Source organism: Molothrus ater, chromosome 2 (assembly GCF_012460135.2).
Source record: "Molothrus ater isolate BHLD 08-10-18 breed brown headed cowbird chromosome 2, BPBGC_Mater_1.1, whole genome shotgun sequence".
Taxonomy (NCBI): domain Eukaryota; kingdom Metazoa; phylum Chordata; class Aves; order Passeriformes; family Icteridae; genus Molothrus; species Molothrus ater.
In genome coordinates this window covers 56,399,960-56,544,138 of record NC_050479.2, presented here as the reverse complement: position 1 = coordinate 56,544,138, position 144,179 = coordinate 56,399,960, and the positions used below count along the sequence as shown (strand labels likewise).

The 144,179-nt window shown below is 37.6% G+C and overlaps 1 protein-coding gene across 3 annotated transcripts; it reads left to right on the top strand.

Moving 5' to 3' along the window:
• The first annotated feature begins 44,110 nt into the window (after window positions 1-44,110).
• On the top strand, window positions 44,111-140,511 carry TDRD3 (tudor domain containing 3). 3 transcript variants are annotated; one of them, XM_036385825.2, is made up of 14 exons: window positions 44,111-44,309; window positions 85,565-85,649; window positions 89,391-89,456; window positions 92,731-92,891; window positions 94,970-95,111; window positions 100,280-100,351; window positions 100,828-100,977; window positions 101,665-101,805; window positions 102,717-102,873; window positions 103,508-103,633; window positions 111,772-112,604; window positions 114,540-114,665; window positions 133,940-134,076; window positions 137,469-140,511. In XM_036385825.2, exons 1-13 carry the CDS (start codon window positions 44,269-44,271, stop codon window positions 134,057-134,059), a joined length of 2,220 nt encoding a protein of 739 aa, XP_036241718.1. In that variant the 5' UTR covers window positions 44,111-44,268; the 3' UTR covers window positions 134,060-134,076; window positions 137,469-140,511. The 3 variants fall into 3 exon arrangements, with proteins under 3 accessions (XP_036241718.1, XP_036241797.1, XP_036241879.1); XM_036385904.2 differs by having other exon boundaries at window positions 133,940-134,087; XM_036385986.1 differs by lacking the exon at window positions 44,111-44,309 and having other exon boundaries at window positions 89,395-89,456.
• Window positions 140,512-144,179: the final 3,668 nt, after the last annotated feature.

Here is a 144,179-nt window from a genome sequence, read left to right as displayed (position 1 = left end):
AAAGATCTGCTCAGATGGAAACCTCATAACTTCTCTTGGCAACCTGTGCCAGTGTTTGATCACCCTTACTGTAAAAAATTGTTGTTTTGTGTTCCAATGTAATTTCATGTGTTTCATCTTCTGCCATTGCTTCTTCTTAGTCACTAACTAGTGACAGCCTCTCATCTTCATTCCTGTCCATTGAGTATTGAAACACATTGGTAACACCCCTCTGATCCTTCTCTTCTCTGGGCTGAGCAGTCCTGTCTCTCATAACATACCCTCATCTGAAAGATGCTCCAGTCCCTTAAACTTATTTGTTTTCTTTCACTGAACTCATTCCAGCAAATCCCTGTCTTGCACTGGGGATCTCAATGGTCCAGATGTGGCCTCACCAGGGCTGAGTTGCAGGTACAATAGATTCCCTGGTAGATTCCTCTGATGAATTCCAACATGTTGCAGATAGCTGGGGACAGCATTTCTGATTTTGGAGGAAACCTATATGTTGTTTTGAGAGGAGAAAGTTAATGCTTTGAATGGGTGGAAGCAGGACACATCCAGACATCAGTGCAACAAAATAGGATGAACATGTCCACACAATGAAGGAAATGAGGGGCAAACAAAGCTTTTAGAGAGGCCTCCATGCTCCCAGGAAGCCCTGTCTTCCCCACAAGGAAAGCAATTTTATATGTCTAGATGGCCAATACAAACAAGACGTGGTGTGTCACAGCAAGTATGAACAGGTAAATGTTGGCACAGTGTAGAAGACAGTCTGCCCTTTAAATAGCACCATTTCTGCTCTGTTCCCTACACAGGGTTCTGTGAACATTGCACTCAACTATTTTTTTCTATGAACTATGATTTTTTTCTATGAACTATGATGACATTAAAATACAACCAGATTTTCTTTACATTTTTGAGCTCAATACTTCCCATCGGGGTAGTATGTTTATTCATGATAGTGTCTCTGAATCCCAGCAAAGCAGAAAATGGGTTGAAGAAGCTTCAACCTGGCAAGAGACAATTGGTTGTACATGTAGACTGCTGTAATAGATGGAAAGTAGTTGTAAGAAACCTAACAAAGTATGAAGTACAGGCTAGAAATAAAAATTAGTAACTACTAAATTTGTCATTCTTAGGGGAAAAAATTCAAGTACACAACCTTTGCAAGCAGCAGTTTTATTCAGAATCCCCAAGGTACAGTAGTACTATTGAAAATGTCTCACTTAGGCAAGCTTCACTGCTTTTAAAAGGCAGAAAAAGTCAGTGAACATCTGGCTGAGATCTATTATCAACATAATCCTTACACTGCTTTTGTCCCCTCATTCAGTTATCTGGAGGCTCCATCTTCTTAGCAGTATCTCTTTTTCTTTGGTCTCCATAGACTTTTCCATATTCTGGTGACAAAGAGGACCTGGCTTCAAATGCCAGTATTTAACAATAAAAACTAAGTGTGGGTATATGTCTTTGAATTTCAATGTGGCTGATAGTTAGAAATTGGAATATCAGAAATAACGACGGGAACTGGGATATTAGCAGTAATATAATTGAATTGATTTTATGATCTTAACTTACCCAGGATTTACAGAGGCAGCTATGTGCCAATGATTAAATAGATCTCTTTGCTGTTTTATGAAAGTATGTACTTTGTATTTACAGATAGTGTCTACTTAGTATGGGGTTTTGTATCTGATAAGTCGTCATATTTTTCTTTCAAACAATCCTTCCTTTACTAAAGAATGTAATCATGATCTAGTGGTGTCTGCATGATCAAATTTTAATCTAGTTAGTTTTGTTTATTCAGCTATTATAGCCTATCAAAATGAGAACTGGAGTAGAGCAATTATTCTGAAGGAAGAGTGTCTAGCTTTTAAAAACTGATATTGCATATATTCTACTTGTTATTTGGAATTTTTATTAGCTTGGGCATCTGCCTGGACTTGCCAAGCATGATCATGAATCAAATGACACAATAAATAATATTGCCATTTGATGGAGATGAGAAAAACAAAATAGCAATAATTAATTCCTAAAGAACAATAACAATTTGTAGTCTTTTTTCCCTGTGGTGTGTATGTGTGTGTAAATAGCTCCTTCTTCAGCAGTCATTTGCACTCACAGTTTGAAATTATTTGGGATTACTGGGAAGCACTGATTCAGAATGAGCCAGTATGGTGGTGATTGTATTAGCTGTGCCTCATGCTGCCAGTCCCTTGCTAGCCTTGCTGGCCTGGTGCTGCCAAGGCTACCTGATAGCACCCTGTACTTGCTGCTCTTCCATGAGAAGAACCATGCAGGTTATTGTGTTTAGAACAGAAAATTTAAAAAGAAGCCCTTCACCTAATTGTTCTAATTTTTCTTATGTGTAGGAGCATAAAACAGTCAAATTATTTCTGCAAGTAGGGAAATTTTTTAAAAAGTATTTTATCTGTTTAGGATGTTAAATACAGTGATGGCAGATACCACAGAATTACACAGGTGCATAAGGTGAAATAAAATGCATGTAAAAATGAGCAATGGACCGCAGTATGGATTTTGGATCTTTCACTTCCAGACTTTGCCTTTCACAGTTTTTCTTCAGTAAAGTCATTGGATAAATTTACCCTGAATTTGCATTCCTAATGATGATGAAGTTTTTTGTTGACTGCTCATGCCTACCTGTGGTAAGTTGTTTTTTTTTTTTTTTTCTTTTTTTCCCTGCTTTAAGGAAAGCAAATCCTGGTTTATAGTATCTGCCAAGTCTTAACATTTTTTATGTTATTGGAAAAATCGTGTAGGGATTAAGATATGAAAACTTTTATTTGAACTCTTTTTCTCTGCTGTATTTTGTCACTCATCTCTCCCTACTGCATCACTATTTTGTGTGATGTATAACAGCATTGCTTTCCCTGACAAAGCAAAAGAAATCAAAACTAAGGAAACAGCAAATATGTCACATCCTTGAGGCAGAGCTGAAGGAAAACCTTTCAGAAACAAGTTGGCAGCATTTAATTATTCTAGGTCCTTCAAGATAAAATCCATCATATTTTTATGTTCTGAGGTTATGAATGTCTATTTGTTGAGTGCACATGAAAAGAAAGCTTTTGGATTTAGCATGAAAGGACAGAGATTTAAGAATGTCCTGATCAATGTGCTGAGATTGTTTGATGCAAGTCCAGAAAAAACATCAGCTGTACGATTGATGCAGCCTATACAGTGACTGGTGAGACAAATTGTTCTGCTGGCCAAAGAGAAGTTTGGGTCAGAAAGGTCTACCTCTGACATATTTTCTTATGATATTTGATTTTCAGCTTTGCCAACCACTTGACAAGTTAAACTCCCTTTGTACTGTTATAAAATAGTGAGTTCAAAATGAAGATCTGGAACCATAGGCAGATTTGGGCCATTATTTAAAGTATTACAAACTTGCAGTTTTATAGACTGTTGTAACATATTGAGGTGAAATAATTTTCATGAGGACAAACGATCATCCCTATTGCACATAGCTTGCACACTGGCCATGGGTAGGTGCCACACTTTTCAATTCTAGATAACACCTATAAAAATATTTTGTACTGTAATGTATTGCTTAGGTGAATTCCAGTTGGGGAAGATTGATGTCAGCTAAAAGCAGTTACAGTATAATAGTAAATAGAATTTGTACTTTGTGGTAAGTACTTTTAGTGTGCTTCCTGGCGTCTTGTCTCCTGGTTTTGTTTATCAGATACAAATTTTGAGAGAACAGAGACCTCTTCTCCCACATCACAGGATGGCTACATGAGCCTTCCTGTCTCTTTTTATTTGTGGGTGAAAACTGTTTTACCTTCTGAGCTGTGTTTTGTTACCTTTCCTTTGCCACATGGAAAATAGTGAGTAAGCAGAGAAAAGGTTGCAGCTGATTGGTCCTAATTCAAAGATCTCCTACACTGACTGTACTCAAGCAAGGCAAGTTGGTTCCTGTAGACTTTCAGTCTCTTAGGGTTTGCTTGATTATGTTGACATGTGACAATTTGTCATCAAGTTTAGATTTCCTTTCTACACATTCAGAGACTTTCATACCCTCCTTTGCATATACTCATTGGCTTTTATGCTACTTTTTAAGCCTCTGCCTTTGCCATAACAATTTTCTTACTTTCCTCTCAGCCTAACTGCATGCCAAATCCCATGTCCTTCACAGTATACAGAATAACTCTTTTAAAACTGGGTCAGAAAGCTCTGATTACCTTCTCTTCCTACAGTTCAGTTCCTTCATGAGTCATACCAAAAATCAGTAGATACCTAATGACTAGACACAACAGCATTTAGAAGAATATCTAATTCATTAAGTTATGTTAAGAAAATCAACAGAAAAATGTTTTTTCATAATTTACATTTGTCTGTTACATTTTGGTTCTTGGTTGTTGCTGCAGATGTCCTGTCCTCTGTTTGGTGCCTACTGCACATTGAAGTCTCTTGTGAGCCCCCAAATGGCAGAGCAGTCCATGCTTCCCTGTGTGCCTATCTCCATGCTGGCACAGCAGTGAGAGATGTGGCAGCTCATCTCTCAGAGAGAATGTCTCTGACTCTTAGCACCTTGCAATTTAAAACCATTTTAGAATTACCTCGCACTGAAAAGTGGAGCACTCTCCTCTGGCCTATGAATCTCTGTGTGAAAATTGCCTTGTCAGACAGTACACGTGTTGAACTCAGGTGCTTCCTGCTCTTTATGATGGGGTTGGCCTGACAAGGTCCAGCAATGAGGAATTGTGGATGGAAGAGTGATTTTATTTTCCTCTGTTTATGCTATTTCTGTAATAGAGCTTAGCTAATAGACTTTGCAGTGACAAGGTTTATGAAGGTAAGGCAGGGAAATGTGACATTGCTATGGCGCTGCAGTGTCATTTGAGGCCTGTAGGATACTGCTCTAATGCCAGTTGCTGTTACGAATCCCAACTGCAATTGAGGATCTCCTGTGAGTTCTGTATCACATCTGCTAACCTTTGGCTGATGTCTTCGAGACCTTAGGGCATCCATCTGAAATGAAGCTTAGCAGCTTTGCATGGGTACCAAGTCAACCTTTGTTATCTGAAGTGAGAACTTGTGTATCCAGTGCATAGATGGTCACCCCTATTTTGGTATCTATCATCGTCTGGACCTGAATCCTGCCCCACATGTCTTGTAGTTAATTTACTCGTCAACTTAATGGCTGCTTGGAGAAATGATACTGTCTGAATCTGTGTCCCACATCCAGAAGACTCAATATAAGACAGTGAAGCCAAGGGAGAGAAGCAGGAGCAAGAACAGTTGAGAGATCTTACCACATGGACCGGCCCACTCCAGCTGGCTTCTCTCCGTGCAGCTGGGTGAAAGCTGAGTCCCAGGGCAATGCTGGTCCACATGAAGGTGGGCAGTCGTGTAAACAAGTGACAGTATATGTGTCTTGGAGCTACAAAAACCCTAAACCATTGGAAAGTGTGGGAATGGTTGTGCATTCCTCCAGGACAACTATCTTGGCCTCTTGATAGGACTTCAACAGGATATTTGGCTAATTCTTCCCACTCTCCCCTGGGGCAAACAAATGTGCCATCACATCTGCTTGAATAAACACACTTTCAGTAAGACAACCAAATATTAGAAATGGAGAGGTCATGTAGGTTATTTGGTTGATTTTTTTTTCTTATTTAAGGACATAGAAAAAAATGCAAGCTCATAAAGCACATTTAATTGCCAATTTGAACTGTACAGCCTAGTCCTAATCCATAGCTAGTCCTACCATGAGTTTCTTTAGGCTGACATTTCCAGGTGATTGCTTGCTACCCACCCTTCTGCCACCAAACCACTGTCCGTATTTCAGTATTTAGTGTTTTCTTTATATATAACACTGTGACTTAATGACTGAAACACCACCATTTTTTCCTTTTTTCCATGCTTATAGGCTGCTGAAAACACAGATTATTCTTCAGCATGAGCTCTGATCATTCTTCCAGATAGTACATTTTCAGATGCCATCTTTAATTTGTGATATTAATACTGAACCTGATCACTGTACAGTGGTTTTAGTGAAGTATTTACATATGGATTGGTGAAGTATTTTCTTCTAGAGTATTGAAAGCTTTCCAGGCCAAATTGGAATCATAAACTTAACCACAGTATCTGTATGACATGCATATGATTTTTGCTTATGAAATTGCCTTGGAGGTTTACTTTCAAAGCAAATTGAGTGCATTTCCTCAGCTTCATACATTTAGCTCTGAACTACGTGGGGAATGACTCGGCAAGTGAGTGTTTTGAATGAGCAGCAGTGAGTGTATTCTGAGAATTGTTTTTTTCCACATCAGCACCTTTTTAAGAAAGATGAACTATTTCAGTGAGTATTACCAAAAAATTACATTTTAAAATGATGAAATAATTAGTTAAGACCTGCATTACTTTAATATGGAAAAAGAAACCTTTCCCAGAGTAATAGTTTAGTTACATAAGGCACCCTTTCATTTTATATTAAAGTGGAAAGATTCACCTGTTATACAAAACTTGGACCACTACTATTAATTATCTGATTTCAAGATCACCTCTGGCTGTTAAAAAGATTTATATTAATCTGTACTTGATAAATTTAGAAGGATTAAAGGAGCGAAGGAGAGTGAATAAAAAGAGAATGTCTCCCCGTCTTCATTGTTAGATGACCTTGTGCCATGGTACGTTTAAATTGCTTACTTCCTATAACTCTATAAAGTTCTGTGTTTTCATTTCTGGATTAGATTGAAGTGTCAACTGTTTTTGATGAATTACACTAGTAATATATGTTCATGTTCTTCTTTGCTCTTTTTTATTTATATATGTCCAGTATAATTTAGTTCACCTAAAAAAGCTTTTAGGAAAGATTTTTTTTTTAATTACAGTTTTAGCAAAGTATTTTTTTTCAAATGCCTTTATTGTTGTTCTGATGAAATAAAGTGCATATTCGGCTGTTTAAAAAATCTCAAATGAAAAGTTTATGTCAAATATCCCGGTTTTCCACGTTCTGAAATTCAGAATATTTTGTAGAAATAAAGAGAGTTGTACAAAAAAATAAAAAGGACAAGTCATTGCAGTTAGTAATTTAAACCTTTACCCTTTAACTTGATCTGTGTGAAACTACTGAAATAAGGTCTCCCTGCTAGAGCAAAGGGTTAGCCTTACCTTCAGTACTGGGGTCTTATTTATTTATTGCTGAAAGGTGGAGAGGGGAGCAGAGAGCTTTAAGTGCTTTACTTTCATTATTGAAGATTCTCACTGATGCAGAACTTGAAAGCAAATAAAATCAAGACACATTTATATAGAGTATGTGTGCTACTGACTGGAATTATAAAGGGCAAGCCATACATACACTGGTTTATAGACTCACATCAGAAGGGACAGAGGTATCTCTAGTCAAGTGCATTTTGTGCTGATTAAGTTAGATTAATAGAGTTAAGTCATACAATTAAATCTGTATATTTTCATGCAAAAGTTGTATAAAGAGTAACAGCTTCTCTATACATTAGATAGCCCTGATATCTTCAACTGCAATGAACATTTTATATATAACCAAAAGAACAAAGTAATTTAGTACAATCAACAATAAAGGACAAGTTTGTATTTCTTTTTAACTCTGGGATTTTTAAGGAAGATAGTTGTGTTGTTTTCAGGATTTGTTTTGTCTTAAAGAAAATTCTAATCTGAGATAAATGCTTATTTTTCTGAAAAAACAGAGTGAACTCAGAGATGTCTGGGCACAGGAAATCTGTGTTTGCAACTTTGATATAATGAAAAATACTAAACAAATCTAATAAAAGCCTTCAAATATTTTATATATATTTTACATATTTCCTCGTTTTAGGAGCTGTCATGAGGGAATTAACTGCGCTATACCATTCAGGGGAACTGGTACCATATGATGTCTGGTGTATATGGTTCTCAGCTTTTTCCCCAGTAGCTCACAGGAGTGTGAGCACATGCTACAGTGAGAATAAAAACAACCATAAGTTATAAAGCATTAAGTATCAGAAGAAGTTTTATATCAGTGCTTAGTGAATCTCATGAATATCAAGAGCTTTTTGTATCTTTGTCAAACCAGTCCACGCTTTCTCTTGTGGCTTTAAGCAGCTTCTCTGACTATTGTATTTCTGTATCCCACTGTGTGCTGTGTGCACATCTCAAACTGGAACTGCAGCTGTAGTTCCACTACAAATGTTGATAAGGAAGTACCTGCCCTCCTATCTGTTGTTTCCAAATACAGCATTTGATTGACTGGACCAGTTCCTCAAACTGTACAGCATTTCTCCAAAGGCCAACTGTCATTTAACATTGTTGTTACTGGCTTTGGCTGTGTTGTATTTTTCCTTCCAAAAGAATAGAGAATCTTGAATGAAAAAAATGCGATAAAATTTGCTCACAAAATGAGACATCTACACAGAAGTAATTAAAGTAACAACACTGTCCTATGAAGTTTATTACTGTCGTTCAAATACAGGAGTAAATAAAGATACATTCTTCTGCTTTAAGCAAAAGATTTTCTGGTGTGGTCTTCACTAATTAATATTAGAGGTAGTGTGCTTTTGCTGGCTATTTGTCTATTGTTTTGTTTCTTCCAATTGTTTTTAAATTACAACCTTATCTTTCTGACAGAAACATGTTGCCATGGAGAAAAAACATAGGAAAGGTAGGCTCTAAGAACACCACTTTAGGCAGCTCAAAAACCAATTGCTGCATTCCTAAGAAAGGAGTTGATAAAGTCCTGTAAAACTCTATCAAGTAGATGTGAAAGATGGGAGTTGCTAATGCTATAAGCTATAATGCTGCCAAGATAGCATTGAGTCCTCTGACATGAACCACCTTGTCTTATTCTGGTAGTATGAATTTAAATTGTTAGCTGGGGGATGGAGAAGGGAAGAGGCCAAGGACTGGCTTGGGAAGGAAGATCTGCAAAGATTTCCTCTGTTCTTAGTGAAAGGACAGAAAAGGTGTCCTTAAAAGGATGTTCTTTACAAGGACCCATGTCAACTGTCTGAAGAAATAGAGAGGAGCGCTCTCTGGTGTGGTAGCTTATCTGTAGGTAGTTATCATTTTTCAGGATGCTTCTTGGGATATTTTTGGCTCAGGCAAACTGTCTATCCAAAAATTACACCCCAAATTACACTCAAGCTATGTTTGCCATCCTACTGCTGAAACTGGCCTGAAGGTACAAATGACTCCTTCTAGAACTGTAAATAGATCTTCAAACCCAATGCCTCTTATAATTTCTAATTTCCAGCTAGTGAAAAGGAGAGGTGGAACAACAGTGAAAGAAGCAACTGCCCAAGCATCTTGCAGTGTCTGCTAAGGATGATATGTGGCTACCTTTCACATTACCTGCAATGAACTGGGGAAGGTGGCTGTGAGATGGTGATAGAACGATTGTCCTTCTTCCAGAGTCTAGTAAATGGAGAAAACGTCATCTACAAACAAGTGTTTCCAATTGTTTTATTGCTTTCAACCTTTCAGGAATGGCAAATTCTGCCATGACGAATAGAGCTTGAACCAATGCATGCTATCCTGCTGCTTTGATTTCACCCCGAAAATCTTCTGCTTTCTGTGCAGAGTTTATGTTACATCTTCTAGGGATGTACTCTGATATTAGTGTATTTCTGATTTAATTTAATTATCTGATTGCACTTTTTGTATCCTTGTGTTCATTTATCTTAAATTAATTGTATCAGTTTTCTGTTCTCCCTCTGCACCTGAAATTTTATGCTGCTTATGTATGCTTTTTATTTATCTCTCACTATCTTTTTCAATCCTGTTTTTATTTGCTATGGTCTTTTTCTCACTGTAGTGCACATATTGCTGGATAATACGAACCACCCTTGGATATGCTGTAATTGCTTTCTGAACAGTTTCCATTTCCTCCGTGTCCTTCCCTCCTCCCACACCTCCCATTAGGTGCTTAACCCACTGGATTGCCTCCAGCACATCCCCATTCTTCTGTGTTCAAAGTCCTTGGGGGTTTTTTATTCCTCTTGTAGGTTCAGTCTGCAGTAATGAATCCAACTGGATTATGGTCATTAGTGAGTCCTCCACCTCTGTCTCCTAACAGCTGCACAGTTGAAAGTCAGAACTTTGGTCTTTTTTGCCACCTTTTAATACATCGAGGATATAGTACATGACTGTTGCTTGATTTATTTCTCTCATTGTGTCCCTGTTTCTGTGTGTCTGGGTAGCTGAAATCTCCTCTTATTAGTTGTGACATTTTTCTGTATCTCATATGCTTCTTGTTCTTTCTGATCCTATTTTTTTCTGGTTTATATCCAATCTGTACTGCCACCCTATTGCCTCGAATTTTGAGCTATGATGATCCTTTCAAACAGCAGCAAAAACTTTTGGCTTCTTCAAAGTTTTTGCCTGTTGGAAAGAAAGAGTTTTGAACCAAGCCATTACTACCTGAGTGGTGCCTGCCTTAGCAGGGCACACTCCCCTGCCTGCAGCTCCCTCTCACGGTGTTCTCAGTGCTCTGGCCACAAATTAAACAATTAAGCACATGCTGAAGTTCAATCACATGGAGGAGCAGCATTAACCCACCAGGACTACTTACATGCTCAAGGCTGGCACAGGACTAAACTCTTTGCTAAATCAAAATGTTGGAGCTGTGATTTTCATGCAGCTCGGATAATGAAGGCTGTACATCCTGGCATGTTTGAAAGGTGCACAGTGACTCATTCTGGTAGACATGTCGGTGTGGAGGCAGAGAATTCTATCCCACATCTATGTCTTAATAGCGAGCCTGTCTGTGTTCATTTGGGCACACACACAACTGCAGGGAGCACAGCACTGTGTTTGAGAACATCAAGCACATTGTAAAAGCAAATGTAAAGAATCCAGGCCTTATTCATTGCCTGTAGATGCAGCAAAAAATTCCCATTGACTTTAGTAGGCACAGTTTAGGGACTAAGACCAACACTGCAACAGCATTTATCAAACAGCTCCATACCATGGACATATCTCTTATTGCAGTCTGACTCTACTATGCCTCACACTGTATGTACAAACTTTACAGAGAGTGGTAGGTTGACTTAGTTTCCTTCTTCTGGGTTATGCTAATGCCTGAAAAAATACTTAATTGAGCATTTATAAATCATCTAATTTTTCTAACCTTTATCCTATCTCCTGCTCAGAGTCTTTAAACATTACAGTGATAATCCTACTGAGCATTTAGATAATGATGTACCAACGCTTTCTGTCATAGATGACTTAGCAAATAGTGGGTTTTCCTATTGTATCTTAGTTGCAGGGTGAGCATTGTCAAAATTAATACCCATATGAGACAAGGATATTTATTCTAATCCATGTCTTGTAGTTTTCAATAATGTTTTAAAGAAAATTAAATCACCTGTGAAAACTGAATTCTCAGGGTGAAATTGCATATTGTCATAGCCATGATGTGTCACATTCATTTTGTTACAAATGAATATATCAGCTTAGATTTATTTTAGCATGGCTTATGCTTTCCAAATTCAAGTTTTAAAGGTTCACTCTGAATAGTCTTTCGGCAAAATGCATCTGGAGAGACAGTTGGATCTCATTTATAAGCCTCTCTCCCTTTCTGCCTTATGCCATAATAAACATTCTCAACTATAAGATTTTAGATGAGATCAATTGTACTTCCCGCTTATCCCCTTTTCTACTGGCAATTTAAAAAAAAAGGTTATTTCTTTTTCATGGCTTTTAAAAAGGGAGGACTTACTTGATTCATTTTTAAAAGTAGATAATTTAATAATCTTGAATTACTGCTTGAATTCCATCTGTAGGTTGGCATTTCTTACAACGAGCAAAACTTAGAGGACTTCTCACATCACAGCTTCTTTCTTTCACTGCCAAGAACTATTTGCCATATCAAACAAATTTGCTTCCAAACTTTTCTTTTTTAATATGTTGTAGTTTTTAATAGTTACCTTTGACAGGTGACTGCACAAATTGAAGTCCCAAAATGAGTGAAGAGCTCTAGATTCAAAGTATTCATTTTTTAATACTTCTGGACTGGGGAAAACTTTTAAATCTTTATCTTTGGATTAAATTTCTTAAAATATATACTATTCTTTTTAAAGTGAAGTAATTTACATCTCATGGCATAGTGAATAAGAAAATCCAGACACAGACATTTAATGTTTGCCAGCCCTTGTAAGGTTGTAACAAAGAGGAGGAAACATCAGATCTTTTGGGACACACCGTAGGAGATTTCATGTCCAGAGAGGTCACTAAGAAGCTCCCTGTAGTGTGTCTGACTGGGATGGAGTTAATGTTCTTGCAGCAGCCTGTAGGGCCCTGTGCTTTGCATCTGTGGCTAAACCAGCACGGATCACACACCAGTGGGCTGGCTATGGCTGAGAAGTGCTCCTGCAGCAGCAAGGCCCTCTCGTTTCTTGTCTCTCAGCTCCTCTCCATTTCCCCAAAGGTGAGTAGGCTGAGGCTGGGCAGGAGGTTGGGAAGGGACACTGACAGGAATAGACAGCCCCAACCGACCAAACTGACCAAACCAAAATGGAAAACAATGAAAGCCCACATTTTTCTGTGATGCCTGTGTAATCCCACAAAAAGCTTGTGGAAGTGTTGTAACAGAACAAAATAGTCTAGAATGGAAGGTGGCATAAAAAACAGACAGATAGCCACAATATTTGCTTTGCTGTTCAAATGCCAATGCCCTGTATATATATTCCTCAACTTCCAATACTGTCACTATGTGATAAAATGTATCAAAAAAGTGTGAAATGCTAACAAAGTAATGAAAGATTTTATAAAGGAGATCCAAAAATATATCCCCCAATGACAGCAATGTGTCTGTGCTTAGTAGCGATGCCATCACTGACCGATCATGCTTTTTAAATTAATAGTTAACCATAACTCAACATATAACCCCAGAACTCAACTTATTCTCTAAAAGAAAACTGGAGGGGGAAAATCTCTATTATATGACCAGAGGGTTCATTTTCTCAGGCCTTCATCAGTCTGAATGCTGTTTAGCCCTTCTAGCAAATATCCACAATTCTGTTATGCACATTCATTCCAGGAGGCCTCTGCCCAAGCAAGTGAGGCTCCTGAAAGAAAGTGATTTTGTCAAGTTCTGACAAAATGTTAGCTAAGAGTTAGTGTGCAGTGCCACTTTATGATGAATTAGGAGGTGACAGCAGCTTTCTAAAGGAAAGTCTGAGGTTTAGCTACACAATGAGCTTTCTGAGCCATACACACATACAGCATAGCAATGGCAGGAGGGGACAATCAACTTCCTTCATTCCTAGGTCAAGCCCTTTCCCTCTGCTCGTATAAATAAAGAATCTCTCTCTTGCAGTTGAGTACCATAATGGAAAAACATCTCAGTGTTTTTCCCTAATCCCATAAATCAGTATAATATACATCCCCCTTGGCTGAAATGTCAACTCTCTGCAAAATCAAATCCATTTCATGTTTCTGATCATAATACAAAATTAATTGAATTTCATGTCAATGAGACTGCAGGTGTGGAATTACTCCCATCTAAATAGAACCACAGTCACAGTTTTTGAGGCAGATTCATCAGAAATCAATGTCATAGAGGTAATGGTGGTGTAATAACATCCAGCAGGTGGCCTAGAGAAGGAGCTGCAAGGTATGGGGGAAACTACTAAATTGCCATCCTCTTCAATAAGAAGAAAAGGTGAAGAGGAAACAGGGAAGTGGAATCTTGCATTAAGTGTCTTTCTGTTAAAAAACTATTTCCAGCAGTTCTATTAAATTTGCTACCAGTAGTTGCAGTAAATGCAAGTGCTAGAGAGACCAGGAGGAGTGGGGCGGGGGGGGGGAGAAACTGTCTGTTAAAGAAATACCTTGCATTTAAGTGATGTTAAATAGAATTTCGTGTAAGATGGTGTAGAATCAGTTTCTGCTGAGCAGATCAGGAAAATACTCCTTGATAAAATCTTAGAACACATTTCCCTAATTTCCCTCCGTGCAAGGAGGGAAATGACTTGGCATCTCTTGATAAAAGGATGAATGAGTGTGAGCATTGAGTGTTCACAAGGTCATCAGTCGTTTTTAAAGAAAGATTCAAATATGGTTTATTTGTTAAGAGAAGGTAGAAACACTTATGCCACTTCTGCCTGCTGTTTGCATGCAACTCATATGCTTAATGCTCAGGGGGTTAAGTGGGTGAGTGTCCAGCTGGGGGGTTATTCCCACAGGGAGAGAGAGCAGGGCACAGGAGCTGGCTCCGTGCACAGGCTGTCTCTTCAGACAGAGCATTGCATGATCACAACTGCACTGCTTCCAGGGTCTGCACTAGTAAGTCAAAAGCAGTTTTAGCTACTTCTCCATGGCTGATTGATCAATTCATGACTCCTACAAGCCTGAGCCTGCTCTTTAGAGTGAACCGAGAGTCCTGGGGTGCCTGTTTCAGAGGCAATTAACTGTCCCTCAGCAGAATCAGCCGGGCTCATTTGCTCTGGCTCAGTCCCAGCACCCCGCTGAGCACCACAGAGCCAACCTCATGGCTTTGCATCATTCCTCCCAGGGCACTGAATTCCAGGAGGCTTATTAACTCCCTCAGCAGCACTTTGGGAGCAGACAGAGCCAGCTCAGTTCTGCGGCCGTGTGTCAGAAACCATTGATCAGAGGGTGCTACAGGGCACAGCAAGGAGTCTGAGTCTCTTCTGTTCTCAGCTCCATCTCATGCTGAATGCTGGCTGACTTCAGTGGTGCTTCTTCAGTATCCCAGCACTGTATTTCCTACTAATCATATTTTGGGGGATCGGCATTAGTGTGTCTTGATTTACCCCAGATAACAGAGAATTCAGCTGTAATATTTTCGGAGCTTACCTCATTGGCAGATGGAAGAGAGAATTTTTCCAAGGGTGGTTGTTGGGTGGCTTTGTGACCCTATAGTGATCTCAGCCCTAAAGCCTATCAAGTGGGAAATATGACTGGATTATGTTAACTGTACATAGGCCATACAGCCCAGTATTAAGGCTGTGCTATTTAATCCGATATTTAAGAAGCCTGCTGCTATTATCAGAGACTGCATATGAGAATCACCTCCAGGAGTGATCAAAGGCACATCTGAGATGGACACAGAGCAGATAAAAGGATTGTCCCACCTTCCTTTTAGATTCTGCACTGTCTGAGCTGGGTGTGACAGATGATGACAAATCTGCTTTCCATTAGGTGGATGCAGGTGTTAAAAAAATTAAGCAAGGTACTGTATCATCTATTCTATGCAGCCCCTGCATACATCAAAGATCTGTAGGCCAAGAAGTAAAAGTGTATCCTTCTATTGCTTTTTTTTCCTGCCTTGTGTTAAGGGAATAATCCTTTTGTGTCCTGCCAGCTCATGAAAGCACAAAGAATGAATTTATGTGCTTGTGAAAAAAACCCTTCTGATAATACTTTCTGAAACCTTAAAATGAGCTCCCAAATTGGTCTTTTATGTGAGTAAGTGCTGTCAAAGTTACAGAAGTGCTTTCTGGAGCAACTGTTGTGTAGAAACCTGTCGTAGTAAACACTCTCTTATTTCTGTTGCTTAGTTTTTATGTTGTTATGTGCAATAGGGAAGGTAATAAGAAAAGCAAAAGAATAAGTACTAGAACAATTATGACATTTAAGAAAAAGGGAAAACAGCAGTGAAAATGTAGCTAAGGAAGCCTATTTGGTCGCTGTACTTTCTAGAAAATATCCAGTCTCTGCATTACTCTGTGAAAGCAGTCACGACAGTTGAATCATTGTCAGAAAATCCCTATTACTATGGAAAAAAATGGGAACAAAATAGTTGTATTAAACTGAGACACAAACCCAATTTCTTTCCCAATACAGGACTAGAAAAAAAAGATCCCTTTTTTTTTTGTCTCAACCACACAGCAGGGTTTGACTCATAGTTGGAAATAATTTGATAATCTAAATCAAATAACCATCATCTTGCTGATTTATTTGCAACAGTATTTTTAATTTGTTTGTTGCATTATCTCATGTTTTAGTTTAATAAGTAATGGTCTTTACATCTTAATGTGTTTATTAAATCTTTATATTGCAATCTAAATTTCTTCTAATTTACAATAAGGAAAACTGTAGAGAGTCATTTGTTCTTTCAAGCTGTATCTGTTTCAACATGTCAGGACTGAAATATATCAGCTATAGTATTTGTGTACCCATTATTTCTCATCCTTATAATGAAAATGTTCAAAAAGAAAGGAGCTGAGAGAAAGGAATTCTCAGTCTGGAGAGAAGAGAAAAAGTTTTCATTGAAAAATAAGATATCAGCAGACAAAGAGTTAACTCAGATGGCTTTGGGGAAAATCCTGTCTCACAGAAAATAGACAGTGTATTGGAGTTGCTGAGATGACAGTGTTTGATTTGATTGGGTACATAGAACCAGAATCGCAGAATGATAGAACAGTTCGGGTTGGAAAGGGAACCTTAAGGATGCCATGGGCAGGGGCACCTTCCCCCAAATCAGGTTTCTCAGGGATCAATCTGATCTGGCCTTGAACACTTCCAGGGATGGGGCATCCATGACTTCCCTGGCCAACCTGTTGCACTGCCTCATCACCCTCAGAGTAGAGAGTTTATTCTTCACATCTAACTGCAATCCTTCTTCTTTTAGTTTAAAACCATTAAACCCATTTCCCCTTGTCCCATCAATACCTGCCCACATAAAAACTCACTGTCCCTCTTTTTCAGAATACCCTTCAGGTACCGGAAGGTGCCGTAAGGTCTCCTCAGAGCATTCTCTTCTCCAGGCTGAACAGCCTCAGCTCTCTCAGCCTGTACTCATAGTAGAGATACTCCAGCCTTCTGATGACCTTTGTCCTGTGAACCCTCTCTAATAGCACCATGTCTTTCTTGTACTGAGGACTCCAGATTTGGACATGGTATTCCAGGAGGGGTTCTTGCAAGGGCAGAGCAGATATTTCAGCAAAGCTTCACAGAAAGCATAGATGTAGAAATGGACTTTTCCCAACAGCTGGTAGGAGTTTCTTACCGTTAACTTAGGCAGGTAAGTATTAATGACATCTAGGGTATGTGTTACTGACCAGCAGTGGATATCTCTGAGAAATGTGCCTTTATGTACGGTGTGCAAGGCGTGGCACAGGGGTGGTTCCTTGCAGTTAGTGCCAGCTGGCTGACGGCTCTGTGCCTCCTGGGGCCATCAGGAGTGACCTCTCATGATCTGGATAATGAACTGGGTTTTAGGGAGTTGCCCCCAGGCTTCTCAGTGTCAGTCGTTATTACTGACAAGTGAATGTGCAACAAAGGAATCAGCTGTTAGCCAGGCTTTGCCAGTTTGGACCATAACAGGTCTGGCAGTCCTGCTGGTGCTCACTGGCACCTCCCGCAGCGCTGCCGTCGGTCACGGAAAAGCCCACACAGAAGCCGTGGAAATGGTGGAAACCTGTTACAGAGCACAGCTGCCACAAAGTCCTCATGATGAGGGGGGTTCCCTCCTGTCCTCCTGTTTCCTTCAGCAATGGCCCTTTGCTTTTGTTTTGGGTTTTGTTGTTGGTTTTGGGGTGTTGTTGTTTTTTTTTGGGTTTTTTTTGTTTTTTTTTTGTGAGGGTTGGGGGGGAGATGGTTTTTACACTTTATGCATTGCTGGAGCTAAAAAAAAAAATAAAATCCACAGGTGTCCAGTATTGGAGAGTATCAAACATATTTCAGCTCTGGCTATTTTAGTAGACTGAAGAATGGTTTAAAGAGGAAAATAACTAAGTGAAGAGAAAGTCAGAAGGTTGTTCAAGGAATGACCACAAGGAAACCTCCTATCTTTTTCAAAGATGTGTTTCTAGAACTTTTTTCTCTGGTATAGTGTTTTTGTTTGTTTTCTCTCAGGGCTAAAGGTTGATCAGTTAATGATCTCTGCAGAAACTTTACCTGTCTTCACCTTCCTCTAAACCAAGACTATTGAACTAATGTTTCTGATAGTAGTTTCTTAGCATACAGGAGTGGTTAGTCAGTTGTTATTACGGACCAAATAAATGTAATTAAAGTCAAATTGAAACAAAGGAAAAGCTGAAAGCTGAGTGCTGCATTAACCTGCCATGGTAGCCCAGATCTGGAATGCAATCTTAAAATTAAAAAGTATCATTTGTCTGGCTGAAATTATATTTGACTAATAGCAGAAAATTATTCTTGGTCTCATTCATTTTGGATTATCCCTATTTGTAAAATGAGAAATTGAAAGGACCTTGATCAAGGAGTATTTTTAAATTGTTTGCTTTTTAATGAGAGAAGAGAGATCAAACAGTAAGCTAGCTGTACCTCAGAGAAATGAATCTGTTAAGGGAGTGCAATTATTAGGGAGATTTTATCTGTGGAGAGGAGAAAGATCTGTAACTGCTCATTCAGATTCCAGTCTACTTCACCTGTGCCACTTAGTGAGGCAAAAGCTTGACTTTAAATTTGTACACAGTAGAAAATCTGCATTAATATAAGCTGACTAAAAGTGGGGGAATTTTCCATTTTCTTTATTGTTTATTATAAATTTTGTTTGGGTTAGATTTAATAAATTGTTCCTGTGCAAACAGCTAACACATATGTTCAGATAAAAAGAGCAGAATATTCTCAGTGTTTCACTGACACATGCAGTTAGGTGGCCCATTAGCACTTTTATCATGTGAGTGATAATAGTGCTGTGTTAGGTCAAAATGCAGATTTCACCATTTGATGCTCCCATGGCAGAGCATCAAATGGTGAAATCTGCATTTTGACCCAACAGGGCTCTGAGTCACTCACCCCGAGAGAGAGCTCTGTATTCCCCTCAACCACTCTTGCACATGTCCTTAATATCAGTCCTCCCCATAGCACACTGGTACTGTATGTTATATTTTTATGAGTAAATCTTCCAGCCATGGGAATTTACAATGAAAATAATCTTCACATTGAGGACATTTCTGGTACTAGCTCTGTCCCTCATTATCCTACTTCTCTTTAAGCCTCTTAGATGTGAAACTGAAATGGTTAGTTATACGTGGTAAAACAAGGAAAATCTATTTTTATTTTCAATTGATGAAACTTTCTGGTGCATTGGCTGGGACTAAACTTGAGGGTGGTAAATTTTCAGCATGGTATGTGGGGAGTTAGCTACACGACTCATTAACATTAATTCCCATCTGTAAATAATTTTGAAATACTTTAACCAGCAGGGGAGCTATTTCATCTTTTATACTTAGCTGATTGTAAAAATGTATGCTGAAACCATCTGGCCTTAGTGCTTTGTTGGACTTCAAGCTTTTAATAGCCAGTCTGATTTCTTTCGCTGAATTGGGGTTTTCTAATCCCTGGCTCAATTCTCCTTCCAAACTAGGCAATACTGCATTGCTATTTGTTTGTCAATCAATCCCTATCTCACCAATTGAGATGAATAACAGAGTTGCTATAAAAACTTAGGAAGGCTTTGGGCCTAATTCTCATTCATGCTAAAGTTACTTTACACGACTCTGGTTGCTCATTTACTGGGTGTAAATGCAATTTACTGCCTGAGCAATATAAAGCGACTGTAACATAAATGAAAATCAGGTCCCCTATGTTCAGAGCAGCTAACAAATTCAAATTGCTGAGTACTATTTTCCCACAGGAGCTAATGTACTAGAATTTCAATGCATATAAAGAATGCTACAAGCCAATTAAAAATGAAGATATTAAACGAGAAACTGAATGGTTATTTCTAAGGTCTGTTTAGAGACGGTTGATCCAAACAATGAGACTGACTTAGGCTGGCTGTTTCAAATACGCCAACTTCATCTAAAGTTCAGCCCTGCGTGGTGCTTGGAGATTTGCCACAGTACATGGAACAGACTATTTTTATTACTTAGAGAAGGAGGACTACATTTCAGAGGTGCATGCAGGGCTCCCTGACTTACCTGATAGCATTTCCCTCCCAGGGACTGTCACTGAGATTCAACTGTTGTTAACTACTGATGCACAACAGTGTGTTTCAGTAAGGGCTGAATGAGGGGATAATGGCAGAAGTATCTTGAAACTGTACCTACAACAAATGCCAAAGCTGACACTGCTCCCTCACTGCTTTCCCTGTTTCTGAAGTCACGGTTTTTATTGCCTAAAATCTTTCAAAAATGGGCTTCCTTATAGTGCTTTGTAATGATGGTGATGATCTGAGCCAATGCTGGTGGTCCACAGGAAGGAAGATATTTGATGGCATGTAGACTGTGGAGTGGGCTATTCCAGTTTAGGCAAAGGCCAGTCATCCCCATGTTCTCCTTTTACCTCTTACCCCTCTCTTACACCTGCAAATTCATATCAGCATGAACATCCACTTTGATGTGAAGTTCACATTCCTGTCCCTCTCCTCCTTTTCTTTAGGTCTGCTGAAGACTCTTCAATAACACACATACTAGTAAGGAGTTGTTCTATTGAGAAAATCACAGGCGCAAGAAGACTGATTTGTGATTTGCTAATAAATGAATCTGTACATGCCATAATTGTCCTCTTTGTTCTGTTCAGTACTTCAGACCTGTGCCTATTCTATAAATAATAGAAATCCTATAAATCTCTGCCTATTCTTCTCCCACCAGCTGCTAACCAGCTGATTTCAATCCTACCTTCACCTCGCTGAAGAGCGCAGGGGATGTAGTGTATATATGTCATGGTTTGACACAGGCACAATGCCAGTGCCCCCATGAGAATACCCTCTCCCTGGTTTCTGCTGTGAGATGTGACCAGGAATAAGCAAAGCAGGCTCCCACTTAGGAAAAAAAAATTATTAACTAAACTACAAGGGAAAGGAAAAAAAGAAAGAGAAACACACAAGGAAAATGAAAACTTCACAAATACATCTCCTCCTCCTCCCCACCAAATTCCCAATACAATACATCCCCCAAATCATCGACTCTCGGTCTGCCACCACCCTTCAGAATACTCAATCCTCAGTTCATCAAGAGGAGAAGGAGTCCTTCTTGTGCCAATGGTGACCTCTTCCTTTCATGTCCAGCGCTCTCACCACTGAATACGGACCAGAGCTGCTTCTAGGGTCGACTTTTAAGGATGCTTCGTCCCACTCCAAAAAGGCACAGTCTCAACTTCGGGACATCTGTACCCCCCAAAATTTCACCCCCTGGGGCTGAGGGGTACCAACACGGAACCCTCTTGGTCCTGGGGCATTGCCTCCCCCTAGAATGCAGTCTCTGTGTCACAAGGAAACATGGCTCTGTCCATGGCTACACAAAAAGAGTCCAGCATAAGCTACTCCATCATCTCTTCCCACTAAGATTCTTTATTCTTCCAACATCTCTCACTTGCCCAGACCTCTCTCACACTTGCCCACTTCCTTCTTCATCTTCCACTCTCTCTTCTAGGAAAGGTTAATGTTCTGTAAAGTTTTCATTGTCCAAAAAGGGGTTAAAAGTTCCTGTCAAACCACCACAATATATCATCTTATACAAAGGTTAATAGCCTTCTGTTGTTGCTAAATAACAGCCTGGTTGTCTAACCTGGGGCTGTGCTAAGGTCTGCACACCACAGTCCAGTTCCTTCCTCAGCTTCAGCAGCGTTCCCAAATACCATGCTGTCTTTGCAGCCCTCCTCATGGTGAGCAGCTCCTGAGGCTCAATTCTGTGAAGGAAAGCCCATGTGGTTCCTGTCCTGAAGTAGCAGGTGTGTTCCTGTTGCACAAATAAACATCAACAAGTTTCGTCCACTTAAGAGTGACTTTTGTACTTTTCTAAGGAAGACCTGTGCCTAAAATTACTTCACTGATTTTTAAATGAAATTCAGCCTATTGCTCCTATAAGTAGACAACAGGCTTTGTGCTTATGGCTGCTAATAAACAGAAACCTCTTATTCTTTGACACTGAGCATTGTGATTTACACCATTGTAATTGATAGTGGAATATTTTCCTAGTTCTCAGTTCAGATAAATCAGTGTAAGAAGTAAAATATTTTTGAGATGTTGCTCCTTCTATTGTAATTTTCCATTTTACTGTGAAAAAAATCCAAACTATGTAAGTGTTTTAGAGCTAAGTTGACCATCATATGTTACTTAGGCAGTTATGATTAGTTTTGCAAATATTAAAATGCTATAACATTATTTAATTTTGTCGTGAATGTAGGAATTTGTAGTGCCATCTATTGTTGGAAGATGTAGACTTGTAAAAGTTGATTTGCATATTCTATGGTAAAGGAGCATTAAAAATTTAATGTTTTACTGAGTTTTATTGCAAAATGAAATAGTTTATGTAACTGTGTATTTGGAATGTTTGTACTTTGCATTCTTTGAAATTTGTCGGTCTTCACAAAGAATATCTCTGAGTTTTATTTTCATTACTATCTTGCATTTGAAACCAGACTCTATTTCAGTTTTAGACACTGAGTAAAAGCTTGTAGTGATTTACTATGCAATAGGAAAGAAACCAAATTTTTGCTTGTTGAATACAGTTAATTTTGATTGGAAGATTCTTCAAAAGTGCACAGTAATTCGAGCCTGAGTGTTGTCATTCCTAAGCAGTGCTGGGATCTGTTTCACCAATTGAGAAACACAGGTTCACTCTCAGGCTCTTCCCTTCACATCTTTGCAGTGTTTGAAAAGTAATCCTGGCCTTTACTTAGAGCAGAGTGATGTGAGGCGTGCGAGATGTCTGTGCTGGAGAGGCTGAGGGGCTCCAAATAGACCTCAGAACATCTAAATGCCATTCCTACCTTTCACCATTGATGCAAAAGGAAACCTCTGATGAGCAAAGCTGAAAGAGCAGATGTAGAGACAGGGATTTTCTCACTCTCAGCATGCTTGTGAGCTGCTGCCTTGGGAGTTGCAGCAGTAATTTTTTTCCTGAGGGAAAGGTGAGACCTGTTTCCTACCACTGTCAGAAGCCCTGAAGAATTGCTGCAGCATATCTAGAGCTCTGTGGTCTCTGGCTGCCACAAGAGGGGATATTTGTCTTGGTGACATTTGAATGATGATTTCTCAGTGTTATTTTCCTGTATTGCAACTCTTCGCTGCATCACCACACTCCATAGGTAAAATCTTTGTCAAAACGGGCCAGTTTTACTCCAGAGTGTTAATCTGCCTTGGAACTGCCTCTAAGCCACACACTTCATCACCTGGCTTTTGGGGACAATCCTGCTTTTTGGCTGCTGTTACTGTACAACAAATAGCAAAAAGATTTTATCTCTGGGAAGAAGGCAGTGACTATCTACATCAAGGTAGATAGTCACTACAGCATTTGCAGGATGCTGACATGATCAGAAAGAATGCAGTCTAGCTAAACCCCTTTTTAAATGAGGCTAAAACTCAGCTATATTGCCCACAGCCATCCATTCCAACTTGGTCTAATCCCTTATTCACTCTAATTTTGGTGGTGGTGCATTCCTGCCTGTCACTTCATCCTCCACTGCAATCCCCACATAGGCAGGCATTCCTTTGGCTCAACCCAAACCCCCTCAATATACCCTGATTTTCAGACACGAGCACATCATGATCTATGCACCATTGTGCAGCTCAGCATACAAGGACCATGTGGAAAAGCAGAGAAGCAAGGCCTAAATAAAGGTTTGTGGATAAAGGAATCACCCAAGAGGGAAGAGAGCACTGATTTCCAGACAAGGCTTCTCAAACAGGAACGCTTACATTAAACTGTGTTTGTTTAAAAATACCAGCAACCTTCAGAGCAAGGACCAAAGCTTCCTCCCCCTGTTCCAGAATGCCCAGAACACTTCCTGTTTTAGCATAAGAAGATTGGGCAGTCTGTGTTTTTTCTTTTTGAATATGTTGTCTTCATAAGAGCAGAAATGTAAACTTTGAAAAGTTGTTTTATTTCTTTACCACTGACAGGATTATTTTTACAAGTTAAAAATAATAATGCAAGAAGAAATAGCTATATCACAAAATAATCAAAATAACTCTAGCTGAAAAATATTCTCTTTCTGTATGGCAAAATGGCTTTCTTATGACAAATCAGCATTGCTGTTTTGCTTGGGGAAGTCACTTCATAAGAAAAATATAACATTTAAATATAGAATGATTTACTTTTAAATTACAAACTGTATGTTTTAGCTTTAAATGAATGTGTAATAATCCTTCATTGCCTCACAAATATATTTTTGTTTTTCCTTCAGTTTGTAGCTCACAAAATAAAACAATTTGGAAATAACACCCTTCTTTTCTCTTACAGCTATAAGAAGAATAGCAAGACACAATTCCACAGAGATATAGCTTGAGAAGTTAAGCAGTTTGAGACCTTTCAGATTGCTTTATTTTCCCCTGAAATTGATTTTGCAATCAGAAATGTCTTTGTTGTAATCTTGTTTATTTTTGAAAAATATATATGGAATCCTATTTTCCTGAATATGGTGGAAAATAAGGAACAGGAGACACATCTTTCATCTGATAGCATTTTACTCTGAATTCTCTTGTTTGGATTGCTCTCTGACGGAATTCTCTTGCTGTTTCCTGTGTTTTCCTTCTGGTGTAGACACATGCACACATAGTAATTTCGACTCTGGTCATCCATTAACACTTAGTCTGAACTTAGAACACAAGTGCTATGAGGAGCAGCTGAGGATTTTGGGTTTGCCTAGTTTGGAGTGAAGGAGGCTGAGGGGTGACCTCACTGCTCTCTGGAGCAGCTTCCTGCAGAGGGGAAGTGGAGAGGGATGTTCTGATCGCTTCTCCCTCTGACCCAGTGACAGGGCAGAAAGGAATAGTTTCAACCTGCACCAGAGGAGGTTCAGACTGGATTAGGAAGCATTTCTTCATGAGAGGGAGTTCAAACACTGGAACAGGCTTCCTAGACAAGTGGTCCATGCCCCAAGCCTGTCAGTGTTTAAGAGGCATTTGGACAATGCCCTTAATAGCATGCTTAAACTTTTGGTCAGTCCTGAACTGGTCAGTCAGCTGGACTGAATGATTATCCTATTCTAAGGTTGCATTACTCTCTGCCATCAGTAAAACAGTCAGAAATTGTACTGCTTCCTTGTTTGCCTTAAATGAAATAGCTGGCCTTGATAACCACATAAGCTTCCTAAAATCTCTGGTCTTGTAGCAGCTCAAGACCTAAGAATTATAAGCCATTCAGCTTCCTGCATAACAGCTGAATTGTGACACAACATTAAATTTAAGCTTTTCAGTTGAGATACAAGCCTTCCTTATGTTTTTATGGCACTTGGGGCAGCCAACAAGATCAACGCTTGAGTGTGTACAATGCAGATTAATAACAAGTTATGTTGTGCCAAGTTTCAGAAAGAAAAGACTCTCACAGGCAAAAATGATTTATTAAACATGAAATAAAAAGACACGATAGTACTCTAACTACAAATTCAGAACCTTTTTGAAGAAGCTCATCTGCAAACTTTAACTTCATTTTTAGCATTATGTTGAAATTTTTGCTTTGGTTTATAGCAATAGATGAGCCACTGTCATAAACATAGAGGAACTGTTTTTTTTTTTTTTTTTAATCTTATAAATGGCCACAGGCAATTTAAGAAGTATAATTCCCAACTGTTTTGATGAAAAACATCTTAGCAGATTTTCAGTTGCCAAGTAGTTTTAACGCCATTCTGAAATTGGATAGAAGTTAGATTGAGATGATTCTTCACTCAGAATAAAATTACAAGTCTATAAGCACATTCTAGATCTGCTAGCTCAAATAATTAGGTGTCAAAAGGAAAACACAAATCAGTGAGGAATCTGAATTTTATGGATCAGATGTGTTCATAACCTCTACAGGGGCAATCCTCTTGACTGAACACTGCATGTGCATAAGATCCATTAGAAACACTTCCAGATACTGTAAATATATTTTGGAATGTTTAAAGGTACTTAATATAGATGTTGAAATGTCTAATACCATTTGCAGTATTCCTTGTATTATACAGAATACAGCTTATATTGGTTCCAAGTTCAACCATACCAGCTCTTATATACTGATTTCCAAATTTAAGAGCCCTGTTTATATTTGTCAGTATCTGATGTCTTGAATTGTCAGAATGCCAGCTGAAGCCATGTATGCATTCATGCTTGATTGGAGGAGATAATGGCAGAGAGCCTGAGCTGTAGAAAGAAAGAGGAAGGTACAGAAGACTGCCTTGGCTCTGCTTGGCAAGTATGATGCCCCAGCAGGGACTCCTGGATAAGACATTAATGTCATTATGGTTATGCATTCATATCTTGACAAATGCTACTTTGTGCATGCATCTCACAGATTGAAAACATGTAGGAGGAACTGGAATTAGTTTTCAAACATTATTGGGGGTAATTTGAATGCATTTCCAACCCTTCTCTGTAATTAAAAATGAGAAATGAGGAAAACTACTAAGAATAACTTTTGAGAAATTAAAAAATTATAAGGCGTGCATACATGTCCTTTGCTGGATGTCCAGTTTTACCCACAAAGTGGCAAGCAAAATCTTTCATGTGCTTAATTTAAGAACATGAAGTTATATGCCCATATTTTTCTAGAATTGTGACTTTTTGAATACTCTCATTTGATACAGATTAAATTAGAGATGATACACTAGTATGGTAGATTAGCCATGGCTAAGAATCTCCTACCCTGCTGCTCTCTCCCTGCTCCTCCTCAGTGAGACAGGATTAAAAAATAAGAAGAAAACAACCCATAGGTTAAGATGAGGGCAAGGAGATTGCTCACCAATGACTGTTGTGCGCAAAACAGACTTGATTGAGAGAAAATTAGTTAAAATTAACAATTAAAATAGAGTAGAATGATAAGAAAAATAAACAAAAACTAAAGCACTTTCCCATCACCCTCATCCACCCTCTTCTCAGGCTCCACATCCTTCTTTCATTCCCAACTGGCTCCTGCCCCCAGCCTGGTGAAGAAAGAATGGGGATTGCACCCAGGCCATAAGAGCTCCTCTTACTCACACCTTCCTCCACTTAGATTTCCTCTGCTCCAGCATCTGCCCTTCCATGGACTGCCATCCTTGAGGGTAAACCTGCTTCTCCATTGGCTCTTCAGGGGCTGCAGACTCTAAAGGGAATAGGATCTGAGGCTAATACTTTTGCAAGGGCTTGAAGATAAAAACTCTGATATAACTTTTTATGTGAGCAAAGCTACTGATGGTGGTGCCATTTTGTGGCCATCTCCATGGGTCTAGTTTTCAAGAGGGATATAAATTAATGGAGGTGGGAGAATTTTAACACATTGACTCAATGGTATAGCTGGCATTCCTTATGGTTTTATTTGCATGCATGAAGTTTGTTTGTTTGTTTTAAATAAATGAAGACAGAAATTATGGGCAATGAACAACTGTCTAACTCTAGTCTTGGGTAGACCCGTAACAAGGAAGTGTATTATGGAAACCCAGGAGGAAAGACACTTTGGCCTCTGAGAAAAGAAAATATGTTGAAAACCGGAAAAGGGATGCTTACCAGCCAAAGGACTTACATAAATGACCATGAGTAAACAATTATTTACAGTCTCTAAAGATGGCCAGAGTCAGAGCACACATTGTTCAGTGGAAGAGGACGTTTCTGCAAGACCAGCAATGGCCATTTGTTCAGTGTGGGATGGTTGTGATTATGCTGCTATTTTGTCTATTTACTTAGAAAAAGTTAGTTTGGAGAAGTATTTTAACCAGTAATATGGTGGGACATAAGTGCCTAAGGATCAGAATCAGACTGAGATTTCTTTAGCTGCAAGGAGAGATTGTCTTTGTTGCTTGTCCATTCATTTCTTTTAATACGCCTTGTGCAATCCATGCACTGGCCCTTGTGGAATATCAGTGTTATCCTCCCTTTCCTCGTTCAGAGTATGCAGCCATAATGTGGTCCCCACTGGGCATGTGACAAGGGATATCTGCTGTAGTTATATTCTACAAAAGAGAGGATAAGATGATACTGTAAGCTATCTGCCAGGTTGTAGAATTTAATTTGCAAGACCAAACTTCCACAATATTGTGTTTATGTTGCAGTGCCATTTTCTGTTTAATAGAAACATTCAGAATGCTCTAGTTCCATCTGTTATAAATAGTGAAAGCTGATAAACACTCTGCAAACACAAGATGCAGCTTTGTGGCAAATTATGTTTAGTACAACCCCCAAACATAAAGCAAGATTTATAATTTTTGCATCGCTCTTTTTTTTATATTTTAATTTACTCTACAGTAATTACTCCAGAGCTTTAAGTAGATGCATAAATAACACTCAAAGTTTTACATTAAGTTATGGTGTGAGAAGACAGGGACAAGTATATGTACACACACATACACATTTCACACCTTCAGTTGTAATGCAGTTAAAAGTCTTGTTATGGCTGCAAAATCTTTGATAAAACTACTTGCAAATACATTTTTTATCATATCAATAGATTTGAAAGGCAAGTCCACACACCATTATGCATTGTATGGGAAAAAAAATCTCAGTTTTCAATTAAGAAAATGGAGATGAACCAGATGAGTAGGAATAGAATTGCAAAGGGGTCTGAGAGAATAACCAAAGATAAAACTACTGCTGTTCTCTGCTCTCAGAAGAAATTGTGTAGCAGCAGAGTGAGTGAGTCACTGAGCAACACTGTTAGAAGATGTGGGTGAGCTGTTGTAGCAAAAGAAGGATCGTGGTAATGCTATTTGGGTCTGATCACTTTATCACCTGCCAAGAATGAAAATCAAACCATTATACATGGTTAAAGAAAAACTAACTTATAATGTGAAACACCTCACACAGTCTACAAAGACACTTGAAAAGACAGAGTTTTAGCAAGTTTATGTCTTCCTTTGCTCAGGCTGGATTCCAGCAGGTGACTGATGCATCCGCTCAAAAAGTGGAAGAAAGATTTTTTGCTTATTTTTGAAGCCAAGATATTTCAAAGAAATTAACTGGAGAAACCTTACTGCAGTCATTAAGACTAGTGAATATTTCATCTGCTGCAGAAAATGTTTGTTTTTCCAGTCAAGTTGTCCAACTTTGACTTAGCTGCCCTTTCCAGGACACTTCATACTGCTTAAAACTTCTGGCTGTGTGACCAGATGATCTTATAGAGTGAACCTTTTGACAGCTCATGTAAAACAGCTGCTTTTGGAAAGAGCAGTAAAAAGTTCTGAGATTAGTTTTACACATTCATCTCCTCAATTATAATTGATCTTGGAGTAATTAACTGGAGACATATTCTTTAAGGCAAGAAGTATATTTCAGAAAACAATTTTTCCCAGGGTGTCATCCCTGTGCAAGACATTTATTCCATATCCACAGCCTTGGCTGAGCAACCCATACTGCACATATATTCACAGTTTGATATTCTCTTTTCCCCATTGTTTGAAGTATTGACTTCTCCAGTCAATACAGGATGTGGCTTTGATGTGACCCTCAAACTGGAGATGAAAACAGCAAAGAAAATGTGTATATTCACAAGCTACTGGCCAATGTAGCTGTTGTTTAAACCATGAATGCGCTTATTCCTCACTTTTTCCTGCAATAGAGTATGTTTGGTTCCTGCAATAAAAGTGCAGCATTTTAGGATTCACATGAAAAGGGGAGATTTCTTTAACCCTTAGTGTTTGATTTGTCTGTCAGTGCCCTAAGAAAGCCAAGACCCTTGTGCCCAACCATTGTCTCAGCATCCTGTTATAGAGACCCTTCACTGAGCAATCCTGCTGGATCTGAGGGTGGTTTGGCTGACTTATTCAGGGACACACACGGCCACCATAACGGAGGCTCCTCAGTGAGTCTTCCCTCTATTCTAGTAATTCCCTCTGCTGGTGATTGCCAGCACCCATGAAGGATTCACACCAACAACTTACAGAATAATACACTTTATTAATATAAAACTGTGACAGGTTAAAGTTCAAGGATTGCTTGTGATGGTACCTGACTGCAGAAACATATTCAAAGCAATGCACAGACAAACTCTAATCCCCAATGAAAGTGTTCAGTACACACAGAATGTGGTTCTTACCTGTCCCTATGTGTGAGAGGACAGGTTCAGCCCATCAACTGATCCCAGCAGTTACTGTGGAGTCTTCCCTAACTTTTCCCCACTCTCAATGTATTTTTATAGTATTTCTTTATGTTTAGGTGGAGCGTGAACAACTCTAGTCATACAGATGTTTGTTACTGATTGGTGCAAAATTCACTTTGCTTCACTCTTCAAGGTATAGCCAATAAAATTTAGACACTTGCTCTATAAGAGGTGGTCATATCTTGGGGGCAGGTAACTTTGGGATGGAGCAGTGTGTTGTATTTAATTAGGCTGTAATGAACCAAGTTCATCCGAGGAGAGCGAATTCTCCAGAGCTGCTGGCTTGGGAGCAAAGACACCTTCTCCTCTCTCCCCTGACTGACAGCTGCTATGGGATTTATCAGCATCAAATTCACTTCCCTACAAGGGTTTCCACAGAGCCTTGGCCACAGGGTTTCCACTCTGCTCCACCCTCCATTCCATCCCCCCTCAGCAGGTGCTTATGGTTGTTGATTGTGTGTGTGGGGAATCTTGGTGGAATAGGTTTCGAGCATACTGATCACATTCCATCCAAGGAGCAGCATCGTTTTGCCATATAATTTCTGTACCATTACAACTTCTGTGAATGTAACTTCTCTATTGCCTCTAATTTTACTCCCAGTCATCTTTCCACATAAGGCATCTCAAATCAGAACATATAATCAGAAAGTACCCTTGATCGGGAATACAGCAAAGTGTCAAGGAAAAAGATTTCTTTCAAACAGACAGAAACCTACAAAAAAGGCAGGCCACTTATCCCTCTGGGCACTATTTCTTTAAGTTCTGGTTTTAAGTGTGCATTCTTCTTATTCTTTCTTTGTGACCTTTCTCATAAGGACAGGCATTTTCTTATCTTCTTCTTCTTCTTCTTCCTGGAGTCAAGTTAATTTAATTTACTGATCATATCAAAGGCCTTATTCCTATGTATGTGTATTTCACTGGATTAGTTTAACTGGATGTAAAAGAATGTTAAGTAAAGATAATAGGATGATTCTTTTGAACACAACAGGTACAAATTAAGTTGTTAACTATATTATATACCTTGTATTGCTTATCATGTCTGATAAGCAAGCTCAATAACATTTAGCTTTGGCACAGCATGTAGCTTCATCATGAACATAGGTCTTTGGACCAATTTTTAGTTGCAATGAAAACAAAAGAGGGCTGCTGATTCAGAAATTGTTTTTACCCATGGTTCTGTTTCTTCTCAATCATCTCTTCTACACCTGCCATGGGGGAAAGTCAGTGTTTTATGCAGGGGCTACCTACTATATTGCTGGAAATTATGGCATGGTATAGCATGAGGAACTAAAACTTGTCTATTTTGTAGAACTGGAATTTATGCTAGTTTATCATATCAGGCTGTGGTGTTAAACGAAGTAGCTTAGTTCATGCAGGAGAGAAAGGAATGGCCAAGACAAGCACAATGGATGGTTGGATGAGGTGGACATTCAGCTGTTGTCTGCTGAATAGCATTTTGTTTGTATGAACCAGCACCCTGATAAAAATCTCTGTTCCTGTCAAATAGCATATAAGGTCTTGTTTAAAGAAAGGTCTGCATTTCAAGCCTAAATTACAGCATAGCTTCAGTTACTCCACTGATTTAGGGCAGCAGACCTAATTAATTAGTCATAGAGTCATGTAAACTGGAAAGAATCTTTCTCTGGAACAGATCTGCTCTGATCCACCCTTCAGAGTAGGTCTGTCAGGTTGATCAGAACACTCAGTTGAGCTTTGAGTATTTCTAAGGATGGTGGTTCCTAATGGTGGAGATAGCTGTGGCTGCTTACCCTCAGTAGGAATAATTGTTTTTTCCTCTTAATATTTTACCAGAAATTCCTTTGTAGCAGTTATCTCTCACTCTTCTTCATGCTTTCACTCTGCACCTTCAAGGAGAGTTCAGCTTCATCTTCCCTACATCCTCCAGTGGGCTTTGTAGACAATGACTTCCCAAGCCTGTTCCATGCTAAACAAACTCAGTTCTTTTAAGCTTGTCCTCATAAGTCATGTACTTCAGGTTTTAATCACTGAGAGTAGATAAATGGTTTATCTATATTTGTGCATTGAGCATCGTATAGAGTTCAGCCCTTGGAATTCAAGTCCTAGACATATAGCAAATTTATCTGTGTGTTCAGGAGACAGAGGACCCAAAACAAATTACAAGATTTATCTTAGATGCATGTAAATTGGCAGGAAAACCTAATATCTAAAGTGTCTGAATTAATTGCTGTGATCCTTAGATAAATAACCAGCGGCGCTTTTCTATGCTTATATATGGCTTTACTTCAGAGAGGACGAAGGAATAACATTACTTTCTTCCGTCTGGTCTTTAAAAATATACACCAAATACTTTTAGTTTCTTGAGAATCTTTTTCAATTTGGTAAGGTTTGAAATCCATACCTTAAAGCCAGAAGAAGTTAATGAGTTTTATTTAATAAGTTTAGGCAACAGGAAAGTCAGGGGTTATTTGATTTGTTTGTACAGTGGGATGAGAGAACTGTGGAATCAGTAAGACAACATAAAAAAGTTCTGTAGCTGGAAGAAAAATTCAAGCTAATATAATGTACATCATATAGCATTATAGCAATTTCCAATCAAAACAGCTTATCTTGGGAATTAAGGAATTTATCACAATGCAAAGCCTTTAAATTATGACTGTGTCTCTTTCTAAGAGACATTCTCCAATCCAGTCAGAAATTATAGGTCAAGAATTACCAGGTGAAGTATTGTAACTTCTATTATGCAATAGCTCAGAGTAAACTGTCTGCATAGTTATTTCAAGTTTTAAGTCTGTGGACCTATAAAATAGAATCAAAGTGATGCGCTCCAAGGTCAATCCCCAATGGCTTCCTAGACTGGAAGAAACCATTTCCTTCTGTGTTAAGTAGTGCCATCCTCTCCATTTGACAAACTTCTTGTCACCTGCATTTATTATTGCAACATCTGTTCCAAAAGATGGATGTCTTCTTTTGGTATTTCAGCTTGGGTTGTATCTCCTATTGCAATTAACTGATTTATTTTAGGGTAGTTTCTGACAACTAAGCACAATGAAAATGAAACCCATTAAATAATGTTGGTGGATTAGAGTCCTTAATAACATTTCACTTTCAGATCCTTTGAACTTACATACTAAGTTCATCTCCTGCATATGAAAATCTACAAAACAAACAAAACTGATGCATATAAATTCAGAAGAGAACAGTGCTCCAAATCTAGGAAATAATTTGCCTCTGTATTATTGGAGACTTGTGGAAGCAGAGAAACATTTAAATCACCCATGGAAAGCTCAAAGGGCAATTATGAGCTAAAACTTCTGCACTTGATCTTTCAGTTCCTAGTCAGAAAAGCATTAGGTTTCAATTTTACATGGTTTTCTCTAGAAAGCCCTCTCTTCTCCAATGGAACTCCTCCTGCTTTGCAGGACTGGGCTCTTTGTTCCTAGAGCTGTTCCTTCACTGCTGCAGTACCGTACCATGTGCATTCTTCTACCTCCTTACACAACAGATACCTGTAAATCTCCAATCTATTATCCTAAACCCTTTTTTTTTAATAAAGCATAGAAATAAGCTTTCCTTCAGTAAGTGATCCTTCCTCAGCTTTCCAAAAGCAACAACTAAGTTGAGAAACCTGAAATAAATTGCATGCATGTTCTGTAGAAATCCTCTAAACAAATAAAACTGAGAGACGCTTTATAGCAGTAATAATTTCTTACTTGCAAGTGTTTCAGAAGACTCCCACAGCAGCAGGTGTTAAGGAAGTATCCATCTGTTCTCGTTTCTCTGCACAGAAGTACATTGAATAGATAAGAGTTTCTAAATGTTCAGGGTTGTCATTAAAATGGGTTAGCTGTGATCGTCACTTAAGGCATTCCTGATATTGAAATTAAAATGAAGACAATCTCTGGCTCTGTTGCTATTTGAAAAAGTGATCAATGGTTCCCTGAAGAAACATCCTGTCAACTGAGTGCTTTTTAAATTATCTTCTGAAAACCACTTCAGTATTACTGTGACTGAACTGGAAATGCTGTATCAGCAACATTACTGTTCTCTGAAAATATGGATCAAACCCCAGCTGTTGCAGATATGTTAATTGATGAATAAAGTTAAGAGATCTGAAGCCTTTATACTACACTTGAAACTTATGTTTCTATTTAAATATTGAAGGCTTTTCAGCTTTCTCCTCCGAATGCAAAAAATTACTTGAGTCACTTCTAAGGAAGGCTTCAGAATCTCTAAACTTGAATGCTACAGTATAAAGACTAGAGGACTGGAGCTTCATCAACACAGCAGTGAAATCAGCATGAGAAAGGGGAGATGGCAAACAAGCTGTGAAAAACAACACGTCAGTTTTTCTGGAGTTCTTTTGGACAGAAAATATACTGGCAACAGAATGAATGAATCTATGAAACAGCTATAAAACTTCTACACACTCCAAGGTGTTTTTATACTTTAAGTATTATATAAGCTACTACACTGTCCTATATTCAGATCAGAAGATGGATCTTGGCAAATAGTGTGCAAGTGTTAAGAATGAAAACTCCCTCTCTGCTCTTTCAGCATTGTACCCCACTCAACAGAAGGAAAAAAAAGAAAGTTTTTGCATGTTATACATGTAACAATTATAATATCTTTAAACCTAAAATAATACCAGCTGAGGTATTAAGGCTTTGGATTAGTTTGAGATTTGCAAAGTCTAGTAGCTTCCACCTAAGAAAACATTAGCTGTACCTTGCTTGCCAAAGTTTGATCTCTTCATTAAGTTTTCACTTTCTATATTTCTCTGATACTTTCTCCTCTCAGGAAGGCACATAGCTTTAAGTCATTTTGCTATTCGTATGTGAATTACTTGGTCTGGATACTTGGTAGGCAAATATTCTCATAACTTGATGGAGCAGTTCTGCTAGTATCAACCACAACTGTTTACAGCTGATTCTATCTCCAAAGCTTCTCGATCTCAGCTTTGCAATCATCAGTTTAAAAAAAAAAAAATACAGACCATTGCATCTCCCAAAGAATCCCCTCAAACAAGTAATAGCTGGCCAGCCTTCAGCTGGCATGGGATATTTCCAGATTTTTAGTCCAACCCTAAATGTAGTTATAAATATAGACTTCACATTGAATATTTGTGCTTTATGCAATCTTTTTCTATTCCTTGGTTGTTATCTTTACGGCGATTGTTGGATCTACAAAACTGTGAGTAGAGGAAACAGGGTGTTTCTTTTAGAAAATAGTTTGTTTGCAATGTTATAGGTGAGAAGTGGTAAAACTTTGAGAACAGCATTGTTATTCAGGGAAAAAAAAAAACAAATGGCAAAACAAGAAACAACCCAACCTACCACGATATGGACAACAGAGCATGTGATATACTAATTTGTTTGATGGAAAAGTTCAGATTGTATGCTAGGATTGTTTTGGCACTTGGCATTTTGCTAAGCCACCTGCCAGGTTAAGCCACTCTAATCATGTAACCATGGCGATACTGCTGGCGTCAGCGTGAAGAACTGATTTGTGCAGCCAGTAAGGACTGGGCACCTTAATGCATTAACTGGAGCTGTTAGGAACTGTTTGCAAATAAATATGTAAAATAGGAATAAAAGGTTCTTTTAGATTGTTCAGTGTTTTGCTTCAGGCAATATTTGTTAGCAGCAGGCTGCCGTGCTTATCGGGCTAAGAGAACATGGTTGTGAGCACTGAAATAGATAACAAACTGCTGGTAAATAACTGCTAGTTGATTCTCCTCTGCTGCTTTGCTTTTGTGCTTTGATGGGAAACAACTGTTTCAGTTTTAGCAGGAAGGGCTAGCCTATCCTTGTTCTCTGCTGAGGTAAACTGGCAACTTACAGCAGTATTGCAGAAAATCTGAAAATAAGAGAAGCCCAACAAAATTTGAAAGTTTTAATTAGGTTCTATAAAGATGCTCAGAGAGTTGGTCAAAGTGTTGCTATGATATATTATACCTCTTCTTCCTATCCCTCGGTTGTTTTCCAAATGCTTTTCCCACACACATTTCCTGTCCCTCTCACATTTGCCTTTCATATGCCCCTCAGCTATGTGTTTTCCTAACACCTTTAATTTGCAGCTACACTGCTCCACAAGTAATGGGTTTACTTTTTTTTTTCCAGAGAGGCAATGATCTGATGATATACTGTCTCCAGCATCAATGCTGGCTTAATTGATTTCTACCCCCATGTCAACAAGGTGCAGGACTGTAATGTGAATCAGACCAGAAAAGGGATCCACTTCAAAGTAAAAACTTCAGCATCCCTTCTCTCCAATTTCCCTTTTTTCAGCCAGGTGCCTGGTCCACACAGCAGCCCCACAAGCATAAGCATATGTAAACATAATTAAAGGAATGCCTCAGTGAATTTTATAGAGGGTGGAACAGAGTACTGATTATTTCTGATTGATGGCCAGATGAGGAAAAAAGATAAACTCATAAAATCTGTACTCACTCTCCAAGCCGAAAGCCTCATTTGCAGAAGAAAAAGGGAGCCTTTAGTGACCTCTCTGCACAGTTTTATGCTGTGTGTACTTTGGTTTGCTTACTAGTAGCATTACTTGATGTATTATTTTCATGATAATTTATTTTCATTAATGGCATCTTATTTTACTGGTCTGAATCCCAGTTGACATAGGTAGCCCAAATTGTTGCTCTGTGCTGTGATCCACTTGTTGCCAATTTTTCTTCATTCTCTCAATTTTTTTATGGTCCTCCTCCACAACTTTTTCTTCTAATCTCTCATTCCTCAATTTTTTCCCCTTTTGGTAATTTTTCATGGTGATTGCCAGTTTTCAGTGGTTCACTAATCTGCCAAACACCACTGTGCTTTCTGGAGTACATTTGTGTCCCCCAGACTGGCAACTGTTGGACTCTGTTAAAGAAAGCTGCTGCATTAACACATATATTCACTTTTGTACTAAATCATGATTTTTTTGTAGGCTGTGAAAAAAAGTGAAGTTATGATTTTGTACTGAAATAAAGGAATGAAAACTTTTAAAACAACTGTGGCAAGCAGAAGCCCACTTGAGGATATGGGGCTATGAATATTTTTAAGTCCCTGAAACTCTTCACTTTGCTCTTATGGTCCCATTTCTGTATGGACTCCATTTGAAATGTCTTAACTAGTTAGAATAAATATGCTAGTCAGGGAAGTTCCAAGTGCATCCTTGCAAATAGTGAGAAATTGCTCAGGGCTCTAGCATTTCTGTTTCTTTTCATCCTTCATCTTTGAGAACAGCATAATTTAATCAAAAAGCTGAAACATAGTTGGAAAAAGAAAATGTTGTTTTTAATAACTTAAAATATGTAAGGCTGCTTTAAGGATGATTCTGTAATTTTGTAATTCCCTTCATAATAATGCAGTTACTTAGAAAATAGGGTCCAGTTCTCTCTTGAAAGAAGATTAAAAACCTACCATGAAGATCAGATGATTCACGTTCTTTTGGTTTGTTGTGTTTTGCTAATAGGCAGGAAAGAAGGAGCACAAAGGACAGAGCACCAAAATCAACAGATACAGAAGAGATACATAAATAAGAATTAGAAAAGAAAGGAACTGAATCACTCATAAGTGAAGGTCAGCAAACAGCATGCCCAGTTATTGCACTAGATTGCTAGAAGCACTGATTTTGCTGCTCCTTGAGAGTTCTTAAGAAATGTAGTTATTTTTCCAAACTGTACGGCTTTGGGCCCGCAGACTACAGGGTAAGAGCAGTGGTAGGCAGAAGCTGCCACATCTGAATAAGAAAGATGCCTAACACAGTATATTTTCACTGCCAGGAAATAACAAAGAAGCATTCTTGCTTGTTTAGTGGGTATTAAATCATGGATAGAAAGTCAACTGCTTATCTGGAGCTGGCATAGATTTCCAATAACTTGCTTTTCCTCAAGCACAAACATAACAACAACACTTGAGGAAAACCACAGAGTGAATCTTTTATAATCCAAAAATAATCTTTTTAGATTTCCATGAGAAAACAGCACTTATTTATTCAGTCTTTTTCTCTCACCTTGCAATTAAGTCAAGTGCTGACACAGATTACTGGGTAATTTATGCCCCAAACTGTTCAAGAGAGATGATGCCTTCTAGTATTGTGGACATACAAAATAAAACCTTTATGACTTTTAATAGCAAACCCAATATACAGAATTCCTGCACAGCTAAATACACATGGTGTATAGGTAATAGGTGGTGCATGTAATAGGTGGTCACTGTAATCACTGTTTTGCTGCACAGCTGTGCTCTCCAATCTAAGTTGTGTTTATAGTTAAGGACATATCCTGTTCGTGTACTCTGTGGGATGATGGTGTCTGTGCCTGTTTCTGTGCCTGTATGGCTCTGACAGGCTGATCTACAGCTTCCATTACCGTGATGTTTGGGGTGTTGCTGTCCTGCCCTAGAGAATTTGGCTTAGTTTTAACAGAGATGTCCACGTGACTTGACAGGCAACCCTACAATGTTCCATCCACCCCCACCCTGCAGGTTCTTACATCCTGCTGAAAGCTCCCTGACACTGTGTGAGGTGTCCTCTTGCATGGCACTTACTCCACAAGGCCTTTACCCTCCACAGTAAAAGTGCTGTCCCTAACTTGTCTATTCACATACAGGCCACAATTCCTCAGCATGCAGCCAGCCCTTCACGAGCAGCTCTGCCCAGTACTGCTCGCAGGCACTGACCTTAATTTTACTGAGACAAACTTTCAACTTGAAAGCTGGGGAAGCATGAGGGAAGCAGAAGCCTGCAGAGAGGACCACACATTCCCTACTTGCTCTCTTCCTATTTGAGGGCATTGTCCTGTCCTGTACATTGAGGGACTGTATGGCCAGCAGCTGGCCTCCAGCAGGGTCTCCATTGTCACTGAGCTTTGTTCAGTTGCATCATGTGTACTGATTTCAGACATCGGGTGACAGCCAATGGGCCACTAACTTCTCCATGTAACACCACGTTCATGGCTCTGGGATAGCAGCTCTCAGGAAGCAGCAAGCATGGGCTGTCCCACAAGAGAAGGAAGCCAGAAGCTGAGGGCAATAGCAAGGCAGGTAGGGCAATGATCCCACCCAGAAGGGCACAGTCCTACAGTACCTGAGCAGATGCCACACTGGGGATCAGCGTGAGGCAGTACTCAACGTTACAGTGGTCTGCAGTAGGGAAGCAGGTGTGAGGTCAAGTCAGCAAATCAACCCAGTGGTTCAGGATCAGCAAGGCACATGGACAGGCACAGGCAGACCTAAGACAAGTCTCAAGGATAGAAGCCTGAGCTTCAATGTAGCTTCCAAGCAAAGAACAGGAGGCCCCCATTAGGCTCCCCATAGCTCCTCCTCACATAGCTCTGTTCCCAGCACCCTGATCCAAGGCTACAGTTGCACCATATCAGAGCTGCAATGGAGGATGGGCAACCAAGCCACAGGGAGCGGGGAAGAGGCTGCAGAGCCTCTTGGTGCACTCAAAACCCTGACAACAACATGCTTATTTCCAGATTTTCATCCAGTCCAGAAGGTATCAGTCTCTTAAAAGTAATCTTGTTAGAGACAAGGCACAGCTGTTCAGGGCTGGGATGTTTACTGCAGCCCAGTAAAGTCTGCAAAGCCATATGCTGTTTGATCCTCTGCTCCCTGGCTATTTACCAAGTCAGTGTCCAGAGGGGCAATAGGTTGAGCTCTGCCAGAACGGCTGACAAACACCAGCCCTTCTGCTGGCCCACAAGGGGCCCTGAAAGCATCATAATTATACGGAATTACATTCTGCAGTACTTACTGATTCATCATACCCTAGTGATCATTGCAGTGGTTCATCTGCACTTTGAGGTCTGAACTGCTGAGATTTTGATAGGCAGCCATGCACAGAGCCAACAACAGCATCACTGTGCCATATATAAATGCCCCTATCCTGACAGCCACAGTGCCCCACCAAGTGTGATGCTGTCTTTTTGACTGACATGATGCCAGTGTGAACTATACTTTTAAGATGCCTGACATACACTTAGTGATTTGCAGGAGAAAGTGGGGAGTGTGGTCAAACTGAAGGGTTCCAGAAGAGTTGCAAAATCAATTAGAGCAGCCTGACAAAAATGTTAGCCTTAACCTTTAGTGGAAATTATCTCTCCTTGCAACACCACCTTAACTACAGTCTGTGGCTATAGGTGACAGCATTATGTCCAAGACTTCATAATCCTTTACCACTTCCATGAAGGATATGTATTTGCTGTTTGTCTTTCCTCATCCCACTCCTTTCCAAGCCTTTCTCCTTCCTCTCCCCTATGAAGAAAATCTTTACTTCTGTAACTTTCCCTTCTTCTCTTTAGTCTGTGAAAAGTCCATCTCTTCTCCAGCTGCCATATAAGAAAGACTGAGTGCTGAGTACTGTCCTTCAGATAAAACATACACAATATTTTAGCTGACATGCAACAATACATGTAGGAAAGCTAATCCTTCTGACTGCAGTCATATCAGTTCAGGACCCAGTCCATCACAGGACATGGAGAAGTAACCACTTCTGTTGAAACTCCAGCACACTCCTAGAAATACAGTGACCAGAAGGAAAGGCTCTTTACATTCAGTGCCCAGTAACTTTCAGCTACAGATCCAGGATAAGCAGATATCCATCTGCTTTTATGTTCAGTAAGCAGACCTGTTCCCTTCAGATAATGAAATGAAGAAAGCTTATTCTGTGGGAGACAAAATAAAAATTGAGACCAAAACAGCCTTTTCTGCTGCTGTGGGGACCTCCTATTATACCTGGTGTTCAAAGTCTTCATCCCAACGTTGCTGCTTTCAGCACATCAGGTTGGGTTGAATGATGCCGTAACTCAGGAGCGTTACAGGTTTCTGCTCTTGCCTGTTTCTGGAAAGTGTGGTCAAAAGTTTCAGCTCCCCAGTTTTGTGAGCTTACCGCTAACCAAGAGGATTGAGCCTGGAACTGGCAGGAGATGAAGGGAGTAAGGATGAATTAATCCAATTAACCAAGAAACCTGCAGGGCTGCTTCAAAAACTGTCTCTTGTTATCTTTGCTGCGTGCTAGTTCTGTCTGTTAGAGTTGTCTCACCAGAGGTGCTCAAGTAGACCAATCTTTTCAGGCATTTAAAATTACAGAACATTGTGAAATAACCTCTTTGGCATAGATTAAGTTGTCCCAGGGCACATGGGCAGCAGTCAAACAGAGCTGCATTTTAGGCAGTTTGGACAGAAGAGGTCCATGTGAATTTTGTGGACAGTGATGCACTGATTCATCTGGAGCAAGCTTTTTCCAGAGAAAGCTCTGAAGGCACAGAGCCCCTGACAGGAGTGCAGGGGTTTAGGTCAGTCCCTTTACAGCCTCTGGTGGTACTCTGGTGCTCATTACCTTCAGCAACGTCATTTATTCTAAAGGTGATCAATATAGAGAATATGCTCTAAGAATGTTTTATCACAAACAGTTGGTACAGAGGGTCTTATCTGTGGGTTTCTGACTGCCTGGCAGGCACTGCATCACCTTCTGTTTTACAGTGGAACTAATTGCTCACCTCGGTGCAGCACAGCCAACAGCAGCTACAAACTACAAAGCTCAGGCAGTGCCCTCTGTGAGCAGAGGAACACCCACTAATGGGGACTTCTCCTGCACAAAAGGAGGCACATGTGAATACATACACACACACACATCTCAGCTTGCATATAATGAATTTATTAGAGCAGATGCCTGCAGACCTTTAAGAAGGACAACACCTACATTTCCTTTATAATAGATGGCATTTAGTGTCGTGAGGTGCAACAGCTAGCCCTATGCCAGCATAAACTGCTGGTATAATTGCCTGGTGATTTTAATGAAGATTTAAGTAAGCAAAACCTTCCATGTATTAAACTAACATGAGGCAATGCATAAAGTCTGTAATTCTCATTATCTTTTCCTAGGTCATACTCCATCCCTTATTAATTGGTTCTATGGGCATCCCATTTTGAGTTACAATGTTTACAACCTTTTCTTGAGAATCTAATGTGCAGACAGGTCAGACTCCAAATGCAAGGTGTTTTTATTCCCATTTCTTTTGCATAGTAAGTTCTGAACTGAAACCACACTTATCTGCTAGTGCTTTTCCATGTCAGTGGCTGCTACTGTTGCAATATAGGTGTGACTTGGCTACCGACATTTCAGTGTGACTCTTCTGCTTTATAGTATCCTTGTCACTAACTCAAGAGTTTCTTTGGTACAGACATACATTAGGTCTGATTCAAGGCTCTTGGGTTAGTTAGTTCTCCTTGACGTTATTCCTTTTGCAGCTCATGTTCACCTGGAGCCTTGACATGACATAGGACCGCACAACCTCTGATAATCCACTTTCCCCATTAATAACGCTCCCTCTGCTAATTTTTTTGTTGATGTTTAATGACCACCACAAGGATTAACACTTTCCTATGGCTATATTCATTATTTTGAGATTTTGCTGGCAGAAATCACATGTTAGTTTTCTATTTTAAGCTGCCTTTTTTTTAAAGATTTTATTTTACATTTATGTTAAGGCTCATGACCAGGAAAGCTTCAATTATATGTATAGCATATTCAGTTGAACTTGAATAATACAGGTTTTGTTTTCTTCATCTGTGTCAAGCTTTTAATAATTATCAGCTTAAAGATATACCTGCCTTCTTAAAATCAGCAGCCACACAGGACACCATATCTACTTGTGACAAAATCTCTGCCCTAGAGTATATAACCTATAGACACAAAAGAAAATATAATGAATGAGCAGCACAGAGTATTGTGTGCAAAAGTCCTGAGTGATTTGTACTCAGTATAGCAAAGAGAGGTTTTCAGGTGGATCAAATAACAAAATAAAAAAAAAAAACCAACAAAAAATACCCTCAACGAAAGTGAAAGGGTAAGCTTTGACTTGAAGATGCTTCATATAAACTGAAATATCTTAAGGATGAAAATAACTCATGAAGAAAAGTCCACCTTTAATAGACAAACACAGCAAGCAGACAAGTTTCAAAACCTCAGTGCTGAAAAAAACCATTTGGCGTTGACGGGTTACAGAAGTAGCTGGACGTGATGCACTAATGCAAATGGTCAGTGTTTTCTGCAGAGCAGCTGACCTCACCTGCAGGTAGAAACCCCGAGCACCAAGGCCTTGATAAGCATTTACTTAACTCCTGATCTGCTCGTGTTCACCTTCTGGCCGTTTCTCTGGATGCTGGGAACACAGAGTAAACAGGGGGACAGTGCTCCCACCTCGCCTGTCACTGGCGCCTGAGGGCACTGGGCACTGGTGACAACAATAATGAAATAGTGCTATTCTGTTAAAGTATAATTCCCTTTGAAAAGGCAGATAAAAAGCCCCCAAAACGTTCATATCAGTGCCCAGCATTTTAGGGCAAATCATTAAAGGAAAAACCCCAAACAACAAACTGCCAAATATAAAAGAAACACAGAAACAGTCTTTCACAAAGAATCATTAATGTTGGGAAAGACTATTAACAATGAGCCCAGCCATTCATTAATGAGCACTGCCGAGTCTACCACCAAACCATGCCCCTAAGGACTACATCACAGCTTTTCTGAACGCTTGCCGGGACGGTGATTCCACCACTTCCCTGGGCAGCCTGTTCCAATGCTTCACTCTTTCTGTGAAGATGTTTTTCCTGATATCCCATCTAAACCTCCTGTGGCACAAACTTGAGTGCTTGACGGACAGCACTTAGCAAAGGAGCAAGACGGAGGAGAAGGGAGAGGCTGGCGCACCTGAGGGACGGGGAAAGATGAAACAGGATATTGCTCCACACCGCAACACTTAAGGCCATCGTTTTCTGGCCATTTGCGCTCATCCTACCATTTCTTACTTGGTAGAAGAGGCCGACCCCTACTTGGCCACGAGCTCCTTTCAGGAAGGTGTCAAGAGCTGGAAGGTCCCCCCGAGCCTTCTCTTCTCCAGGCTAAACATCCCCAGCCCCCACAGCTGCTCCTTATGCGACGCGCGCTCCAGACCACTCTAAAAATTCCTCCTCACCCGCAACACGCGTTTTGAGGAGAGCCTTTCCCAGAACAATGCTGCTATCAATGATACTTATTCATAGACGAAACGCGTTTAAACAAACCCTTCCCCGACATTACACGGCGTCAGGCCTGAGGCCGGCACTGCCCTCACTCCTTCCCTTCCCCGCCACCTTCACTCCTTCCCTTCCCCGCCATGGCGGCAACAGCTTCCGGGCAGCCGCCAGTCGCGGGCTTTGTTCGTCTCTGCCTGCGCCGCCTCCGCCCCTTCCTTCCCTCCGCTCCCTCCCTTCCCCCCTTCCCTCCCTCCCCCTGGCCGGCCCGAGCGCCCGGAGAGGCCCGCGGGGCGGGGGAACGAGCGGGCCCCGCGTCCCTTCTCCCCGTCCGAGTGAGTGCCGGGAGTCTCCGCAGCGCCTGCCGGCCCTGAGTGCTGCGAACGAGCGGCGGGGGAGGTGCCATGGCCGACCGGGCGCGGGCGGCGCTCTCCGAGTCGGGCTGGTAAGTGGGGCCGAGCTCGGCCGCGCCGCCGCCTGCGGGGGTGACTCCGAGCGGCGGGACGGGGTGGGCAGTGCCCCGTGTTCGAGGCGTGCGGTGCGGCGGAGCGTCCCCGCCCCAGCTCCGCTCGGAGCCCGTCGGTGGCGGGCAGGGGGCTGTGCCGCCCCCGCTACGCTCAGGGCCTGGTGCCGGCCCGTCCTGGAGGAGAGCTCCCGGCCCCTCCGCAGAGGAGTTCCCGGCCCGTCCTGCCGGCCCTGCGGGGAAGGGCTGGCGCCCCTATCCCGGGGCCACCCCCGAGGTCCCTCAGGATCGGCGGCGGCCTCCCCGCCTGTCCCGGGACCGGCCTCGCCCGGAGGCCTGGCGCCTGCCCGTAGTGCTGGGGCTGGTAATTGCACGGTGCGCCCCTTTAGTGAGGAAGGCAAGATGGAAAAGTGGAGTTAAGGCAGGGTAAATGAACCACACATGAGGCTTGAACTCGGGTACTTGTATTTTCTACGGAGTCCCAGTCGTTGGGTACACAATGTCCATTTTGGAAGAGCGTGTTTCATCGAGTTGTGCTTTTCAAATACCTGCTGCAAACACTTATTTGCTAGCCTAGAGAGGAGGTTGCATTGTAGGAAGTTTTTGTTTTGGTTTGGGGCTTTTTCGTTTGTTTGTTTGATTGTTTTGTTGAAGTGATTCACTTATTACTCAATGCTGACTTTTCTCTGTAACTACTTGGAAAGTCTTTCACCAAACCTAAAGTTTAATGCTACCTGCTAAAGCACAAAGCAACTTACACAAAGTTATTTCCAGTGGTGTGTTGGGGATATTTCTGTTTTATTGTTTACATTAGTGGTTGGCCTGGATTGTGGTTTCATGCACGTCTAAGATGGAGAAGGTTAAAGTGAGTATCCTGTAATTTAGAATAGAACAGGATAATTTACTTAGGAGGGACCTGTGACAATCATCTAGTCAAATTGCTTGATGACTTCAGGGCTGACCAAATCTTGGTATGTTATTAAGGGCACTGGCTAAATACCTCTTAAACATTTGACTGGCTTGGGACATTGACCACTGCCATAAGAAACCTCTTCCAGTGTTTGACCATGCCCTCAGTAAACAAATATCCAGTTTGAACCCTTCCTGACACAGCTTTGAGCCATCCCTGTTCATCCTATCACTGGATCTAGGCACAAAAGATCAGCACCTCCCTCTCCACTTCCCCCACTCAGGAGGCTGTAGAAGGAGAGCAGTGAGGTTTGCCCCTCAGCCTCCTATTCTCCAGTGGAGACAAGCCAAGGTCTTCAGCTGCTCCTCACAGCTTTGTTGCCCTCCTTCATATTTAAGGACCTTCACATAGTTTTCCAATTGTGTGCAGAGTAGTCGAGGTAAGGCCATGCCAGTGCTGAATATAGTGGGATAATCGCCTCCTTTAACCCCCTGGTGATGCTGTGTTTGTTGGGCCAGCTTTTGCTACTTTGTGGTAATAGTAACCAAACAGAGTAATTAGGTGTCCTTTGGTATGCTTCTTGGATAAGTGTATCAAGATCCAGAAATATTGTTCAAAGTGGTTCTGGGGTGCGCAATCTTGTGGCTCCTGGCTGTTGCTGAATTGAAATAATCATAACTTTTTCTGCTACTTTTTATAACATTAGTTAAATTAACAGGAATTTTGGACTGTGACTTGAAACTTGCCCCTATCCTTTCCTGTACTTAGACCTCTCCAAAAATGCAAAAGTTTTCCATAAAATTAGTTTTCTTAGTTTGCTTTTCTTGCTTTCTGTTGCCTATTCAAAAATTTTTCAGTTTTCAGCTCTTGAGTTATTTTACTGCCTTTTCAGCTGAACGAGTGCCATTGGTAAATGGCTTTCAGGTTTTTGGCAGCACAAATATGAGGTGCCTCTGAAACAGTCTGTCCCTCTGCAGTGTTTGCTGCCCTCCTCGGGGGTACAGACTCTTGAATGGCTGTCAACAGTTGTTATTCTTGCAGTTCTGTAGGGTGGGAGCCAGAGGCTGAAAGTTGAAGGGGCAAGTAATGGGCTCATTATCAGGTCCATTGGAATTATGCCCTGACCTAGTTGCATTGGGAAGGGTAGTATAAAGGAGAGAGGATTTCACACATATACTTTTGAGGAATGTGAGGTGGAGTGGAAAAAGAAATAATGATTTGGGAATCTTGCTTAGCTGTGTTCATGCACTTTAGAAAAGAGTAGTAACTTGTACATCCATGCTTCTAACTGCTTTGCTGTTGCTCTTTCTTATGATTTTTCTCATATTATTAGATCTTAGAGTTATTTAACACACCTGTGAGTGAGCCTTCAGTGGTGTTTAATGTAGTATTATGTGTCGAACTACACTGGTGATTAAATAATGTTTTGTACCAAAGTGGTGGTTACTGTTGCTGTGACCTGATGTCAGAATGATAAGTTTTCTAGTACAAAACCAAAACTAGTTTATGTGTTCAAATCTGGTCCCACTTAAACTGCAGAAGCACTGCATGGCACGTCAAGTAAAAAAAAGTTGTCCTTGCTTAGCTTAAAATCTGCTAGCTTGTAAAATACTGCCTGTACTGACTGGATTTTACAGTAAGTTTCTTAAACCCTACAAAGTTAGAGAGTTAAGGCAGGCATTGTTTATGTCAGTTTCTGCAACTAGTGTTTACCTTTTATGAATTAAAAATAAAGTTATTTTTCAAGTAGAACAGTAATAAAGTGTAGTTAATACTGAACAGTAATTATATATTTATTCCCCTCCCTCAACCAGGTATTGCCAGAATAATCTGTTATAAAATTGTCTCTGAATTTGTAATGTTTACCTTCAGTCTATCAATTACATTTTTGTCAGCTTCTGAAAGGTAAAGTAGCCCTACCTAATAAACAGTAGTAGGTAAAGTTGGGAGACTTTTTTTTCTTTTTTTTGGTGATGGTGGTGTTTTATGAAAATGAGTAAAAGGCCCCTGTAGTTTGTGTGCAGAATTGTCGTTTTTCTGAAGACAGATCCCTGCAGCTCTCATTGGAAGTCTGAATTTTTTGGTGCTAGTTCTTTTTGTTATGCACTGAACTGTTCCTTGGAATGAGATATTGGCTCCAGCTAGGGGAAGAGATAAGGTGTTTGTATTATGTGTCAGTGAAAAAGATATTCTGTCATGGAACAGAAGTTCTGTATTAATTTTATTTAATTATCAAACATGAGGAAAGCCAAGTGGCAGAATTACCCTTTTGTATTGTTATAGTTACATTAATGAATTTCAGAACCAGTTTTCCAGTTCTTATTAAAATATGGGCCTTAATGGAGCATGAATTAGTGAATCCAGTTTTATTACTAGAAGTGAAGTCCAGAAGAACTGCTGAATACATCCCCTTACGTAAACAATGAGTCGCAAATCACTTCTTACTGGCTTGCAACATAATTTTTTGTGGTGTATTTTTTGGTTTGTTTGTTTGTTTTTTAAATTTCCTGGGTGGCATTTCACAAGAGAATATGAAAAGTCAAGACCTCTACAGTGTTCCTAGATCTTTGCAGAACCTGGGAATTTATTATATAGAAATGCCAACATATTGTCAAAAATGAAAAATATGCCATGGCCTACAGCAGGTTTAGCCTGTGGTTCACAGATCTTGGGTCTGGTGATTGATCTCTGTAGGAAAGCAAGAGGTGCAAACTGGATAAGTAAAGATTTTTTTAATACAGCTAAATGTACTTGTGAGTTCTTTGGCAACTAGTGTAGATTTTTTTATTGCACAGTGTGATGCTGTAGAAATTAGTGACTCTATGGCAAAAAATATTGTCTTGTAAAGCATGATGTATTTTGAAGATTATGTAAACAAAGCTGTGACTATGAAAAGTTACTCCCAGAGATGAAGGGAAAATGGAATTGTACTAGTTGTTTGGAAACAAAAGAATACTGCTTAACAGTCCCTGAGAAAACCTTTATATTAATGTCATTGTGGTTGTATATTCTTTGCAAGTGAAAAATACCAAGTTGATGTGCAACAGACTTTTAAACTGAGTTTTTGGTATTTCAGCAAGTGGGTGATGTGCTGCATACTGGGTTTAAGATTGGTGTGTTCACATGTGTCCTCTTGTAGGACTAATCATCTGATATGATCCAAACCCTAAAGCAAAAGTAGGTGTTTGCCTGGAAATAGAAGGAAGTTCTCAAAGGGAGAATCTAACACCACTTTCTAAGAGCACAGCAGGCATTTGGCAAAGTAGTCAGTTCCAGAATTCTGCAAGATGATCTGCTTTTCCCTCATGTTTTTTTGCTATTCCAATAAAACGTTTTTGGAAATTACAGCTGAAATTGGTTCCTGCATATTGAGCAAGCTCAGGCAGGAGACAAGACTTTCCTTAGACACAAGCATAACACACATCTTGTGTTTCACAGGAGAGATGCATCTGTTTTGAGATTCTTGAGACTTCTTTTGTGATATGCAAAATCTTGTGAAGTTTGGTTGGTACCATGAAATCTCAAAATGCCAGTACAAAACAAAATGCTACGTCATTGCATTTTTTATTTGTTCAGGTGTATCCCTTACTGGGTGATCTGATCAGTTGGCATTCCTGCTGGGTCACGAGTAATGGGTAGTTAGAACCTGAATTGTTCGTGTCATTTTCACTCTGGAGGAGTGCAAAAGGTCCAGCATTTTGCATTCTTTTAAGGGAAGCAATCCCAAGAAACTAATTCAGATGCTATTTTTCCCCTTCTTTTTAAAGATGTCAGGTGTTTGAAAAATAACTGTTACTAGCTGGAATTGTTACAACTACAATAAACAAATTTAGGGGTATAATTAAAGGTTGAAAAAAAGGATGGTAAAATTAGGCGATGGAAGGAGGTAGGGGACTAACATTTGGAACACTGCTGTTTGCAGAAGAGAGAACTGAAGGGGGTGAACTTGGTGAGGTTTATATAATCTGCAGGCAGGACATAAAATTAAAGTAGATCTCTTACTCACCAAATCCTACACAGTTATTGCTCACTGAATGCTGCAATGCTAGAATTGGAAAGCACTTACTGAAGTCAGTAGCAGATTGGTTTAAAAGTGGATGAAATTTTTGACTAAGGACCTCAACCAAAGCTTATTTGCTGAAGACAAGTGATTATCCTGTGGGTTAGTATGGTTGGTTAAAAGATGAGAAACAACGTAGATAAATGATTGCTTCATGTTGGAACAACGTTAGCAGTAGTTTTCTGCTAGGATTAAGGGGTTCATTATATTAAAAAATATTCTTAAGGAGTGTCAGTACTATGGCACTGTAGCAGTTTGTTGGTCTTCGGGGATTGGTAAAATACGAATTTATGAAGTACTTGCAGCAAACTCTTCTGAAGCCATTGTCCAGTTCTTTCACATGCAAGTGTAGTTCAGTTCTGGTGAATGCCAAATGATGCTCATACAGGGGAATATAATGCAAACCTGTCTGCAGAGTGACAAGCTCTAAATTTGCTCCTGTTACATATATACATGCATGAGAAGGGCAGTGGTCAGACAGCTGTTGGGAATTGTTCACAAAGAATTAAATCATTGTTAGGCCATTATGTTCATCAGTGGTGTGTTGAAATCATTAACAGTGTGCATTAATATAATCATCGCAGCACAGCAAGGGTTTAATAGATACTGGAAAAGTGGGTAAGAGATGTGGAAGATACTCTCTGCTGGAAGATACTCTGTGCTGAGAAACAGAACAACAGAACAAGGGAAGAGATGATAGAGATCTATAAAATCCATAGATCATAAAGAAATGATGAGTAGAAAGCAAGAGTAGCTGCTTTTCTTAGGACAAGAATTAGGCCACGTGGTGAATTAAATGTGCTACCTGATGAAAATTAGAGTAGCTTGTCAAGCAATGTGTAATTAAATTGTGGAACTTATTTGCCACATGATATTGTGGAGTAGAAAAAGTGTAAGTGAGTTTAAAATTGTAATTAGACGAAGCCAGGTAGGGATAGTTGCACTGAATACTGAACTCTACAGTGAAGCTGGACTACCAGCTGTAAAATGGTTGATAGCCAGGAATTACTGTGGACACTTTATGTCTAGGTATTTGCTGTGGTTTGCATTCTTGACCTGAATCATCTGTCTCTGGCCACCCTTGACAAAAATGGAACTGTGTTACACAGCCCTAGACTGCGTAAGTTAAAACACCATTTATGTTCTTATTTTTATATTGTTAGGTAAGCATCCCCACACCATAGTTCTGAAGAAAAGGATTTTCTCCTCTTGATTGAAGATGAGGGAAGAGGGAGTGAGGATTTGGAGAGAAATGAACTGAACTGTTGAAAACAGAGCAAAAAGGCAAAGCAAGTGTGACAGTTCCCTATGTACTCCATCTCAGTTGTGATTTCCACTGCCTTGCTGCAGCTTGCTTCACCCTTCTGGTTTTCATCAGCTGCTGGGAGAGACTCTCCCTGCATCTTTTTATGTGAGATCTTGAATCGATTTATGCACTGTCTTGGGGAACACAGACTTCACCTGCTGGTTTCTCTGCTAGGAAGCTAAAGCACTAATATAAGATGTCCTTGATTTATAGAATTGTTGCAACTTAAAATGAAGTTGTTGCTACTGTGGAGAAAAAAAAAAAAGGAGGAAAGGTAAAAGCTTACTCCACTTGAAACACATCTAAAGTTAAAGGTCTTTAAATTGCTGCAGTTCTCTTTGTAACGCCTGCCTTTTCAGTGTCCTGACTTTTCTTGGTATAGTGTGTCTCACATTGATTCTTTCCAATCAATGCGTTCCCTGGAAATGTGTAGGCTTCCCATAGCTAGTCTCCTTTTCAGAGTTCTTGGAATTCTGAATGTATTGAGTCTTGTTTCAGACGTTATTTACTTAGCATTGTAATTCTTAGGCTTAGCCTTCTTGATGGGATGCAAATACTTTGTTAGGGGCAAGTGTTACTTAATGGGTTTGACTCAGTGACATTCTAGTTTCCTTCTTTCTACCTCTTTTTGTGCTGGTGCTCTTTGAAGAGCTCATATTAACACTGCACATTACCTCCTGTCCCCTGAGTTTCATAATACTTTCTATAAATTTTTCTGTTGTTAAACTAGTTTATATCATCACACAAGCAAGGTGATGGGGTGGAGCTTGTTACACAGTTGAGATTTATTGTTCTGACTTGATTTACCTTTTCCCTCAGAGAAATTTTGTTTCTCAGTGTAGTGTTAATGGGATTTTGGTAGGGATTTGAGGGAAGGATAGAATTAGCAGCATGCTTGATTATTATTTGCCTTTTCCAGCAAACCCAAATGAACTTCCCAATGGTAGGGTGAATTAATAAAAGCAGCAGTGTTTAAGAAGTCTAAAGTTTTCTGAAGGTCAGTATCTTACCACTTGAGCAAAGGTAGGAACTTTTAAACTTATATTTCCTGATAATTTAAATTATTAGTCAGAAAGCCACTGTCCTCTAGAATGTGGAAATTTGAGGCATTTGGAGTAGATGTTGCATATAGATGAACTGGGTCTCAGGAGAAAGACCTTTGCAAAGTCTTTGTGTTCTGAAATCATGTTATAAGACCCTTGAGACAGATTTTTTTTTTTTAAATCTCTTCCATTTCTGTGCTCACACTGCCCAGACAGTGACTACTTGAGCAGCAAGCTGGTGGGAAAGTAGCTGGTGATCTTGGAGTAAGGTACTGTTATTGTTCATACTGATAACAGTGATATTCATTAGGATTTTCTGTGTATATTTTGTGTGTTACTGCTGGTTAAAATACAGCTTTATGTAAATAATACACGTAGGAGTACATAGGAGTAAGAAGCTGTCCTGAAGTTTTAGTTAGAGAGAATTACACTTGGAAACATTAGATATTAAATATCCTGTACATCAGTTATTTTTTTCTGTGATTGTCATAGCAATAGGATTAAAATAAATTTAAGGCTTGATTCTCCAATCTATGCATATTGTTCATGCTTTCAGGAATAGTACATTTTCTACTTCTTTGGAGCAAAAGGAGCATATTTAATTCCAGTAAGAATCTTTCTAATAGAGCTGACAGGAAGAAGGAAAGGCTCTCCAGGGGATGAATCGTATATGCGTGTTTCTAATCACTTTTTATGTTCTTAATGTAATGCATAGTCATGAGGTGTCAGATTTTAGGAGGACTGGACAGCTCTAGGACTGATGTACAACCTTTGAGCTTCTTTGCACATTTAAGGAAAAAGAAAGTGGTTTAAATAATCTTTGTACTACTGGTAAGTAATTGAAGCATGACGGGTGTTCTTTTATTGGCATCATTTTGAACCCTTGACTTTGGAAAATGTAGCCTAGGTTTTGGAAATGACAGTGATGCCATTAACTGACAGCAAGTGAAGACTTACTGGGAAACAGACTGCTGAACTCGCTTCTTTGTGAGGGAGTGCTGTCTGGAGGCAGTGGTCAAGACTGGCTTCTTCTTTCTTTTTGTTTGTCTCCTAGTGCTCCAGGAGCAGCTAGAGCTTCTAGTGCTGTGTCATATCCAAAAAAAAGCTGTTGAAGAAAGCCAGAGGAGAAAAAGCCATGTGTGTTAAGACAGCTTCAAGATACTCTCTGTGGCGTGGCAGCTGTGTCTTTGGCACGGCCCCAGCCTTAGTATATTTGTGTTCAACTTAGCACTTCAGGGTGGCTGCCAGCATTTTCTTGGGAAAATGTGAGTGAGAAAGTGTTCACAGCTTTTATCTGAGAAGAAAAGAAAAAAAGAATTTTAAGAATTTTGTTACGTGAGCAAAGTAAACCCTCCACAGTGTTGTGACTTTTGTATGTCAAATTACTGTGTCCTGTTGGCCTGTTATGAATCATGGAGTAGCAAATCTCAAGGAGCAGAAAGCTTGCAAGAGCTCTTGTCCAGCAGTTTCTGACTGCAGGGGTTGTTTCTAGCGTCTGCTGTTTACAGCAGTGCTGCTTGCTGGAAGCTTATCTTATCAAAGTTTGGAGTTAGTGAGGTTATCTTGGGCATATCTCTATGTGTCACCTGGAAAAGTTTGACATTTTTGCATCACAGCTATTACTGTTAGATAACAGTATGCCTGTGTTATCACTAAATCTCTTCTATTAAGTAGCTGTTAGAGACTCATGTTCACTTGTTTTTTTCAGTCTGCTGAAGTTTCACTGTGTTATATTCTTCTACTGTTGTAAAATCCAATGTGTGATCTTAGTGTTTAAATACTTACAGATGTAAATTGGGATACAGCATTAAATCACAGGCTAGAAGTGTGCATTATCCAGTACCCTTATGAAAGGCATTAATAATGTTATTCTCCTATTTAATGAGGATATGAAATCACTTAGCTCTGATATTGATGGCAGTGTACTGAGTAGGTAAAATACATCTTTCAACAGGTGGATAATCTTGTTTCATGGTATTGCTTGTTAGGACGATAGCAATGGAAATTACCATTTATTATGGAAGCACATTTTCACTTCTTTTGCTTGATGTAGCTGTAATTTCTATTAGGTTCATTGTACAGTGGGAGTGCGAGAGACTTTAAAAGGCATCAGGGCAGTTAAGTTTACTCAGTTTCCAAGTAATACTTTTTTTTTTTTTACTTTTGTAACTGTGATACTGTGTCCAAGACAGTTTTAAATACAAAGCAGAGGTGAACTTTAAACTACTTTTTAGAATTGAAATTCTAATGACCATTACATTTTTCCTCTTAGCACACTTTCTGTTATACAGCTGAAAGTACTAGCAAGTGTGAAGTTTTTGATTTAACTGTTATTTGGAGAAGAGCGTAAGGGGGGAAAGTATCAGTGAAGGAGCTGAAGAGAAGGTGGGTGATTTTCAAGGGTCTGGTTCTGACTGTGCAGAGTAGTGATTTCTGAATGAGGCACACTTTGTGTTGAAATAATGAGCTGCTAAGGAATGAGGAGAGGATCCTTATGTAAAAATATGATGCATCAAGCTGCTTTTCATTGAAAAGAGAATGTATAATGAGGACAGTCATGATTCTTGGTTTTAAAACTTATTTAAAGTTGTGTTCTTAAATTCAGATGTTAGGTACGATACACAGTCACGTGTGTAATACACAGGTAGGTTTTGATAGATTAGAGAATTGCAATTCAGTTAGTGTAAGAAACAGCCTGGAATTCTGCCTTTTGGCAAATACTTGCCAAATACCTCTGCAACTTTTCACTTGAGTGCTATCTACAATTTTTTGGTAAGAAATAACATCAGATTTGTTTGTAACTGAAAATCATAGTAAGTGAAGAAAGTGGAATTGCTTATACTTAATATCTTAAGATAAGCAGGTTTGGGTTGTTAATAGTAATTCTTGAATATGTAGCATAAAATGATTTCAATCAATTTTTGTGTCATTAAATAGTAGTAACTGTTTGTAGTAATCTCTTTGTTAATGGCCAAAGAAATCTCTCATTCTGAGTTTGGTCTGAAAAATTTCTGACATATGTTTCAGAATTTAATTTTGAAGAATTGTCTAAAATAGAGATAATTGGTATGGAACAAGCAAATGAAGAAACAAGAACTTGAAGGTGTTTTTATGCTTGAGTTTGAGTTTTGTAAATCCACTGAGTTCAGCCTTCATCAAATAACTATTGCAGAAATTTGCATTTGATGCTCATTTATGATTTTGGACACTTCGGGAAAAAGATTCTTTATTTGTGATTTTTAGATGGAAAAGATTTCCTTGGAGAATGCTGCTGACATTTTACCAGTGTGTGATTTTCTCTGGGTTTGGGAATGGGGAAGAGAAGGAAAGAGAATGTCTTTCTGAACACCACATTAGTCTCTGTTCTGTTTTCTTAATTTATGTTTTAGTTCCTAACTAAACCATGCCACCATATGATCATAACATGACGAAATGGAAAAAGCTTAAATTTAGTCTAGAAGAGTAATTGCTGTTATGCTTTAGCTGTGGTCATATTTTCCTCATGCTGTTGTACTAGAGATGAATTTAGTGCTTTGTAACTGCATAATTCTACTCTTAAGTGTCTTGCAGTATTTTTTCTCTGTTCAGAATAATTACTGTGTGTCAATGTTGTTTGATTCTTACGATATCATAATTTTTATCTTTTAATAACAGTAATAACTGTCTGTCCCTCCCCTCCCCCCCCAAACTTATTGACAGAACAGAAAGTAATTTTCTATCAGATGAAGTGTTTCTGTGATTGACTTGGGAAGGAAGAGAAGTGAGATCTTGAATTAGAAGATCATTCAAAAAAAGCAGGAGAATAAAGAATATGTGTTGTTCTCAGGTTACACATCATCTGACTGGGAAGTTAGATGAATCTTGAATGCTAGAGCCCTTAATTTAAATCCTTTCTCTTCCTGAGCCTCCAATGCCAAAATACTAAATTGAAAGTATTAATTAAACCAAAGAATATGAAAATAAATTGTAGGGGTGAGCTACTTCAGTACCTGATTTTTGCCTGTTACTTCAAAGAACATTTAGGTAAACAGTATGAAAAGGAATATAATTTGGTGTCTTACCATGGCAGATTTTTTTACACTTTATTTATAGCAGTAGTAGTGAAGAGCAATGCATATTTTCTCTTCTGCAAAGTGGTCTTTAAATTTTTACTAACTTCGAAAAAATGTTTTCTCTATTACAACTCTGTGGGCATAACTATAATCATTGTAATGAAAGAATACAGTTAGAAAAAGTATGCTCCTGATAGCACGTTCAGACTGCATTTACGGATACTTAACTTGGTTTTGTAGTCGTTTGGATGATCATCTTCACATTTTTTACAGGCCTGTACTTGGATTTAGGATAAGAATACCATTGATAACATGCTGATGATTTAGTTGTTGCCAAGCAATGTTTATATTGTCAGGGACTTTTCAGCTTCTTACTCCACTCTACCTGCTGGTGGTCACAAGGAGTTGGGATGGGACATAGGCAGGACAGCTGACCCCAGTTGTGCCAAGGGATATTCCATACGATATGGCATGATAGTCAATGTATGTACTAGGGGGAAAGCTGATCAGGGTCTGCTGCTTGGGAACTGGCTGGGCCTTGGCCTATAAGTGGTGAGCAACTGTGCTTCACTTATGTATTAATTAATTATAATTATAATTTTTATTATTTTTCTTCCTTTTGTGTCCTATTAATCTATCTTTATATCAACCCACAAATTTTACTTTTTCTTCCCCCAGCTCTTGTCCCCATTCCACTGTGGATGAAGGAATGAGTGGCTGTGTTGTGTTTAGCTACCTGCTGTTTAAATCATGACATTTCCTTTTTTGGCACACAGTATGGGACATAAGGGTTTGAAACAGTGGAAGATCTGACTGGAGCATGTTGAAACAAATTTGTTGTAATTGTAGAGTTATAGAATGGCTTGGATTGGAAGGGACCTTAATGATTACCTGCTTCCATCCAGCCCCTACCATGGGCAAGGACACATTCCAGTAGACTCTAGATTGTATCACTCAAAACCACATCCAGCTGGGCCTTGAACACTTGCAAGGATGAAGCATCCACAGCCTCTCTGCGCAGTCTCTCCCAGTGCCTCATCATAGTAAAATATTCTTTCTAATATTTCATCTTCACCTACCCTTGGCTTACAGTATTGATTTGTGTGTAGAGCTATGTTGTATATCGACAATACCCGCTTTAAACGTCTAAGTGTATATATGTATAAGTGTCTATATGTTGTATAAGTAACAATTCTGTGCTGTTGATCACCGCTGGGGGCTGGGCTGAGCTTTTCATTGTATTGAGTTTTGTAGCGCTGGCTCCCGGTAACATTGTGGTTGTGAGACTGCTGCGGTGCTTGTGCTCGCACTGCCGCCGTCTCCGAGCTTCGGGAGCCATCTACGGGAACCAGGAATAATTGCACTGTGCCCCTTTCCCCCTCCGACAGTTGCGGCTGCAGGGGAGACACTCCTCCATCTTCCCCCTCTCCTCCAGGCTAGTTGCAGTAGCTCTGGAGGAACTTTTAGTATCTTTGACATGTTCAAACCAGCATGTTCCTGTTGCTGTGTCTCCTGAATGTGTTTCAGGTCGTTCAGAGTGTAACAACTGTTTAAGAATATGACACGGACATTTGCCCCTGGGTTTGGGTAGCTATGGGTGATAGTAGGGTCTGTGGGCTGGTACAGCCTGGTAAAGTGGTCACCTCTAAATTATGCAATTTCACCTCAAACATGAGCAGGGAGTGAGTGTTTGATTTTTTTGGTGAGTGTGGTGTTTATCCACCTGCTGGATTAAAACACAACACTGATGAACTGCAACTTGGATATAACCTTTGGAATACCACATAGGCGCAGTAGTATTTTTTTAGGAATACATTAATCTTATTAATACATTAATTTCTAGGAATACATTTTATTAGGAATACATTAATCTCTGTTGCTGTAGGGCTTTTCAGATTAATTGTAAACAAGTCTTTGTGTGTCTTCTCTTACATTGCATGAGTGCATGCCTTCATGCTGCTTACTTTTGAGTCATATTTTGTAAATATGCTATAAATCTAGTTTTAAAGGTCTGTAGAAATGGTTATTTTAGCACAAAGTAGAAAAAAAGTAAACAGGGCACCTTTGCAGGGTTGAAGATACTGCTCTGTATCCAGAATTTTCTGTGCTGAGTTAAAATTATGCAGTAATAGTGATAGGGATGTGTATGTTTTAAGCATTGATGACTGCAGCTGTAAAAGAAATTACTTTCTGCCTGGCATTTCAGTTTTGATATACTTCATTGTTTCAGTAGTGATCCTCATCTTTCGTCCTTTTCTTCTAAGCAGATTGTAGCTTCTTTTTTGGTTTGTGCCATTTTTGATATGTAGGAGGGAGGGATATGCCTTGGGTGTCTTGAAAAGCTAAGTTTTTTTTAGTTAGAGCTCTTGAATTCATTCTCTAAGAGCAGTACCCATTATAGCAGCTATTCTTGTTGGTCATAAAATTCTGTTTTAAATGTTTTGAATAAAACTGAAGGTATTTTCTTACATCTTGCTTTTTGAGTCAGCAAACACTGGGCATGTTAAGCTTTTTTATTTCTGAAATTAATATGAAGTGTCTTGAAGTAGTCCAGGTCTTTGATACTGGTATGGAAGACATGCTTTAATAACAAAATAGCAATTAATAATGTTTCCAAGTTTCATTTTGTAGTTTTATGGTTCAGTGCTGCTTTTGTGTGGTAATAAAGTCAGATTTTACAGCTTGAATTGAGAAATATTAATAGCCTCCTTCATGAGTACAGTTGATAAGCTAAATAAGGTGATTAAAAATGATCAAATTTATACTTGGTCTACTAAAGATTGAGCCTTTTGTTATTTATATGTAAGAATATAATGTTACATATTCCAGTCTCAATAAGCCAGCTTTTAAGTATTCTTGCTGGGAAAAAATGTAGAAAAGGTTCCTCTGAGAAAGTATATTTGGGAATTAATTATTATAAAGATGCCAGGTTTTGCTTTTTTGCTCAATATATAATTTAAAAAAAAAGTTTACTTGGCCAGATTCTGAAGAGGCAATCCTAGGCCCAGCCCTTGCTCAGAGCAGGACTAACTTAAGCTGGGTCACCTTGCTCAAGGTCTTGTCTCATTGAGCTTTGAATATCTCAAAGATGGCCTGCTCTAGTGCTTAGCCACTCTTTGGGAAAGTTTTGCTCTCTGTGTCCATTTGAGATTTCCCAGGTTTCAGCCCGTGTTTCTTGCACTTTCACATTTCACTTCACAGCACTCAGAATTGGCTTTGTCTCCTTTAGCCGTGTTCAGACTGTGGGCAGGGCAACAACTTCCTCCTCTGGTCTGCTCTTCTTTGGGATGAACAATGGTGCTCTCCTCCTGTGAACATGGGCTGCAGCCTCCAAAACACCTCAGTGGCCTGTCTTCAGTTTGGGGATGTTCTCTCACAATGGGGACCTCTGAAACTGGACGCAATGCAGAGACATTACATAAACATTCTCCCCCATAATTTATGGGGAGAGAAATAATGACATTTTTTGATTTGCTGACTAGAGTCTTGCTGCTGCAGCCCAGCATGTCCTTAGGCTTTACCACTGTATGGGGACACTGGTTTGTGTTCAAATTGTTCTACACTGTGAAGCCACAGAGCTGCTTTCTGTTCAGCCACTTAGTGCCAGTGGCTGGAAGGAGGAGTATGGCTTGACTCTTATTGTTGAGCTCTGTGAGGTTCCTTTTGGACAAGGAATTGCTATGGTGGTGCATCTTGCCTTGTTCAATTTTTACTAGCATGTCATCCTCTACACTCTCCCCCCACCCCCCAAAAAAATTCTGTTACTTTTTTTGATGAAAAGTTGTGCATCTATTTTAAACTTCAATGTGGTAATATTAATAAAATTTTGCCTTGCTTATGCCAGCACAAGTTATGCTGATGTGTAGGAAAAGAAATGTGATGTACTACTTCATTATAGAACATGCATTACATGGAAAGTCAGTACTCTATAATAACCATTACTAGAATGACTTTTTTTGATCTGGTTGCTCTAATTTGTGGAGTGTGTTCAAAGTTTCTGTCCAGAACTGTCTCTAATCAAGTGCAATAACTTATGTTTGTAGTGAAGCCCGAGAGTGTGACAGATGTGCATAGATGATGTCTCAGAATGTTTCCCCAGCTTTTAACTACTGGGGTTTTTTGCAGTGATTTCCTCAGCTAGATGTTTTTTTTTCTTGTAAACTTTTGATGTACTTTTTTTGCATGGATCTGTGCAGTGCTTTCTTGAACCCATGTTAAATTTCAGCAGCCACACAATAGTGAATAACACCTTCATATGCTATAGGAAGCACTCTTTTCCCAAGTTTGCTCAATTTCCTACCTGCTAACTTAGGGATGGTGAGTAGCCAATCCTTTTTATCTCCTTAATGTGACTTTCAACTGTATGGATATGTTAAATACCCTCTCTGGTCTTTTTCATTGTGAAGAAACCTGGTCTTTCTAGTTAGTCTACAAAAGAAAGGTGTTCTGTATTTTCGGTCTGCTTTGTTACTGTCAAGTAGAGAAGGGCAGACAGGAGGGAGAGCTTAAGAAAAGCAGATGAGGAAAAGGAGAAAGAAGAAGATGAAGGGAGATGCATATTCCATCTCTGTCATTATAGAGGAGAGTACCACATGACTGAGAAAATGTGATGTGATGCAGTTACGGTATTATTCAACTTCCTAGCCCTCAAAGAAAGTTAATTTCCAGCTTATTAAGCTAAATATAGTGCACGGTAAATTGCATGAAAGTTTCAAAATTGCAAGTGTGTGGCCTTTGCATGGTGCCTTTTAGCCTGTCATGTACTTGTGATTTTGGGTAAAAGAGTTGGGTGTCAGAGTGACAATTTTCAGTTAAAAGAGGTAGGACTTGACTTGCACAGTTCTGTGAGAATTGGTGACTAGATATTGGTATATTCCTATGCAGAATAAAAAAGTTTAGCATTACCATGCCACCTCTCTATGAAGATGATATACCTATTTTACTGTTTGACAGATGGAGGGTGTAACCAGTTCTAGCTCTCAGCTGAGAGGTGACTATTGCTTGAGATATCTTATCTCTGCTAGTTCTTGCTTGCCTGCCTGCTCCCATTTTTCCACAGGATGGAGATGTATATTTCACTATGTACTTTTTAGCTTAATATTGCTTCCTAAATGTTGTGGTACAGACTTGATTTCATTATTTCTTAATCAGAATATTAGAGCATAAACTTTGAAACTCTTGTATTAAAGGCAGTAAAGTCCAGTTTTGAGTCATAGCATCGTACGATTACTTAGCTCCATTGATGAAATGAAAGCCAAGTTGAAAATAGGCTTTTCAGAGCTGTGGAAATCTGAAAGTGTGGTTGTCTTCAAGCTCCTAATACTAAACTAATTATTGCAGACTTTCCCCTTTGACTCCCATGATGGGGCTGCTGCACTGCCCTTGGTACTCCCCAGCACCTGTGTACGATCATGCCTTCATTTCCTTCACGTGGCCTGTCCTACCCCAGAACACATTTGGCTTCCTCTCACGTCCCTCTGCATTTGGCAAGCACCAGCCTGTGTTATGGCTGGTTTGGAACTAGGCGAGTGCTTCAATTGACCAGTTGATTGCTTCTGCTGGAGATGGATGACAGCCAAGTTCTGTTTCCTTTTTCCACAATGCAACTGCTAATTTGTATGTCTTGCTCCTACCAGGCAGCTGATTTCTGGGAAACTTAGGGGAAACTTAGGTGTCTTTGAGATCTCTGTTTCTTTGTCAAATTTGGCTAAAATTGGCTTGCATAATTAGAATTCATTTGTGTGACATGGCTGCTGGACAAACTGCATAATATATAATCATTGTTTTTCTGAGACAAATTCAACTGCATTTAAAAAACTTTTGGATTTGGTCACTAAAACAAAAATGAATAAACTGAACTTCATGTGAAACGGTTTATCTATTTAATCTTCGAAGTGTTTGCTCCTTCCAAATACCGAATACAAAAGGAGGGGAGAGAAATTTGGCAAAAGTGCCTGTCTCTGCCTTATGCTCGTTAGTTTAGCAGCTGGAGTGTTTCAGTCTAGGTAAAATGGATACCAGCTCAGGCCCTGGGGATTTGAGACATGTATTCTGCCTCCTCTGCTTTGTGAATCTGTAATACACACTGTGAATTTGTTGTGAATAGTCATTCCTCTTTGATGCCATTCCCTCATTTATATATAATCAAACTTTCTTCAGAGGTGCCTCAGGATCTCAGGCAAATTACCCCTTAGGCTTATTGAGTCAGTCTGTGGGTTTGATTTTTTTTTTCCCTTTGTGTGTATTTTAGCATTTAGAGCAAGTTCAACAGAAGGAAGTGACAAAGGGTCAGATACCTAGCCCTGAAATTGTGGGGAGATGCTATGTTTATGCAGTGCTCTAAAATGAATTCTAATTTTTGTGCACGATGATATTTGGTGTTACAATTATCCACTGCAGTTATTCTTTGCTAGGACAACGTGCAGCTGTGATAAAATGCTTTTTAATCCCTTCATGCTTTCAGAAGCAGATGCTAAACTCTTCATTCAAGACAGGTTGAAAGTGACTGTTTCTTGAAATATTGAGATAGATAAAATTTCAGCAGGTGCAGGAAGGATTTTATCAGAATTTGTCCAAAATGAAAATGGCTGAGAGGGATGATGCTCTCTTATGATTTATTTTATAGACCATATATGGTTATTGGCAGATAATTATCTTGCAGAACAGGAGAGACTAATTTTTGAAGGGCACTGTTTTCATAGATTCAGCTGAACTTATCTTGATTTATTCAAAATAAGGAAGATGATGGTCCTGAGCATTATTTTGAAAATTTTACTTCTTCCTAACTCTCATGATGAGGCACCATAACTGTCCTAAGTCCAAGCAGCTGTATTCTATTCTCCCTGGAAATCAGAATGCAGCAGTTGTGAATTGAACTTCACTGTTTATTCTGATGCATTACTTTTGCCCTCTAACACCTCCCTCAGCTGTCAGAGATCAAGAGCATGTGTGTACTAAGGTTTTTAGCTCCTAATACTTCAGATGGAAGTAGACTGGAATTTTAACTATCTGTAAAACTTGTAAGGAAAACAGAACCTGAAGCAGTTGAGCAGGGGTGGGTGTGTATTAACGAAGGATGGCAGAATTGCCGGTAATTAGAGCTTTCAGTTAATCAGCAGTATGCTGAACAGATAACAAGAGCATAAGTCTCCTCTTAGAATGTTTTCACATTTGCTAACATATGAGATCCAGTCAAATGACCCTAAAGCAAAAAGAGAAAAAGGAAAAGCCTTTTAAAAAAGCAGCTAGGTATCCGAACCAAATGGCTGTCATACTAGTTACCTGTTCTTGACAATAAACACATGCCTCATGTTGCTCCATTTTTTCTGCGTATCTTTTCTGAACTCTGCTGAAAAGACATCAGAGTGCAGAAAAATGAATTGTCATAGTTGAAGTAATGTTAAAAAAAAAGCAGAGACAAGTTTACTTATTTTGTTTTCTTCTACCTTTGTTCTTCACCCTTATTTCTCTGTCACTAGTTGTTACTATTTTTCTCCTCTGTCACTAATTTTTATCAGTGTCCTTTGCATTTCTGTGTACCAAGTTTGCAGTTTTCAGTTGTATAAGGAATTTAAAGATGTTTTTGGTCAAGGAAATGTTGTGTAAATGCTGCTCATGGCTGGAGGTGAGCATCTCAAGCCTTTAGAGCCTGTAGAACACCACTCTATATCCCAAGGCTTGCTCACAAATTACGCCCTTTCACCTCACTGATAAAATAGGTGGAGCTATGAATACACCTGTAGTTAGTTATGTAAGTTTTGATTATATATTGCAATTTGCCTATAGAAGATGGAGCTGGAGTTGAGTTAATTCAGCCCCAATAAAATTTTCGGAATTAGGAGCAGAATGTATGAATTTAATTCATGTCAAGAATACTTGGATGTGTGTTATTGTGCGGTTTTGTGTGGTGGGACTCTTCACAGTAAATTCTGTGATTGCAGTTGTTAGCACAGAGATCAGGAATTACCCATTAATGAAACGTCAGAGGAGATACAGGTGTATGTGCAGATAGGCAGAATGTATAGCAAAGACTGGTGAATAACCAGGTGGTGCCTGGTTGAGGAAGAAGTCTGTGAGTAAAGAGGGAGTTCTCTGATGAAATTTGTATGGGCAAAGCAACTTTGAGATCACAGCACTATGACTCATGGCTATTTGACCAGTCTGCATGAAAGCCAAATTTTTTGTTGTCAAACCATTAACTTCTCGCTAGTAAGCAGAGTAATAGTCTTGCCAAAGTGTAGGCAGTGACTTGAGCTTTCAAAGTGTTATGAGTAATATCAAAGAAATGGGAGCAAATTATGTTTGTGAAGAGGGATGTGAAAATGGTCTCATGAGAAGCATTTTTTAAAATTTTATTTTTGAGCAGACAATGTCTAGATCCTTAAGTCAGTAAAGACAAAATAAATAGTTGGTCATAAAGGGTAAGCATAGGCTGAGTGTACAGCAAGACAGAAGCCCTTACTGAATTGTTTAGTTAGGCATTCACAGTTTGTCAGTGGAACATAGAGAGGGGGGAGTGGGGTGCTTTCTGTTGAATCTCTTGTGAATTATATTAAGTGTTTTCCTGTGTTCAGTGTGAATTAAAGAGCTTTGGTGTATGACAAATATTTCTGAGGCTTTAAGGTCATGAACAAATTTTGTAGCATGCATAGCCGACTTCATGCCATTAATAAAATAATTGAATAGTGTGGGTCAGAATGGATGTGTAAAGGACATCTAGTCCAGCCCCCCTGCCATAGGCAGGGACATCTTCAACTAGATCAGGTTGCTCAGAGCCTCATTCATGACTTTGAATGTTTCAGGGATGGGGTATCTACCAACCTCTCTGAGCAACCTGTTTTAGTGTTTCCTCACCCTCACTGTAAAAAAATTGCTTCCTTATATCTAGTTGGAATCCCAACATCTTGTTGTTTTAAACCATTACCCCTCCTTGTCCTATCACAAGAGGGCCTGTTTAAAAGCTTGTCCCTATCCTTTTTATAAGCCTTTTCACGTATTGAAAGGCTGCAATAAGGTTACTCTTCTCCATTCTGAACAACCACAGCTCTCTCAGACTTTCCTCAGGTGAGGTTCCATCCCTCTGATAATTTTTGTGTCCCTCCTGTGGAATTGCTCCAGAGGGTCCACATCCTTCCAGTGCTGGACTCCATACCTGGAGCAGGTGGGGTCTCAGCAGAGCAGAGGGACACAATCACCTCCTTCAACCTGCTGGTCCTGCTTCATTTGATGCAGCCTGGGATACCATTGGCTTTCTGGGCTCTGAACATACACTGCCAGCTCATGTCCAGCTTTTTATCAAGCAGCACCCCCGAGTCCTTCTCAGCAGGGCTGCTCTCAATCCCTTCATCCCCCAGCCTTTGTTGATACTGGGGGTTGCTCCAGCCCAGGTGCAGGACCATGCACTAGGCTTTGTTGAACCTCATGAGGTTCCACAGGCCATTTTCTTGAGCTTGTCCCTCTGGATGGCATCCTGTCCCTCAGGTGTGTGGACTGCAGTTCCCAGTCTGGTGTTGCCAGAAGAGAAAAATGGTAAACCAGATGCCAAGGTGCTTTGCCTGAGCACACAGAGTGAAGTGCTCTTTGTCTGCCTCCCTGTATGTGTTACTGAGTATCTCTGTAACAGTTCAGTGACGCTGTCCTCATTTTCAGACAGTATCTGAGAAAAGACTGTTTTCCATCAGGTAGGGAAGGTTAAGAAGTGAAAGGGTGGGAATTCCGACTAGGAATTAAAGCAGAGCAATGGAGAAGGCTGGAGTCAGGATTTTCAGAAGTGTGGGTTGCACATTCAATGCACATCTCTAAATTCCTATCAGAATGATAACTACTCAAGCCAAAAGAACTGTAGGTGTTTCAAGCAGGGCATTCAAAGTTAAAGCTTGTCTTTTTGATACTTTTATCTAAAATCTAATTGTGCTTCATTCCATTTTGTAAAAGGTAATGTCATCTCATGTTATGGAAGCCCTTGATGGCATGTTTAATTATTTCATATTTTTTCACTTGGATCCTGTGATCACAATATCCTTACAAAAAAAAAAAAAAAAAAGTAGCAAAAAAAAAAAGCAAAAGGAAAAAAAGTTCTAAGGGTGGCATAATACTGTATTTAGTGTGGACTGCAAATAGCAGCTATTGAAGATAAGAGTTACAGCATATTGTGGTATTGCCTATGCCTGAAGTGATGTGAGTAAATACACATGAAAATACTGTTCATGAAGCCTGTCTGACATTTAATGTTTGTATTTTCTCTCTCTTCTGGTATTGTGTGTGTCTTTAATGTAATTTTTGTGTAGTAATACATAGGCTTTGAAAATAACATGTAGTTTTTCAGACTAACCTATTTGATAAATTGAGAGCTTTATTTTCCTCTTCCTGAATTTTCTATCTACATGTGAAACTTTAGTTATAAAATCAACTTCAGAAACTTCTAGAGGCAGTGCAAAACGAAGAATTTTTGTGGTGCACATAGGATGAAACAGTAGAAATCGTAAGATTTTGCATTATTGCTACTATGAACTGTCTGCATACCATTTATTGCAAGTTTGAGTCACACAAAATAGAAGTTTATGGGGGCATCTGTTAAATGAAGAAATTTAAAGCAATTTTTTTAAAGCAGACACCTGAATTTGCAGACTATCAGAGTTTTACAGTGACATGCAATATTTGCTTGTCAGGGGTTTCTTTTAATGTTGAGAAAGTCATTTACTTTTGGTGTAAAAATATTCTATACTGGACTGTGCAAGCAGTTTATGGCTATAGCTATGGTGTTGGCTGTTGTGGTGCTGCATGTGTTTGGAGATGGTGACTCCCAGAAGGACATCATTCAGTCATCCTGATGTGCACTTTCCCCTTCTGCATATTTCTGGAATCTATGGCAGCCATTGGTGCTCTAGGTATAAAAGTATTTCAGTGTTGGAAGCAGCTGTTTTCCTGAAATCATCCAGATCAATTTGTGATATATTCCTGAATCAAGAAGTTCAGACACTGTTGGTGTAACGATGGGTTAACTTCTTGGGCAAGTCCTCTACAAAACTGTCTGTAGTAGCTGTTTCTATCTTCCTATTAGAGGAAAGAGAAGGAAAGAGGAGGAAGCACAAGTTTAGTTCCTCCTAAGAACTTTTTCTTTGACATTCAGGAAACTAGGAAATTTCTTAGGTTTCTCAGAAGAGTTTAAATGTGCCTATATGTATTTTTAATTGCTGTTTATAATATATTAATATTTATAATTGCTGACAGAATTTTCTTTTCCCTAATGTTATGATTCTGCCTATTTTGGAGAAACTTTGTCTTTTCTGACAATACTGAAAGCTCTTCTTGCAGTTGCATTCAAACAGTAGGTAAATATTAGCCTGTGCATTTCAAAATGTAGTACCTGTGCTCTTGTCTTGATGCCTGTTGTCAGGAATGTGTAGTCTTGGAGTTATGGTCCAACAGTAGACACAAGTTTAATTCTCTGTCCAAATTTAATTGCCTAAAATTTAGATGCCTGTGTTGAGATGGTTACTCTTATATCTCCATTAAATTTACAGAAATAATTGCCTCCAGAAGGCCATTCATCTCTTTCTAAGCTAGGTGTCCAAGATAAGAAAGATAAATTGCTGTGGTGATTGCAAATGGGGCAGTGACTCATTCCGATTCAAATATCCAGCCTACCCTCTGCAGTGAGGGTCACTGAATCTCATCAGAACTGTTCAGATGGCACTGGTTAGTTGCAGATTGCTTTTTCCTGTTTTTAACTGTGTAGGTTTTATTTTTCTCTAGATGTATTTTTTTCATATTTATGTATACATGCTGGAGACGTCCAAAGAGGAGGAATAAGTCTGGTGAAGGATCTGGGGTAAAAGTCTTAAAGAGTGGCTGAGAGAGCTGGGGTTGTTCAGCCTGGAGAGGAGGCTCAGGGGAGACCTCATAGCTCTACAACTTCCTGAAAGGAGGTTGTAGCAAGGTGGAGGTCAGTCTCTTCTCCCAAGTAATGAGTTGTAGGACAAGAGGAAAAACCTCAGTTTCTTCCCAGGGGAGGTTTAGGATATTAGGAAAAGCTTTATTCACAGAAAGGGTGATTAAGACTTGGAGTAGGCTGCTCAGGAAAGAGGTTGAGTCTCCATCCCTGGAGGTTTTTAAAAGATATGTAGATGTGGTACTCGGGGACATGTTTTAGTAGTGGACTTAGCAGTGTTTCATTAATAGTTGGACTTGATGATCTTAAAAGTGTTTTCCAACTGAAAAGGTTCTATAAATTTTTATTTGGAGTGCAAGGCCTTTCTTTGTGCATTTGAAGCTCTGGAGTTTTGGATGAGTTCCTGTTATTTGCTTCAGCTTTGGTACTGGAGGATCAGTTCAGAGGGGCACTGGTAGTTCATAAAATGTTCCTTTTCATCTGAGCCATTTTTATAGTGGTATCTATTCTAGGTTGGTTAGCCATAGTTAAGATGGATATAGGATACAGTCCAGTGATTTAATTTTTTTTACCATAGTGGACAATATTAATTGGTTTTGCTTTTTAATTATGTTTTTAATTATAGCATCAAATGCAATATATCACTGTACATAAAATAAATGTGCTTTTCTGTGTGGCATTTCCTTGGAGCATGTGGAAGAAGGTAACAGACTAAGGACTGTGGTTTTGTGTATGTGATCTTTGCAGTATTTTTGAATGCAGGGTATAATAAATATGTTGCTTCAAATGTTTAGTTGTTGATTAAAAAGACTCCAAATTTGCTCATAAAAATACCCACTTTTTGTCTCTGAATGCTTTCTACCTCAAATTCAATTTTCCCTGCAGTACTTTTGTGAGGCAGAGATGTTGTTATCGCTCTTTTATGGATGGCAGCTGTGGCAGAGGCTTTGCTTTTGCATTGTGAGTGGAGTGGGCAGCGCGCCCATGTGAGCCGAGTGCCAGGTCCTGCCGGCGCGAGGGCTCTGCCTGCTACCTGACAGGCAGGTGCCAGTGCTGGGTGAGGCTGAGGGCTGCCAGGTGTCACACAGCACCCTGGCCTGCTGGAGCTACTGCTGTCCCATGTGCTACTACCAGGTACCTCCACTGACAGCTCCTTAACTTGAGCACATGAAGATTTCAAGGTCCTTGTTCTTGGAGTACCTTAATTTTTGGGCCGTTTCTGTAATTTCTGAATACTCCAGTTCTGTGAGGAAGCTAAAATCTCCGGTCTGAACTGCATTTTTTTACATGACTTGTTGATTACAATGAGCTGGTAAATAAATTTCTTTTTTAAAGTAGAAAACTTTGAAAACTACAGCTATTTATACAAAGAAAACATTTTTTACAAACATAGGCTCTTTTCATTTGTAAAAAGCTATGTTAGCATTCTTTTGTGTTTAGACTTAAAGCATGACAGCTTGCTTATTGGGTTTGCCTGGCAAGATTTTGGTAGCAGGGGGCTACAGGGGTGGCTTCTGTAAGAAGCTGCCAGAAGCTGCCCCCATGTGCATAGAGCCAATGTCAGCCGGCTCCAGGACACACGCACTGCTGGCCAAGGCTGAGCCCATCGGTGGCAGTGGCAGCACCAGCATTCATCAGAGTTAAGTGCGGGGGGGAAGTTACTCTGCCAGGACAAATGCTTTCTGACTGAGCATTCTCACTCCAGAGAGAGGAGTGAGAATGTGTGACAGAAACAGCTCTCTAAGGTAGATGCACATCAACTCAGATGCAGTCATTCTCGATCAGCAGCTAAACTTTTAAACTTAAGATCTGTTGGGTGGAGGAGTGAGAGGTGTCGGGAAAGGGAATTAGCATCCAGTAGGAAGAGGTGGAAGCAGGGACACTCTTTCCTTGAGCATCATGACTGAGATTTTTAAGATGTATTATTTAATTTATGAAAAAGGTTTTTCTTGGTGTCTGGGAGTTTTGCTTATTTATTGTTTGAATTCCTTTTCTGATGTACTAGCTTAGTTTTGTCTAGGAAGTTTTTCTCAATATGTTGAGGCTCTCAGATGTGACTACTTCTATGCTTAGTGTGTCTTGGCTTTATGGATTGAGAAATCTTCATGAATGCTGCATCTGTGGGTAAAATCAGGATACTCTGCTTTGCCATAGCATAATGTTATTTTCTACTTAGCAGAAGGAGATAAATATTAGTATACAGCTGCATATCTCCAAAGCTGTTGAAGTATGCTGAAAATGAATTTGTGTTTAGTTTATACCCTTGCTGTTTTAGTAGGATAAGAATCAAACAGACCTTTGCTCTAACACAGCTTGGACTAACAAGTGAGCATTTTTCTTCATGGGTTGCAACAGGGCGAGTTAGAACCAGCATATTTCATAAATCTTGATTAAAAAGCTTGACATATGTATTTAAGAAGGTTGTGAAGCCCCTGTACTTCCAGTTAAAAGCGGGCACCTCCTGGTAGTTTACAGGGTCTAGGATTGGGGAAATGGTGGTGAATTGCCTAACAAGCTTAGTGTTTGTACAAGCTAAAGTATTTTTATTGCAGAAATATATTGCTTTGTTCAATGGAGGAAAGGAATGAATTTACCTTTTGTAGCTAAAGGTGGTTGTAGCTGCTTGAACTACCTGCAAGCTGCTCTTTTGATGGCAAAAGCATACCCATGTCTCTATAGAAAGGATTGTGACTGCCACTGAGAGGTCCAGATAATCTTTGCCCTGAATTTCACCACTACAGATAGACAGTTTCCTTTTGTTTTTTCCCCGGGAAAGATATATTCATTCTTCTCTATTGTACTGGTACAGTCACCTGAATTAGTCATAGCAAAAATTTTGCTGTAAGATGCTGCCAGCAGCTACTTGGCTGCCATCCCACAACAAGAGCAGACTGCATTCAAGTTCTGATGCCAAATCATGTGTAGGTTAACCTTTGTAACCCATCTGAAATCAACACGTGCTGTCTTTGGGGAATAAATCTGGTCTATTTATAGGAAAACTCTGTCTGTATTTGATAGCTTGCATGCAAACTATGCAATTAAATCCTCTAGCAGTTGTTGCTGAGAGGCTTCCCCACTGTGAGGCAATGTCTGTGAGAAACTACCCTTGTAGAAAGTAAATCCTTTTACCTTAAGATTCTGCATGATTGAGACATTGAATATGGAAGTATCAGTAAGGTGTCTGTCGCTGAAATAGTGTCATGCGCAGGAACAAGTCACGGTTCCTGTCTGTTCACTTTCATCTGGCATGTGACATGAGTGGCAACACCGAAGTGAAAGATGTGCGCGAGGAGAGGACTGTGAACACTGGCACTGTAAGCTGACATCAGTGAAACTTGAGATGCCATACTTGAATGCCAGCGCTTAACACAGAGTAAAGCTCCAGCCCTTAGCAATTAGCACAGAGGGAAAGTTTAAATGACCGGTGTTCTCCAAAACCTTGAACAGTAGGACAAATCTTTTAAGGCAAAGCTTGGTGAATATTTTGTATTGTGATTTTGGTTTTTTCCTTTCTGTAAACTTAAATTAATTAGGGATGAGAAGTATGTTTTTCTTTCCAGAAGATAATTCTTTATGTCCTCTTATGTTAAAGAAGCATCGGAGGGAACAGGTTAAGACAGGGGTCGTAGTCTATGAAGTCCTCTTCCTTTCTCGTTTTTGTCTTTGATCTATTCGTCTGCGTTATCTCCATCCGGGATAAAGTTAAAATTATGTGCCTGTAGTTGGATAACAGGATTACCTCCAAAATGCCTGCTTTTTACTTTATGTAAAATTGAATGATTCACACTTCACACTTCTGTAAATGTGGCAGCAGAAGAACATTGTGAGAAAAGATTAGTGGGCTTCAGCTATTGTTACTGCTCCTTTAGTTTTTTTCCCCTGTAAAAATGAGAATCTTGAAACACTCAGGCTAACATGGTGTTCTGTAAACAGTTTAATAATTTTCAGTGTTTTTATAGATAAACATAAGATGACGAGCAACTGCAAACAGAAATTTAAGAAGTAAGGCAAGACAAGTTTCGACAAGGAAAAAAGCAATGCTGTCTTGTTCATTTAATGAAGGTTTGTTTGGGTTTTTTTAGGTACTTAAGAGAAAATGTAGTTTATATACAGTAGACACAGTTGCTTGTGAGATGGGGGATTACTTACAGTATGAGACAATGTCTAACCTGAAGGGTTACAAACACTTCAGCAGCAAGTCTTAAGAATTTAAAATTAACATCAAAAAGGTCTGGAATAGAAGAGAAACAAATGTATTGCAGTAGGCTTAATGCAGATTTTTTTGTGGGTGTAGGTAGGAGTAGTCACCTGCATATCATAAGGATTCATGAGAAGCAGTTCTGCAGGAAAATATTTCGAGGGTTCTTTTTTTTATATTTTGTTATATATGTAGAAAGTATGATGCAGTATCATGCTGTTGAATGGGGTATAAAAAGCAGCTGTCCTGTTGTTAGTTATGGTGTTTGTAAGATACATTAAAAGGTTCTTTCAGCTTGGGCAGTGCTGTAAGGCATTAGCTGGAGTTGGTGTCCAGTTTGGGTACAGCACTGCGTGAAAGCTGTGTGGGTGGGGAGAAGGGGAGAAAAAGAAGTGTAAGTAGAGATCTAGAAAACAACATGACCTTCTAGGGAAAGGCTAAAAGATAAGGGTAGTTTAGTTGAAAAAGAGAAGCCTAAGAAATTCAAGTGTTCAAATATTTAACAACTATAGTATCTTCTCATAGATGTCTGTAATACTTGAAGGGCAGTAATGCTTGAGGTGTGGCCCAGGAACTTACATTTGATTTCTGTACCTAATTCTGCATCATCTTCTACAAAATACCTTTGGATAAATTTATTTTGCTTGTATGGTTAATGTGTGTCCAATTCTGAAAATTGAGTAGACCAATTGCTGTATGACTTAAAGGTTAGAAGATAAATTCTGTATCTAAGAGTGTAATAATACTGCAATGACATGGAGAATGGTGTACTTTCAGGGAAATGTATTTATGTTGTGGATCTTCTCTCTGAGAATATTTTCAACTACCCACTTGAAAGCTGTCAGGTCATATCTTGGTGATAAAGCCCTGGTATCTTACATGCCATCTTGCATATTATTATATAAGATCAGCTTCTTTTTTTTTTTTTTTTTTTTCTGCAGTATTGTAGTTTAAGAATAAGAACTGTGTAAGTTCTTCCCATGGGGAAGAGGAAGATAAAAAAGGGAAAGAAATAGAAATGAAAAACAGTGATTAACTCATGGATGTGTTTATGCTGCTTTTCCTTTTGCTGAATTTTGATTTGGTTAATGGAATTTACTTTTTCCTGACATGCTTTCATGTTTCAAAATTTTAAATGTTTCCTTTTGTTTTGGCAGAGAACTAACTGTTGTCTTATGGTAGACTTGGCTTTCCTATGCAGTGAAATGCCAGAAGCATCACAGCCTCACTTTGTACCTTGTAATAATAATTTAGGATAAACACTATAATTGCTGTATTTACCTTCATTTTATAACCTGGAAAAGCATAGTTATAAATTACATGAATTTAGAAGGCAGTACCATCAGCTTGAGTACAGGAGGAAAAGAGAAACACTACTAAATTAATTTAAAAATGAAGGTGGTTCTGGAAGTATGGATTGACAAATCTGCTTACGAAGATGCAACCCAGAGTCTGACAGTAAGATAGTGACTTAATTGTATGGTTTTATGCCAAATTAAGAGAGTTTTTTGGTAATTTTTATGTCATCAGGCTACTGCTGGTAATACTTAAGTTACTTGATAGCCTTGCTTTCATCTTTCTCTGCATCCTAATTCTAATTTTGCCTTATCTGTGCCTTGAGTAAGAGAACAGTTTCTGTGGATGACAAACTTGTATTGGGTCAAGTTTTTCAGTGCTGACATCTAATTAGAGACATCAGAGATGGTGATGTTCAGGGTGCTGTGTGTCATCCAACTGCAGACTTCTATCATTTCATTAATTAAGTGGTAGTGGGAATTAAACTTGGGATGACTGATAGTGTTGGTAGACTGCAATGAATTGCTGTGTTTCTGCCAGGGACTGAGCAAAGTCACCTTAAAAGATCCAGCCAATTGAAATCTCCAAATATCAATTGCAAAATTGCATTCAGATTCTTAAAACTAATTTTTATAAGACTTAAAACTTGTAATTGGGACTCTTGAGGGAGAAGAGAACAAATCAATATTGGTAACAGAAAGACTCAATTTCCTACATTTATCTATGTGATAGTTTCTTACACATCTGGTTTAGTGTTGGAGGGATTACTGATTCTCCATGGCTTCCCAATTCATTCATTAGTTAACCAAAATACATGCTAAGTTTACAGTAAATCACCACTTCATTGTTTCTACATGTTGTGTATTTGTTGGGTACATGGTTTCATACATTGTTGTGTATGCTGAGGGCTGGTCTTAGTTAATTCTTGTCTGGCTTTCTGTAAGAAGCTGAGGACTCTAATCTGTTGTATAATCAGCTTGGTTACACAGAGGCCACACAGTTATCAGCTGTTTGCTGTATGTCTTAAAAAGGTTGGCACATTACACTAGAAAAGAATTGTAACATTTCAAAACATATGCATTGAACCTATGCTGAAGCAGCAGTGCAAACAACAACACTTCATGCTCTCAGAAGGATGGAAGGCCTAACACACAGAGCATTAAATGTATTCTGAACTGGGATTTGGCGTCTTTGTCTCTCTTCACCAGTATTAGTAACAGACTTTACATTTCTCTAATAATTAAATGTAGAATATACATGTTAATTAGGTTATTTGTTAAAGGATTGCCAATTCTATTTATAGACACTAAACAGCTTTTGATCTAAGGTATGAAAAAACTGACCTGAAGGGCCAACAACATCATCTGTGAAATTCTGCCAGAATTCCAGTAGATTTTAAACCAGTGGAAATAAAAATAACTGTAAGTATGTAAAGCCAGCATGGAAGTAAGAATAAAGTGTGTTAACCAAGAGAAGAATAACTTCAGGATTTTTAAAACTAAGCCTATGTTTCTGCATCTTAAAATGTAATATGTTAATGTGTAATATGTTCAAGGGTTGCAAATTGCATTGAGTTCTTGAAATATTCGAAGATATCTCTGAAAGTTGTCCTAATTAAAACTTCTGCTTCTAGATTAGATCATCTGTAGCTTCTAGATTAGATCATCTGTAGATTTACTTAGCTATGTCTTGGAAGATGTCTGTGGATGGAGGTTCTGCAACTAGTCAGGAGAATCTGTGCTGTGCAGTGTGAACTGTGGTGGAAGTCTGTGTTAAAAATTAAGCAACTTGAATTTTTTAAATAGAAAGTTACATGTAGCAACAGTGTTACTTAGTAATTATTTGATTTGCTTTGTTTTATAATGTTGTGTCGTGTATTATTTTCAAAACAGATCCTAGTATTCTTTCTGATTTGGACTGCTACTGAGCCATGACTTACTGTCCAGAATGACATATTTTTTCATTATATATTTTTCATTAATAACTAAATTAGAGTTCAGCATTGTACACATTGTGTGAGCTTTTTTTTCCTTCTCATTGTGCAGTGCTTTGTGTTTATTAATGTTGAAATTCACCTGACAGCTTATCCTATGGTCATAGAGAGCAGTAAGCTATAGATTTTCGTGTCATCTAAAACAGTATAATCATCACCAATTACCACCTTGCTGTCCAGTCCTTAGCCTTAAAATTTGTGGTATTCTGTGCAAACCAGAGGAGTATATCCAGTGTTAACTAATCTCTAGAAGAGAAACCATTATGTTCATACCCTTCCTTTCCCATGTTTTAGTATGTGAGAAAGGATTCTTCTCTTTTCTTGTGCCTAAATTTATTTTCTTTAAAAACTTTTGTTGAAGGGTCTTCCCAAAGCTATTTCAGCAAGTCTTTCTACCCTCTCCTCCTTGCATCCTTCTGCTCTCCACTCTTTCTCTTCATCTTTTAGAGAACTCTAATAGCTGTGGGTGAGACATCTTCTATCTGCCAGAAATATTGTCTTCCCCCTAAAGCCCAAAAGGTTCTCACGAGGCTACAAATTTTAGTCTTTGTTATAGCTTATATGAGTTTACTCATGTGTGTCTATGTAAATCCTAGGATTTCATGTGATCAACATGTCTGATGTTCTATTGTTTTCCATTCTTCTGGTAGAGGTGTTCATTTAAAGCATGTCAGCAGTTCTGGATTTTGGCTGCTGTACAGCTATTGGATAAACATTTGCTGATCCCAGTGGGATTTGCTGTCACTGCTGTGTATATTCTAAGGCCTTTTATATTGTAATATCAATTTGAGAAACTTGCTTAGATGTGTATTTGAATGAGAACTTTAGTTTGGAGAACTTCCAAATTTCTCTAGAGATTTAGTTTAGAAAGAATAATAAAAAACCCCCCAAACAACCAAAAACCCAAAGAGAACCAGCTTACATAGTATAACTGTTTTTTATCAATCCTTTTGGCACTCATTCATTTGTCATCCTTGTCACCTGTCAGGATTTTTCTACCTGCTTTGAAAAGTCTTTATTACTAACTTTTAACAAAGGAATCCTCCAGATATTTTGTTCAGTCTTTCTTTTGACTTCTTTTTTTGCTTGCTTGATATAATTTATCTCCCTTTTTCCTTTGAAAAACATCTTTTAATATTTTGGTTTTAATTATAAAATCCAGTACCTCTTTACTGTTTGGTCTAAGCTATCAGTAATAATGGCCTTTGAACAGAGTTCTCTGGGAAGACACAAAAATCTGAAAATATGCTTATTTCAGAATGAAATAATAATTCCTTACCGTTTAAATATAATTTATTATTATTATCAAAGTTTCTGATTTGTCCTGGGCTTTTGATGGTTTTTTGAACTTGTTTAACCAACTCATTCACTTGAAGATTCTTTATATGGTGAAGTGAGAGCTATATATGCTTTTGATCTTCACCATGAAAGAGTGTGTAGCCACTGAGCAGAACAGGGATCTCAGTTTGACTCGGGCACTCCTCGTCTTACATACATGATGGTGAAATAAGTAACTCCTGTGCCTGTATTCCGATGTGATTAATGATTATGGCTGCACCATGGAACTTGGTTGGTTACTTCGAGCAGAGAAAGTTATGCTCTGTGTCTGCTGTGTTAATTCAGGGCTCAAGAAGTGGAAATAAAGTAATGAGTGAGATGGGCAAAAGTTCCTTCTAGACTGATGCTAAGCAGCTGGTGATTTCATCTTCTATTTGGGGGATGTTCTGTTTTCTTTCTTCCTTTCAATCGCCTTCATTCCCTACTTCCTACCTAGTGCTTTGGATTTTGCCATCTTTAATATGAAAAATTTATAGTTTGTCAGATACATTTTGAATGTAAATTACCTGTCAAAGTATTTATGAGTAGCTTTTGCAGTTGTTTTAAGGTGGAAAATTTAGTGGCTCTTCACTTATGTAGTAGTAACCTTTGCATATACTCACAGTGCTGCTAGGTCAATTTAAAACTATATCATAAATAAGGGCTAAAATTGCAGCAGTACAGTTGTTAAAAACCTATCACGTGTAGATTTGAGATCTCAATTTGTAGCTTTTTTCCTGACTTTCAGTGATTTCTCACGCTGTTTAGAGATGCCAATGAAGAGATAAACATTACATCACTTAGTGAAGTCCATCTAATTTGAGCTTTTTGAGAGCATAAGGAAGTAAACTTATTGTCTGTGCAGCCCTTTCAGAGAGTGCCCTGCTTAGTAGTTCCTTGTCAGTTCAAGACAGGCTTTTCCACATGCCTGTTTTCCAAATGTTGCGATTTTTCTCCCTTTCCCAGTTGTCTGCTTGTAGAAGAATCGTAGGTGTCCTGAAACCAGCTTCTTGTAGACCTTGTGTTGTGAGACATTCTCCAGTTTCTAGGATTTCTGACTCTGGGTCAGAGCTTTGCAAGTGGTTATTTTGAATTCTTCTGTTGGGAACTGGAATTCTAAAGGAAGGTTGATTCTGGTTTTCAGTTTTGTGTACATAGCTTAGGTAAAGCGTGTGGTGAATGAAGTATATTGCATTTGTGAAAGAGCAAGTGGAGAGTGTGAGGTTTTTGATGGTGATGTTATTAGAGATGTGTCATATGGTTGTAAAGGTAAACAAGCTTTATGTTTTATTCAAGAACCAAAATTTCCCTTTTTTTAAATCGTGAAATACTTGTTAAAGATGTGCTGCCAGCCTCATACTCTAAATATTCCCAGCAGTAGGAATTTTGTAAAGAAAATAGACTTTAAAAGAGCACACATCGCACTATGAGAGGTGCGACTGTAAAGACTTCACTAATGCAGCTGTTAAAATGTCTTAAAATTCATATTCTGTGTGCAAGAACTTGATGCAGAGTATGCTTCAAACTTGTTGTTTGATACTTCATGTTTGGAACAGAGTAATTTCAGAAAGGCTGTGGGGGGGAACCCCAAAATAATACAAGTTCTAGTAATTAAAAGAGAAGGGTGGTGTGTGGGGTGGATTTAGAGAGGTGTGAGAGTGACTGACTGTCAGGCTAACCCAATAATAGACTTACAGTTCTCCTTGCATGTCAAACATATTAAAGATTAATTCTAAAACTATCACTGTTTATTCCCGCTTTTGTATGACAATAGTCCTTGTCCTTTGGAAATGGATAAGAGGCTGGTTTGTTAAAGGTGACTAAAAATCTTAATAGAAATATGACTTGGAAGTCCTTGAGGGATTGCTGGGGTGCTCTCCAAGCAGAGCATGCTTACCACCAAATCCTGTCTCAGGACTACTGACCCAGGGATAAGGCAGCTCTCCTCTCCAGTATGAGAGACAGAAAAGGCCCCTTGTTAGGGAGAGCAGTTCCATCTCGGCTCTTTGCCTCTCTAGTGTTGGTAGGAGGGCAAGGAAGTGGCTCCACATCAAGATGGGATAGGTTGGCTGAGGAGCAGGAGGTTACTGAAGGAGAAGCACAGTGGGCTTGCGTTGGGCCTCACTGTCAGCTGCTGGACTACTGTTGCCAATGCAGTGAAATAATTTTTGCAGTGCTTGATATTGAATGTGTTTAGAACTGAAGTAACTGAAGTGCTTCTAAGTTATTTGGTCTTTATCCCATTCCTACTGAAAGTATCAGGTAAGTGTAAGCCAGGAAGAAGCTAATGCATTGATATTAAGTACTGCACTTTTGGGTTTTGTTTTCATTTTGTTTTTTCTCGTTTTCCTTGGGACTGAATATTTGCTGTGCTTTCTTTAGGTCAGGATTTTACTGTCAAAATAGATTTTAGTGCTAATTAACTTGGATTTGCTTTCTCACATTAAAAAAAAGGTGAGGGCAGTAATGACAGTCATTCTGCTTTTATTATGGTATGTAAAAAATGCCAACCTTTTTTTATTTGTTCTAAAAATACATTGACTTTCCTAGTTCATGTTTTTTATTGAAAGTCAAATGTCATAGGCATCTGAGAGAGGTTTAGGCCTTAAGTTTTGTCAGCTAAACATCTGAGAACATGAGCTTGTGAATGTATATTTTATGAGTTCCTTTCTGGGGTTTCAGCTTGGCTTGGGTTGGAGACTGCACTTAAGGAAGTGGTGTATTCCCAGGAGTGAAAAATTAGGTAGCTGAGATGCAAGTTTAACTGCCTGGGGAACCAAGATGATGTAGTGGCTGTGCACCAGTTTTAGAAATGTCAGTAATATTTTAAAGATATGCTGATATACTTTGATGCCTCTTCACCTGCATGCTTACCGAGTTGTAACCAAAATTCTGTATTTCTCGGTGTGCTTTTTGGATTATTCAAATTGGCTTTTGCTAGCATAAGTGCACTTAAAACTTAGTGGATTTTTAATAGTGATACAGTACAGTCCATTCTATTATTTTAAAATTTTGGTTTGCATCTTTAGGAGTGAAATAGAGAAACAGTTTAGATTAAGTTCTGTAAGGCAATTATCAAAGTAGTTTGACTGTACTAGAAAGAATGGCTATGGATGCTTCACTGTCAAAACCTGAGGCAATGTGAAAACATCTTCTGGGTCATGCTTGATTTGATACTATCATGAAAAACCTGGGTGAAATACAATGCTCAAACATGAGATAAAGCTCCTTAAAACTGCAAAGCTGTGAGTGCTCAGGTCAGAGTTCAGGTGTTATTAACAAATTGAAAAAGTGATAGGAAAACAAAAATACAGTTTATAGCAATAGTCATTGGTGTATATGCAAAACACACGAGGAAGATACACCATATGCATGAGACAAGAACAAGATGTAGGAAATAAATCTTTAAATGCAATTGCAAAATGAAACTGCATTTCTTGGTGTGAGAATATTGATAGTAAAATTGCCAAGAATACCACTTGAATCTAGGTTTGTCATTCCTTGCAGATGTTTGCCTTGTGGATAAAGGAACAATTGACTCTAATTTTGCCCATTTAGTTCTTTAAACTAAAACCTCAGAAGTTGAAGGGAAGAAGAGTGTCTGTTGCTTCCCAGTAATAGTTACACAGGTTAAAGGAAAAACTTAATTGGTGATCTGATTTTTGTGTTTGAATAATAATGCCTTAAAATGTGGTTTGTTTTTCTTTTTTTAAACAGCTGTAGTGGATAGCCCCTTAGTGAAATTTCGAACATTTTATGTAATTCCTTTACACAACTGAAATTCAGCAAAACATGTTGAAGCCCTACTAAGAGAACGCCCAAGTTTTTCAAATAGCTGGTGTGCAGTTTTTCTGTCATGGAACAACACTGACATCCAGCGGTGGTCTTGTACTACTGCGGTCTTTTAAGATCCTCTGCTTAATTGCTTCAAGTGTTCTTTTTTCTATCGAGGCGTTGTCAAGTAAGAAAAATTTGAAAGCTTTCTGCGATTTTTTTCCTTTTGAAAACCTTACCATTTTATAACATGATTGTATAAATCTGCTTCTGTAGCAAAGATATGTAAGGAACATTCTGATTTTTGCATAAACACAATGAAAATAGCTATATAAAATTTGCTATAAAACTCATTGATTTGTGTGGCTGGCACTGAATTAGAAGTGGTAGTGCAGTTTGGGTTTGATAATATCACAGTGATTCTGGAAAAGTTGGGAATCTGAAATGGATAAATTTTATAGAACATATTTATTTATATTAATTTTCCTTATTTGCTTCTTCTGTTACACAAAGCTTCTACTTAATAAGATGTTAATTTTAGAGATAGTAGAAGAAAATTACAGAGGATTTATAGAAAAATTATGTGATAGAAAAAGGAAGGAAGATTAAAGATTTGTGTGCATGAGCTGTTAATTACGAAGAGAGAAAAGATGCTTTTCAAGATAGCTGCTCATGACAAATAAATATTATTAGGAGAGTTGTTTACCTGATGGATTTAATTAGAGAATAAGGCTCTCATTTAAAACCTTTCTCTGTGTGTGTATACACATGCATGTTTGTCTGCAGATGAAGTGTTTGATCCAGCAGTATAGAGCAGACAAAAAATGCATCTTGCTTTGATACTGCCAATTTCTTTAGTGTTTCAGACATAGGTAATAGAGTAGCAGTACACAAATCTGTCTATTCAGGCCACATCAGGTGTGATTTGTTCTTCATGAAGTAAAGCAGAACATAAAGGGAGATAAGTAGAGGCATAGGCAAGATTGGTACTATGGTTATATCCTATAGCAGTGGGAAATACTGAAGAGGAGAATGCACACCTATAAGGTACAAAAGTGGGTTATTAAATTGATGTTATACTTGATATGAAGGAGCAGTGGGAAAACAGCTCTGCCTGTCACTGATGTACTATTTTTTTTGTGTATTACAAAGAAAGAATTACTGAAATCTGTTTTCCATAGAAGCTTGTTGAGAACATTTTGATAGAAAAATTGCAGATTTGGATTTATATGTGAATGATTCATGTAGAAAATGCTGATTCATTACTAATGGCTTTGTTTTAATGTCTCATTTGAAGGTGGGAATGCAGGTACTTTCTAGGAGATGTTTTTTCTGACAAAAGCTGTTGCTAAGCGGATTGTACTGCTTCATGTCTCAGATGAATGAAGCTGGAGTGGGGGGAGGAATAGGTGAGATATTCCTCAGGTTTCAGCAAGTGTAATGCAAAAGAATTGCAGTAGAAACATTTATTTTCCTTTCTCTTCTGATCTTTCTCTTGAGAATGTGTCAGAAATAACCATCTCAACCATTTGTGGAAGCTTTATACCCATTTGGTTGAAAACTGATTTTTTTTTTCTTCTAATTTATATTAATGTTCCAAGGCCACAGAATCCCTGTGTGACTCCTGCAGCATTACTTACTAAAATTCCCTTGAAATGCATATAGTTGTTTTCATAACTTCAATATGTAACTTTTAAGATAGTTTTAAAATGTGTAAGAAAGAAGTGTAGTGAGTACTTTATTTCTTGGAAACTAAAGGTAATTTTAGTGTGTCTTAGATTGGTTACCAGTCCTTATGGTGGGAGGTTATGCTGTGGGGTGTGTGTTGTAGGTTTTTTTTGGTGTCATTGTAAGATGTCAGTGGTCAGCCACTGTCTTGCTTTGGACTTCTTGGAGAGCTTTGTGGAGCTTGGCTGCTGGCTCCCTATGCTTCTCACCCGTTTATTTTACCTTTTATTTATTTGCTGCTTCACATTAAGCAGAAGTGCTTAATTCTGAAATGTTTATTTACAGAAGGAAAAAAGGGAAATTTGTTGATTGTGGCAGCAGCATTTCCGTGCCAGGTTATTCCCAGTGTCTCCTTTATTTATAAAGGAGAGTTAGGGGAGATGGCTTGGAATGGGGGTGTGGAGAGCAAGGATTGACAGACACTGCTTGCACAGCACCAGCACAGCCAGGTAGATCTTGGGAATTGGGGGATTTATGGGCACTTCCAGCCGTGTGATCTGGCTCATGTGCGGTTTAGGATTGCTTCCAACCGCTTGGCAATAGGGAGTGTCTTGGATTAATGTAATAGGATCACACTGTAGGTGACCTTTTGTTACCTGAGGTCATGGCATTTTGCAAAACGGGCAGAACAGGTTATGCAGATGATGTGAGGCACTTGAGTGAATATAATAGAGACACAGAGCTGCAGGGCTGTTCTCTTTGACTCCAGAGCAGGTTTTTACTGGTTTTGGTTTTGTTCAGGGTCAGTTGTTTTTTTTTTTTTTTTCCCCTCCCTTGATCTAATACAGAGAACAAAGAAGTAAGTGGCCCTATGCTGTAAAGGTGCTACCTTCAGCATATCACATGCCTTCATTAAGAACAGATAGAAAAAGGCAATCTGATTCCTTCAGAGTCTGGAAAAAGCTCAGACTTAATAATCCTTATGTTGTCGAGGGAAGGATTGTGCCATCTGAAGAGGTAGCTTTATCTGTTTTGACTCCCTTTTCATACTTGAGTGAGGTAGATGTATTTTTTTCTGTCTAAATAAATTTATTTTAAAATAAATTTAATAAATTTTTTTTTCTTAAATAATTTGTGGGCCTGTAGCAGGAAATACTCAAAGCTAAAACTTAATAGTTCTTATAGGAGACTGTACAAACAGGAGAAAATAAAATAGTTTATTTAAAATAAGTTTCTTTAAATTTGTTAAGAAAATATAAACATGTTTGGAGTACTCAATGCTATATGAAGTAGTCTGTATAAGAATGTTATTATGGCAAAATGGAAAAGACTGACTTGATAAACACTGGTTTCAAGCTTTTGCTACAGCAGGAGAGATCTGTGCTTTGGCTGAATCTGGTGTACAATGTCCCCTGGTTGCAATTTGCTTCCTGGCCAATTTCTGACCATTTTTTTACTAAATCTATAGTTTTGCATCCTGTTGCACAGAAGCAGCACCTGACACATTACTGGAAAGCTCTTTTTTTCTCTGTTGAAGTTCTTTAGCAAAATTTGGCTGTCAGAATTGTTGATTTGATCTTTTTTTCTTTAAAGTAATCTTGATCCTGATCTTTTGCATTTGCCTAATTTATACTTTTATATAATAAGCATCTATGATAACCAAACCAACCAACCCTGAACTATAAAGTATCCCCCCTACATTGATATTCACAGGTTTTTTTATTTTTGAAAACTCTTAAAATAACAAAGTCTGTCAGGTTTTTGCTTAAAAGCTTTGATGTTTGCTTAAATCAATCTAACAGATGTCCTCAGTAGTATTTTATGATTGGTGTCTCTGTGAGGTTGGCAGAGATTTTGGTCAGATAGGCAATGTTTTTGCTAAGTGCTGTTGCTTAAATTAGCAGAAGTCAAAAATTAGTGGTCTTCTCCCATGAGGTTCTCTTTATCCTTCTGTCTCAAAAACTTTCCTAAATAATGAGAGAAACTAAATTGAAAATTCATATGTAAATTTATACATAAAAGGTTATAAACTGAAAATTTTGACTAAACCAGAGCGTTGTTTTGACAGCAGGGATTCAGTCTTCTTCACTTTGAGGTGCAAAAGTAAAATGTGACTCAGCAGTGAATTTTGTAATAGAAGAATTAATCTTGTCTTATAGAGAGAAAATTTAATTGTAGGTCAGATTCTTGTTTAGTTGTTCTTTAAAAATGTTTTTTTCTTGCTGGAAAATGGTAGCACTTATGTTGAAGTACACAGCTTAAATAAGTCTGTAAGAGAATTGCAGTCCCTCTAGCTTTAGTAGAATGAAGAATGATGTCATTTGCATTTGGAGCAGTAAAAGAAAAATCCTTCCTTGACTTAGCCAACAGTCTAAAACTCAGCTTATGGATTTTGTACTCCCTTAGCCCCTGCTGTTCAAATTATGTTCAGTTTTATGCTGAAGATGGCAGAAGGCAAACTGGTAGAGCTTGATACTGCTCTTTCTAGGAAGTCTGTTGGTGTAATTAAGCCACAGTTGAAGCCTTGAGAGCAGGATAGTCTGGATGTATCTGTTTCCCCTGGCACAGAGTGGGAATGCTGTTCTGCTTTACCTTCTGACTCCAGCTAATGAGAGCTGCTAATGCACAGGAGTTGCACAAAGCTTCCCATATCATAGTACTGAAGCTTAGAATTACTCAGCTGGGAAATCCTCTATTACAATGCAGAGCAACACATCTTGCTACCTTATTCTTCTCAAGCATTTGTCTTTTATTAAAAAAATAGAATTGTGTCTTTGTATGCTTCTATATATATGTATGCTTTTTTTTACCATCTGAATTGTTTAATTATTGGCTTTTCTTCCTTTTGGTGATGGTGGGCTAGAGACTCAGGATTTGCTAGATTCTATTGTCTGACATGAACAGATAAATCCCATCAAGTGTCTGGGTTGGAGTACAGCTGGGAGCAGTAATTAGTCTTGGAACACTGGCAGGACTGGAAAGGGCAATGTTAAAGTCACCAGGGCTGGAATCAAAAAGGTCTGTCAAGTGTACTTCCCTTCAAGTATTTTTTTGCCTTGTTTGTATGTTACACTGTGCATGTTATTTTCTTCAAAGCGAAGTATTTCTTGAAGCACCCAGGAATATTTATTTTTAGTATTTTTAGTGTATGTTACTCTTTGTTTCTTAAATCATTCTTTTATTATTTGGGAAAAGGTGATTTCTTGGTGAGTAGTTATTTAAATGTTGAGGAGGAACTATGTTTCAGACTGGGTGTCTATCAATTATGTAATGGTTGCTGTGATGTATTTGAATAAAATGAGCTGTGCAGAAGAAGGCAGGTTGCCTAGCTACATAAAATTGAAAATTGGAACTGCAGATGGGGTACAGTAGGCAAAGTGAACAACAATGTCACAATTTCTGATCGCTCCAGTTTAAAACTATCCTTTTTTAAAGTTTTTTTTTGAAGGCTAGTATAGGTCAGCCCTTTAAAATTGATTCAGGTAATCAATTCAAAACTTGGTGTTCAAAACTTACTGTATACTTACAGAATTTTTGCAGAAAGATACTGATCCTGCACTACCACCATCGGTGTAAGGAAACTACTTACATTAAGTAATTTTTCATTAATTTTTACATCTATATTTTACCAATACAAAAGATAGGAACTAAGGACAATCTCATAGAAAGAAGAAATGTTTGTCTCATTGATACATCATGTGATATTCCATTTTTTTTTTTTCTTTCACAGGTGTCTTTCAGATGAAGGAATTGAAGCTTGCTTAAGTTCATCTGAAAAAGTTAATACAAATGATATTATCCTAGTTGCTCTTAATGTAAGTCATGGTAGTGAAAATGTTTTTTTCTGAGAAATCATGCTAAAAATTATAGATGCAATGGCTCAAATATAGGTTTGTGTGTCTAATTAAGTGTGTTATTGTCAGTGTGATTTATGTAAAGGACAGAAGACTTACCTCTCTCCTTGCCTATATGAATTGTGAGTTTTATTTGGAAAGAACATCTATTCCAAACTGCAAAACTTGTAGGAGAAAAAATGAACAGATTTGGCAGTAGGAAAATATTTTTTTTGTTTATGAAATGTAAAACTAAAGTCAAACTATAAGCAGTAATACAACCAGAAGTGCTATGTAATGACATGAGTATGAAATTTTAGTATAAGTTTGTTGGGATTAAAAAAACACCCTTACTTTGACTTCTGGACATGATACTCCTTAAAGCGCATTCAGACTACATATCCAGTGTTGTCTACATATTTATGTAACTAAAACCTGGATTTTTTTCTTTACTATAGAAATCTAGATTAGTACTCAAAATTTTGGCAAAAAATTAACAAGGAATGTTCAAGATAGCACAACATCTTCAAAGCAATATACCATAGTATTTTTTAAGGATATGAGAAAAGTGTGCATGTGAATCCCTGTTTTTCAGAATTCTAGTATATACATTGTTGGTAATCGTTAAGTCTGCTGCCTTTCTTAGTTCATGTATTTGCTATTTTATTTTAACATATCAAATCCCTACTCAGATGTTTTGAATGATTTAATATAAACTGTACTTTATTTGGTTTAATATAAACTTTGTAATAACTATATGTAGTTTCAAGGGGGAAAACAATGTAGTTGTGCTTAAGAGAAAAGTATTCTTCCTTTCTGAAATTAGAAATAATAAAATAATGAAATTATGTGGGAGTTGTTGGGGATTATTTTGTTCCCCCTCAAGATTTAACCACTAGGTGGTTTTAGATGATACTCTGAAAAAGAGGGTCCCCTCTGCTCCTTTCACTTATTCTTTAAAGCATGTGTTCAGTCACTCATGTATAGAGGCACCAGTTCATGTAAGGAATATGAAAAGAATTAAAGCAAAATTATAATGCAAAGATGCAAAGAATGTAATGCAAAACATGCAGAAGGCAAGCATTTGATTCCTGGACCAGAGCAGCATGTCCATATATTTGAGAATGTATTGCTGCTTTATACAAAACCCAAATAAAGTATTTGTGAGTTGCTGGGTATTACCCTGCATGTAATCATCTGCTGGAATGAGTACTGACATGATCGTTTGTGACTGTGTTGGTATTTCAGGTTTGATAGATAATAAAAATAAATCAGGAATGTTGCACAAGTACTCCAAACCAGAATTAATGGCTTATCACTTTTAATGATTAAGTCAGGTTTTTTTGTGCCCAAAAGATTAACTTGTCTGTTGAGTATGTAGAGGGTAGCAGTGTGTCTTTAATGACAGGATAATAGTGAATTTATGTTCCACTTCCTACAAATTCTTCCTTGACTGCTAGAGGCACCTTTCAGGCAGAAGAAATCCAAAAGTCAGCTGACCTTTTTTTACCTTTTTTTGAATGTATATGTGTCAATTGCTTAAATAAGTATGAAGTAGACATAAGTGTATCTTCAGTCCTTCAAATGTTTTTATTTTGTCTAAGAACTTTAAAGTATTTGTAAAAGTTGTCTACCGCTCCTGCTACTCTGATGGGAAGCTGGAGATTTCAGCAAGGGCAAGTTCTGCCTGAACAACCCAGTAGCCTTCTGTGATGGGGTGACTGCATCAGTGGGCAAGGGAAGGGCTACAGATGTCGTTTCTCTGGCCTTCTGTAAAGCCTTTGACACGTCCCTGAGAATATCCTTCTTTCTAAACTGGAGAAAGACAGATTTAATGAATGGACTGTTAGAGGCATAAGAAAGTATTTGGACAGTCCCATCCAGAGAGTAGTGATTAATGGCTCAGAGTCCCAGTGGACATCAGTGACAAGTGGTGTCCCTCAGGGATCTGTACTGGGACCAATGTCACTAAATATCTTCATTAATGACACAGATGAAGGGTCCAAGTACACCCTCAGCAAATTTGCAGATGACATCAAGCTGAGTGGTGCAGTTGACACACGTGAAGGACAGGATGCCATCCAGAGGGACCTGGACAAGCTCAAAAATTGGGTGCATCAGAATCTTGTGAGGTTCCAGGACCAAGTGCAAGGTGCTGCACCTGGGCTGGGGCAAGCACCAGTATCAACACAGGCTGGGGGATGCAGAGATGGAGAGCAGCCCTGCTGAGAAGGACTTGGGGGTGCTGCTGGATGAGATGCTGGACATGACCCAGCCATGTGCACTCACAACCCAGAACAGAAAGCCAAATGTGTCCTGGGCTGCATCCAAAGCAGTGTGGGCAGCAGGGAGAGGGAGAGGATTCTTCCCCTCTGCTCTGGTGAGAACCCACCTGCAGTGCTGTACCAAGTGCAGGAAGGACATGAACCTGTGGGAGCAAGTCCAGAGGAGGGGACACCAAGATGATCAGAGAGATGGACTGTCTCTCCTGTGAGTAAGGCTTGGGATGGTTCAGCCTGGAAAAGAAAAGGTTTAGGGGTGACCTAATTGTGACTTCCCAGTGCCTGAAGGAAGCTTAGGAGAGAGATGGAGAGAGAGACTTTTTACAAGGACATGTAATGAAAGAACAAGGGGGAATAGCTTCAATCTGAGAGTAGGTTTAGGCTGGATATGAGGAGGAAGTTCTTTGCTGTGTGGATGGTGAGGCACTAGAATGGATTGCTCAGAGAAGTCATGGATGCCCCATCCCTGGAAGTGTTTAAGGGTTTGTTGGATGGGCTGTGAGCAATATTGTCTTACCAGAAGGTGTACCCTGCCCATAGGAGGGGATTAGAATTAGATGTTCTTTAAGGTCCCTTTCAACCCAAACCGTTCTAGAATGATTCTGTGGACCACACAGGAGCCATTTATAGGAGCCTGTGTGCTATTTAGGGACATACAAGTGACAGATGAGTTTCCCCAGTTGTAAAAAACTCAGATTTTCTCAAATTGAAAAACTGAATGTGCTTCCTTGTCATTACCTGGCTATCTTGTGGAACAGAGAGAGGATTGGGCATTTATTCCCTCTATATACTCAGCAAATACGCTACAAGTGCATTCTTATGATTGTTTTCTAATTTGTAATTTACCAGTGTTTCTCACTGAAAACCAGAATAAATGATTTACAATATTTTGGATACTAAGATAGAGTCCTGCTCAGTTTTAGATCAGGGTGCCAGAACAGTAGGCCATTGACATATATTAATGGCAAAATATGGTTCAAGTTCTTGTAGTAATTACATTTAGCACATTTTCTTTTGAAAGAGTTGTTTATGATCATAATAGGTAAGGATTTGTGCATGTAAAAAGACAGGAACTAAAAATACTTTTCTCTAAGTGCCAGATGGAGAGCAAAGATGGATGTTTTACCTCTGTGAAGCCTCACAGTTATGTTTAACCATTAAACATTGCATAGCCATTTGGTTTTGTTTATTTAAAAGCATTTTAATCAATGTTGAAAATGTTAATTTCATTAATTAAAACAAGAATATAATTTAAAAAGCAAAAAGAGTTCTTTTGTAAACTCTTGAGTTGTTGAATTTTTTATCACACAAAGGAGTGGATTTCTGTTGAATAAATAGTTGTCATTATGGAAAAAATGCTATTCTTATTCCTATGTTATGGGGTTTTTTTTTAAGTCCATATTTTAAGTTAATATTGTCTTGTCTTCTGTAATCATTTCAGACAGATTTAAGAACGATTGGCAAGAAATTCCTCCCCAGTGACATCAATGGTGGAAAGGTGGAAAAGGTAGACAATATTTTTACTTCACTTTTCTATATTCTGTGATTTCTGTGTTATGACAGCCTTCTGCGGCGCATTAGTCGGGTTTTGTCATTACTTCAAGTAAAAAAACCCCCAATGTTTGAATCTGTTATAATGTAAAAATGTGAACATAAGCTCCATAAAAGGGGACTTTCTGGGTTTTATTTCAACAACTTTGAAATGATTAAATAAAAATCTGAACAATTCTGGCAACTTCATTTGTTGCTGGAAAGTCATTAAACTTGTTTAGTCTTGACACTGTATCAGAATTTCATTTTTTCCCCTCATTATCCTGAGAGGGCAACAAAGCAGGTCAGAAATAAATCGAAGTAGAAGTTTGATTCTGATACACAGTGATACATGTTTATGCTGGGTTACTTGCCTACTGGCATCCATGGCTATAGCTATGCCCTTTATGTAATTTTCCTATGGTTGTGTATCCCACAAGTCATGTGGATAAAACATGTTAGATGGGGTAACACTTTGTGCTAGAGAAGAGCATTATACTTGAAACTTGGGTGTGCTAGATTTTAATGCATGTTGCATGTTTAGATAAAAATGAAATTTGTCCCCTTCTGTATAGCCTTCCTGTTTTGTTCCTTAGAACAAAACAATTCAGAGGTGGGTAAAGGAAGGAATTTTATTTTAACCTTAGCAGTGGTTCTCACTTCAATTCTTTACCACTTACTTCAAGTATTGATAGTCTATCACTGATATGAAAGATCTGGGGAAACTTATTTCTTTTACTGTTGAAATTCAGTAGGTTAAGGTGGGTTTGTTTTAAGAAAGCCAGATTGCTGAGAGAGGCTGCTAAGAGCTGTTAGGATTTGTTTGTTTTGTTGTCTAAATGGAGTAGTCACTGCTGCAAGCACAGACTTCTACTAGAAAAAGGCACAAACATTATTGCCATTTATGCAAAGCACACTTTAGAGACAGGCCATTGCAGGATCATAGATTTTAGCAAGGCAGCAGTCAGTGCATGCAGCATATTATTTAGCAAACTAACTTTATGGGAAGAGTTTTAACTTTATCTATATTCATAGATCTTTAGAAAATGATTCTAAAAAAAAACCCAAACCAGACGCTTGCAAACTGTTTCCTGGAGGGTGATAATCCTTCAGGTTTTGGGAAGAATTAAGCAAAAAAAATCTGCTTGAGAAGGACTCCTATTTATAATTTTTACCTCAAGCTATTAGATAGTATGCTGAATCCTTGCTCTTTTAACAGTAATTTCCTTTTTTTGAGTCAAATAAGGTGAATCTGACACCTTAATCAGTGCTGCTGCTTAGCTTTCAATGTATGCAAATGCATTATGTTATAGAGCTGTGTGTTTACAAAAAAAAAATATTTGCTTTATGGGAGAGGAGCAACTTCTTAGTATAATCTCTCCATGGAAAGTAGTAATTTGTTGTTCAGAAATGTTTCAGTTAAAAATAGAAATTATGTGCTACTATTCTTCCTCGCAGCCAAGACTAATATCAGTATTATTTATTTATATCTTGAGAACCTATGATGTATTTCCATCTTGCATAGAAAATAACTTTATTTATTAAAAAAATAACTTTTTATGCCTATTATATAATAGGCAAATAGTTGCATAAAAGCCGGGAGAGTCCTAGTATGAAACACGGGTATTTGACCACTATAGATGGTTATCTTCAACTTCAGTCATTAATACACAGAGCTATTTCACTCATTCATTTAATATCTATGGGTTAGAAAAAATCAATATTACCAGCATTAACCACAAGATGGCCACATTTACATAGGATTTGGGAAAACTGAATCCTTCCATTTCTATCTAGATGACTACACCACAGAGATCCGTTAAGTATTTTTGAAGGAATTGAAGTGCAAAGAAGACTATAAAGTTACAACATAAACTTAATAGCTGCTACATTTAAGGGTTACTGGTTTTCTTTTGAGAACTTGTGTCATTACAATGGAAACATTAACTGCAGGAGAAGCATTCAGAAAGGATTAAAGTTGTGATCTCAGAGTTCCTGTCTGAGTACTGGCAAATTGATGGTAAGCAGTTGAAAACATAAGGTCCCAGCAATTTAATTCCTGTAAAGGTTACTCACATGCTTCCCCATTTCTGTTTCATTGTTTTTTTGATTGTAGATTTTTGTTTCCTACAGCCTTTTAAATTTTTTTTCAAAATTATGATTGGATTTGTGGTTCCATTTAAAACTGATTGGCATTGAAAAAAGCCTGTTTCATTGAGATTGTTTGCTACATCAGATCTTCTACTGCAATCATAGTAAAGCCATTGTGCCCCTGTTCTCTTATTTATTAATTTCTCTTCTTTTTATATATACTTACCTACTGGATATCTGCTCTCATTTTGTGTTCTTCTGGCTGCATATTCTATTTCTTCAAGGTTAGAAGCTGATGGACTGTGCACTTTTTCATCTTTCTGCTGTCATTTAGGAGTTAGAGATCAGTTGAGCAGCCACAGACAATTTTCTTTTCAGACAAATTAAAATGACTTAGCTATAGCTGAAATTTGATAAATGGTTGAGATGATTGGTTTGGGCTTGGGTTTTTCAGGTGGATTTATTTTGCTTTATTTTGGTGGTTTTTGTTTGCTGTGGGGTTTTTTGGGGTTTTTTATGTTTTTTTGTTGGGTTTTTTGGTTTGTTTTTTTGATTTGTTTGTTTTTTTGTTTGGTTCTTTTTAGTAATAATTTTTATTGTTTGTAACATAGATTATGGTATGTCTAGTAGGGTATCCATTTTTATGTAATCAGTAGACAAGTGACATCCCTTCAGTTTGTTATGTTTTGATTGGACCATTGTTCAAGGAAGCTATATTTCTAGTTGGAGTTTACAAAGCAGTTGTACTTGAAATTTCCTCTTGATCCAAACAGAGAGTCTTCTAAGCTGTTTTTTTTTTTGTTCTTTAGAAGACTTTGTTGGTGAAAGTCACCCTGCAGTGAAATCTTATCTGGACTCCATGCTGTGTTTGAAGTGACAGTATCTGTGTTTTTGTTTGTTTGCCTCCTTCACTGTTTTCATTCACTTTTATTTTATAATCTCTATCTCAGAGATGTGTGAAGCATCACAACTGTTTCTTTGTAAAACCCGTTTTTATCATGTTTTAGAACACAGAGTACATGAGTGATAGAAATTCAACATGACTGCCTGATCAAATTACACTTTTCTCTGCCTGGGGGCATCTGTTGGTATGTCTAGATATTGCAGTGTGTTTGCTTAACAGTGCTAACAATTTTGTCTTTTCTGTTTGACTTATCTAGCTGGAAGGGCCATGTGTCCTGCAAATACAGAAAATTCGCAATATTGCTGCACCAAAGGATAATGAAGAATCTCAGGCTGCTCCCAGAATGTTGCGTTTACAGATGACTGATGGACACACAAGCTGCACAGCTATAGAATACAGTAGCATGTCAAAAATAAGGTGAACAGCTAACTTTTCCATGTTTTCCTTTGCTACTTAAATGTCCTTGAAATAATGGAAGTGTCCTTAGTAACTTATGAAAATATTGCTCTGCTAAAGAGGCTTCCTTTCTGGATTTGTATATAAAGGAGAAATTTGATTTCAGCATGCAAAGGTACATATGAACGTAATTTACAGTTCTGTTTATGTTGAACTACATCACGGAAGAAAGTGGATTTTTGCAGCCATCTACTGAGTTGTGGTTTCACAACACACAGCATTTTGGGGGTGTGTGTAAACTTGGGGCAAATTCCCAATTTTCAGTAGTAGCAGATCTTTTGCCTTACCTTTGTAGCAGGAATGCCACAGGCTTGACACTCCTAACCCAGTGCAACTAATGCTGCTTAACCATGGGCAGGTCTTTAACTTGGATATTTCTTCAGTTAAAAGTGAAGGGTAAGAGAGGTGATTACTGCTGAACGTGGGGGTGCTTTGTGTTTTTGGTTATGGAGGTGCTGAAAACAATTTCTGGTGTTTAATCTGCAGAGTCGTGGTGTGCTCTGCACTCTTCTAGTTCAGGTAATTTTGGTTTAAAAAAAAAAACCCTTTTTCTGTCTCTCTGCTAGCTGCAGCAGTTAGATATAGATATATACTTAATTTTTGAATGTCATTTTTAAGAGTTAAACTATTCCTTCTGAGCAGGAGCCAGCTTGCAGTTTAGAGTGATGCTGTCAGAACATTTAATGATATTTTAATTTTAGCTTGAGCCAGCAGAACTTGGAATATCATATTCCAATGCGAATATAAAGAAAGCAATAAAGGAAGGCAAACAGACTCTTGTGTAAGTAGATTCTAGATCGCAAAATGTTTGAAGATAAATACCCAGTACAAGACATAATTTGAAAGCTTTTTGATAAAATCTCGAAAATGTTAGAGAACTCATCGCTCTAGTAATGTTGTAAACACTTGTTTTTACATAACATTTAAAGATTTAATTTGTGTTATATGTAATTTTTTCAGGGCTGATGTTAGATTATTAAACTGTAATAATATCCTGTTTCAGTACATAGAGTTACTTTAAATAAATAAAAATCACAATTTTCTTTTATAGGTTTTTAATGACTATAATTTTCATTTATCCCTTTCCCCTTGCCTCATTTTAATTTTTTTTCTGTATTTCTTTCATGTCTATTTTCTGATTGTCCATGTTTTTGCATCAGAACAATCCAAAAATTCATTAACATTGCTATGGTTAAATGGCACTGGTTCTGTAATTGGCTGACTCCATTATGAATTTTCCTCACCGTGTGGTATGGGCCTGTGATTGCAACAGTAGCTCTAGCATATTTTAAAGAGATTATTGTCTCTCAGTTGAAAGGTTTTAACTGGCTGCGTCCTGTTTCTCAAAAGAAGAAGCAGTTTCTAGATTGCACTGCTTGTCATATCTTTCAATTACATGTTGGAAGTACATGATTCTTTCATGCTTCTGCTGTTGCTTTTCCTAGGGTAGATTCATGTGAGAAGATAAGGTGGCTCCATGTGGGAGCTGGTGACAGAAAGTATTCATATGTTTTAAAATTATAGCGTAGTGAGAGAAGAAGCACTACAAGATGCATGGTTTTTATATTTATTCTAGTATACTCCTAACTCTTAGTAATATGTAGAAAGGTTCCTTTCTAACCACTCTGTGTGTCTACTAAGTTAAATGTCTAAAAAAAAAAATTTGAGATTATTAACTATTTGGAAATCCACTCTTAACTGTAATATGAAGAACCTGCCTCAAATCAGTTGTCTGAGAATATTATCTGATAATCAAAACAAATCATAACCTTACTTCAGTATTGTGAAATTAGATATTAACCAAACAGGCAATTTGCCAGTATTTATCTCTGTTAGAATCTAATTTGCAGTATGGCATTTTTGTATAATGGGTAGGAAGTGTTTCAATAAAGCTATTGAAAAGTACTATGCTTTTTGATGCTAATTTTTTATTATGGCATATGAAAATGTTGGAATTATAATAAGAGTAGTTTTTTATATGTTTGTGACAGAATATTAATAAATCTATTGGAATTTTTTGACTTTGTTTCTACCTCTAGCCTGAACACTCCACCTGGAACAAAAATTAAGCTTTCAGGAATTGTTGAAGTGAGAAATGGATTCTTGCTGTTGGATGACAGTAACACAGCAGTTCTTGGAGGTGAAGTGGAGCATCTTATAGAAAAGTGGGAATTACAAAGGGTGAGGTAACACCACTAGAAATGCTTGTCTTACAAGTTGCATATTGCATTCAAAAATGTCAAGCTTATTCTGTTGGTTGTGAACTTTTTTATAATAAACTTTTAGAACTGTACTGTCCAAATAGTTTTAGGGCTGTGGCCAAATGTATGCAAGTAGGTCTTACATATAATGTTGCAAATTAAAAAATTACAAGTGATCTTTGCATGAAAACTGATTCCTTTCTGCAGGGATATATTAAATTTATGTTGCTAAATAGTCATGGGTGGTATTATGTTGGTAAATAGTCATGGCTTTCTTAAACATTGTGTTTGTTACCAAAATACTATGGAGTTCTGCCTTTTACAGTTACTGTCTGCAGACTGTGTCTTTTTGAGGAAAAAATAATAGAATAAATGTACAGAAAGCATTGAAGTTGGTAATGTTTGGAATGAGCCCTGTACCCCAAATTTCATCAGTACTTCAGGTAAATTGTGGTTACAAAGTCAGATTGGAGATTTAAAATTCTTCCAACAAGGCATAAAAATGTGTAAGCTCCTTTACTTTGGTTTCTGTCCCAGTAGAACAAAAGTGGCTGCAGGAATATTTTTTGAAACATTTTCTCACAAACAGGTGCAAGTTCCTAGGGCAGGATTTGTGACCCTACTGTCATTAGTCTCAAATATTTGCCAGATTAACTATCACTACTACAACCACGCACATCTCTGTATTTTTACATCCACATCTCTGAAACAGAGTGGCTGCTTATGGACATGATGGTTAGTTCTGTATGAAGTACTCATTTTATTGTTGCTCCTGCTAAGTTGGGCTCAGTAATTTTTGTTAGAGCTAGCCTTCTTTGGTGTTCAGTTGAACTTCATAATTTCCAGCACACTGAGCCAAAATTAATTTGAAGTTTAGTTATGCATTCTAGTAGATTCTGTTTGTCATCCTTCAGCCTTTATAGCTAAAAATAAGGGTTTTTTTTTAAAACGCGAAAGCATTCCTGGTTTTAAATGAAGCTTAAAGAAGTTCTGGCAGAACCATCCCATTTTGTGATTTTTATTCTTACTTAGCATTAAGTCTTGTGAGTTCTCTCTTCAGTTAAAGAAGGTAGATAGATGGGGCAGAAGAGAGAACACAGAGCTAACATTTTCTTAAGAATTCACAAGACAAGAATAGAACTGGTTTGCTTTCTTGGTGATATTTTGAACAGTCTGTTTTCATATTCCTTCTACCTGGACTTCAACAGATAAATTTTGCTTTATACTTCATTATTGGTTTTTGAAATCAGTGTCAATAAATAACTTGGAACAGACTCTATTTACATAAATAAAAAAAAAGCAAAGCATTTAGTAACCAAAGGTGTGCTGCTGACTACAACTTTCAGCACCTGATAGCCAGCTCTCTTGGCTGTATGCAGTATGTGTAACAGAGTGGTAGCTGTCACTGATTTGCTCTGGTAAGATACAGAAAGTTAACTATTGCCTGTTGCTATCCCTTCTGTGCTCTGATTCTCAAACTTTTGGAGTTTGCCAGAGTATTTTCTTTTTCTTGTTGACCAGCTCACAGCACATGAACGTGGCCATGTCAGAAAAGCTGTGGGTGACAAGGAATCAGTTTGGACAGGTGAACCATGACCACTGGAAATTGTAGTTCCAGTTCTATATCCAGACTGACAGCTAGACAGATAGGGCTCAAACAAATCTGTAGAAGCCAGATGCTACATGGTAGCAGTTTCCCTATGAACTTGATGCTTCAATCCTGTTCAGAAGGGTTTGTAGAAGAGTACAGCTGACAAATAAATATAATTGCTAAAATATCTGAGAGGTGGCAAGGACATTGCCGCTCCTTGTCTAATCTTGTCATGGAAGCTTAAATAAATGCTAAATTGTATTTGCATAAAAAGACATAAAACTTCTATTTGTGTAACTATTTCAAATTACTTGTTTTGAAGCTAGTTTTTTATTTTTGATGGCAGTTTTATATTTTGTCTCCACTAGGAAGTCTAAGATGTGTTAATTTGGCTTCCTGTGTAGGTGATGACATAAGGGGGTTTTATACTTAGCATAAAGTTAGTGTTATTAAGCCAAATAGCATGAAACTTTAGAATAAAAGTTGTCTATTCTGTCTGAAGGTATTGCCCTTGCACCTACTTGTCAGCTTCTACTTGTTCAATTGTATTACTGTTTTGTTCCATTCAGAGCAGTGTTTGAAATTGCTTTCAGGAGGAATCAAGTTTTAGTAATAAAAGACTCATAATACAAAGTAGCATATGTGGAATGAATGCAGTATTATCACACTGCATGAGGAATAAATGTGCTCTTCCTTGTAGATTCAATTTTATCATAAGGTAAATTCTTGCCTGGGAATTTCAGGTCATTTTAAGTGTCCCTATTTAAGAGACAGTAAATAAATAAGGAAGGAGTGTAAATGAGACTGTTACTGTGAGATTTGCTTTTCTAGACTATTTGGAAGTATGAGGTGAGGTGTCGTGGACATCTTTAAGAAAAAATGCAGTTCCAAATAATTATTGCTTTGTGGTGTTCCTCATTGCTTTGTGATGTTCTGATGGTGGCTGATGTTCCAAACATAAAGGATCAGTATCTATATGATGTTGCTGGTACCCTTCTTATGTGGGAAGACTATTTTGTATTGCTATTAAACAAAACACCAGACAATATGTAAGTGAAGTCTGAAGCAAATCTGCTGAGGTGATTGGTGAGACTGTTTGGTAGGGTCTTAAATTTTTAACACTTAGAGTTACAGTTCATCTAAAAGTAAAGCTGTTTAGTATACTTCAAGATTTTTCTGTTTCGGTGAAGGTGAGGCTAAATACTGAGATTACATCATGGGAAAAGGAAGTAGTTTTAGGTATACTTCAAAATACATGTATAAAGGAAGGCAAAGGTACAATGGTACATAATATCAAGCAATCTTATATTGTAAACCTTAGTTTCTTAAGAGATTCTCTAGGAAATATATTTTTAGTGTCATGATGCAATTAGAGCAAAAAAGGTAAAAGAAGTACACTATATGTATTTATAACAAAGTGTATTGTTAATGAGAGTTACTGCTGGGTTATGAGGAAATTTAATTGTAAGTTAAAGAAGATTGTGTGTGTTGCTAATTTGCTTTTTATTTGGTGCCATGTGAAACCTGGTTTCTAAAGCAACTGCTCTCACTTCTCAGCAGAGAGTGCTCCTTGAGAAGAAGGTTTCAGATCATTAGAATTCTTTGCTTATGGATAACAGTTTTATGCAATAAATTGTTATGATTCAAAATTCATGTAGGTAACTGTTAGTAAATAGGCAGTCAGTTTATGAGGGCTTTTTTGCCATTTGTCCAAATACAATTGGACATTTGAGCAGTAATGTCCAATTGCACATTTGAGCAGTAGATTGGAACAGTCTTTTTCTTCTATGTGATTTCTTGATTCTGATTTGGTAAAAAAGAAAAAAGTGTAAATTCAGCTTGCTCTTCCTGATTATAGGACATGAGGAATTAATCCTATCTTGAGTTCTTGTCTAGTCTATAATTATTTCTTTTAATTATAATTTGATTCTGTATGGGAGTTCATTCCAAAATTGCCTGCATTTATCTAGGTACAAATAAGCAAACAAACAGAAATGCCAGAATAAGTGCAGGGTTTATTGCACCTGGAGTGCCTGCTCTGGGGAAGTGAAGTGGCTTGGCCATGAAATCCTTGTTCTACGTGCTGCTTCAGTTAATAGGTACAGGGAGGTGTGAGCATGCTGCAGTCATCAGCCCTTGGTTAGCTCATATTTCTAAGGCAGCATTTTAACTGAACTGGTTGGAACTAAAGCACAAAAATTTTATGATTTTTGCACTTCTAAGCGCTTTTTTGAATAATTTATTGAATACTTTATCAGTGTTTTTTGCTCTAAGGTATGAGAAAAAGGATTATTCTTTTTCTTCAACCCTGAAAGGAATTAATAGCTATAAATGATTTAGAAAACAGTCTTTGGCTCCTGAATAAAAGTAGTTAACTTGAAAGGAGTGGACCAAAAGCTTTAATTTAGGTATGTATTAGCTAAATTAATCTATTACTTAGTTTAAGAAATTCTCTGATAACATAGTGGCCTAAAGCTTATTTGTGTTTTTACTCCATTTCTCACATGATGGATTTAAATCAGTTCTACATCAGGTTAATAAATATATAGGTAAATGTCATATATAGCCTTAAGTAGTTAAGGCTGTCTCTGACAACAGAGAATGTATGTAGTCATGCATGAATGTCTGTTGAGAGAAGAGGACAGGAACAAATTAGGCTGATAAAAGAGATGCATTATAGGAAATGCAATTTTAACAGCATTGAGGACCCGTTCTTTTCTTTCTTAGTAGCACAGTATTTTGTTTCTAGCAGTGGCAAAAAGGAGATTGTTTTAGGGAGAGATCACAGTCTGAGCACTTATACTGCCTTGACGTACAGAATTGCTGTATTATATCAGGGAATACAATTCTGATTAATCCTTTCTGTGTTTGCTTATGCATGGGATCATGAATTTCACATAATGGTTGAGGATGGAGGTCATCTGGCTCAATCAAGGTCACGTATAGCCAATTGCCCAGGACAGTGTCCTTGCAGCTTTTGAGTATCTCTAAGGATGGGAACTCCCCAGCCTCCCTGTCTCAGTCACTCTGACAGTCAAAAAAGTGTTTTGTGATGGATAGAATCTCCTATGATTCAGTTTCTGTCCACTGTCTCTGTCATCTTACTGGGCACCACTGAAAAGAGCTTGTCTCCATCATGTAGATTGATAAGGTCCCCCTGAACCTGAACTTTCCCTTCTTTAGGCTGAATTGGTCCAATCCCTTTTTAAAGGTGCTGTGTGCCTTTACAATCTCTACTGGCTGCAATTTCATTGGACATTGTATGAAAAAACATCTGCTGCCTATTTGTGTTCTGCTTTGTTCTCTTATTTGGTATATAACTGAATTTTCTACATGGGCTCTATGTGCCTTAGTAATTATGCAAAATTCCATAATTTTCTTTGTTCCTCTGCCTCTCCCTCTTCTTAACTTAGATGGCCCAAGATTTAAAAATATGAATTTATTTTCTGTTGAAAATTACCCATTTTGGAAGTTTCATGTTCTTTCTGAAATAGAGACATTTATCATATAATCTGTTTTCTGTTTGCAATTTATTAATTATCAGTTTTCTTTTACAGAGTTTGGCAAAACACAATAGGAGTAACATTGGAACAGAAGGTGGCCCTCCTCCTTTTGTACCTTTTGGGCAGGTATAGTGTACTTCTATTTGTCGCTTCATAAAAGTACCTGTATTATGATACCTATGTACCTTGTTCCAGTTAGGGAAAGGCTGTCAAAACACCGTAGATCTTGTTAACTTGGATATAAAAAAATGTTCCTGTTAAAAAAAACCAAAACAAAACAGTGTTAATCCTGTCTCTTTGTTGTGCCAGTTTCCAGTAACATTTTTCCTCTCAATTTCAAACTTAGCTTTATTTAGTGTATGGAGCCTTTGATTTTGCTGGTGAGATTGTGTCAGCACTTATGCAGTCTCTTCTTAAATGCCAAAGAATTTGGCAAGGATCAGCAAATTTCCAACAATCGTTGTGTTGCATCATGATGTCTAGTTACATGATCGTATTCTTTATCTGAGGGTCTGCTACTCTAATGGAATAAAACTTGGGTGGGTCTTTTTTCAAATGAGAGCAGGCAGAAGAATAATTAAACATTTCTTTTGCATTTTCAGAAGTGTGCATCTTATGTGCAAGTGGATAGCAGAGATCTTGATCGCAGAAAGACTTTGCAAATGACGAATACTGTAAAGCCTGTTGCGGACAATGATGAATTTGAAAAGCAGAGAACAGCTGCTATTGCAGAAGTAGCAAAGAGCAAAGAGGTTAGAATGCATGTGTTGCAGCATTTTACTTACTGTGACTGATCTTTTCTTGTCAAGTATTTATCTCTTAAATGACAAATGCTTTCTTATATTTGCCTGCCTATAATTCTACCCCTGTATCTCTAAAAAGATGAATCAGACTTAAAGTCCTTTTGAATTGATGACTATGTTCTTATTTTAATAAAGGTACTAAATGTATCATAATGTTTTATTGTAGATATGATTTTGCTACCACTACTAAAAAATGAGGGGTGTACAATTTTGCTAATAAGATTTAAGTAATAAATGCAGGTTATCAATTTTCATCTGTTCTTTTTAATTCTCAAAATCCCCATAATTCGCTAAACTCGGTCTGAATAAATAGCTAGGAAATTTAGTTCTAATGTGTCAGGTTTTTATGTTCTCCTTTGGTCTTCTTTTTAGTTTATTTCTCAAAGTGCTTAGTAAGTTGTAACAGCTAGAATTACATGCCCTTTTTACAACCTCATTTAGGCACAGGGGAAAAAGACTCCTGACTAATAAATTCATCTTTTTCTCTGTGTGTGTAAGTTAGTGCTTTATTTGTTGACCCAGACCATAATCAAAAACCTCAAAAAACCCACTGCAGCAAAAGTTTCTACTTTTTTTACTAGCTAAATATTTTCATTATTTCTGTTTGCTGAAATGTTATTTTGTGCTTATCTAAAGACCAAGACATTTGGAGGAGGTGGTGGTAGTAGCAGAAGCAATCTCAGTGTGAGCGCTGGAGGGAATCGAAACAGGGAACTGTTCCAGAAAGAGAAGATAGCAAAACCAGAGGGGAAGAATGAAGGTGTCTACCGAGAACTGGTAAGATGGACAACTTTAATGGGGTCTTGAATGTGTAAGATTAAAACAAAACCCCAAATATAACAAGAAGATCAAAACTCCTTGAGGAATGATGGCTTTCCTTTCAATTAATTTCGAGGTCTGCTTAGAGTACTTATGGTGCTTTTGTACCTTACTGAGATAGCTATGAGTTTCACTGTTATTCTGGGTTAAACATTTATTCAGTAAAATTTAAGTATGTATCTCAGAGGTTAAATTCCATTAGGCTTGGGATTTTGTGGGCTTTTTGTAGGGTCTTGATATGGCTATTTTTGAACCTGTAGACAGAGTGTTATATTCATGGGGTTCCAGTTAAGAATGTTTTTGATGGCAGCTGTTGAAGTAAATGGGTAACTGGTATGATTTTGGTGCAGGTGCTATGTTATTTTCTGTACTTAATGCTTTTTGATTCCTGTTTTGACTTTTTGTCATCATGCTCTATGCAGTTTGGAATAACGGAGCCTGCGCAAGTAAATTGTTTGCATTTCTTTGCTTTCTTCTGTAAAACCTTTAGCCAGTTATGTTTTATCCATATTTTAAGGAGTAAGTGGGTTTTGCGTTGTCTGCAAAACCTTTTAAGGGGTTCAAATTGGAACAGATGGCTAGTTTTGATGCCCATATTATTTTGAGATATTTCTTTTAGTTTTCATATAGACTAGGAGAATTTGTCCTTGAAGGCCTGTAGTAGTAGAACTGGAAACTAATGAATTAAAAATCATACTACTGAAAAAAAAAAACAACCTTGATTACCAGATTCTTTTGAGCTTATATGCAAAGGTTTTATATAAAAATATAATGTTGTTTCAATTAAAAATAAAAGAAAAATTAATGTAAAATCTGGTGTGTTTATAGAGTGTTGTATTTATTATTTTTGTTTGTACCTTTTATTTCAGGTTGATGAAAAGGCTCTAAAACACATAACAGAGATGGGTTTTAGCAAAGAAGCAGCAAGACAGGCACTTATGGATAACAGTAACAGCCTGGAGGCAGCATTAAATTTTCTTCTGAACAACAGTAAACAGAAACCCATTCAGGGACCACCACCTAGAGGTAAATCTTGCAAAGAGATGCTTTAAAACTGTTTACAAGCCAAAAAAATTGTGTGGGGTGGATTACTAATGTAGTTATAGAAGGACATATTTGCATGTTTTCTTCCTGCAAGTTAGAATGCATTTCAAACCTGAAAGCAAATCTCTAAGAAAGACTTCTGCGTATTACATTCTTGTCAAAATTTTTGAGTTGGAAGTCAGATGTTTAATTGGCTTTAAATGGGAAATGTGTATCCTAGAATCACAGAAGAACATGGGTTGGAAGGGACATTAAAGATCATCTGATTCCACCTCCCCCACACCCAGCTCCCAGACAGAGAGGCCACCCACTACACCAGGTTGCTCAGGGCTCCATCCAATGTGGCCTTGAACACTTCCAAGGACAGAGCATCCACTGCTTCTCTGGACAACCTGTTCCAGTGCCTCATCACCCTCATAGTAAAGAATTTTTTCATCACATCCAATCTAAATCTCTCCAGTTTGTAGTTTAAAATGGTTCTCCCTTATCCTATCACTGCCTTTGTTACAGAATTTTTTAAAGACAGAAAATACAAACATTTTATAAAGCAAACGAAGGCATGTTTGCGCTTTTTAATTTTTATTGCCCATTCACAAAAAGCCTTTCATGCTCACAGGTAAGGGGAAGGGCCGAGGCCGAATAAGACCTGAAGATGAAGAAGAGCTAGGAAATGCCAGACCATCTGCACCAAGCACACTGTTTGATTTCTTGGAATCCAAAATGGGTACTCTAACAGTAGAGGGTGAGTTACTGAAATTAATGTATCTAGAACAAATGTTGGATAGTGTAGATTTATTTTTCCTAACTCTAGTCATTCAAAAGTTGCTTCATAGAACTTCCTCCACGGTCAGTCATTAAAAAAACAAAGAGTGCATGGAGAATTATTCTTCTCAAGAAAGGCCAAATAAGTTGCTCAGTGGTGATTAGATGTTTAAAAGTTGGTAATTTGAAATAAGATGACATAAACCACAATTTTTTAATCTGACTGGATTCTTCCTGAATCATGAATCTTTATTTATGACATCATAAGTCTTCACTGTATTTATCAAAAATTGAAATATTCGAAGAAATAACTTTTAAATACACCAGCATTCTGCATTAGCTGATGCAATTTTGTAAACTGGTCAGGTAGTGAATATAGCCACATTATCAGAAAGAAGATATTTGAGATATTTCTTGGCAACTCATATTATTTACCAAAGATGCACTGGATTTCTTACAATGAGCAGAAATGAAAACAGTGGTAGTGTTTTTGGCTTACACTGCAAACATTGATTTTTCTTTGGATACATTTGTCTTATATTGAGATATTACAGAACATTATTTAAATGTTCTTCAGACTAACATAAATAATGTAATATTTATATTACATAAATATTACATTATTTATGTTTGTCTGAAGGACATTTAAAGGAAAATAAAAGAAATAATCCCTGTGGGTTATATAAATTTCTCATTGTCAGTGTTTTTGTAGTAAGTAGGTAATAGTAGTTTATCAGACTCGTGAAATGAGTGAATTGCTTTTTTAAAATGATACTACTGATTGCTTAGGGATACTTATGATCCTTTGGTTTCAGTGCATGTATATAGACAATAAAGCATAGTGTTATGTGAGTAAAAAGATATATTTATTACATTTATTTCAGTTTATAATCTTCAATATTGTGTTTTAAAGATAAATACACATCGCTTTTATGAGTTTTTTTCTTCTTATATGAAAATAAAAAGATTCCATAAACGTCATAAGAAGAAAAACATAATTTTATTAAAACTTTTTAAAGGTTTTATACTCCTTGAGTTACTGAAGGTTCTGCCATATTTCCTGCCATGATAGAGGGTTTTTGTTTTTATGGTTTTATCACTATGCTGGTTTTTCTCACTTTATCTGAGTAATCAATATGTAATCCAGTGTACTATTCCTGAACCATACTTTCCTGAAAAAAATCCAAACCTAACTTGTTAGCATTTTTGAAGAGCTCAGAAAGTGTTCTGATTATTTTGTGAAATTCTTTTCACTCTTTCTGCCTTTTTCTTTTCTGAAAAAATAGATGTTGTACTTTGTAAGGCTTTGAAGTGGTTGCTTAGTTTCATGTTCTTAGCTTTTATTTTCCTTACTGAGTATAGCCCATAGGATTGCATCTCTGTTTTTATGCCAGGTTTTAGTTTTGCTTGCAGAGTCCTTTAAATGAATATTTCAAGAAATACATAAGCATGTGGTTTTTTTACTTTCAAAAGTGATTTTTTTACTTGCCAAATTTGAGAAAAACTCTGCAGTCTGATGAATTCAAACCCATCCTTAAGATCATATATTAAAAGTTAATTTTCTGCCATTTTATTGTCTCTGCTGTTGAAAATAATTTCAGTTACGTTCTTAATTATTAGTTGTCTTACGTTCAACTTGAACTGAGATGACAGGAGTTTTAAAAGTATTTGCTGAGTGATCTATCTGCAGCAGTGACCATACTTGGCACTGTGAACTCTTCAGTCATGAAATCCGCATCCAAATGTCTGCAGAAAACAGGATATATATATATATATATATATATATATATAACTAGTACCTCCTAAATTTAATTTGATACTCTCATCTATGAGCAGTAGAGAAACATAGTTTCACTTAGAATTAGAAAAGTATTTGGTCAGAATTGAAATGCACATTGGACAAACTGATCAAAACAACTCAAATATGTAATGTTACAAAGCCAAGGATGCCTCTTCATTGATTTTCCTGCACAGTATTACACTAAGGAGTGCTCAGGCTGGCAGATTTTTCTCCATTTATATTCACCAAATGCTGTACTATACCACATATAAAAGAAGTTAGATAGATTGTTCTGAAGTATTTCTGGCACCTTGCTGTCCTGCATGGTCTCTAAAATCTCATATTGTTTTTTGGGTGTTGAGAAAGAAAGGGGTTTTCATAGGGACAGTGGTTTTGAATATATGAGCAAGTCCCTACTATTACATGTTTGTGTATGATCAGGAGCAGATGATTACCTGGAATGGCCATACTTATCATTATTGCAAGCATTAAAGTCCTATACACTTGAGACAGAGTGTGATTCCTTCTAAATGACTGGAAGTCGTTGTACAGTCCAAAAAGCAAAAGGCGGTTTTTCTGAACTCTTTTTTAATATTTTTAAATCCTGTACTACACCACATTTTGTTCAAAATCTTGTGTGATCTGGGGAAAGTGTCTGAAAAAAAAGAATAATTTCTCTTTTCAAGTACACAGAAGATTGATTTGCTTTGTGCATCCCTCCTTGTTTTTCTTATCTACTGTTTCTAATTACACCTGAAACCTTAGTAGTGTGGAGAATTTCAAAATTCACTTCTGGCTGGGTGGTTCTATTTCTGAACAGGAACTGCAGAACTGTTGTTGAATTTTTTTCTTTGATTTGGTACTTTTTCATACTTGCATTTAGACCAAATAGAAAAACATTTATGAGTTGAAATACCTTTGTATTTTTTAGGAGGTACTTGTATTCCTTTTAAAAGTGAAGACAGTACATTAAGTTTCTTGTTGTTTGCTTTTTTTTTTTTTAAAGAAGTTACAAGACAGCATGTTAGTGTTTTGCCCCATAAATGATATCTTGTGATGTTTTTATGTTTTATCTCCTCTTTTCCATTAAGGAAATATTGTTTTAAGTAATTACAGCTATCAAAAGTATTAAATACCTGACTCCATGATCTGCTAGCTCTTTAATTGTAAAACACAGCATACTTTAAGCATACTTTATTTAAATGAAATGCAAAGAATTAAAACAAACATATCCTTAACTTTAAACTGCATGTTTATTTATTTATTTATTTATTACTGTGAATAGTTGGTGGCACATACAAAAGTATTTCTGTGTTGAAATTAAGTAATTTGTATTTTGGCAAGAGAAACCTCCTGACTGCAAGAGATAACACAAACAGAAGACAAAATTGCTTTCAATTAGCTGCCTGTGCTTGTACTTGGTTACTTTCTGCTACTGAACACAAAAGATTTTTTCCATTAATCTCCTTATTGTTTTCTTTTGTTATGAGGAACAACTCATCTATCTTTGCCAGCTTAAATAAGTAAACACAAGGATTATCAGAGAGAATAAGATGATACCAAGAGCACTGGCTATAGTATTAATGAATAATGAACATTATTCTTTATCTAGTCCCAAATAAATTAAACATTTGAAATAAATTGGTAATGCAATACAATGTAATTAAAAATATTTATTTCATTTTGTGGTTGCACAATTTATTTGAATATCTGGGAGTGAGGGTGCTTTGAGGAGAAAAAAAGAGTCTTACTTTTTTGGAGTTAAAAGAAATTTGTAACATTTGAAATCTGCCATTCAGTAGCCATATTTTCAACAAGCACGGAATGCTATGGACAAGAGATCCAAATTGAATAATAGCCATATTTCTTATTCAGCCTTTCTTCTAAAAATTGAACTTTAGTCAGAGCTAATTGTGACTATCAAGAAAATCACTTTTATTTGTTGTATTGGTATGTTAGCATTGATGATATATGTTACAAGGCTTGTACTTTTATTTTGCCTTTTAATGTAAAAGGGACAAATATAGTAAATTTCATACATTTTAAAGAATAATAAAAAAACCCAGTTTTTTGTTAGAGTCCTTTAATCCAGTTAGTTAAAGTTTGTAGTGAATACAATGCAAAATGTTTTGGATTTTTTTGTTCACTTCTTTATTATAACTCTTCTCAGCTTGTATTTGGTTTGTTTCAACAGACACATGCTCTCAGGTCCCTGTTCCTCAGTGTTGCTACATTTTAGAAAGAATTATATTGATATTGATTTAATTTGACAAAGCTATTGGGTAATGGGAATTCTACTTCATGACACGAAGTGTGTGCAAATGTATCACTAATTATCTTCTAATTTTTAAATCTTTTGGTCAGTATGAGATAGCACATGCCCTGGAGGTGGCTGTCTCAAAGATATACTTCCATACAGTTACACAAAAGTATTATTCAGTCCGAGAGGAGAAACCCAAAACATTGCCAGCAGTGTGCGAGGGCCACGCTCATTGAATTTAGCCGCATTATTAAACATGATAAAATCCACAGAGGCGGACCACAGGAAGCTGTACTTTTTAAATTCCATTGTGCATTGAGCAGTGATTTATGAATTGTGTTGGCTGGAATTTCCAAGTGCAGCAGGTCCTGCTGGTTCCTTGTAATCAGGGGAATGTGATTGGTCCTGTAGGGTCCTCTTCCGTCATCACACACAAAGGCCAGAGTGAGTGAGTGAGGGTTCCAGGCTGACAAATGCTACTTGTCATCTCAGAACTTCCAAGTAGATGACAAGAACCTTAGCATTAACTTTTACATGTATTTTTCTCAGACCATGTTCCCAAACCTCTGGTTGCAACAACGATGACTGGATTAACCTATCCCACTGTTGGAGAGTAGCTTACTACATCTCTTGTTAGATGCCAAATTAATATTTGTTATAGCCCTGTAGGAGGCATTACTTTTCTGGGAACAGTTGCTAATGGTTTGTTGGAGTTGAGGCAGGAAGTAGAAGCAGTTGTGGTAGACAACTTGTGAATGAGATCCCTTGATGCTTTTTTCATCCTTATTTCTCATAAAGAAACTTTAGAATCCCTTCATTTTTTGGTGATCAAAACAGCACAAAAACACGAAGAACCAGTATTATTATCATCTCCTGGCTTTTTTTGTTGGCTACTGTTGACAAAGTAACATTTACTGCTACTTGACAGTTTCCATTTACAAGTGACTTGTGCTTGAATGTCAATCAATCAGTTAAGGTGTCCTGCTCATTTAAGGCTGCTGTGTATAATGCAGTCCCCAGGAAAACTTTTAGCACAAGAAATGCACCTCTGTAAAAAACATACGTTTATGGGATTTTGCATACCTTAAGCTTAAACTAAAAATAACTCAGGTGTTTCATGTCAGCCTTTGTATGTCACAGTAAAGAGACCAAGAAAAAAATAACCACATTCACTGTTTTGAAATTCTCTAGTCACTTTACCTGCAGTCTAACACATAGTATTATTTTAACTTTCCACTACTATTAAAAAAAAAAAAATCTGTAATGAAAGAATGCAACACACTTTCAAACCAGCTTGTTGCTTTTATGTTGTGATCACATTGTCTTGTGTAGACAATAGCTAAAATTACTCATTACATGTTATGAAATTGAATAGAAATTTCAGTAAACTCTCTTGAATTATAGAAGAATATATCTATGTTCTGAGTTTTCCTTGAGGCTTATTAAACTGTAACTGCTTTGCATGCATTTTTTGTAGAGTTTTGTACCTTGTATGTACTAAGTATTGTCACTACCTATCTCACCTCAGGCAATGTTTATTTATTTAGAAAAAGAGCAAAGGACAGCCCTTAAGAGGAAATGTTTTAAGTTTAAGTCAAACGTAATATCCTGCCATCTAGGAAAGTATTACCATGTCCAATCTAGTAATAACCCATTCCTGGTTTTTTTTTCTGTTGGAACAGTGACTTTAATTAATTTAATGTTACAGAATATTAAATAAATGATTTATAAGTGAATTAAGTTAGAGTTTTATGTGCATTTTTCTGTAATGGTGTGTACAAGGGAGTAAACATGCAGGGGTCATCGAACTGTTCAGTCATTTTGTGTGTAATTAACATTAGGAATAGACCTAAGAGCTTAGATTAGGCATAGGAAGAGTGGAAGCCTGAGCATTTTACTACCAGGAGAGAAGAAGTATAAATTAAGAATGTTGTGAACAAAGACTGTTAATTCGTTAATTTGGAAGTTAAATCTTTCTAGATGATAGGAAGTCTATAAGATTGGTATTATACAGAAGTGGAAAAGTGTAATGAAGCTACTTAGTGAAAAGTTACAGATGTAAAGAAAAACAGTACTTTAATGTCTCATTTGTAAAGAAGAAATAAAGAGGTACTTCTAATTTTAAACGTGTTATTCTAACAAATGAAAATTAATTATACAAGATCTAAAGTCATCTTTGCATTTTTAAAAAGAAAATGCATATTTATGAAACTCTTGTTTCTGAGTAGTATGTATTTACATTTAATGCATTAAAAATGTGATGGGTTTTAGAGTAATATATTATAGAGTAAGATGTATTTTTACCAAGATCATGTTCAAGCTAAGCCTTATATTTGCTTATGCCATGTTAAAAACCAAAAACGCTAGGTAATTTTGGTAAAAATTTTGACTTCTATAAGTTATGCTGCATCACATATATGTAAAAATTGAGCTAGATTCTTAGTGGCCAATTTAGTAAATTAAATTGATAAAAATTCTGTGAGCTACTACTAATCATGTGATGCTTGAAAAGTTTTTTATTAAAAAATAAACCAGGTAAAATTTACATTTTAATTTTAACTTGCCATCTTACATGTAATTATGAAGGTTGATACGTTTGCTGTCTGGTATCAGCATTCATTGTTTCTAGTGGTAACATTCCTTTCCATGGGAATGTGTGAGAGCCTGACTGCACAGTCCCACCAGGCCCATGTACACACCAGGCTCATGGACACAAGCAAGAAAATACCACCTTTGCAACCGCCCACATGGCACAAAATTGCTCGTGTAAACATGAATCCCTTTAATGGGTTATGTTTTCCTTTTCCATCAACTTTAAAGTCTGCTGGCAGATCTCATACCTAGCGAGCAACACACACACCCCCCTGTCAGTCTGTCCTGGCCAGGAGATCCCTGACCTGTGGTACCCACTTCACCTCTGGCCCAGCTTGTTGGCTGCTACAGCCTGGAGCTGGTAGGAGGTTACATGGATGTGCTTTATACAGCTCTCGCCACTGTGTGAGCCCAGACCTGGGGTCTCCTGGCAGATGGCCTTCGAGACCACATCGGTCTCTCCAGTGCTCATGGTCTCTCTCACGGTTCCTTGTCCCAGCTACCAGCTTATCCTACCTCAAATTTGCCAGTTTAAAAACATGTCCCCACAGAGAATTTAATAAGGAGATGGGACAGGTTACAGTGATCACATGCACGACTGTATTGACCAGGAACCTACTTATTTGCAGCTCTCCTGTTTAATCTCATTTCTTCTATATTTTCCCCTGGGTTTATCTTCATTTCTCCCTTCCTTTTGCTCTTCACCTCAACAACTCCATTAAAAATTTCATATTTGCCTAAAAAGCTCATAATTCCATAAAAAGTTCCACAGATATCCACAGTTCCCTTCCTCTCCAGCAGGCCATAGCATGTTTCCTCTCTTTACTTATATTCATGATAATCTTGTCTTTATTCTCATCAGTTAAGAGTTCTGGTTGAACTAGAGGTGGCGCTTGAGAAGGTCCTGTCATGGCTCACTGATCAGAGTCTCCAGAGTCCTGGGCTTTGCTACTATTCCTGTTATCTACATTTTGCCAGCTCTGTTCATTTATCACTTCAGATTCTTGCCTTTTCTCTTTTTTCCTGAATAACTGTTAACAAGGTATTTTTACAGAAAGTTTCAATTCAGATTAGAAGTATTCCCTTTTCCTCCTCATTTTCCTCTCTCCTTCTTTCTTCACCTTGGAATTCTGTTTTTCTGTCTTAAAGGGCTCTTACTCAAGTGGGTTGTTGATGTCCATAGGGAAGAACAAGTTATCTCCTGGAAATTTATGCCTGGCTTTTCTCTTGCTCATAGGTGTTTTGGTTCTAAGTACAGCCCAGAGTACTGTACAGAGTTCTGGGCTGTACTTAGAACCAAATTCTGATAATTAGGAATTGCAGTTCAAATGTGTCTGGTAAATTCTCTGTGTATACCATTCCATTTCCATGTCACAAAGGTGCATACATTTCTGAAGAATACTGTTGCTTTATCAGGGTCTGAAACAGTATTTCTAAAATGTATTTGTGTGAAATATGTTAATTGAAATAATTTTTTTCTTTGTAGAACCAAAATTGCAATTTCAGCCAACACATCAAGTACAGCACAAAGTTATGAATACAGAACAGAACGGCATCAAAGAGAATCATTCAAGACACGTTTCTCGCAATGACATGAGACAACCAAGGAATGAGAAACCCCCTCGTTTTCAAAAGGACTTTCAGAATTCAAGGCAGGCTTTGGAAAGTGGTGGGTTACCAAGAAACAGAGGTCCTGAAAGGCACAGCTCTTTAGAACACTGGACAGATGAAAAAAATAAAAGTGACAGACATTATCCTAGAAATGACAGGTCAAAGGATTTGAGTTATCCCATAACCACTCACCAGAGTGATATTACTTTCAAAAAAAGGGATAACAACATGCAAAACAGAGTAGGAAAAGGAGTGTCTTTCTCAGAATTCAAGGAAAATTCTGCTGCTCAAGATGTGACAGACAACAATAACCAGAAACGTGGGAAAAGGGAAACACACAATTCAGAAAATTTTTGTGATAGGAAGGCACGAACAATAAGTAATGAAGCCTTTATGGTAAAACGTGAGCAGCATTTTGGTGTTAATAATGATTACCAAAATCCAAGTAGGACTGATAATTTTAGTGCTGTACCAAATGGAGATACTGAGCATCATCAGAAAGGAAGACGAGTAGGACCCATCAAATCGTCAGGACCCACTGTTATCCCATCTTTTGATGATAAAATGTTGTATTACAACACTGGTCCCAAAAAGAGAACCGGGCCCATCAAACCAGAGAAAATACTGGAACCATCGAGTCACATGGAGTATGGAAAAAGTTGGAGACCAGGGGATGAATGCTTTGCTCTTTATTGGGAAGACAACAAGGTATGCCTTTGCTAAGTGAGAACTATCTCAAATTGTACCTCTAATGCTCTCTTACGTGTGTGTGAGAGATACTTAGCACACTACCACAGAGACATGGCCTTTGTTCGTAGGTGTGTAGTGTGCTTCTTGCCTAGCTCCGTGCTCTGTTTTTATATTTATGATGTATGTCACTTGCATTCACTGCACAACATTTTTAAGTCCCTAAATCAAGTCCTTGTTTCTGCCATGTACGTAGAGTTTAGGATGTCTTAAGTTCCTTACTGAAGCATTTGACTTAAGTGCTGAAAATTTGAAGGTATGAATGTGGATCTAGGTGCTCATATTCTTTGCTGAGGAGCAAAAATAAAACAAAACTGTGCTATCTAGAATATCTATAATGGTAGATGTGTAATACCTTTTTCTGGAACAAGTCAGCACACAACCTTTAGCAGCACAAAGAAAGAATAAAGTCTGCAGGAATGGGGCTGTAAAAAACCTGCCAGTTTTCTTTCAATCATTACAGAACAGAAACAGCAAAGGCTTAATTTTGATAAACACTTGTGTGCTATCAGGTAAAGAATTTGTGGATAAATTAATTATGCTGCATGATAGATTTGTATTACTGATTTTTAAAAGTTTAAATATTTATTTTCAGCTCTTTTCCCCATTAATGAGATTTCTCTTGCAGGAGGACATTTTGCTTTCTTCTCCTTTGCTAAGAAAGTTTTAGGCTGTTTTCTTTGATTTGTCATCACCTGTTCAAGAGTTGTCTGCCACTCTTCATGGGTAGTTTCTTTGGGTTTTACCCCTTTCTGATAATCTGAGAACTACCTTACATATTGTTGTTCTTTAAGTACATTTTATTCACACCTTTTTCTGCTTTTTGAGAATTTTTTATTAAGTTTATTATATTTATTATAAGTGTTTTCTTTTTTGTTTCTGTCTGCATTAACTCAGCAGCATAACTTTATTTTTCTCTTTTCTGCTGGTATGACTAAAACCAATGACAAACCATGCAGGATTTTTGGTAGTAGCAACCCATAGTCAGTTGACTGCCTTAAATAGAAATATGTAGCTTGAGTGGATGGATTAGTGTGAAGTATAATGGCATATTACTGAATTGTTTCCTATTTTCAGAGTACTTGCATTACTCTGAAATGAGATCTTGAAATTTTTAAAAGTACAAACCTTGCAAGATAAATACATATGTCATAATCCCAGACTGTTAGGTATTCAGCAGATTAAAAGGTGTGTTTTGGGCAGTAATTAGTTTCTTGGTAGTTTAAGTAAATGCTGCTACTCACTTCTAAGACAATTCAAAAATGTGATGATAAAATACAGTAATGAGCCTTACCATTTAGGAGGCAGTGATTTTTTTGTGTTCAGTCAGATAAAATTGATTTAATACATTCAAGAAAGTATATTTGCATAAATGTAAAAAACCCAAGTTTTATGTTTAGAAAAAGGGCTTTATGAAGAGGCAGTTTTATCATATTTTCATCATATTTTTATCATGTTTTATTGTATGATAACATAGGTATGCAAGTGCACACATACAAGCCATATCAGTATATGGCTAATAAGCACTTATAGATGTGCATTTTAAGTAAACACCTTACAATAGCATTTCTCTGTATACAGCAGTATTTGTGTTAGTGATTTATTTGTTCTGCTTTCAGGGAGATGAAAATGGGTCTTTTAAATGGTCAGTCTACTTAAATAAGCTGTGTATCTTCTCAATGAGTACTCTAAATACATTCTGCCATGTCCTTGGAGGCTGCCATGTAGAATTTTAAGATACCTGATTTCATATCTAGTACAAATTTAAAACAAAATATAATGCTGACTATGACTAAGTATGTATACGCACACAGAGACATATATGAAAAGGAAGTTGTTAAGTATTTGTGGTATTTCTGGTTGTATTTTGTGACCTTTGAAAATTTCTCTTTTAAGTTCTACCGGGCAGAAATTGAAGCTCTCCATTCTTCTGGGACAACTGCAGTTGTTAAATTCAGTGATTATGGAAATTATGAAGAGGTGCTTCTCAGCAACATCAGGCCTGTTCATGCAGACACATGGGTATGTGATAACAAATTGTATTAAAAAATATAAACTACATAGTCTGTACAAAATATGTAACTCTTAACTAATTAACGCCTACTCATGCTACCTACATGTGTAGAAAAATAGTTGCAAAGTACACGCACAAAATCTCTGATTTTACTTGTCTATATGAAACCTGATAGACATGTATTACGATGTGGTATTCTTCCTGTATAATAAATTTCAATTGTATTGTTTGAAAATGAATAATTTATCTGTCAACCAAACAGTTTTATGCATGTTTTCTCTCTTAAAAGTTGTTACTTACTCTATTCAACCCAATTTTTTGTTTTATTTCATGTACATTGTATGTTGTTCTGTAAGGGTTAGGAAACAGTCATTTAAAACATATATTCTGAAGCTTTTCACTACATGTGTATGTATGACTAAAAATACACATCTGTATCCCTTTATTTTGTATCATGATTTTATTCTTGTTTCAATGATTTCTTCTTTGCCAAATATTGTAGTGGTCATGTATGCATCAAAATCTGGTTTATGAAGTTTAGAATGTATTAGCCTTATGGAAGTTGGAAATTTTAAAAGGCTTTATTAGTAAATATCATGGAAGCAGAGATACGTTTCAATTAAAACAAATATCAGGAATGCACAATTCTTTGCTGTTTACTCTTACTATAAAAGGCTGCACAAAAAACATACATCTGCATATTGATTCCTTAATGATGAGTTGACTGTGCTTATTTTAAGTTCTTTTGGGTCATAGAACCATGTTACTACTGCTGCAGAGGCTGAACAGTCAGCTTCTGTTTCCCAATGGTCTTTTAACAAGTATTGTTGCCTGTAGCTCTCAGATGCCTCTGAGATGGCCTTGTACTTAAAAAGATACCTGAAACTCCTCCCAGCTGATGCATTGCTGTTTGTATGAAAATTTACCCTTAATCCTGCCTTCTTTTTGTCCTACTAGCTGACCTGTAAGATGCTAGTTACTTAGGGTATGATTGTATTATTTTAACCCTTTTTCTGGGTTAATAATCAGACTTCTTCATTTGATTACAGTTTTGAGGAGTGGCTTTTATTTTACTTTAAGCCACTGAATGTTAGCTCTCACAGTCTAAGAACTTGGCCTAATATTAAGACTAAGTTGATCCTGGTAGTGAGGTGCCATTTCCTACTTGATCCTAGGAGTGAGGTGGTTGTTTTCCCTGCCTCTTCTGCCTGTGTCTGACCATGTGTTCTTCCTCATCCCTCTCCTCCCATGTTGTATTGTCAGTCATGTAGCCACAGGATGAAATTGAATGAAATGGACCACATTTTTATTCCCCTGGGTTGTCTTACTTTATTTCAGAGTTAGTTTGTTAAAGCTGACACGAGGGTGGGACAATGTACGGAGAGACAATTCTGACAGTAAGTACCATAGTCTTGACATCATGCTGCCTCCTGATTGAGTCATTCAGGCTTCCTCTGTTATTACTGGAGACAAAAGAGAAATTTCCAAGGATTTTCAGTCCATTCAAAAGTGAAAAATACCTTTCTCAAGCTTCTTTTTTTCTCTCAAGGTAGCCTAGTTACGTAAATTCAAACAATGACATTTCAGATCATTACAGTTACACAAGATAAATGCCAATCAACATCTTCACAGTAAACATAATTTTAATGAGTTGTTTTCTGCCAAATTGCTCTTTTGTTGCTAGAAGGTCCTTGCAGCTATAGGATATTTGCAGAAGAAAGTTGATTAGGACCTACCTCTTCACTTCTTTGTTTTTGGGTGCTAAGCATAATCCTCATTATGCATTTGCAGTTCTTAATCACCCATTGATTCTCAGCTTTGTCTTTTAAGCTGAACACTGTTGGCCATTTTTCTTTGTCTCAGTGTTCTTATTATATATAAATCTAGATAGCATACATAAATGCAAAATAAAGTTACAATGCTGCTTTAGTTCTTTGACTTAAGATTCAAGTAACTTGGGTATATTTCCTCTTTACAAGAGAACAAAACAGATTTTAAAGTGACTTCAATAATTACTTTTCTTTTGCTGATCAATGCTATTGGCCCCAAGGAGCATGTATTACTGGAAATATTATGCTGATTTTTATTTGAGTTGTTCCACATAATTTTCAGATAGCTAAGTCCCTTTTTCAGATGCTTGGGTCCATCAATGCTTTTCAACATCACCTCCTAAGGGCACTGGAGCAGGCAATTCCCAAAAGTCAGAAGTCAAGCAGGCAAGGCAGAAGGCTGGCTTGGCTGAACAGCAATCTTCTCTTGGAAATATAGCAAAAAAGAAGGTGTATGCCCAGTGGAAGCAGGGTCAGGTGGCATGAGAGGAATACAGAGATGCTGCTTGCCACTGTAGGGAGAAAATGTATGCAGCTGAAACTCAATTGGAGTTAATGCTGCCAGAAATGTGGGGGGTGATAAAAAAGAGGGTTTTTTCAAATATATTAATGGCAATAGGCAGTGTAAAAATAACATCAGCTCATTACGGGATGAGGATGGTCTCCTTACAAACAGGGACAGGGACAAGGCAGAGGTGTTTAAGACATTCTTTGCCTCCATCTTCAACATGGGTGATGGACCAAGGGAGTTTCAGTGCCCTGAGCTGGAGAACCATGACTGAGAGAATCAGCAACTCACAGTTTACTCTGGAATTGTGTGAGGTCTGCTCTTCCAGCTGGATCTGTACATTTGTGGAGCCTGATGGGATTCATCCAAGAATCCTCAAAGAACTGGCAGATGTAATCACATACCCTCTCACAAAGATTTTTGAGTGGTCTTGGTAATCTGGACAGGTCCCAGCTGACTGGACGCTGGCCAGCGCTATCCCAGTTTTCAAGGAGGTCAAGGAGGACCCTGGAAACTACAGACCTCTCAGTCTCACTTCAGTGCCTGGTAAAATGATGGAAAAGATTATTCTGGGAGGTATTGGAAAACACCTGGAGGACAATGCACTCATCAGTCACAGCCAACACAGCTTTGTGTGAGGAAAGTCCCACTTGTCAAACCTGATTTCCTTTTATGACAGGGTAGTCCACCTAGCTGACCTAGGAAAGCCAGTTGATGTAATTTTTTTGGATTTCAGTAAACTTTTGATGCTGTCTCTCACAGTATGCTCCTGGACAAAATGTCCAGCCCACAGCTTGATAATCACATTATGTGGTGGGTGAGCAGTTGGCTCTCAGGTCAGGTGCAAAGGGTTGTAGTGAACAGGGTGACATCAGAGTTTTGGTGACTGGTCACTAGTGGGGTTCTGTAGGCTTCATACTCAGCCCTGGTGCCCTTCAACATCTTTGTTAATGACTTAGACATAGGTCTCAAAGGAATAAGTTTGCCAATGACACCAATTTGGAGTAGCTGTCAACTCCCTTGAGGGCAGATATGCTCTTCAGAGGGACCCAGACAAATCAGAGGGCTTGGCAGTCACCAAATGTATGAGATTTAACAAGGACAAGAGCTGGATTTTCCACCTTGGATGGGGCAACCCTGATGGTGTGTGTACACTAGGTAATGAGGGGCTGGAAGCAGTGCTGCAGAAAGGGACCTGGGGATCCTGTCAGTGGCAAGTTGAGTCATCACTGTGCCCTGGCAGCCAGGAGAGCCAACCATGTCCTGGGGGGCATCAGATACAGCATCATCAACCACTCAAAGGAGGAGATTGTCCTGCTCTGCTCTGCACTGGTGTGGCCTCACCTCGAGTGCTGTGTGCAGTTTAGGACATCACAATATGGGAAAGACATTAAGCTATTCGAGAGCATCCAGAGGAGGGCAGCAGGCAGGGTGAAGGGCATTGAGGGGAAGCCTTGTGAGGAGTGGCTGAGGTAATTGGGTTTGTTCAGCCTGGAGGAGACTGAGGGCAGACCTTGTTGGGGTCTTCAGCATCCTTATGAGGGGAAGGTACCTATCTCTTCACTCCTGTGACCAGTGACAGCACCCAAGGAAGTGCATAAAATTGCACGATTCAGGGAAGGATGTCAGGAAGAGGTTTTACACCCAGAGAACACTGGAACAGACTCCCCAGGGAAGAGGTCACAGCACCAAGCCTGACAGAGTTCAAGAAGCATTTGGACAATGCACTCATGCACATGGTGTGATTCTTGGGATGTCCTGTGCAGGGCCAGGAGTTGGACTGGATGATCATTGTTGGTCCCTTCCATTCAGCTTATTCTGTGATTACACGATTCTTGGTCTTAACTGTCTGTACTGAAAACTTGTAGAAATACACTATATGTGAGTTCTAATTCAGACTCCTTTTTGAAAGAGTTGCTGATACTGAGAGAAGATTTAGTGAACTCTATCAAGGCATAAATTTAGCTAGCCTATGTCTTAGAAGTGATTATTCTTTATTGTTTGTTTCAGTACTGTTTGTTTAGGACTCATGTTGAATTTCATTTTTTGTCCAACAAATACAAATGGATGAAAGTATACCACTGGGAGGAAGAAAAAAAAAGCAAAGCAAAAAGTTGCTTGGCTAGTCACTTGAAAGAATAGCCAAAGTACCACAGTGACCTTATTTTGATGACGTAACATATTATTTAAGCACCTCAGCTTCTGGTCTGCTTTTGGCAACCTTTTAAAGTGATTTTTGGCTTGTTTGGTTTTTTTGGTGGGTTTTTTGCTTTGTTTTGTTTTCTCTTCTTAACTGTAGATCAACTCTGCCTCATATTCTCAGAATACATTGTGCTTACCACCTTAATGAAAAAAGTATAATAATTGATTGTGTACTGTCTATTATGCAGTTTGCTCAGAGTTCTTGTAAGTTTTCAGTCTCTCTGACACCTTACATGCAGCTATTTATCTTTCTGGTGGCTAGAAGTAGAAGATGAAGCTGAGTTTCACATTAGGTAAACCAAAAAGGTATTGGGGATTTTTTTTCAATAATCACATACAATACCAATATAAATACATTTAAGAACACTAGAACTGCTTATTGTTTTTCTTAGAGCCTGCAAATATGTCCTAGGTATGGAATTCATAGATATTTTTAATAATAAAACATTTGGGTTCCACTATTCTAGAGTTCTTATAATGTCCTCTATGTAACACTACAATACTGTATTCCAATAGTTCCCTCAATGTAGCAGGGGTCACTTAAAGTATTTTAATCCAAATAAAAAAAAAGTCACTGAAATGCTATTGTAGAAATAAGAACTGCTTGTTTTTTTCTTGTAAATGATGTAAAATTATACTAACAACTGAAAAGCATTGAAAGGACCTTCCTGAATCACTTAATAATTTGTTCTGTGGAAAAAAAAATAAAGTCAAGATAATACTTTAAACTCTAAGTCTTAATTTTATTCTCTATTTTGTAGGATATTTTTCCCTTAATAAATTATGAAAATGTACAGTCTAAGTGTTTATCTTGTGACATTTTTCCCCAAAGCCAAGTAAGTCTTTGCTTTGTTTTCCATTCTCTGTTTCCTTAGTAATGTCATAGGCTTTGTTCCACCCTCTTTATGCTACAATTACCTTTTTTTGCTTTCTACTGCTGTATGAAGGAAATAAAAATCGTAGTGTTCCCTATGTATGCATGTAGTTTCACTTACATATGTTACGGCCTCAACTGCTTGTTCTCTAAACAAGCTGGAATTCTTACAGATTCTTTGAGTACAATTATTTTAATTCCTTAAGGATTCCAATTATGAAGTGAAGCCTATAGTTTAGCTTAGTTCCTCTTCCTGCAGTATCTTGCACTGGATTTCTGCATAAAGATAAAAGAATGCAAAAATTATTACTAAGACATAAATGTTATACATACTCCTAGTTTTTCTAGAGTTTCTTTTGTTCTCTGGAGACTGAAAATCCATTTTGCAGATTTTCTCAGCTCATTCTTCCAGTAAGGAATGAGCTGAGGAAGGAAAATAACAGGATCTTGGATTGCAGTTAATTCTTGCTGGCATACAGTTCAGAGTTCAAGTTCGATAACATTGTATCTTGTCACAGAGCTTTAAGAGCTTTTGTGTCTGTTGAATTACCTTAAACTGTAATTCAGGGCTTGATCATAGCTTTCCATTTCAGGTAAGTGAAGAGGTAAACTCCTCTTAGTTTTCTGAAGGTGTTTGAACCTTCCTCAGCAGTGTAAAGAGCAGTGCTGAAAACCACTGAATGGTAAAGGTTTACAGCTGCTTCTTTAAGCTGGAGAAGGCTTTTGCCTACCTGTTTTATGGAGGTGTTGAACCCATTCAAATGTCTTTATGACAGGCTAATAACTACTTGAAAGATTGGGTGCTGTTTCTTTATGGCTCTTAGGCCTGGATGCCCTTGGCATCACACTGTGGTCTTTTTGTGTTGTGTGTAAAGCAGGAAATCTTTCCCACTGAATAATTAAGTAGGTGCAGTAGATAAATGTGTCCTGGTTGGATCTCTTATATAGCTTCTGTCCTCATTGACTACACAAAAACCAAGGCTGGTAAAAGACAATGGTACAGTCTACTTAATTAGTTCTAAGATTCCTATAGAAAAAATGTCCCTGAGTATTGTATCAGAGAAGACTTTGATGTCTTTAATTCTTTGGCTTCTGTACTGTTAGGAAAATCTCTAGAATAATTTTACAGTTCAAAATAATTCAGTGACTCAATTCATTAAATGAAGGATGAGTGTTTTGGACTACTCATCTTTCTGAGTGATGGTGGACATTTGTTGAAATTAATCTAAAACATTACTAGTGTGACTTCAGTTTCCACAAAAAGCTGTCTTTTGGCTTTAAGAAAGAACTTGAGCTGTAGGCAGTAGTTTTGTTGGGATGTGCCTTACTTTCTATCTTATCAAGATGGTGATTTCCCTGTCCTCCTAGACTGAAAAATTACTTTTCATAGTATAACTTAAGCTTTTTTTTTTTTCTTACCTGAGACTTTTTGTACTCACTGGAAATATTGTCTTAAATTCCATTGCATCTTTTACAGTACACCATGATACATACCCTACACAAAGTTTAACCTTCAGGTTCTCTCAGGATAATTCTTTATGTAATTATTTATTTCCCCAGCCTTCTTTTAAGGGGAATTATTTTGAGACAAACTTTTTGGAAACCACTTACCCTGATCAACTGCTAGAAAATGTTTTTCTTTAGCACCTTATCCTCTGAGAAGCTGCATTGTTTTTCAGACTTCAACTTGTATGCATGTTGGAATAGAGATAGACGTTCACAATTTAGCTATTCCTCTGAAAGTTACTAGCCCTTAGCTGAAACATGGTAACTGACATTGAAAGGTGGTTAAAGAACAGCATTTTACTTTTTAATGAACTAAAAGGAGGCAAATTTCAATTGAGGAGGTAATTTCTACCAAGTGGGCATAAACCAGGGGCTTTCAATTTTATAGTTGTATCATTAGGCATTGTAAAATATATTTGAGTCTTCACTTTGAGCATTTCATATTCATCAGACTAGGAAATATTGCTACTAATTATTATCGGCTCTACAATTCAGATTAAGGACATATTCTTCTTGGGGTTTACAATTATTGAAAATAGTCGTGGCAGTTAAAGCAGGACTCTTGGAACATTACACTGTTCTTCTCCTTCTCCTCTTGTTATTAATTGTAATTGCATATAATGACAGTTCTTTATTTGGAGACTGCATATGGGCTCCTTCCTTGGGTTATTTTGAGACTGTTTCTCACTAAATATCTTCCTTTAAACTAAGTTGCAATTTCGTTTTGAGATAGTTTTTGATCCTGCTCTAGTGTGATTAAAGTTCTTCAAAATCTCATTTTGAGAATTCTGAAAGATTCTTTGCTTGAATTTCTCTATATTGCCTATGTTGAGATTGAATATGTTGAGTAAAAGAAGTTAGTTGAGTAAAAATATCTGGTCTGTTCTTGCCATCACTGTTTCTCTCCTGATTTCCCTGTCTTGTTCACTTTCCCATGTTCTGAGTTTGTCCAAATTTCATAGATTAATTAAAAGGATTTTAATTTAAGAGGAAATGAGAGGAATTGGTGTAGTATTCCTGACCAGTTGCTTTCTAAGGAAGGGAGACATGTTACTGTTCATTTGGTATTGCAGAATAGAAGTGATGATGACTATAATCTGTGGAGTATGTGGGGTATGTGTGTGTAAGATTACATATATATACACATACACATGAGTAAGATTCCAGATTTTACTCATGTGTATGTATACAGCACATGTTCAATAGATACATTACTTAATGTGCTGAAGATTCCTTATACAGGGATGGTTAATATCTGGAATGCTTGAGCATTTTTTCTTCCTTGTTTGATGACCTGCAGGTGTTGTCAGTAATAATATCTAGAAAAATAAGTCTTTTATAATAGAAGAACTAAAAAAAGACGTTTACTGTGAAGGCAGTTTTTTTTTCAGCAGGGTGGTTTGTTTTTCTTCATAAATGCTAAACATAGAAAATTACTCTTTTACTCTGTTTTTTGGGGGGATAAAGGGAGAAGGAGGGAGGTTGGGGGAGTTCAGTTGTATGTTTTTTGTGAGTTCTGTTTTTTAGTGTTGACGATATCTTTGCCAAAGGGAAACACATGTTTCTCTAATGAGAGTGAGTTGGTTGATAAAAAAACAATAAATATGTGATGGCTATACAGAGGGACTTTTTATCCATGTTTTGTGTATTTAATGAGTATGTCACACATATTGAACATCAAATATGATAGGATCTTCTAACTTTCCAACTTGGAACATTTGATTATGCAGGCAGATATTAGGGACTATCTCATTGCTCAGTTCAGATTCTCCTATGCTTATGAAGCCTATTTATAATTGGTCTTTTCTTTTTGTAGGGCTTTTTTGGTTTTGGTGTTTTCTTTTGTTTTTTCTTCCTTTGGTACCTAATTGGAAGTGTTGCTTCTGACTTCTTAGTGAAAATCTCAAGAGGTTATCTCATGCAGGCTCAAGTTGATAAAATCTTTTGCAGAAAAAGTTTGCATAGTTATGTAATGGTTTCCTATTTGAATTTATTCCTTCATCTCTTTTCTGATGTCTTTATTTTTGTTCTTCCTCTAGACTATTTGTTCTCATATAGGACATCCACTGTGGGTCACAAGGCATACAGGAGCAAATGAAAGCAGTGGTGTTTAGTTATTGCCATACTCTTTGTTCCTTTCTTGACAGAGGTCCCCCAGTGTCCTGTTTCAATGTAGGACACTGCTGAAGAATGTTCTTGAATGTTCTACAACTGACAGTAAAATTTTACAAGATATTGGATGCTGTATTGCACTAAACCAGGCACAATTTTGCAATTGGATGCAGGCTTGTGGGGTTTCTCTTCTTGCTTGCATTCCTTCCTGGCCTATTCCAGTCTCACTTCTTTTCCCTGTACAGATAATCAGCCTCTTTTTGATGATGTCAGACACATGTTAGGTTACATCAGCAATCCTCACAGCTGGGCATTTTGAGTCCCAGCTGATGGAAATCACATCATAAGTCACAGAGTTTCATCAGTGTCTAGGGAGAGGAGTGAAGCTGAGTCCCCACTGAGAGAGCTGAATCTTCCAGAAGTTGAGGCCAGTTGAAGGAGAGACCTACTCAATAAAAGTTCATCACTCAACCTGGAAATGGACTTCCTTCCATATTAAAGTGGGAAGGGAAATACTTGTAAATGTGAGTAAATTGGTGCTGTGGGGTTATTATGTAGTAGTTTTATTTTTACACATGGAAAGTTTTTAGGTTTTTTTACTTTGTTCCTAACATTGTGTAGATGTAAAAATTACTGAAGATTGGATATTACAGTTTTAGGATAATAGAATTGCTTAAGTTAGAAAAGGCCTTGAAGATCATCAAGTAAAATCATTAGTCTTGCACTGTCAAGCCCACCACTAAACCATATCCCAAAATTCCACATCTACAGGTTGTCCAAATACTTCTAGAGATGGTGGCTCAGCCACTTCCCTGGACAGACTGCTCCAAGGCCTGACAAAGGCTTTTGTGAAGATATTTTTCCTTATATCCCATCTAAAACCCCACCTCAACCTGAGGTGATCTCCTCTTGTCTTGTTATTCGTTACTTGGGAGAGGAGCCTGACCCCCACCTTGCTACAGCCTCCTTCAAAGTAACTGTGGAGAGTGATAAGGTCTCCCCTCAGCCTCATTTTTTCCAGGCTAAATATAACCCCAGCTTCTTAGGATGCTTCTCACAGGACTTGTGCTCCAGACCTTTCACCAGCCCTGCTGCCCTTCTGTGCCCATGCTCCAGCACCTCAATGTATTTCTTGGAGAGAGCCCAGAACTGGACAAAGCACTCAAGGTGTGGCCTGTCCAGTGACAATCACTGCTGTGGTCCTGCTGGCCACACTATTGGCCCTTTTGTCATCCTGGGCAGACATTGGATCATGTTCAGCCACTGTCAGCCAGCACACCCCGGGGTGCCTTTTCCTCTGAGCAGCTTTCCAACCACTGCCTCCAGCCTGTGGAGCTGCCTGGGACTGTTGTGACCCAAGTGCAGGACCTGGCACTTGGCCTTGTTGAACCTCTTAAAATCTGCCTCAGCCCATTGATGCAGCCTATCCAGATCCTTTGTAGAGTCCTTCTACCCTCCAGCAGATCAACACTCCCACCCAACTTGGGGTCATGCGCAGACTGACTGAGGGAGCACTAGATCCCCTCGTCCAGATCACTGATAAATATATAAATCAGAATTGGTCCCAGTACTGAGCCCCGGCAGCACCGTTTGTGACCAGACACCAACTGTTCTGTCCTGTAGCAGTGTAAAAAGTTCCTAATGTTTATAAGCATATTTTGCCCATTATCATCTTTTGAACCTATTGTAGAACTTGCAGGATGATGTGGTGTATTTTTTTAAAGTCATGGTTATTCGCTAAAATATAGGTGACCCCGACACAATTTGGCAAATTTTATTTTAAAATATAAAGCATACAAGATACAAGAGATATAGAGATCCTGACTTTCAAGTTAAGATACTCTCTTTTTTATGGGTCTGTTCTGTGTTGTCTCATGGGCAGATTCTGTTTCAAGTCTCTTTTAAATTGCTGCGTCCCTGCACTACCTAATGCAGTTTTGTTTCAGTTTTTAATTGGGTGTTGTTTTATATATATTTCTTTTGAACTTTTCTGTATATTTATGAAAATAAATTTTGCCATGTTTAACTTTCTAATTTTTTTTGTGTGCGGTCAGTCATTCACAATCAATTCACATAGGTGTTTGTTTACTAAATATACACCTCTGTCTCTGTGTGGACTTTGGGATTTGTATGTCAAATTCTGTCATGGGTGAGGTTGTGCACATGGCCTTCTTTTTCACATAAAGTGTCACCAAAGCTCTCTTATTCCCTGTTAAGATTTTGATAGTGATTTTGTGTCCTAACAGGAAAGCATTCGATAATTTCTCATGGCATCACTGAGTGCTTTCTTTCTCAGATTTATGTTGGCAGGGCTTTCTGTTTGCATGCTAAAGCAGGTTCAGCAATACACTAAATACTTCCCCCTACCTTCCACCCTTCTATGGACCCATAGAAGGTTTTTCTCACAAGTGCTCTTTATGCAGAGAAAATGAGTGTTGATTTTTTTCCCCCAGTCTATGCAAGTATTCTTTTTTGCTATAGTTTAGGACTGTCTGTATTATCAGCCTGGCAAAAACACTTCCAGTTTGTGTTTTTTTTCTGGATGAATGGAGAAAACCTGATGTGTCCATTGGTTCTGTGTTAATTTATATAGAATGTCTTACTTTAGTGTATCAGCTTTTCTTTTAGAAATTGAAAGTAAAGCTTTAAATATTTATAGTTTGATATTGCTCAGTGAAGAAGCTTTTCACTGGTGAAAGGGATATGGTCTGAATGGCTTAAATATGTACTTGTAAGGAATTTTTAACATCCATTGCTTTTTCTGTATTGAGAACTCAGTGACAAATTTGCAGGAAAGTAGGTCCATTTCCACACAAACTGCACAGTAAAAGTTGCCTGTTTATTTCCATGTGTGCCAGAGGGTATGACTGCAAGTATGAATAAACTGTGCAATACCCTTAAGGGGAACCAATAAGCCAGCAATATATCTGTGGGATTATCATGCCCCAGGCTTACATTATCATAGTTTTATGGAAATGTATTAAAAAAATTGTCTATGTAGAAAACGAATAATTGCTTTGTTTCCAGAGCTGAAACAATGAAGTACAAAGAAATGTCTGATTCCAAGTTAATTATTTAAGTTATTGTTGCTTTTAGTTGTCACAGATTAAGTATGTAATTATTTTCCTTGCTCATCCATTTATTTTCCATTTCTTGATTTTTTTTCTGAAAAATCTACTAATTTTCTGCTGCTTTGTTTCTAATGTTTGTTGCTTCACTCAAAACTCAGGATGTGTATGGTTTTAGCAGAATCATTTAAAAATTAGCTGGTTTTGAAGCTCAGGTTCTTTATATTTTCAACAGAGGAAAATGAGATAATTCTAATTAAAATTAACAGTGTATATTAAATTTTTCAGGATTACCAAATCTTTTTATTATAAATCTAGTACCTTTAATTGATGTGTAATAAGGCATTAGTTGAAAAATTGCTGGTCCTGACAGTACTTACAGAATATATAGAATATATATTATATTATTTATAAAATTTATAGTATTTATAGAATTTTATAAAAACTGGCCAAGAAAATACAAAGTTTTCTGACATTTGGTTAATGAAAGTCAACAGAGAATATTTATTATCATTATATTATTTCAGATGCTAAAGAGAAGACTACTCAGAGAAGGGTCATCTTGAAATTATTATTTGGAACATGGGAAAACAACAGTTATTATGGGATAGTTGCATGCCACTTAGTTTTACATACCATAGTTAGGAGCATATTTGCTTGTGGCCCATCTGTGTTCAGTGGAGAAAAAGACATATCCTCATAAGGATAATTTCTTTTTTCTAAGTGTAAATAAGGGTAACAATGGGTATATGTTTTATTGGTTTTCTATTTATTTTTTAAATGCCATTACAGAAAGTTTGTTGTAAGGTCAGTAGCTGTTGAAATTGACTGCTCTTGGATTAGGGAAATATTAACTGGTTTTCTCTCTTGGATAAAAGGCTTTGTACAGAGCTTATTTGTGTAGTACATCAAAATCTCATAGAATCTGAGAAGCAGTGAAGGAGAAAGACATCACTAGTACAGTAGATTAAAACATTTTGTGAAGGGGTAGGGATTATTTGTGAAGGGGTAGGCTGCATATAGAATGGCAACAAACAGTAATTTTGTAGTTGCAGTTCAAAATCACAGGGTATTTTTAGTACCTGATACAGTACCACGCAGCAACTCAATTTTATGCATTTGAGGACAATTTAATTTCCTTAATTGTTGCCATGATACCTTTAACATTTCCATTTCTGCCACTACTGTTTTGCCTAATACATAATTTTACTGGAGTGAAGCTAGGGCTAAAAACTTCAACAAAGCTATTGATGGCTGAGACACAAAAGTCAAACCAGAGTTACCTATGGAGGACTGTACATGCAGCAAAAATGGGTTTATACTCACGTATCTGTACTAATTACCTAAGGCTTGCAAAGTCCTATATGCAGTGAGGTGCTTATTGGGTCATGAGGTTCAAACAGGAGAAGAACTTGTATACCCTTTAGATCCTTTACAGTTGCTTATCCTGCATGTTCTTTACAGACAGAAGATAAGGCAGTAATAGGGCTAAGAGTTTATTTTAATGATTTTAGTGAGGGGTCAGCTGTATGCAGATCTCAAACCCCACTTGCTCTTCTCATTCAAGTTCTTCAGGAATTTGAATGCCCATAAGCCCAGTCTAATGTAGATGTGTTGTACACTGGGGGGAAAAAAAGTGAGCAACTACAGGCTTACAAAGGTTACTCTGGGAGAAGATTACTCTGTGAAAGGAATGGATATTTTAGGTAAGAAGCCTATCTTGCAAAGAAAATTGATGAAGAACAAATATGTTGAATTATTCTGTAATAGACACTTCAAAAAAAAAGTCAGTACTTGGTTGAGACCCTTGAAAAATCTACATCAGTCATACTTTCTCTTTTACTTAAATTTTTTACACATCATTTGATAGTAATTTCTGAAATTACAGCCTAAAGCCACTCTAAAGTTGTATAACAAACCCTTTTTTCCCCCCACAAAATCCTGCTTTATTCTTAGTTATTACAGAATTCAAAGAATCTGTTTAAGTATTCTAATAAAGTAGAAGTTCCAGAGAATACTGTAAACACTTCAGCAAATTAATTTTTTCCTTGCAAATATGGGATATTTAATATATTGCATATAAAATAATTAAAAATTAATTACATTTAGCTATTTCTTGAATACTTGTGAATTTCTCAATTTGGCCATAGCATGAGTTTTCTCTGCTTTTTTTTTTTTTTTTTTTTTATTCATCTGGATAATCTTGCAGTCTCTTTTTGATTCATCCAAGCACTGGTAAGTAGAAAATGCAAAAACCAAAACAAGTATTCAAGGAGCTCAACAGTGGATGATTAGGCAAAAGAAGCAAAATCTGAGAAAGGAATTTAACCAAGAAAAAGAGATCACTTGGTGTTTTAACAGCAGGAGACAGCTGTTGCCTGAAGAGTGGGCAGTGCAAAGAGGCATTAAATCTGGATCAGGAAATGGAATTTGAAATGCACATGAAAGAAAAAGTCATTTTACAAGGAAGCCAACACTCTCTTTGTACTGAACCAGCAAGTTCCTGATGCATTCAGTGTGTGGGTGAAGTTAAAACTACAGCTTCACTGAAACAGGGGCTTGACACTACCTAAATGGAAAATACCTCCTGCTTTCTTTCTTTGCCTTCTGTCTCCTCTTTGTCCCACAGTCCCTGGCCCCACACTGCTTCTACATGCTGCTTCTTCATGCCTCCCTGCACAGGCTTGGGTGTTCATCCCTTAATAGCCCACAGAGAGCTATAATTGAAAAGCTTCAGCAGAAGGCCCCAGTGAATGAAGCAGAATTTTCTATCTGTAAGCAGTAATAGACAGAGGTAACTACTTTGTAAGTGGCAAAAGTGCAAGAGCTGATCAGCTGTGACTTGCTACTGCTTCCTAAATATGTGTGAGCACAGCATTAAGCACAGCTTTTGTGTCAATGCATAAGTTCTGTCTGGTTCTTTACTGTAATCCTTCTATTCATTCTCAGAAGTTATGTATGTATGAAATATTTACTTCAAATGAATGTGTTTTAAAAAATAAGTCTCTAAACTGTTCTTTTGAATGCAATAAAAGAAGTCTTGCAGTTGAAATTCAGAGAGAAATCTTTTAATGAACTATAAATTTGCTCTAATATTGTTCATTTGAAGAATAAATTGGTTGGTGAAATATGTTAAATGCTGGATTTATAACTGTATTCTGCAGCTATGAAATCCATTGAGTTTTTTATATAAAAGCAGGATGGTAGTCACTTGTCTGGACGGAAGTTACTTGTTGATTCACTAAGCTCAGCTGGTCAAATATGGTGGTGGTACAACCTCTTCAGAGTATATGAGTACAAAATATAAGCACTGGCTGTGCATATGTTCCCATTTTACCCTTCTTTAGTTGTCACTGGTCTTATGAGATGGAAAAAAGCCATCAAAAGTTCTCACTTTTCTTATGAGATGGAAAAAAACCCATCAAAAGTAACAGCAGATTTTTACAGCAAAACTTTGAATGGAAGATGAATTTTCAAATTACTTATCCTTTCCTGTTTGTCCTCTTTTTTTAAATACCTAAAGAATGCTGGCATGTTCCATCCTCTCTCTCTTCATTCTAATCTGTTAGTGCAGAAATAATTCTTTGTGCTTTTCATTGTTTGCATTGTGAACCTTTCCTTGCTTTTTCCTATGGGTCTGCCAGTTTCTCCTGTCTTTAGCAGTTGTGCTTAGTGCTATCATTTAATCTGTGTTCATAGTCTGAGGTGGGCATTGTGTAAGTACTAACAGAGTCCTTGATCCTGGAATTTTAGATAAATAATGGAAAATAAGCTGAAGTATGGAGATAATAAAATACATAAGTTTTTAGAGCAGTATACTAATATAAAGCACCTACTGATAATAGAAGGAGAATAAAGATGCTCTAAGAGACATTTGTGGTCACCTTTGCTTTATAAAATGTAATCTAGATCCTATATGGATAAGAATAATTTAGAATGAGTCACAAGCAACTGATAAATTGAAAGCAAGCAGAGAGAAAGATTGGAAAAGTACAGTTGATAGCAAGATGAGTGACCGAACTGCAGTTATAATGGAAGAAGTATAGACATTTGAAATTTTTGGTTGAAAAACAGAAAAAACAAGAGAACATAGGATACACAAAGTTTTGCCCACAAACAGTGCATGCTGTTCCAGAAAATGGCAGTTTTTAGTAGGTGGAAAAATTTTAAAATAAAGTGGGATAAAAGTCCATAAAAGGGTATTTGTTTCTTTAAGGTAGTAAGAAATTTCCTTAAAATAGAAATAAGGATAAATAGGCTATGCCTGTTTTGCTTGAACAAGACTGAGAGTGAAATCTTAACAATGTAGGGAGGGTGTCCAGAGGAGGAAACCAGGCTCTTCTTGGTGGTCTAGCCAATAAAACAAGAGGCAATGGGCAGAAAGTGAAGTACAGGAAGTTCCACTTGAATATGAGGAAGAACTTCATTATTGTGCAGGTGACTGCACACAGGAACAGATTGTCCAGAGAGGTTGTGGACTCTCCCTCACTGGAGATATTCAAGAACTGTCTGGACACAATCCTGTGCAGTGTGCTCTGGGATGACCCTGCCTAAGCAGGAGGCTGGACCAGATGACCCCCCAGTGGATCCCTTCCAACCTTTATCTGTTCTGTAATTCTGTGGAAATGAAATGGCAATAAATGGTGAAAGATCAGCAGTAGTGAATTGAGGGTCAATGATTAAGAAATGATGACAGAAAAGCAATTCAATTACTTGTAAAGTAAGAAATTTTTAATAAAAATATGACTTGGCAAATTGTTAATTCGGAGAACATTAGAGCCATTTAGGATCACATGTGAATAGGTAAGATCCAAGAAATGACAGTGTGTCATCTGACAAGAAGATGGCAGAATTCAACAGGACAGTCAGTAATTGTGTGGAGCCACTTTGCATGGAAAGGAATCAGGGAACACTTGAAAGGTGTTCTGTAACTTGTTTTTTTATCACAATTTGCTGCACTGCTCACATCCACATTTTTTAGATCCTCAAGAAAGTGAATGTGATTTCACATTTCACTTTTGACTATTGCAGTAAAATTTCTTAATTTGGAATGCATGCATGTGAAGCTTTTCATTCACTGTGTAAAGACAATTACAAAAATAGAAGTGTATAATACAAATACTGGTTTTAATTTGGCTTTACTGAGTTCAAAGGATCAACAACATTAACGTTGAGATTTGATGAAAATTTGCTGCTGTAGAAATTTACTCTGATGTGCTTACCCTCAGAAAGAGGTTGGCTGTTACAGTTGAGATGCTATGCACTGAACTATTTAAATTCTATGCTATTTTCAGCTTTTCTTGTTTCTCAGGGTACACTGAAAGGTATACTCTGAAAGGGTATACTGAATGGTATTTAGACCACTTCAGGCATTTAGTTTAGTTTTTAACATTTGCTGCTAGTGCAGCTTGCATTGTCAGTGATGGGAGATGATCTCATATACTAAGTTGAGTGTTTGAACTAGGGCTAGCAATATTGCAAACTGTGGGGACTTTTGTGTTAGACATCTAATGCTCTATTGATTTTTTTTTCTTTTTTTTTGATAATCAGTGTCTCTGAACCTCTTAATATGAGGGAATTTATAGTACTACAGGTGGTAAAAGAAGTACACTGAGAACTGAGAAAGGTTTTATGGCAGAACTCTGTTTCTTGGCCTTCAGCTACAGTGAAACTAAGAGATATAAATCAGTTATGCTGTATTTAGTGCTGAAAATCTTCTTTCTTCCACAGTTGTTTCAGGCTCTCTGTAGTAATGCTTAATCTGGAAATATAGCTGTGACCACAGATGTGCCCTCTAAATAGGAGACCTTACCAAGAGGAATGTGGTTGTTTGTAACTGTTACTTTAAAAATGCATGTTTATTCATATTCATGCTAATTCAGAAAGAGAAGTTTCTTGAGTAAGATCTCACTTTTCACAACAGAAGGAAACTTAAGCTGTAGGTTTTCCTTTCTGTTGCTTAAAGTGAAATATTTTACTGCTTTGACTTGCTTAATCTGTTATGTGCATGCTGTACTCTGGCAGTTCCTGGGTGTTGGAATTGTTGATAAACTTCTAATGAACCATTCAATGCTCTTGCTTTGTGTTGCTTTATGTTCCTATGTTGTGAATAAAAGGGATTGAGAGTTACATATCCAGTACTTTTTCCCAAAAGCTAATTTCTTCCAGCAAGTTCCCACTAGACCTGGTGTCTGCTACTGTATAAAGATATTAAAGAAATAAAATCAAACCTGTTTTTCTGAGACAGTATTTGACAATCATACTCATTCTCGGGACTTTTTTTATTTTTTTCAGCCTATAATTTTTTCTTTGATATAAACTCTTACACTCTTAATTTTTTTCTCTCTCTTCAATGTGTACCACATTCAGATATTCCACTAGATGAATGTTTTTCCATTCAATATTTCTTGACCAAAATAAATACATAGTTATTTTAATATTTGTAAGTCATTCTCCAGTATCTTGATTATTTTAAAATTTATTATTTTTTCACCTCTGAATACTTTATGAATATCTTTCTGGTTTGAAGATGCCTAGGAGTAACTGAATATTGCAGACATTTACCTCCCCTCTCATTATTCAGAGCATATACTTATTATTGCTGCACATAGAAAATACATCTCTAAATTGTTCACTCTACTTGTAGGCTTTTTTCATTATTATTGCATCATAGATTTTTATCTAGTGTTTCAGATGTGTTTATTAAGCATGCATATTTCCAGATGCTGTTCCTTGTAATTCTATTTCCTAATTCTTTTATTTCATTCCACACACATTTGTGAACTCCTGAAAGTTGATATTTCTCTTGATCTGGCAGGTTATTGAGGTTATTTTGCTTCTTGAGTTTGTTGCCTGTATGACTCTTGGAAAATAATTTTTATTTAATAAATATGATTTTTTCTTCCCTGCAAATATTTAATAACTTCTGTTGCCCTGGGGATTGAGTTTTGAGATTTGTCAGCTTGATGTTGTTAGCTTTCCTAGGCTTGAAAAGCCCACTTCCATCCCTCACTTATTTTAGTAAGTGGTCATGGGCACAGAAGCAGCAGTTGCTATGTGTGCATGGATTCACCCCTCCATATGTATATCTGTATGTGGTGTGTGTTTGTATGTGTGCAAATACCAACTCATGTATCATGCATTTCCCACCTCTTTCGTTTAAAACAATGCTATTTACCCACAGGAGGAGGAAGAAGAAACGTATGAGCAAACTCTAGAATTCCGCAGAGGAGGTGATGGTCAGCCACGGCGGTCCACACGACCCACTCAACAATTTTATCAACCCCCCCGAGCTAGAAACTGATTAATAAGAAAAGAAAGGTAAATATAAGGTACCAGTGCTTTATATATTGGTTTAGATTTCAAGATAAACAAATCTGGATTGTTCTATATTTTTCTTAGGGATATTGGTATATTTATGATAGAAGTTGGATATCTGTTTCTCTGAATTTTGTGTCTTAGGAGGACTTAATATATCTGTGGGAAGAGGGAAAGCAATAAAAACACTTCAACAAATAGCTTTTGGCTTTTGCTTTATGTCAAGACTCATATCATCTCAGGAAGCTTTTTTCTGATGCTTTTTCACCTGAGAGCAGCAGCAGCAAGATTCTCTGACTCACATATATTTGAAGCAAGCTTATTTGAAGCAGGTGTCTGCAGTCCCTGCTGAGCTCAGGACTGTCTAGCTCTGTCCAAGGTCCCATATTCTACTTTTTATAAGCCATTTATGCAAATAAATATTCTTTCTGCCGTTTTGCTTGCATGAGAAAGAGAAATATAAAATCTGAGTTCACCATTAAATAGGGAGGTGCACAGACAACAAATATTTATGATACTCTGAATCTTGAGGATATACTTGCACCTATACTTTATTAATTACCAGAAATTAGGGGTTATATATCTTCCTTAGAAAAGATACCTGCTACATACATTAATACATTTAAAAAGGTCAGCCAGATTAAACAGTTACAGTAATTTCACTGAACAAATCTCATAAGCTGTGCTGCTTTCATTTCACTGGTTGATCTTCTAAATCCTTAATTTACAAAAGACAGTCAAAAGTCTATTCTGACTAAAGAAAGCTTTGATAAGTCACTAATATTTGATGTACACCCACAGTGTGTCTTTTTCTTGAATGTGATTTTTTTTACTAGCCAGTTTGTTTTTACCAATCTCTTTTTTGTTCTTTTCATTACTCCAGTCTTCCACATTTTGTTGGCTTAGCACATGCAGTTGATCTTTGTACCTTTTGATATTTCTAACATGCAACATATGATTCTATTTTTTAGAGTATATGTTAAAATGTATTTTTCATTTATGGCAATACTGGCAATGTAAGAGAGGTGATAATTGTTCTATTTTTGCCGGTATAACTTGTATTTCTATTTTAAGTACTTGTATCAATCACTATTAGTAAACGTGTCCTGAGACAGTTCATGCAGAAATTATTCTGGAATATGCACTGAGCAGAGTTTTAACCAGCACAGTTGGTGCTGTGCACAGGGTGATCAGTTGAATGAGAGATGTGAAATGTACACAGCAGTCAAAGCAGGGAATTTTTTTGTTTCTTAGGTAATATTTTTGGTATTTCTCTAGTTTTACAGTATAAATCTGGAAAACTCTCCATAGCTTTGGTCAGCTATGAGGCACCAGGGAGAGTGGTAGTAATGCCTTTATCTCAAGAACAAGTTACTTGTTGGCAGATAAGGAACAACCTTTCTAAGGCAGAGATGATTTTTCCTTGCAGGTGTTCCTATACTTTATTTTAAAGATTATAATGGGGTCCTGATTTAAAGAGACAGCAGATTTGGTATCAAAACTTACCTGGCACAGAAAATAAGTCTTCACAGCTTTTCCTTTCTATTAGGCTTTCCCAAAAATAAGTGGTTGGTGTAATCAATTCTTCACTGGTTTTAAATGGAGGCAGAAAATCAAACACAGTCCTTTTCTAAATTGTTTTCAGTTTACCTGGACTTGTACAACAACGTAGCTTTAATGTCTTGACATGTAAAAGTTCAGGAATATTAAATGTCACTTCCTAGAAGTGGATTTCTATATGGATTCTGCCTCATTTTCATTTCTTAGATCTTTTGAGAGCATGGCATACTGTTCTTATTTCAAGTTTTTAATAACCTGTTAAATGAAAACAGAATTTATTGGGGAAGTTTTAAGGGATCCAGTGAGACATAATTTTACCACAACTTTCCACTGCAGGATGCTTTACCTCTTCAACAGATCTTTTATTAGCAACACCTTCACTTACTTAAAGGGAGTGTCTCTCTATTATGTTAAGTAACTTAATGTCTTTTTCCTAAAGAGATGGAAAGCCATTGATGATTCTTATTTTATATTATAAATTGGTAAATTCCATAGAATTTTAATGTTGTAGTTTGTAACGTTTAAAATTCCAAGGTATCTTGTTCTCAAAGGCAACTTAAGCAGTACTAAAACTGGAGTTTGCTGGCTATATTTGTATTGGGTATGATAGGGATGTATCAAAGATGAAGCATGAGGTCCATACAGTCAAAGTGTCAATTCATACCCAAAAGCTTTTAGATCTACCTGTATAATCTTATATCGCTTGACAAGGAGGACTCAGTAATGCAGTGGTGCATCAATGCAGAAATGAGGTTGTACTGCTTCCTGGATTGGTGTTCAGTACACTCATTCAGGTGTTGCATTTGGGCATGCACATCTGGAATAGGTATTACCAAATAATCCCTTCAAAATCTTTGTCTGTATTTCAAGGGGTCTTAAGTGGAAGAAGGTTCAAGATTTTAAAATTCTGAGTTGTTTTTTAAAAGTGGAATTTGGATCAATGCAGCTGTTCAGTCTGGGGAAGAGTCTAAAGGGATCTGATTGCAGTATTTCAGTTTTTAAAAGGGGACTTCTAAAAAAGATGGAGAGGGACAAACACTGCAGATTTGCAGGAAGTCCTGACCTGATGATTTTTATGAAGATAGATAGATAAAGTAGAAGTATGGGATAGTCAGTACCTCACTGTGGTTGCAGTTGACATAAACATTATCATTTATTAATATCCAGCAGTGTGACATGGAGAAAACTAAGTCAGCATTTTAAGTCAGTCAGGGGGAATTCTATGTGGGTATGAATCAAATACTAGGTTTAACAGGTTGGTAAAATAAGATACTCCTCCTAGAGAGTCATGATACAAGAATTAGAATCTAACAATAATAAAAATACATCCTGATGTTACATTTTCTATGTAGAATGTCTTAATAGTCTGAAGTTGAAGTGGAGCAAATAATCAGAAATGAGTGTTTTCAAGGGCCAGAACTTTTGGAGGAGATTGAAAGAACCTATGAGTGTGTATCTGTAAGTGCTTGGTCCTTATATGCTTTTTAGGTCTTCCTTTACTTCATGACAGAACTAATCAACACCTTGCCACCTTTGCTATAAAATCTGTATTGAAGTCCTTAACAATGGAGAAATTGTGGTTTTGTGAGAGAGAGATCTTAACCAGAAAGTGTTCTTTGTATTAGACCGATCATATTTATTGCATTGAAGTGTAGCCTTCTGATTTATTCTTTTAAAGAGCTGTGTCTCTGTAAGTACTGAAAAGCAAATATTCACTCTTTTGGAGGAAGAAAATGAAGTGACAGTGAAGCCTATGTTGCACAGATCCCAGGGATGGGGGATGCTTATAGTTTCTTGAGTGCCAATACTTTTTGTCTTTATCTGTTGTATTTTAGTTCTTTCATTTAGAAACCTTCTTGGAGTCGGGGGGAGTTCACTGGCAGCTCCCAACTTGCTGAACACTTCTTCTAGAAGAAATTCTGGGGTTTTCCAAGCAGCAGGATGGAACAAAGAAAGCTCATGTGAGCAGAAGGAATTTGGACCTGACACCACAAAAGACTTTTCTAAAGTTCTTAGTTAAATGAAGCTGAATACTTTTTACATATGAAAGAGGCAAATTGTCATTGCTACCATCAATAAAACCACAGTGCACTATTCTATTCTTTGCCTTGTATTCTTTTTACTGAGCCTCCATTGTTAGTTAACATAATAATGTATCATGATTTTTTCTTAATTTTGAACTGATTTTACTTCTAATATTGCTTCTAGTAAAGTAAAATTAAATATTTTCTCAAAAGCTGACAGGGTTGGGCATTTCATTTACATTTTTGGTTAGTATTAGTGAAACATGTTAAAAAAATTCAGCTAATTGTACAGTAAAATTCTGAATAGGCTTTTGACTATGTTTTTTGTGTTTATTTTCCAAAGTTGCTAAGAGACAAATTATAGATTTGCTTATTGTGTTTTTCATGATCTGTGACCAGAGGGTCAAACGGGAGAAAGAAAGAAAATAATCAGTTTCAATAGTACTTTTCTAAATAATTTGAGGTAAATATTTTCTTTATAGGAATATTTATATTAAAGAAATAGAAACATTTCTAAAAGGTACAGAAAAGTCATTTAAACAAAAAATACTGAAAGATGCACATTGGTATTTTAAGCATAAATATGTGTATAAATGCATACGTGCGAGCTGTTGGATAGTAGATACTAACTTTCTTGTAATTTTAAACTATGCTTTCATTGCTTCATATTACTAGAATTTTTTCAGTTGTCATTGATGTTTCAAAGAATCTTATGTCAAACTACTTTTCATTCTAAGCTGTATCTTTGAACCTTATGTGATTATGACAAATAGTTGAAATTTCACTGTTTCTTTAACTGAGAAGCACTCAAAATCTAGGTAACCTGGAAATCCCTTTTAAGCTTTATGGTGATCATTTAAGACTGAAATAGCACATGTGTTTTGAGGTAGTTTTGTAGAGATAGAATTATACCTGAGAGATGTATTGATGGTATAAAGTCTACAGTTAATTCTGCTGAATTTCTCTCTGAGTGCTCATACAAAACTGTTTGAATAGAACCTTGTTTATTTGGATGATAAGAAGTTTTATATTGAGGATGTAATTGAATGTATCTGCAGTACAGAATGTGGATCATTGTCTGGATGCAATCAAATCTTACCAATCACATAAATTTTTGCAGAATAGTAAGCAACCAAATGTTTTGCTGTCTTAATGGATCCTAAGCAGCTTCTTCATAATTACGATGAACCTTACTAATAATTCTGTAGGCTTTTCGAAGTTTTAAACATGAGTGTTAAAGTTCCTCACTATCAACTAATGCACAACAAGTTTTATGAAGTTTGTTAGATTTACATTAGAAACCACTTTACAAATAGTATGAAACATCCTGGTCAGTTCTGCTAAATTGTACCAGCAAATAAATAAACTGTAGATCTAATACATTGCATGTTGGATACTTTACTTCCAGAATTATTGCTAAGACCACTGACAGCAGCTATTCAGCTTCATTAAGAAATGCAGCCATAGCATTGTTTTAAAAAGTTTTGACTTTCCTTTGCAAAGAGGATGTGCGTTAAACAAGCCCTACAGTCAGTGTACCAAAGCAAGTTCTGAAATTAAAATAACTTTTATGTTCTTTTGGGCTTTCATTCTTGCTGTGGACTAAATCATAAAATAAAGAAAACTACAGTCTGATTCAGTGAACTTTAAAAAATAATGCCTAGTTATGAAATTTTAAGACTCTACAAATACAAAGCAGCATTCCTCTCTAGTGGCTATGGCATTCTGAGATTATGACATGTATGTGCAGCTGTAGGCAAATGAAATATCCTTGAGAATGTTGTTTTTCTTTGTGAAACAGTAAAGACTATTTCCTGGTCTTTTTAAGGGGGCTGTGTATCTAGAAAGCCAGAGTAAGCAAACAGATCCAGAGTCTTCTTCGAAAAGTCATGTAGTCTTTGTATGTTTTATGATTACTTTCTGCTTTGGTTTCAATTGAAATAATATATGCTGAAAGTTCTGCCTTTCAGGATCTGAAGAACTGTTGTTTGAATAGTTAAAAACTTATTGCATCAACCTATTTTGAAAAACAAGAATTCATATATTCATGCTTATTGATTTCTGTATCTGGAAACAAAATGCCAATAAATTAGGTAGGTATATAAATTATATTCTTGATTTGCATAGTCCAACAAAACCAAAAATACAGTTATTTCCCAGTCATACTGTAGTAAAGTTTGCATGCACAAGAACAGCATTAATTTATTTATCTTTTGTGTTCAGAAGAAATTACTGTGTCTAGATAGGTTTTCAAAACTGATGTGAAAGTTAACTTCCAGTTCATCAAAAGCAGCAGCAAAAGCAAGCTCCTGAACTTGGTGTGGCCACATTTGTGTGGTTAAAGGGAGAAAGGCGATAAGGGGCACCAGATCTTGGTCATGCACGCTGTTTATTTACTGGCTTGATTTGTGGCTCTGTATTGGAGTGTTCTTGGCTAGCTGTTGCTAAGACAAACCTGCCACAGAGGAAGTTTGCCCTTTGCAAGGTGGACATGAGCCAACCTGTGCTTCTTGACCTGTGAATCTGGTCCCTGGTTCATAGCTTTGCTTTGCTAGGATTATAGATAGGGCTTTTGAGAATTTCTATGTTGAAATTAGGAGTGCAATTCAAATGAGGTGTTTTTCTTGCCTTGGACTTGTGTATAACATCTTTACTGAATGAAAAAAAATCAGAATTTCTTGTTTAAATTATTCTAAAACTTATATGCTAAGTTGGTAATACTATCGTTGGCAAGGTTTTTTTTTTCTCCTTTATATTATTGAGAGATAAAATAATTTTGAAACAAAAAGTGTAAATGATGTGGTTTTATCTTACAGGTTTTCAGAATTTTGTATTAAAATCTGATTGAAATCGTCATGTTTGCATTTAAAATTCTTCCTTGGTCTAACATCTTCTGATAGATACTCACATGTATATTTTAATATAGCTTTTTGTCACTAGCAGGTACTTTCTTTTTAAGTCTTTGGCAGCAACTGTGCAAAGCATTTTGAGGATTGCTTGTCAAGGTCACTTTTCCAAGAAACTGCTGGAATTTTCTCTTCAGAATCTCTTGGCTTGAGCCTTATGCAGATAAAACTTGTTGGGAATATGGCTTTCCAAGGCAGTATTAACAACATAATACATATTCATTGGGATGCAAAATGTTGATATCACAGGAAAGACAAATCTTATGTATAAGATGTACTTGGCATTAGATACATGAAGATTTAGCTTGAGATAAATCTGAGGGATATTTGCAAGAGAACTCCCAAACAGCCAAAGTAGCTAATGAATGTTGGTAACGTAAATAATCTGGTAGTGTGGGGTGTACAGTCCCTTTTTAGCATTATGGTTGGAATGAGCTTCATAGACAAAAAGCCAGTGCTTTTATGCAGACACAGGAATATATCATTTGGAATAATTCTCTATAGATACATTTTTGAAGAACAATTCTATTTCAGCTGTCTTTTCATCACATGACTTGATCCAACTCTAGTAAAATGCTGTAACTTTCTTGAAAGTAGTGTAAACCTGAATAATGAATGACCAATTACACAATTAAGTTCAGTTTAGCTTTCTGCTGCTATACAACTATTGGTGTATTCTCTTGGGTTTTTTGCCTCTTACTGGAGGAGAGCAGCTAAACCATGGAAGGTACTCCAAACTTGTAGGCACTGACCTTCTCATAGCATGGTATGCACGTGAAAGGCTTTGTGGTGCTATCCTTAAAAACAATGGTAAAGACTCATGATTACTCTTATTTTCAGTATTTAATTCATATCACTTTCTTTATGTTGGCCTTTTCTGGCTTTAAATTCAATTTTGTTCCGAGAATGATTCAAAATAATGTAAAGGAATAGAAATTATATCAATACTTAATTTTCCCACAAGATTGAGCGGCCATAAAAAGTCAGTTTCCATGTAAGCACATGGGCTGTTGATGGGCAAAATTATGTCCTGGTAATTATGATGAGTGAAACCAAAATCTAGTATATATTGAAAAAAATCTTACATGTATTCAAGTAAACAGGAACTGAGGGGAGGAAAATGATTAGGTGTATAAGACCAACAGAGAACTATAGATTGTGTAAAAAAAATTTGGCAGTTGCTTCTATGGAAAATGTTTATAGTCATTTTCAGTAGTGCCTTGCAATTTTTCATGCAACTTGACTATTTCTATTATAAAATGAATGCGTAGGTAAATTTTGTGCAGAAGATATTAATGTAATTTTCTGTTTAGTTTGTCATGAGATCTTGAATGCTTTGCATTTATACCATGTGTTTCTAAACTGCAAAGGTTAAAGAAAATAAATAACATTTTATATTTGTTTTATAGTCAAAATAATCCCAGGTATCTTTTGTTAGTCATTTGAGGAATGGGTATGCCTCTGCTAAACCAGCTATAATCTAAATTGACTATGCACAGATTTAAGTCTCAATCTAACTGTATTTGTGCTGAATATTTTTCTGTAGCTATTTCGCAAAGGAACTTGTTTACAATAATAATAAAAGTGAAAAGCAGAATAAAGAAGGAATGCTTATCATTTTGATAGGCCATGAAGGAAACCGTGGGGTTTTGTTCACTGGGGGACTAGAATAGCATATGCAAAGCTCATGTTCTGTGTATTATTTGAATGCAAAATAGCTTTCTTCAAAATTGATATTTTAAATTTTTTTTTCCTCAGTCTGCTAACTAAAAATTATTTTAACTCAGCATAATTCATGGGATAAGACAGGTCATCTACTCTGACATTTCACTGCTCTTGCTGTATCAGTATTGTGATCAAATGCTCCCAATAATAGATATTCTTGATGGCCAGGTACTAAGTGTGTTTTTTATTTCAATTTATTGCATTAAAATGTTTATAAAAACTTGAATTAACTTTTTACATGGCAAAGATGAGACATGCTGTATTGACTTTCATCACAAGTAGGAGCTCAGTTTCAGTGTATTTCAGCTGCAGAAATGACAATAGAATTCAGTTGTGCTGCTCCATTTTGCTTTGTTGAGTTAACTTTGATCTCTCATTTTCCAAAAGGAAATAAATTCTTACAGCTGTACATAAACCACTGAAATGGACTGAGTTTAAAACAAGAAGCTGATGCCTATTACATCTTTGGAAAGAAACAGAAAATTGCAAGAGTTGTGAAATGTGAAAACTTGCCATGCATATCAGCCAAGAATCTTTATGCTCTGTGGAATTGGGCAATTTTTTCCAAGATAATGAAGATCTGAACAATTCCTATATAGAATAATTGTATTTGAAAACAATTTATTCCTGTATTTCAGTCTCTGTATCCTGTGAGGAACCTGGCTTTCATTGCCTCTGGCACTTTAGCTTTCTCACAGCACGCAAGAAGCCAGGCAATGATTGGGAGTATCAGATGAATATTGATAGGAAGTTAAGATACTGATGTTGGTGTGTGAGTTCCTCCAAACTTAATGTGAGAAGCTGTACCCCAGAAGATGAGAAAGAAACCATGACACTGTGGTTAAATAGCTGTAAAAGGTGAATGTTGTATCATTAATTCATCATTAATGTGTTGCAAAGTGCAGTTGTGCACACTGGAACAAGGACAAGACAGGTGGAAAAATAACTTTAAGTGATGATATGGTAACATTTTTTTCCAAATAGAGTTTGCCATGGGCTGAAAAGTATACTTAGCATCTTGAAATGCAGATACTAATGGGCAGAATGTACAGTATTTATAGAAAGAACCTCAGATTTGAGATGGTTTGAATTTGTCATGCGTATCACCACCAATTTTTTTACTTCCCTGTTTTTGCAGTAATGTGATTTTTTTTGAGGCAGGTGTTAAGGAGGTCTTTCACACTGCTTGCCTGACGTGCTGGTGAGATGCTGTTGGTGTCTAATAGGCCGATAAAACCAGTCTGCCACTAGATTATTCATTTTCTCTTTTCATTGGTGGTAAGAGATAACAGTAGCTATATATTATTGTTCCCTTGATACAACTGGAAACCATTCTTTTAGTAAGGGCAGACCATGTAGTCTCTTCTGGATAACGTGTGGGTCTTATGCCGAGGGCCTGAATTTATGTACTTGTCTGACCAAAGCCTTGACGTCTCCTCCTGTAATTTTTCTACCACCTGCAGTGGAGAAAACATTAATGAATGATGAGTCACTCTGTTTCTTTGTTATGTGCAATTATGGTCTGTTTAGGCAACAAGTTCCCATGGAGTCCATGTATCTCTCCAGAGAATGTGTGTCTGAAGTGTTTGGGCCACAATGTTCATTTGGGCCATTTCTGCTCTGATATCTGTAAGGTGTTAACCACTGCATTTTTTTTACTTTTCCCTAAGTAACACAATACCTACAACTTTAGCCTAATCTAGTACAGAATACTAATGATACTTGGTTTAGATTTTGTATGTTGGGTTTTTTTGTGAAAAAAAAAATCTACTGCTTCACAGGAAAATATTCTACTTTGGGATGGACTGGGCAGGAGTAATACTACTATGTACTTTTGTCTCAGATCCTTTCATCAAAGGCTGCTTATCACTGCTACTTAGCATTTTAATAT

What these genes read in the sequence shown, in the direction of transcription:
- TDRD3 (XM_036385825.2), top strand. Translation starts at nt 44,269, where the DNA reads ATGGCCGACCGGGCGCGGGCGGCGCTCTCCGAGTCGGGCTG. An exon ending in GCGCTCTCCGAGTCGGGCTG is followed by an intron (nt 44,310 to 85,564) that starts GTAAGTGGGGCC and finishes TTTCTTTCACAG; the next exon opens with GTGTCTTTCAGATGAAGGAA. An exon ending in CTTTTGTACCTTTTGGGCAG is followed by an intron (nt 100,352 to 100,827) that starts GTATAGTGTACT and finishes TTGCATTTTCAG; the next exon opens with AAGTGTGCATCTTATGTGCA.